At 40.4% G+C, this 144,179-nt stretch overlaps 3 protein-coding genes across 3 annotated transcripts; 1 reads left to right on the forward strand and 2 right to left on the reverse strand.

Moving 5' to 3' along the window:
- Window positions 1–7,524: 7,524 nt before the first annotated feature.
- Window positions 7,525–23,379, reverse strand: ADAT2 (adenosine deaminase tRNA specific 2). Its single transcript, XM_069488501.1, has 6 exons — window positions 23,284–23,379; window positions 18,268–18,372; window positions 13,031–13,181; window positions 11,404–11,510; window positions 7,867–7,939; window positions 7,525–7,751 (listed from the first exon to the last, which is right to left on the reverse strand). Exons 1-6 carry the CDS (start codon window positions 23,377–23,379, stop codon window positions 7,708–7,710), a joined length of 576 nt encoding a protein of 191 aa, XP_069344602.1. The 3' UTR covers window positions 7,525–7,707.
- A 150-nt stretch (window positions 23,380–23,529) lies between these two features.
- PEX3 (peroxisomal biogenesis factor 3) lies at window positions 23,530–59,020 on the forward strand. The gene is made up of 12 exons (XM_069488032.1): window positions 23,530–23,837; window positions 32,078–32,209; window positions 35,782–35,863; window positions 41,221–41,264; window positions 42,488–42,612; window positions 42,863–42,929; window positions 43,037–43,091; window positions 43,647–43,815; window positions 45,810–45,880; window positions 50,505–50,627; window positions 54,131–54,227; window positions 57,729–59,020. The coding sequence occupies exons 1-12, from the start codon at window positions 23,765–23,767 to the stop codon at window positions 57,810–57,812; spliced, it is 1,122 nt and encodes a 373-aa protein (XP_069344133.1). The 5' UTR covers window positions 23,530–23,764; the 3' UTR covers window positions 57,813–59,020.
- A 2,736-nt stretch (window positions 59,021–61,756) lies between these two features.
- Window positions 61,757–77,231, reverse strand: FUCA2 (alpha-L-fucosidase 2). The gene is made up of 7 exons (XM_069487960.1): window positions 76,999–77,231; window positions 73,862–74,049; window positions 71,164–71,503; window positions 69,645–69,855; window positions 69,220–69,410; window positions 63,649–63,757; window positions 61,757–62,333 (listed from the first exon to the last, which is right to left on the reverse strand). The coding sequence occupies exons 1-7, from the start codon at window positions 77,202–77,204 to the stop codon at window positions 62,193–62,195; spliced, it is 1,386 nt and encodes a 461-aa protein (XP_069344061.1). The 5' UTR covers window positions 77,205–77,231; the 3' UTR covers window positions 61,757–62,192.
- Window positions 77,232–144,179: the final 66,948 nt, after the last annotated feature.

The following is a 144,179-nucleotide window of genomic DNA, read 5'->3' on the forward strand; positions in this document are numbered from 1 at the left end:
CTAGTTTATGACTATACCAGAAGTTTCTAGTTATGGGTATAGGCTACCACTCCTACCTGCACACCACCACCATCTGGGAATTGAGTCTGTTCTGCTGACTACAAGCCTAGGACTCTTGCAGACCAGCAAATCCAGCACTTTGCAGCAAACACTCCTGAGGTATGGTGTGCATCCGTGGACACACCCCCATGGGCGTTCCCAGGATCATGCACAATTCCCTGAATGCTAACTTCAACCCCACCCCTTCTCCAAAACAAGAAAGCATGGCAGAATGTTACATGAGAAAGGGTAAAGAGAAAGGCTGGAATCTACTCGAAAGTATGCTTTTCATTAAAAAATAACAATTCATAAATGTCGGCATTGTATTAAGATAAAAAAATGAATTGAGAGATTTCAGAGTTGCAACACCATGTTGAGAACTGCTACCTTGGACACTAAGCTGCCGGGGTCACCCAGGGTCAGGTCACACAAGTCAACTGTAACTGCCCTGACTGGCTGCCTGCCTGGGGCTCAGGTGTCATCATGCTGCTCTTCCTTGACAGAGAATGGACCAACACCCCATGACTGCATACAGGGATGATTAACACAGACTCTGGGGCCAGCCTGCCTGAATTCAAACCCTAGCTTCACACTGTCTGCTCTTCAGTGGAGCTGTTCACAAGTATCCAATTCTCCTCCTTATGTAGACGATGGATTACATTACCTGCTGCCTTGAAGTTGGGCATGGCCATGTGGCTTGCTTTGATTCTTATGGGAGCAAACGTGATGTGTCACTTCTGGGCAGAAACCAGTAAGTCCTCCTTACTCTAAATGTGGTCTGCAGTCCAGCAGTACTGGTGTCACCTGGAAGATTGGTAGAAACACAGCATCTCAGGCCCTCCCAGACCTCCTGAGTCAGAACGTACATGCATTACACTCCCCAGGAGATTCCTATGCAGTCAGGTTCGTGAAGCCCTGCTCTAAGACACAGAGCATCATTCACCACATTCTCTTTTCTGGCCACAGTGGCTGATGTTCCAGGTGCTGGAGTTTCTTTTAGCCTACGCCCCAGGCTGGAATGAGATAGACAAGAACTGAAGCATGAGAGATAAACCTTTGTTCTATGCCACTAAGACTTGAGAGTTGTTATGTTGGCATAACTAGCCCATTCTGACTGACACGATCACTTGGAACTCTGGGAGCCTGGGCAAGTTACTTAATCTCTCTGTGCCTCAGTCTCCCTGATGGAAAACAGAAATAATAATACTTTCTCATGGGGTCATTATGAGGATTAACAAGGTAACATATGAATAGGACCTGGCATATAGTGAGTTCTACGTAAACATTAATATTAGAGTCTATCACTGACACACTCCATCCCCAAGGCTCACATCCTGCCTGGTGATGTGTATGTAACTCCTTCCCTCAGTGACGGTAGTGTCAGAACCGTTGTCCCTGCCAATACTCCACCCAAACCACACACACTCTAGGAATCACACATCGAAAGAATGAAAACTGGGCCCTTCTCAGAAAGAAGCAGAGGATCTTTGTCACGATAACCGGGCGCAAGCCTCCCCACCCGTCGCCACATCACGCTCATTCCCATGACTCTAATATCACATGTGTCCCCTCTACTCTCACCTACCTTCCCCAATCCTCCCTTCCTTACCCCGAAATTGAGAATTCAAGCACAGTATGTGTCTTTCACACAAACTAAGGCTTTGTCCTAAACTCAATGTTAGGTTACAAAAAAATTAAATAACTAGTGTTTATTTTTTATCGTTACCTCTCCAAACTCATTGTATGTGATTCTAGCACCAAAGGGTGACCAAACCTGTTGCAGGGAAAATTGAGGAAGGTACAATGATGAGGATGGTAGGAAGAGGGTTGCTATTGGAGTCCTGGTTTTTAAAAGGGTCCAGTAGATTCTTGACTATAGTAACTGTTCTTAAAGATGATAAATACTTGACAACATTTTTAATGTGGTGATCATAAATAACATGTATCATTTATCCTAAACCCAAATAAAATGGTAAATTATCTTTTCTCCTTGCCACTCTCTTAAAATGTATATATAAAGAAATAAAATATTCTAAGCCAGAATAAATATTTTGGCGTCTTGGATCTCTCCTTCATATTTATAAACCAGCCTAAAAAGAACTCATGGTGCTGAAGCTATTCACCACAATGAGCTGTACAAGGAGCCACAGTATTCACTTCTGAAGTCACAGAATTTGAACAAGCACCTTGGAGATCCAACCTCATCATTTTACCTACTCTAGACCAGAAGGCAGCTAACATTTTCTTAAAGGGCCGCACACTTAATATTTTAGGCTTTTTGAGCCACATGGTTTGTTACCACTACACAACTCTGCCACTGTAGCACAAAAGCAGCCAGACAATACAGAAACAAATGGGCATGGCTGTGATCAATAAAACTTGATTTATGGCCGGGCACGGTGGCTCACACTTGTAATCCTAGCACTCTGGGAGGCAGAGGCGGGTGGATCGTTTGAGCTCAAGAGTTTGAGACCAGCCTGAGCAAGAGCGAGGCCCAGCTCTACTAATTTCTCTACTAGAAATTAGCTGGACAACTAAAAATATATAGAAAAAATTAGCCAGGCACGGTGGCACATGCCTGTAGTCCCAGCTACTCGGGAGGCTGAGGCAGTAGGATCGCTTGAGCCCAGGAGCTTGAGGTTGCCGTGAGCTAGGCTGACGCCACGGCACTCACTCTAGCCAGGGCAACAGAGTGAGACTCTGTCTTAAAAAACAAAAACAAAAAACTACTTATGAACTCTGAAATCTGATTTTCATGTAAAGTTCACAGGTCACTACATATCCTTTTGATTTTTTTCAACCATTTAAAATTATAAAAACCATTGTTAACTCACGAGTGGTACAAAAACAGGCAGCAAGCGGGCTGGATTTGGTTCATGGGCCATACTTTGTGGACTCCTGCTGTAGATTATCAAGTTCATGCTTCAACTTGTTAAAGAAGAAATCATTCTAACACTTGTTAAAAAGGTAAAGAAGGCTTTACTGAGGACTATAGCAACTCCAAATACAAGAACAAGTAGGGGTTTATAACGAACGAGCAGAATGAGGGGTCAGTGGATAGAAAATCACTGAGAGGGGACATCAAGGGGAGGGGAGTTCTTGTGAAACTTACCTAACAGGATTCTGGCTGAAGGCAGGCCAAAGACTTAAACATCAACGGTGAGGGATGAGAAACTGCATCAGATATTGAGGCTGGGGGATTCTCTCTAAATCGACTTAGCAGGATTCTTGCTAAAACTGGGCTATGCAGGTGTAGCAAAAATGGGGGCCAAAGTCAAGGCCTCATCAAGAAGCAGCTTAGGGCCTAACTGAAGTTTGGACAAGAAGAGAGCCTTTGTCAAACTCCACCACAAAGCCTCCTTGATAGTCATGGATACGTGGTGTTTAGCCCAATATCCACTTAAAAATCAGGTGAGAAATAATTACATGAGCCTGTTTTTATTAGCTCAACTGAAAAAACGTGAAGATCCTAAAGATATTGAACTTTCAGCAGAACTTACCCATAAAAATACCATCACCCAACACTCCTTTCCTCACTACACAAAATTAGCAATTTACGAAGTAAGGAAATAGTTGGCAGGTGTCTTTGCAGATGAAGTCAATGTAGGCTCATTCCTTAGCCAAAAAGCAGAGAAACCAATTCCTGATGCCTCTTTTCCCTGGGGCTATTCAAGGCCAGTTGATGCAGAACGACTGGGAAGGACAAGCTTTGGCTTCAGCACAGATTTTTTTTTTTTTTTTTTTTTTTTTTTTTTTTTACCCAGGAACCTACACTACTTTTTAAAAAATTAAAACAACATTTTTTTAAAGAGCCTTGGCTCTGCTATTTTTACTGACACTCATTTTGAAAGTAGCAGTGCCTAAAACATTTTAAGACTACATGTCTCTATGGAAACCCAAAAGAACTCATATTTTATGGCCAAATGACTACCTGCCTAGAGCTCTATATCCCAGTGGATAACCACAGGCCACCTGCAATGTCAGAAGCATCTTAGATGCATTTTCCTAAAACCCTATCTTATCAAGCATAATGAAATATAGATAATAATTACTTTTGCTGAGGAGGAAATCAGAAAGAACTTATTTCTGAGGCTTCCTTCTAGTTTTTATTAAGATATCACTACTTAAAATATTCTTATTAGAAAAAGATTTTGTAAATTTTGGCATAGTAAAAGAGGAGGAATGCAATCAAATAATTTAACATCTGCTTTGAAATTTCTATCATTAGGTTTCCTCCCCTCCTTTCCATCAGTGTCAAATAGATTTTCTTTTAAAAATGTAATAGCTCCTCTTTCAACAGACTGCTTATTCATTGCAACGGACAACAAAAAGTAATTATATAGTGAAGAAACAGGCAACACCTTGACCAGATGACCAAAATTAACATCACCAGGGGGGACAGATGGCCTTTGTGTGCCTCCAGATGTGATAAACTGAGAGGAACATAACGACACTCAGAATGCATAGCCTGAATCTAATCATGAGAAAACACTAAATAAATTCAAAATGAGAGCCATTCTATTATTTGAAAAAAACAAGAAGAAGAAGGGGGTGCAGAATGACTACGTTATTTCAAAATGTCAATGTCTTAAAAGACAAAGAAAATCTGTGGAAATATTCTACATTAAAAGAAAACTAAAGATACAACAAAATGCAACACCTGAGACTAGATTGGATCTGGTATTGTAGGGTAGTGGGGGAAATTCTCTAAAGGATATTAATTGGGCCAGCTGAAAAAATTGGAGTGCAAATGGTAGATTAGATAAAAGCAAAACAATGTTAAACTTACTGATGTAAATAACTGTACTGTGATTATTTAAGAGAATATCCTATACTTAAGAAATACTGAAGCATTTCAGGGTGAGGGGCCATGTATACAATGTATATAATTTTCCAAATAAAAAGTTTAAAGAAAAATTAACAGTTCTTGCCTACATTGGAGTTCTTGGCTATTTATTTTCTCTCCATGATATTCCAAATACAACACAGGAAGAGATGCTTGTGCCAAGTAACAAGAAAGTGCAAAAGAGATTTTAACATGATCTTTTATCAGTGATTGAAGCCTGCCAAAGCATTACATACCACCCATTCTCAGCAGTTAGTTGCAAAGACCAGCAAACATTGGTTAACTCTAGCAGCTTAGATGTAATCATTTCCCCCTAACTTCTCTAAACACGGCAGTAATTCTAAAACCTTTTTGTATCCCACAACTTCCAGAATGACTTCACACACAAAACAAGTCTCTTAGCTGCTCCCTTGGACAGGCACTATCAGTATCAAGCAATTGAATTCAAGCTTTTGAACTGGGAAAATTTAATATGTTGAGCCATGTCTCTAAGTAGCTGAAGAATATGGTACTCAGGAAGCCAGATCGCCTCATCATACATCCATAATTCCTCACCACCACTTTAAAACTGCTGTCAGAATTACGTAGAATTAGTGTCTGTGACACCCAGTGGTCCTGCATCAGCACTGGAGGTACAGACCTCCAATATGCGACGTGCCCCCTAACTGATTTCCCCCCAAAGTAATGGAGGAAACTGTGCCTAAGTCTAAAAATGTAGGACAGACTTTTCTAAGTCATTCACTGGAGAACCAAGAAGGTGGTAAACAAAAATTAAATTGTTCAGCCATGCTTAGGAATCAGGAAATACCACTTATCTGTCCTCCAAAACACAGCAAATATTAAAAATATGTATACTGCTAAGTCTTTTCTATCCTTCCCCATTCTTTTAGTAGTGACCATCTCTAAGTTAAAATACCCATATACTATTATTGGTGTTGACTTTTTATCCTAGTCTTATTATTCATTTTTCCCCAAATTTCAGTCAATAATTTTATTTAACATGTTTACCAAGAACCTACTGATACAAGACGCTGAGCCAGATTTACTGGGTGGTATTCTGCAGAGGAAAGATTCCAGGTTGTCTGTCCTACAAATATTACCCAAGGAAATGACACAAAGACAATACACGAAATGAAATCTGCTTGCAGGAAAGCATAAGAAGCCAGAAATGAATTACGACCAACTGCAAAAAGGAACAAACTAGTCAAAGCACTAAAATTTAATGAGAAGATAATTTTTAAAGTGGATGAAACTGAAGAGAAGGTGCATGTGACATTATTGTAAGATTTTTAAATCATGCATATTCTTCTCCATAAAACTTCTCAAATGCAGTTAAAAACACACACGCACACACAAAACCAAGCAATTATAAATCCTCTGAAGCATGTAACTGTGATTAGCTGCTACTCTCAGCAATATAAAAATACTTTCACCACAATTACATTCCAGCCTGTAATGTAATTCAAAACAAACAAGTCAGAGACATCGCTCAAATGGCAGCACCAACAAATACAGATGCTTTGCATCAAGGAAATGAATCCACTGAAGAAATGCAACCGAGGAGGAGCTGCTCCAGGGCCTGTGGCTGTGCTTCTGGTGGAACGGCGAGGCCCCCTTCTGGGCAAAGGCGCACAGTGCACCCAGCACACGGCTGTGCAAAGCTGCACTTTCATCAGGGCTAACACCACTGCAGTCAGAGAGGTGAACATCTGGGACTTCCTGCTGTGGATACCCTTACAGTGTTGTGCTCATAGTTTTACATTTTAGATTTTGAATTTTAAATTTACTATGTGAATTTTTAAAAAAGAAATAACTATTCGATTTCAGATTAACTTGACCATTCTACTAAATTCTGCAACCAGCATTCCCACCACCTACTGGCACACTTACCCCCTTTTACCCTGTGCTCCTTTTGCTTTTTGCCATAATTCTTATCACCCTCCAATAAACTGTGTAATCTATTATATTTATTATGTCTCCCTTTGCTAAAATATAAGCTCCACGAGGGCAAGATTCTTTGTTTTGTTCACAGATCCAACTATACTTGTTTGGCACAGTATAGTTGCTCAGTAACAAGACATTGTCCCATTTATGTTTTTATCTTTTATTCTTAAGATTATTCCTCTTCAAAGAAGGTATAAAGTTTTATTTTAGCAATATGCTATAATTTTAAAATGACACTTAAGCACCTGTTTGAAAAGTATGCATTTTCTCTAAATGCTTTATAAAAGCAAAAGTCTGCTCTAAGGACCATATAATTATGGTGTGTGTATGTGTGTGTGTGTGTATATATATATATATATATACACACACACACACACAACTCATACACAATTTGGAGAGAAGTCATAGGCCCCCAGTGCCCTGGGAGAACATAGTAGCTGTAAAAACTGAAGAATCTGACTCTGAAATGCCAGTGCTGGAGAAACGTCCACAGTGTGGCACACTGCAGCCCAGACACATGTCAGGTATCTGGTTCTGGATGCACATTCTCTGAAAAATCAGCCCTTGCCCAGACAGGGCATAATGTTGTGGCTGGAAGGGCATGCAGTGCTTGCTAATTTCTAAAACCTCAAACCTTAATTTTTCCCCTTCTTAAAATGTTCCTTCAACTTGTGGAAAAGCTAATAGTTGTTTACAATTGTCAGACTTTTTAAAAGTGCTAATTTGTTCCCTTAACAGAGCAAGTGATGAGAGACACCATTTTTCCATAGATTAACGACAATATATAAACACATGATTCAACAATGTCAACAGCTTTCAATCCAAGAATTTTGTCCAGGTCACTTTGAGGCATTAATTAGTCTTTCATCAGAACAAGTTCAAGACTTCTGATATTCCTTTTTCCGAACTTTTGATTTTGGTGCTGTGAAAAGAATAGAAAAGAAAAAGAGAAAATGAAGAAGGCGGCTGGTGTCAGACTCACTTCAGGCAGATTTGTTTTAAGGGAGGCACATTATATCCAATAGGTGAAAACTGACCGTTTGGATTTTCTTGTTTGTAGAAGGTCTTTAACATTTCCACTGCTTCCTCAGCCCGATATCCAGGAATGCACTGATGAAATGAGACAGTTGAGAATAAAAATAGACCTATGACAATGTGTGTCATATCACATAAAAACAGCCATCTACACATAATTATGTAAAAAGGTCTCAGATAATGTTAATAAACTTTGAGGATATTAGTAAAACAGGTAACGAGGTACATTTCCAAAAAAAATAGACATACAGCCTCAGTCAAACATCACTCCCAATCAACTATTATTTATTAACCAACTATTATTGAAGTTACCAGCTATGAGATCTTGGGTAAGGTACTTAAACTCTCTATGCCTCTTATGTAAAATGTAGGTGATAATAGTACTTACCTCAGAGGGATTTTGGGAGGATTAAATAATGCCCACTAAATACCTGGCACCTCATAAGTGCTCATTAAGCATTAGCTATTTTTATCTGCTGTTATCTACTAGTGGTCATTACGTGTTCAGTGCTACAGAGCTGGGGTTGGCAAATTATACTTGGTGGGTCCAGCTAAGAATGGGGAACTAAGAATGCTTTTTATATTTTCAAAGGGTTGTACAAAAAAAAAAAAAAAAAAGACTGTAGAAGAGATATAAAGTGGCTCACAAAGGCTAAAATATTTACTATCTGTCCCTTTACAGAAAAAGTCTATCAATGCTTGCTATAAAGAATTCTTTTTTTCAAATATTCAGTTTGTTCTATCTTTGGGATCTAACTGGAGAGAAGAGATCAAAACATGTGAACGAATAAATAAGAAATTGTGATATCAGCAAGGAGTAGTAGTATATGAAATCTTACAGGGAGAAGATGAAACTTGAACTCGCCACGGAGCTAGAGAATATTTAAAGAGGCTAAGCAGGGCATTTCAAGGAAAGGGCACGAATAAGCTCAGTTGTGTCTAAGGAAACTGACTGATGTCAGGGGGAGCTGATTATTAAGAAAGCATAAGGAAGGACGTTCAAGAGATAAAATGGGGTCAAAATATATAGAGCTTTGAAGGCTCGTCGGAAGAGTCTGGATTTGATACAATGCACCCTTCTGAAGTACACGAAATGTCACAATGAACATGTGAAAGCAGCATAGAGGAAAGGAAGGAGCCGGGGAGCACAGGCACAGAGGACAGGAGGACCAACCACTCTGGGACGTTGTTCAGAAGGAACTTCCCTTTCTTTTGTGTCTTCAGTCTGCCCTTGCCTGGGTCTACAGAGCCTGTATAAACCTTCCCCATAACGAATAACCTTCCTTCCACCCTGTCCCCCTTGCAAGCTGCTACTCTGCTCCTGCCTGAGAACATTCCAGACTTCACCTTTGCTCTCATTTCTTCCTTGGCCTCATCCTTACTGTCTTGTGCTCCTGACACTCCACTGAAGCTGCCCTCTCAGATATCCCAAGGGCCCCTATGGACCCACTGGTCTCCTTTCTGCCACCTCAACTCTCTGCAGATGTGAACCACACCTGCTTCATCTGACCACTCTCTCCTCCCTGGCTTCTCAGTATTCCATCATCCTAACCATCACCGGCCAGTCCCTTCCCAGCTGCCCTTCGCATCCTGCCACCATCAGTACTGGAGCTCCCACCTCTCACTCCACTCAGAGCCCTCTCCTCACACGTGGAGTCAGAGCAGTGGTTCTCAACCTTGGCTGCTCTGTTGAATTGCTTGGGACCACGATTTGTCCCCCGCCTTCTGATTCCGTTGGTCTGGGGCAGGGACCGAGCACAGACATGTAGAAAAAGCTCTCCAGGTAATTTTTATATGCAGTCAGAGAAGAAAACTGTATTGCTCTAAGATACCATGATGATATTTTCAAGTATCCGTGATAGCTACAAATTTATGGCTTTAATAAAAAACACATATTCTTAATAAAATAATTTAAAGAAAAACAGAGCAGATAAGTATTACAAATGAATCACTATCTTGTTTGAAAAGAATAGTTCTGTAGTAATCTACCTTTTGCACTGTTTATGAAAAGAACCTATAATTCTGCAATCAGAAAACAGTATCCTACCTCCCAATCACCCCCCACCCCCTGAACCTAGCCAAGTAAAAAAAGAAAACACAGTATCCAGAAGCCTGGGATACCAATGTTTTTTCTTTAGAATCTCAAAACAGATTCTGGCATCAAACCTAGAGATAGGCTTCAAGCCCTGGGCATTCATTTACAATTGAGCCAATGTGGCCAGGTATATGCAATGCAAATGAACTTTTTTTTGTTCAGCCACATCAACTCTGCAGAGATGTTTAAGAGGACAGTGCTTGTGCTCTCATCACTGAAATGTTGGAGAGAAATGCTCTGCATTTGGAGAGAAATATCTGACATCCAAGGACTCATCTTTGTTCTGCCCCTAAGCTTTGAGAAATTCTTTAGCTCATTCTCATAAAGGAAATATGGGGTTGGCAATTCATTGACAACCAGTTATATAAGCAAAATTTGAGCTGCTAATAGAAGTAACTGGAAAAATCAAATAATTTTGTAGATGTTTTTCATGATCAAACCAATTGTATCCTTTACTTTTCATCATTCCATTACAATTTATTTTCTGATGCGATGTTAAAAGACATCTATTCTCAACTGTACAGGAGTTGTAGGAAAGCTAATGTTCAGCTGGGAAACCTCAAGACAGAACATTTTACAAAGCCTGTTTTCAGTGGGACTCAGCCAAATTTTGCCCTTCACAAGTCCTTATGTTAATAATATTCTAGGAATAGCTGAGGTCTTTGAAGTAAACTGCCCATCATGTCTAGCATTTGTTAAATCCTTTTCTTTTTAAAGCATAATACTTTGGGATTAACCTTACATCTTAGAAAGAAAAACAATCAAACCAGTTATGAAAACTAATATGTGTCCACAAGCCAAACTCCGAAACATAAATTCCTAACGCTCATAGTCTTAACCATAAAAACTTGGGGAGAAGTGGCAAGATTAAAGGGAAAGTAGAATTTCCAGAAGATTAAAGAAGGGAATTATTGGGTCTGGGGGAAATTTCAACATTAAAAAGGCAGAAAAAAATAGTGAAAATACAGTGACTGATTGCTAGATACTAAAAGTAGTATGTGCCAATCAAGCAAAATGATTAAATTTGTGCAAAAATATTGTATTTGTAGTAAATGGTATCTAGTCTCACTGACACAGGCCAAGCTTCACCAAACTTTGTAGGGCACAGAGCTGGAAACATTCATTGAATAAAAACTCCAATAGCAAGAGTGTCTTTTAACATACCCAAATGTGTTGGTGAAGGTTGTTAGAGGTCACCTGGGAAAGGTAGGGACATTCCTTCAAGAGAAATTCTGTGAAGGAAGAGAGGTAGGCACTCACCTAGAGACTCTTACCTGGCGTCTTATGCTGAGGCATAAATGAGCTCAGCCAGAGGTGCTGAGATCCAAGAAGTCTGAATCTATCACGGCTTCTTGGTATACTGACCAACACTAACTATTCGCAAGCCCATAATGAGATGAAAGTAGTTAGAAAGAAAGAAAAAGCATAAAGCAGTTCATATTACCTGAAACGGTCTCCCAGTATTTGGTAGGTCAGCAGAGGCAATATTTAGAACAGAGCCACAACCACCAAATCGTTCATTCTGACAGCCATACACAACCAGTGGGATTTATAAGGCAGAATTAAGGTCCTGCATAGAATGTGCAGTTCAAATGTATTTTGTGGCAAAATCAGGATAGGTTTACACTAGCTATTCTGGAGAGGAAAGCTCGTGCTACTCTGCAAAACAATTAAGCTTAGGATTAGTCTTAAAAATCATAAAATCCAGCTACACAAAAGAAAAAGATTTGAAGTATTTAGAAATTAACACTGAACAACTGCAAACAGAATGAAACTGAGTATGTAGTTGCTTAATGTCCGCAGTTTAGTGCTCTCTGTGCACTTTCCTAAATCATGTTTTCAGAATCATTAGAGAATTACAGCCAGAAAAGAGGCAGAAATTTAATTCAGGGATTTTCACCTTTTAAAAATAACAGATTGTTCCCTGTTCTTTCCCCAAATAAAACATAACCTGTGCCCAATATAAAGTAGACTAAAGTTAAGCCACTCTGTAAGGCAGGATGAGGAGAGATTTCTAAGTTAGCCACAACTACCCTTTTATAGAGATTGTATATTTTATTGTGCTTGAAAACCTCTGTATTATTTTTAAGGGATAAAACTATTTGTACATACATAATAAAATAAGTACATATAAAATAAGCAAGTATGAAACTGTATTTTTGAATTTTCAAATAATTTTTTTAAAAATATCTTTAGAGACTTACTGCACTTAGTATTTATGTTGCTTAATCTATGCAAGAAATAATCCAAAGAGCTGTGACTTTATTAACTTTCCATATACTTACAATTATAATATTATAAGTGTTTACTTTTTCCTTTTTTTTTTTTTTTTACAGATGGGGTCTGACTCCATTGCCCAGGCTGGAGCACAGTGGCACAATAATAGTTCACTATAGCCTCCAACTCCTGGGCTTAACTAATCCTCCTGCCTCAGCCTCCCCCAGTAGCGAGGACTACAGGCATGCACCACCATGCTCAGCTCATTTTTTAATTTTTTTGTAGAGACAGGGTCTCGCTATATCGTCCAGGCTGATCTAGAATTCGTGGTCTCAAGTGATTCTTCTGCCTTGGACTCCCAAAATGCTGGAATTACAGGCATGAGACATTGCACTCAGCCTTTATTTACTTTTGACAAAATTTTTTACACATTGTAATAAGTATTCATGGTAACAAAAAAAAAAAAAAAAGACAAGCAGAGAAAAAAATTTTAAATCACCTGTAATCCATTATCCAAAGGCAAAACTAAGCTGCATGTTCTTCAGGACTTTTCCTATGCACGTGGTTTTATAATCTACTTTAACTTGATTTATGATTTATCCTCATATAACAGTTTGAGTTCTAAGCTTTTCTTTCTCTAGCTTATTTGTTTAATAGTTTTATGATCGTTGATATAAAAAGAAATAGATAATTTTACTATTTAAAAATCTTTCCCTTTTTTGGCCAACAGACACTATATTTTACAAGGTGTTTCATAAGTCTGTTTTCATGTATTAGAAAACAAGCTATGCATCTGGCCACTTTCTCGTTCACAGGAAGGGCACAGGACATTAACCTATGGAGTCAAAGGATACTCATCAGGCGGAGAGCAGCTGCGCACATAATACACGGCTCCACGGTGACATACAGCACAGTGTGTTCAAACACTTCAGAGGGACTTTTGCCACTTCGACAACACCAATCTAGGACCTGATCAATGGCCACCATTTCTGCATGTCGAGTAGCCTGAAAAGAGAAAAATGTTTCCACTGTTTGCTTCATGTAACCGCTATTTTACAAATACATGAAAAACAAATACAAAAAATGTGCCTATCATTTCTGCCAACATTTTTATGAATAAAGTTTCAGGACACCCTTAGCAGTTGACAATGTAGTCCCCAGTTCAAGTACCATAACCTTACCAGCAAAAGATACCTAATCTGAGATGCTGTCCGAATCATGCTATATTTTTAGTTACAACCTAAATATCCTAGGGGAAACTCTTTCAATTAAAATTCCATAGAGAAGATAAGTCTAAAAAAAAAAAGATAAGTGTATGGTTTCTGAATATTTCAGGGGAAGCTTGTCCTCCAGTTTCAAATATATTTTCAAGGCTGTCATTGACCTCACTCTAAGCAAATCTATATTTAGTTTACTGGAGTGTTATCACTTCCATTTTGGGGGATGAGATTTTATATAATGGCAGACTCCAGAGAAGTAGAGATTTAGTATTGGTCTCAGATACCTCATGGGAAGCAGTATAGCATAGGAGAAATCACACAGTATGTGGAATCGTCTACATTTAAATTTGAATCCTGACAGTGACATTTCTAATTATGTGGCTTTAGTCAACTACTCTAAGCCTTGGTGTCCCCATATGTAAAATGGTGTATACTGGTATCTCTGCCTCTATGCCTCATAAAGAAATCTGTGTTACATGAAGCATGATGCCACAAAATGCTATATATGTACACTGCCAGCTCTCTTCCCCTCTTCTTTTCCCTTCACTGAAATAGCTGAATGTGATCCATAGATCCTATATGCAACAATTATTTAATATTCATGACAATAGCATTTATTAATAATTTGCACTGAGTGCTAACTATGTACAAGCCACTGTGCTAAATAAATTCTATGTAGGATAAAAAGTCTCTGTCCTCAACAAGCATAAAAATCAGGTGGGGCAAACAGAAAGGTGCTCAATTACCTGTGAGATAGGATAAGGTGTGAAAAGTGCTGGCACAGTGGCCTAAGATGCCATGGAAGCCAGAGGCAGATGGGAGCACAGCTGCCCGAGGGGGCTGCATGGGTGAATCACAGAATTAGTTATAAACTCAGAGATGGAAGGTGCTTTAGAGAAGAGGTTCCCAACCTGGCTGCACACCAAAACCAACTAGAGAGCTTAAAAAAAAAATTTCCCCAACTTGGGTGCTCTTAAAAAATCAGATTCAAAATTATTGAATCAAATCTCCTCCTAGCTCTCAGTAAATAATTGTTGAACGGAATCATCTCAGTCAACTTCCTCTTTAACTGCTACAGAAACAGAAGTTAAGCAAAGTTGGCATGTATTAAAGACACACGGCTGGGAAAAGAGGTGGTAACAGGATGGTGGTGGCATCAGATCCAAAAGTAGAACTCAGGCCTCCTCATTCAGGGTCAAGAGTTTTCCTATGCTATATTTACAGGAAAATCTTCTGTATGACACAGAACAGTAAAATAAACCCAGGTTAATTTCAAGGTATAGAAGAAACTCAGGTCACTGGGGGCGTTAAATGGACATCATTCGAAGTTCTCATGGTAAAGATGTCATACCAAACCACAAAATACAATTGGGAGATATGGCAATTATTTGAAATACAGAATTCCACTCCCAAGTAAGTATCTGTATATTCATTAATTGCTGTATGTCTTATCTCGTAGATATTTTGATATCCTTTTAATAACCGATTTGTGATTCAACATGAATGTAATTCAAACACTGAAAAAATACTCCATTGTGGAAGTATGTTTTTTAGTATTTTAAATTGATAGTTAAAATTATGTCATTTTTCAATAAATATCAACTAGAGATGTGTGTATATGCTTCTAGTTTTTCCATGTGAAATGTTAATGGTTAATTATAAAAATGTTACTTACACATGGAGAATGGCATTATTCTGACAAGTAATACTTTCCGGTGTTATGACAATGGTAATTATTTTAATATTCTGTTTGAAATTTTTGTACACGTGAATTAAAATTACAGAATTGTATATCTACATATTTATATATTGCTACTTGACACACTCTAGAATGAATATATGAAAAGGAAAGTGTATAGAGCAATACAGCAAAATTTTAGTAGTCTTCAGAATAGGACTGCTTCTACTTTCTGCATTTGAAATTTTTTTTTATTTCAGCATATTATGGGGGTACAAATGTTTAGGTTACGTATATTGCCCTTACCCCCCAACCCCGAGTCAGAGCTTCAAACGTGTCCATCCCCCAGATGGTGCGCACCACACTCACTATGTGTGTATATACCCATCCCCTCCTCCCTCCTCCCATCTGCTTGACACTCGATGAATGTTATTGCTATATGTGCACTTAAGTGTTGATCAGTTAAAACCAATTTGATGGTGAGTACATGTGGTACTTGTTTATCCATTCTTGGGATACTTCACTTAGTAGAATGGGTTCCAGCTCTATCCAAGGTAATACAAAAGGTGCTAGATCACCATTGTTTTTTGTGGCTGAATAGAATTCCATGGTATACATATACCACATTTTATTAATCCACTCATGTATTGATGGGCACCTGGGTTGTTTCCACATCTTTGCAATTGTGAATTGTGCTGCTATAGACATTCTAGTGCAGATGTCTTTTTTATAGAATGTCTTTTGTTCTTTTGGGTAGATGCCCAGTAATGGGATTGCTGGATCAAATGGTAGATCCACTTATATCTCTTTGAGGTATCTCCATATTGCTTTCCAGAGAGGTTGTACTAGTTTGCAGTCCCACCAGCAGGGTATTAGTGTTCCTATCTCTCAGCATCCACAGCAACATTTATTGTTTTGGGACTTTTTGATAAAAGGCATTCTCACTGGAGATAAGTGATATCTCATTGTGGTTTTGATTTGCATTTCTCTGACGATTAGAGATGTTGAGCATTTTTTCATGTGTTTGTTAGCCATTAGTCTATCTTCTTTTGAAAAGTTTCTGTTCATATCCTTTCCCCACTTTTTGATAGGGTTGTTTGATTTTTTTCTTGCTGATTTTCCTGAGTTCTATATAGATTCTAGTTATCAGCCCTTTATCAGATGTGTAACGTGAATATTTTCTCCCATTCTGTAGGTTGTCTGTTTGTTCTCGTCATAGTTTCTTTGGCTGTGCAGAAGCTTTTTAATTTGTTCAGGAAATTTTAAAAAGGTTTTTCAAAATGAACATTAAAGCATCAAAGAAAATTTTAAAGAGACAACCCATTTGTGCCTCTCTTCATCCTTGTCTATCAACATCATGAAAGTGTTGGGCTACTGTATACAAGTTCTTACTTCCAGCAGCCATTATGAATGGTTTTTGAATGATCTCATGAAGAGCATGTGATTTAGGCAGCAGAGTCTTACAGTGAAACAAAGAGTATTGGATTACCCAAGGCAAGAAGGCAAAAGATGCAATTTGAGGTGGTCATGATGAGAGAAAGATATATTTGCAGCTAACCTGAGTATAGCTGAAATCATCAGGAACATCCCCCTTCCTACAAAGTCCCTTAATTTATACATCTTAACTGCAAACCACAGGAGATGATAGTTCCAAGAAGGGACAATTTTGTCATCTTGGTTTTTAATCTTACGAATGGAACCTACCATCAGTGAATGACTTGTTGCAGTATCTCCTTCAAGTGTTCTTCACTCCCTTGGTAGTATGATTGTAATGACCAAAAAGGAAATGATGCCATTGTTTCTACCACCGGCTCCACGAAAAACTAAAATACAGTCTTCATCATACATGGAGACTCCTCACTACGTGTGTTGCAATGGACAATCCTTGCAGATCTAGAAAAACTAGAATGAGAAAGCTCATTTTTGGAAAGTGACCTAAAGAGTGTCATTGAAGAGAATTCTAACTGGGCATAATGATTGTTTTCATTGTTGCCTTCTGTGCCTTCAGGAGCTGGAATGACCGAGATGTTATTGCACAGAGAAGCTCATGATGGTGAAATTGCAAGGGTTTCATCTCAGTGTTTCCACAAGTATGAAGTGTATGTATTTATAATTTTCACTTATATTAAAAATTTATCTTTTTCAAGGATTCGAAGGACATAGAATTTTGTGAAATATAGTATTCTTTACTTAAGTGCCTTTTTTCTTTCTAATTCTACTCTCCAGTCTACTACTTTTTTCATAAACAAACTAATAAATAAGTAGTTTTTTGGTGGGGGCAATATGTTAGCTATAGATTTTCCATGTAGTGTATATGCTTATGTATAAATTTGAATCTGTTCAACTACTTCGTTAGAATAATTCCTGTGGATTGGAACTGCCAGTGCAAAGTATATGCAAAAATCCATATTTTGAGTAAATTTTCCATAATTGGAGTAAGTTTTCCCAGTGTTTGAATGAGAATTCTCCACTTCTTAAAACTGTACAAACATTAAATATTGGCATTTTTAATCACTGATAATGTAATATTGCAAGGAAATTGTTTTTTTCCTCTGTTAGTGTTAAGCTAGGTCATCTTCACATAACCTTACCTGTATCAGTCGTTTGTGCTATTTCACTTTTTTCTGTTCCTTTTATTTTCAGTTCCCTTGTAATATTAGTCTCTTTGTTACTGATTCTAAGAGCTCATGTATGATTAAGGACATTAATATTTTGTCAAGCATTGCAAATGAAATACCACATTTATTCCCATTTATTTAACTGTTATGTTTTATTTTTTGTTTGTACAGAAGTCATGTATTGAAATATAATCATGTTGTGTTTTATGGTCATAAATAAATAAATAATTGCTTTGTGAATCTGGTTTCTCACTTTACACATATTTTGCTAAATCTCGTTTTTCTTTTTGATAGATATGACAGATGAACTTTAAAGTCCCTATAGCACCGATACCAATGCTAACTTACTGCTTCATTAAATTTTTCTGAATTTTCCACATTTATAAAAAATCCACATGTATCACTTTTAAAATCAGAAAAAAATGGTATTCAAAAGGAGATGCTAAGAGAAACTACCCTACCACTGATAACTAGAGGACTATATGCAATCTCATCTTCTCACCAACTCTGATAAATTCACTCCACTCCAATCATCACTACTGTATGTTTGCATTTATATTGTTCAACTCACATACATTTTTGGTTTGGTTAACTTCATTTCTTCCTTTCCCCACAACTTCATTGTTGTAGACCATAAGGCAGCCAACAGGAACTTCAATATTTTCAAGGGCGTCTTTGGCCTGAAACACAAAGCAGAAAATCTAAGACATAATGCTCAATACTTGAAAAGACTACAGGAAAGAAATAAATGCATCATGAATAGGATACATGTGTACAAACATTAGAACAAAGAAAAGCAGCTGAGCTTTCCCTTTTCTCAAATATAATCCCATTATAGTATTTAGCACCTGTGTTCTCTGCTGTGTCCATGTTAAGGGAGACTCAGAAGCAAATCCCCTTCGTAGATCCCAAGGCCCTGATTTCTTCTCACTGGAAGTAGCTGTGATCAAAGGACTGTTATAGACCGTGGTTGTTAGAGTGCCAGGGTCTATGTGCCTTTTCAGAGATAGTAAACAAATTTGCAAAGTGGTAGGAGAATAAACAGCATTTACAAATACTGTTAGAATCCTTTCCTTGTTGAAATTCTATTAATACTTGCTTAATTATTTTTTTGCTTCTCTAAAATTATAGAAATTATCCCCTAGAGTCCCAATAGCATAAAGGTGACCAGATAGGATACCACACTGTCCCACCACAGTACTACATGAGATAATAAAAGTTTAGGAGCACTCTATGTAAAAACAGCACAACCACTTTGAAAAACATTTTGTAAGTTTCTTTAAAAAGTAAATATACACACATCGCATGACCAAATTCCACTCCTAAGTATTTATTTACGAGAAGGGAATATACCTCTATAAAAAAGCCTTGAAAGAGAATGTTCATAATAGCCAAAACCTGAAAATTGCACAGGCATCCATCAACAAGACAATGGATACAAATTATATCATATTCATACAATGGAATACTAGTCAGCAGTAAAAAGCAACTATTGATGCCTCTATAACATAGATGAATCTCCCGCAATAGCCTCTTACTCCCAGCTCTACTTTATTTAACTAGCAACAACTTCCTATCATAATGCATACAGGATTTCCTTATCTATTTCAATCATGATCAACTGACACATACTTTTCATGTGGTCAATAGAGGCAAAAAGAGAAGCACTTTGTGAAAGCAAACTGGACCTCTCCTTTTTCCTCCTGGGTGGTGAACAGAGATGGGGCATGGGGAGATGTGAGCAGATAGTATCTGATACAATAAGACTGCATTCTTCAGGACTGTGTCATGAACTACCCACCGGCAGGTTGTGTTCCAGTTCTGTGACTGTGGTTAAAGCATGTCCAGTTATGCAAAGTTCAAAAGCCTGAAGAGTTCCAAAGTTTGGTGCATACATACAAATGCACGAGAGGCTACTACTATAGAGAAGAAAGCCAGGAGAAGGACTGACAGGGAGATACTAAGCACCAGTGCAGTTATGGCAATCGTCACACTAAGAATGTTATTTAAAATAAGTTTAGGATTACACATAATCCCAGATACACAAGAGAGACAAATCATTTATTCATACGGCAAATATTTGTTAAGGACCTTGAGATGAGGAGATTATCCAGGCAAACTCTAAATGCAATTACAAATGTCCTCCTAAGAGAGGGGTTTGACACAGAAGGCAGGAGGCAACGTGATAATGGAAGCTAAGAGAGACATTTGAAGATGCCACACTGCTGGCTTTGAAGATGGAGGAATGGGCCATGAGTTATAGAATGTGACTTCACCCACTGAAGGACATCTGGGTTCTTTCTAGTTTTTGACTTTTATGAATAAAACCGCTATGAACATTTGTGTTTACAATCCAATTAAGAGACAAAAATGTCAAGGCCAGAGGAATCTCAGAAATTCTTTGGAGTTCTACCATCTCATTTTATAGAGTAGAAAGTAAAGCCCTAGGGGGTGAAAGGATTTGTCCCAGGTCACTCACAAAGGTAGTAAATGGGCTTTATGTGTTTAGTCCAGAAGACTACATAGAAAATAGTGCTGGCCAGGTGGGTGATTCACACTTATAATCTCAGCATTTTAGGATGCCCAGGCAGGAGGATTGCTTGAGACTAGGAGTTAGAGACCAACATAGCAAGACTCTGTCTTTACAAAAAATTAAAAAATTAGCCAGGTGTGGTGGTGTATGCCTGTAGCCTCAGCTACTCAGGAAGCTGAGGCAGGAGGATCACTTGAGCCCAGGAATTGGAGGCTGCAGTGAGCTGTGATCAAACCACTGCACTCTAGCCTGGTTGACAGAGTGAGATCCCATCTCAAAAGGAAAAAAAAAGGAAGGAAGGAAGAAAGGAAGGGAGGATAGAGAGAGGGAGAGAGGGAGGGAGGGAAGGAAGAAAAAGAAAGAAGGAAGGAAAGAAAAGAAAGAAAGAAAATAGTGCAGAGGTGGGTGGATGAATGCTCCAAGATATTAAGACCACAAGATGCTTAAAGGAAAATAAAGATCTGAAATATAAAAGGATGGAAAGAAAACACAGTTCTGATACACAATGTGAAAAGCTCATTGAATGACTAAACGTAGCTGTTTTTGAAACTATTAAATCAGCTCCAAAAATTTCATCTAAGTAAGCTCCATATGTGAATACTTTCAAGAGAGCTCATGAAAATAAATGGAAAAGACCACAAATTCTGACTTCCCAACATTCAAGCATCACCTGTCCTCTATCTCTCACCCATCGGATACAACTGCAACTTATTCTGTATTTTAGCCTTCAAGCATCACTATTATTTTATCATCATCACTATTAAGAAACTACCTAGCAAATGATATTAATATTATTGAAATGATTTGGGGAAGGGAGAATAAAATTTTGATATCACATAAAAACTCCTGTCTCCAACTTGGATAATTTAGTAACATAAAAGAGTTCAGGACTAATAAATCCATATTATTACATACAAATTACAAATTAATTTTTAAATGCACATGTGAACATATTTTTTAAAGTATCAGATAGCAGGTTATGCACTCTGTAAGTTTAATGGAAAAAATAAATCTAGAAGTGAGCTTAAAGAATGGGTCATGATATCAAGTTAATGAGTCATGACCAGCATTTTTTTTAAATGAGGTAAAAACAGAAATACCAGAAAAATTGTACACAGAAAGGGTATGTACCGTTTTTGAAACTTTCATTTAAATTATATATGTGTTTCCTGGGTTGTTATATAAAATAGATTTTTTACTGTGGGTCACTTCAAAAAAAGAATGAGAAGCAAGTTTAAGAAAACATTATGTAAGTAACAGAAACAATGGATAGATGTTCTAATGCATCATGGCTTACATGAGAAACTGAAAAATATTTGGCTATCATGGTGAATGAATGCAGGGGAAATAATGTGAGAGTTTATATAGTTGAAGGAGAACAGAGAAGAATACGGCAAAATCAATTTCAGTGATGAATTCCCAATGCCAAGTAGAATGCACACAATAAACATTTGTGGAATAAATGAATGAACCAATATTATTGAATTAATTAACTATAGGAGACCAGAGGCCATTAAGGATAGAAGAATATAATCAAAAACATGTATGAAAAAGTTTTTTGTTACAGAAGTATCAGAGAAATGAAAAATTGAAGGGTATTTCATATATATTTATATGTATGTACATATATATAAATACATACAGTCATGTGTCACATAACCACAGTGACACATTGTGAGAAATGCATAGTTACATGATTTTTGTCATCACTGTGTGAACATCAATGGAAGGTACTTACACAAACCTAGATGGTATAGCCTACCACACACCGAGGCTAGACGGTATAGCGTAGCCTATTGTATAGGTTACAAATCTGAACAGTATGTTACTGTCCGGAATACTGCAGGCAACTGTAACACAATGGTAAGCATTTGTATATCTAAACATATCTAACCATGGAAAAGGTAGTGTAAAAATATGTATAAAAGAAAAAATGCTACACCTGTATAGGTCACTTACAATAGATGGAGCTTGTAAGAATGGAAGCTCTAGGTGAGTCAGTGAGTGGTAAGTGAATGTGAAGGCCTAGGACATTCCTGCACACTACTATAGACTTAATAAAAACTGTACATTTATGCTACACTGAATGTATTCTAAAAATTTCCGGGTATGGTTGCTGCTCACACCTGTAGTGCCAGCCACTGGGGAGGCTGAGACGGAAGGATCGCTTTAGTCCAGGAGTTTGAGGCTGCCGTTTGCTATGATCCGGCCACTGCACTTCAGCCTGGGTAACAAAGCGTGTCCCAGTCTCTTTAAAAAAATTATAGACAAACTAAGGCTTAGAGAAAATTAAGTAATTCCACTGTGATGTTAAGATGACTACACATCACTAGACAATAGGAATTTTTCATCTCCATTATATTATAGGACCACAGCTGTATATGTGGTCCTTGTTGACCTGGTTATGCGGGGCATCACTGTATATACGTTTATATATGTAAATACATATATACATTTACATATAAATGTATCTATAGTATGTATATTCATACATTAATACATATAGATCCCAAACTTTTATCCCTATTAAGGAGCTCGCCGGCACACAAGAATATAGGTAAAGCCTGTATTACACACAAATCTGATAACAGCTCTCCTTAATGAGCAGTCCTGAAGGGAGAGGAGGAAGGAAGTAAAAGGACAGAGGGAAGCAGAATAAATGAATGAATGAGTAATAGACGTTGATAGCACAGGGACTTGTTTTCATACTGCTCTCTACCAAAAACATCCTCAGCTTCCTTTCTTCTGCTATAAGAGATACGTTCAAGGAGCCAAAAACACATAATGTGACTTTGTGTATTTGAGAGTGTGTGACCACAGGAAGGAAAGGGAGGAAGCATATGTCAGCAAGCGTCTGAATCGCTAAGTTTGCAGCATATTCCATACCAATGAAACAAATAATTTCTGTACTTCCTCGCTTTCTTTCCCCAGAGCCATTGTGAGAATCAAGATTATGGTGACGAGAAAGCGCGCCCTGGACGTTTGCCCAAACGCCCTCGGTCTGGGTGAGGGCCGAAGAAAGTTCCCACCCGCGACATCCACCTCCCGGGCTCCTCACCATCTGCATCGCCTCCTCCATCCACTTTTCGGTTTCCTCCGCGGATACCGAGAACGCGCCGCCTGTAGACGGCGTGGACACCGCCTTCGCCTCCATTCCGCACTGGGCTGCCACTCAGTGCGCGAGACTGCAGCGGAGGAGGGGCGCAGGCAGCGGAACGCGGCGAGCGCGGGCCACCGTTTCTGGGGGAGTCGAATGGCAAGGTACCCGGGAACGATTTCTGAGCGGACCTGTACGCGCCAGACTAGTGAGCGGCTGCGGCGCGACGGGGCAGAGAGCGCAGCTGCTGTGCTGTAGTCCACGCCCCGTTCTCGCTCCGGAGGTAGTCTCTGCGGAAAGTCGCGTTTGTCATTTCTGGAGAGCATCAAGCGGGACGACGGACGGCGCTTCTGCCGGGTCGTACGGGCCAGGTGACAAAGAAACGGTTTCCTGGTGAACCAGCCCCTCACCCCTAGGCAGCCCACATCCCCAGGGCCTAAAGATGCTGAGATCTATGTGGAATTTTCTGAAACGTCACAAAAAGAAATGCATCTTCCTGGGCACGGTCCTTGGAGGTGGGTGATAGCGTTCTTGGAAGGGGGCATTGGGAAAAGGGGGTGGGAGACAGGTGACTTTCTTCTAAAATAGGGAGAAGCTAGTCAATCCTAGTCTGGGATATGTAGAGGGGGTTTGTTCAACCATCAGTTGAGGAGCAGGGTGGCAAACCTCCGAGGTTCTTTCCATCTCCGCAATTGGGGGAAATTCTTTATACCCTTTGCCCTGTCACTGCCTCTTACTCTGTTTCTCGCCTATTCTTTTTTCTCACGGACCTTGGGAGAACTCGCCACAATTTAAATTTATATTTCGAGGCACCATTCTCTTACATGTTTTTTTTTTTTTAATTCTCTTCTACTGCTTTCCTGTGAGATTGGTCATTTGTATCTGGCACTCTTGGTACTTTGTCTGGCTTTCGCCCTTTGTGGGAGTTTTATGATATTCCAGGAGACTTACCTAAAGGCTGAACTTCGGGTAGTGTTTAAAGTTAATTTGAATTTTTGAAAACAGCACAATAGCACTGAAGGACTGGAAGATATAGACTAGATAAAGAAAAATCAATATTTCAGCTGTGTTTCTGCCATTTTAGAATACAAACTATGCAGTAAGAAAAATGCCTGAGGTATGTTTTGCAATCTTCCTCAGGATCTTCAAGGTTGGGATCATTGCCCATCTAGCTGACATAACTGAGTTGCACAGGCTGAGAGAAGATTTAGAAACAGATAAAAATCTTGAGACCATTTTTTCTCATATGACACTCATGTCATGATATTCAGGGATTTGAAGGAGAGAATAAAAGACTTGTGAATTATATGAGAAGGAGATCTAGGAACTTTAAGAGGGAACTTTTTAGAACTTGAATTTTTGAGAAATACTCTATCACTAATGACACGCTTTGGTTACGGAAGTACTTAAGAATGGAAGTTTCCCAAAGAATTTGGTTGCTTATCTCTTACTATTAGATTATATTCTGCTATCCCCCAACAATTTGAAATTAACAATACCCTTAGCATCAACAGTTCAGATTTGGTGATTCTTATTGAAACATTTTTTTCTTTCATAAGGCAAGGATAATGTTCTGCACATCTTTGAGGTCTGTCATAAATTGATAATAAGCATATATAAAGTTTGATCACCTTCTTTGAGAAATCCTTTATATATGAAGTCTGTTTTCTGATACCTTCAGCCTCCGGTATCTGTATTTAAATCATGCTAAGACTACAGAGTACATTTTATTTGCAAAAGCTAAAAATAAATATACCTTTATTTATGATGGAAGAAGTATAAATAAAATATTTTTGCCAGTAGTGAAGGTTGCAAAATTATCTCTTTAGCAATCTCAGAAAAAATAGCAAGGGGTAGGCACGGTGGCTCACGGTTGTAATCCTAGCACTCTAGAAGGCCCAAGCGGGAGGATCGCTCAAGGTCAGGAGTTTGAGACCAGCCTGAGCAAGAGCGAGACCCCATCTTTACTAAAAAAATAGAAAGAAATTATCTGGGCAACTAAAAACATATAGAAAAAAATTAGCCGGGCATGGTGGCACATGCCTGTAGTCCCAGCTACTCTGGAGGCTGAGACAGAAGGATTGCTTAAGCCCAGGAGTTTGAGGTTGCTGTGAGCTAGGCTGATGCCATGGCACTCTAACCAGGGCAAAAGAGCGAGACTCTGTCTCAAAAAAAAAAAAGAAAAGAAAAGAAAAGAAAGAATAGCATACTCCTTCAGGCTTATAGAATAACCTAGTGATAGATCAGAAATAATCACAGAAGAAGCAAAAGAGTAACTTAAAAAATAGTTATAGATTTTTTTAAAAAATTCTATTGAAAGCTTTATAGTTATAAATAAAGAGAAATGCAAAAAAAAAAAAACCGATTCAGAGGGACAGAAAGAGAAAATAATCCTAGTGTTTTATATCAAAAAGAAAATCAATATAAAAAGAAAAAAAAAGTAGACAACCAGGATGGATATTTGTTTGAACTTCATATTCTTTCTGCTTCAGGTTCTATAACATGTTAGAATTTTAATTAACCTAAAAGATATTTATCAAGTACCTTTAGTGCTGAAGGTAATATGATGGAAACACAAGATTTACAGATTTTTATTAGTAATAGCTACCATTTATTGGGTGCCCACTTTATGCTGGACACTGTGCTAAGCTCTTTCTATTCAGTAGGGTGGACGGCAGGGCAGTTATTGTTGTCCCCATTAAAACACGTGGTGCCTAGGGCCCTAAGAATTTAAGAAACTTGCCTAGGGTCTCAGAGTTAGTAACACGAAGCTGGAATTCAAACACATATGTATTAGACCCCAAAGCATATTCTCTTTCCACATCATGCCACTGTGCTTTCATGGACTTTATGGTCTAATAAGAAGGAAAAACAAGTATACAAATAATTAAAATACAAAACCATAAGAGAAGTAAAGAAAAAAAAATGCTATACAAATCAAATTGGCCAATAGCATATGCAGTTGTAAAAAGAATCAGAAAGAACTTCATGGGAGAAGTGGGACATTTTGACAGGCTTGGAAGCTGGATAATGTATTAACACACATGCTCAAAGAATTTTGGCCATTCAGTGGCCATTTCGGGGAAAAAAAACCTAAATTTTGAGGCTGGGTGCAGTGGCTCATGCCTAAAATCTCAGCACTTTGGGAGGCTACGGTAGGAGGATCACTTGAGACCTGAATTTCAAGGCCAGCCCAGGCAAAATAGCAAGACCTCTCTCTATAAAGTAAATTTTAAAAATTAGCTCTGCATGGTGGCACGTGCCTTTAGTCCTAGCTACCTGGGAGGCTGAGGCAGGAGGATCACTTGAGCCCAGGAGTTCAAAGCTGCAGTGAGCTATGATCTCACCACTGCATTTCAGCCTAGGTGACAGAGCAAGACCCTGTCTCAAAAAGAACAAAAAACTTTGAGTTGAAGACCTTCTTAAGTAGCAATTTCCATTTCCCTGAATTTTGGATGGGTAACTGCTTTAAACCAATTTGTGCAAATTGACCAGTTTGTGAAAAGACTAGAGCAGTGAGTTCCAAACTTTTTGCTATGAGGTCTGCTTTACACTCTTAAAAATTAAGGACCTTAAAGAACTTTCTAAATTTTGTATCTATCAATAGTTACCATATTCAAAATTAAAACCAAAGAATTTAAAAAATGTTTATTAATTTGTTTTTTTGAAATGGGGTCTCTCTGTGTTGCCCAGGCTGGTCTTGAACTCCTGTGCTCAAGCTATCCTCTCCCCTCAGCCTCCCAAGTAGCTGGGGTTATAGGTACACACCACCGTGCCCCGTGTAATTCATTTTAAAATAACAATAATAAACCTATTACCTATTAACATAAATAACTTTTTTAAAAAAAGTTAGAAGAGTGGCATTGTTTTACATTTTGCAGATCTCTCAATATTTGGCTTAATTGAAGAAAGCTAGATTCTCCTATCTCTTTCTGCGTTCAATCAGTTGTTATACCACACATCATGTAACCTCTAGTACCCCACTGTACATTCATGGAGAATGAGAATGAAAAAGGCAAATAAGATTTCAGTATTACTAGAAAACAATTTTGACTTCACAGATTCCCTGAAAGAGTCTCGAAGACATTCAGGAATTTCCAGGCCACACTTTGAGAACCATTGCTGGAGGACAGAGAACTTCCAGATTAATATTTATTGACTTGCTGATTTCTAAAAAAGCCCAGAACATTGATTAGGATTTATACCTTAAATCCTGTAATCTCTGGCCTCTTCACAGTTTTCATTCAGTCATTCATTCTGTCATTCAACAGACATTTGAATGAGAAAAAGTGCCCATTCTCACTGTATTGGGCTCTGTAATACACAGGAATAAGACATTTGCTGACTTTGAAGAACTCATGGTACAGAAATGGAAATAAACTAAAGTAGTGTGATAGTAGTATAATACAAAAATAGAGCAAGATGCTGTGGGAGCATAGATGGGAGAATAGCATGGAGATGTCTGGCAAAGCTTCATAAGGAAGAATTTCCACTTAAGCTGTAAATTTAGCCAGAGAGAAGGGGCAAAGCAGGAAAAGGGGCTGAGGTTCAGAGACTGCTTTTGATAAATCAAAGTATTTTACTAAGGCTAAGCAAATGAGAAGTGGCAAAAGATGAATTTGGAGAAGTTGCCAGAGTGCAGATTGTGAAGGTCCTTCCTTATTAAGCCATTCTACATAATTTGAACATCCTTTATATTGGTGCTTCTCAGACTTTAATATGGGTAAAAATCACTGAAGGAGCTTAATAAAAACATAGAATCATTTCTCTGTGTTTTCTGATTCTGATTCTTTAGGTTCAGAATGCAGTTCAAGAATTCCATAATTCATTCAGCAAATATTTATTGAGCTCCAAGTGAGTATCAGTCAGAGTTTTATGTATTGGGGATGCAGCATCATACAAGACATTTGGGGGATTTTTTTTTTTTACAAGAAATGTCCTAAAAGGCTACATTTTTAATTACCCCAAGTAATTCTGGTGTGAGTGGAACAGGGAAACCACCTAAGAAATTATGGCAGGATGTTGAATTCTAAAACAGGGATAATATAGTCAGATTTATGTTTTAGAAAATCACTTTGCATATAAAAGATGGATTAGAAGGATGTGAGAACAGAAGAGTTAGGAAGGTGTTGATCCAGTTCAAGAGCATTAATAATATTTAGTGTCTATATAAAAACAATGATAAGGGAATTGTAGAAAAGTAGCCGTATTTAGAAAATATTTCTGAAATAGAATCAGTACTGTAGCAGGAGTTGGTGATCTGTTGGATTGGGAATGATGTTAATAGATTATTTTCAAACTCTTACTGAAATTATTAACCTAGTGAAATAGTTGAATTGCAGGATTTCCATCCAGAAAGAGAGGACTAAGAGATGGTTTTAAAACAACTGAATTATTAAAAGACTAGAAGATATTTTGTTTTACCAACAATGTTATGAAAGGAAACCTCAAAACATTTCACATTTATTTTGGGGGGTATTTAGTAACTTTTCATTATTCATAAATAAAGTCATAGCTACAAAAGAAACTTTAAAGCTTGTATAATCCCAGTCTTTCATTTTATGGATGAAGAAATTTAGACAGAGAGGAAAGGACTTCCTCAAAAGTCACCTAACTATTACAGTTAGTGCCAGAGCTATCTATATCTCCTGTCTTCCAAGCCAGAATTCAGGCTGCCAGTCAAGTATATAGATAGTCCAGGGATCCATATGTTAGCTAATGAATTCTCTGCTCTTATTTTTCTAGGGAGGCAAATCTGACAAAATCAGAATTTGTGAATTTTGAGTATGAGAGCTTGAGTGAATTAGATCTTATGTAGGCACTGACTTCAGTGCTAACTCAGGAAAAATAGTGGATTGTGCAATTTTAGCCTAATTTCATGTATTAGTTTGGTAAGGCTACCTTAAGAAAGTACCACAAACTGGTTGGCTTAAGCAACAGAAATGTGTTATCTCACAGTTCCAAAGATTAGGAGTCCGAGATCAGGGTTGGTTCTTTCTGTGGGACCTAAGGAAAGCCTTGTTCCAAGCCTTTCTCCGTGGCTTATAGATGGCTATCTCCTCCGTGTTTTCGTATCCTCCCTCTGCCAGTTTCTGTGTCCAAGTTTCCTCTTCTTAGAAAGAACAACAGTCATACTGGATTAGGAGCCACCCTAATGACCTCATTTTAACTTGATGACCTCTATAAAGATCCTATCTCCAAATAAGGTCACATTCTAAGGTACTAGGGCTTCAATGTATATATTGTGGGGGCAACACCATTCAACCCATAACAATTCGTTTTCTTTTTTTATTTTAGTTAGAATATACTACATTTATCAAACAAATGACAGTTCATAAAATTTTTTTATCAGATTTGTGAGAATCTGGTGAAAACAACCTTCTCCCCAGGAAAACACATATACCAATTAAATTTACTATTCCAGAAAGATTCTTAGCTATGCAAAGGGTGTCATTTTAGTGTTTTATTTTACAATATAATTTGAGAAATAAATCATTTTATACATAATTTTCAGTAATCTGTTGTGTAAGTAAAATATAAACAATTTATTTAGATCTATTTGTTACATCAGATTTCCCCTTCAAAGGGTTACTTTGTGAAATATAAGTCAATTTCTTTATTGATACTGTGGCAGTATCATCAGTTTATTTAGGGTGGATTACAGAAAAGGTAGCCATGAAGCCACTTATGTGAACTTTTAGTTGTTCTTTAAACATGGTTATCATGTATTTATTTGCATGCAAACATAACAACAGCAATCATACTTTATTTGTCTAATTATTTTAGCACATACTCTTTTACTATTATTTTTAAGAATATATAATGTCTTATCAATTCACCTATGTCACCTGTATTAGTGAAAATAACTCAGCATATGTGTTTGCTTTGCAGTTCCTAGAGGGCAAATCCAATTATTTAGGTCATGCACAATTCTCAGGTTCTTTTTGGTAGGTACTGGGGGCCACAGACAGGTGAACATAGGTGAGGATTAGTTTACTCCGTTACAACCTTACAACAGAAGTTCCAGCTTTCTGTCCTCTTTTGGTGCTGCTACAGAACCACACATAAAAGATTTACCTGAAGCAAGTGCAACGAAATTCTAGCTGTAGGAATCAGCTGGCCAGCTGGTTAACTCACTTGACCAGGAGTCCTCCAAACCAGGAGTTAAGGATTTTAGTTTAAGCCATTTCTAAGGGTGAAGAACTTGCCAGATTCATATTATATATTCTAGTTCATATGAATATTACTAAAATGTTTTATCTGGTTCAATATCTTTAAAGCTACTAATTTAATTTATGAAAGTCCATTTCTGATATTCATTGTGCTAATTAGCAAAATATTTGGTGCTGATCAGAGATAAAAGTTAGTTGAAGTGCTTAAGCCTTGAAGTATGGCCTTTGATCAAATGCTAACTAACCACTCTGGAGCGGTTACACATTCCCAGTTAGAATAACTGACTGCCCCTCAAGTATAGACCAGGATGTACACATTTATATCATATTGTCTATGCTGAAATGTGGAAAATTACAGGCCACATGACACCACTTATATTTTTATACTGTGGTGTTAACAATTTAGAAATTTCAGTACCCTCTTCTTTCTTCCTTTTCTAATTAAGTTACTAGGTTTTAGATGATCTAAGTTTCATTCTCTCTTCTATCAGAAAGGGAGCTCTTTTTAACACATGGATAGATAAATAGATGTCTGCCAGACTATCTACCTTTCCTTCATTCTTCCTTTTAAAACTTTTATATTTTTAAAAAGCATTTTGTGTCCACTGAAGAAAATATGGAAAATAAAGAGAAGCAAGCAGGAGGAAAAAAATCACCTGTTATCTCACCAATCAGCAATCATCATTAAAACCCATGTATTTTTGTGTATCTATTTCCATTAAAAAAAAAAATCCCTTGAGCCCAGGAATTCGATACTGCCGTGAGTTATAATCTTGCCACTGCACTCTAGCCTGGGGGACAGAGCAAGACCCCATCTCTGGGGGAAAAAAAAACTTCTGAGATCTTAAATTATCATCTAATAGTATAACAGATATTTCCTTGAGTCATTAACTATTTAACAATATGGGTGTTTTGGTTTTTTGTTTCGTTTTGTTTGTTTTGTTTTTTGAGACAGTCTCACTCTGTCACCCAGGCTAGAGTGCAGTGGCATCATCATAGCTCACTGGAACCTCAAACTCCTGGGCTCAAGCGATACTCCTGCCTCAGCCTCCCTAATAGCTGGGACTACAGACACGTGCCACCACCCCTGGCTAATTTTTCTATTTTTTGTAGAGATGAGATCTCAGTCTTGCTCAGGCTGGTCCTCAATTCCTGGCCTCAAGCAGTTCTCCTGCCTATGCCTCCCAAAGTGCTAGGATTACAGGTGTGAGCCACCGCACCTGCCCAGCAATGTGGTTTTTAATAGTTGCATAAGATTCCAATTATGGGTAGACCATAACTTATTCAAACAATTTCCTATTGCTGGACATTTAGAATATCTCAAGTTCACTATTAAAGACACTGCCAGACTTTTTAGACTTAATTCCTTTCTGCTTCTTCAGACGTAATCCTTTTGTACCCATCATTTTCTCTGTCATTGGCTGTTAAAATGCTAATCCTTTTTTTAAGTCAGTCTTACATAATTCTTTAATTTAGATTTTCACTAATATACACCTTATAATTGGATAAAGCAGGTTAAAAATATTGTTGGAATTTTTAGTACTCTAATTAATATCCTAGCTTATTTTTAAAAATGATTTTAGGAGTATATATCCTGGGGAAATATGGACAGAAGAAAATCAAAGAAATACAGGAAAGGGAGGCTGCAGAATACATTGCTCAAGCACGACGACAATACCATTTTGAAAGTAACCTAAGGACTTGCAATATGACAGGTAAGACAAACAGAAATATTTATACATGTATAAAGTTGTTTGATGGTTTTTATTAACTTGCATACCTCCAGAACCAAATTTAGAGGAAAAGACAAAGAAAGAATGATAAATCTACCAGACATTTGTATTCTTTAACTGAAATATGTCATTTTAATGTGAATTTTAAAAATCAGTGTAAATCAGTATTAGCACTTATTCATTCATTTTATTTATTCATTCAGCAAATAGTTGTGATACCCAGCACTGGTGAAGCAGGAGGGGAACAATAAAAAAAAAAAATCCCTGACCTTTGAATTTTATATTCTAGTGAGAGGAAAAGATGATAAATAACAAATAAATAACTTTAGGCAGTGATGTCTGCCATAAGAGAATAAAGCCATGTGAGGGGTGGGGATGCTGTTTAAGACAGGGCAATTAGGAGAATCAAGTTTCTTTGAGGTGACATTTGAGGAGAAACCAAATGATACAATGGAGGGCAAAATGCCTGAGGTGGGGACAATATTGGGACATTCAAGGAACAGCAAGAAGGCCATGTAGCCAGAGTGAAATGAGCAATGGCAGAGTGATAGGAAACAAGGCTGCAGCAGTGGGCCTTATCCCACTGGGCCTATAAGTCAGAGTAAAGAGTTACAAGTTTGTTAAATTTACAGTAGGCAACTATAGACCTGTAAGTCTCACCATACTATATACTGAGTCAGTGTTAATTAATGTCAATAATTTAACCTCCAGAGCTAACAACATAGGAGAATGCTATAACAACATCTACCTGTCCATATTTAAAAGGAACAAGGTGTTATATTCTAACTGGCATGTTCCTTGAAGAATTAGTTCTCAAATCCTTGTCAACCTGTTTTTCTTTTTTTTTTTTTTTTTTTTTTTTTTGAGACAGAGTCTCACTTTGTTGCCCGGGCTAGAGTGAGTGCCATGGCGTCAGCCTAGCTCACAGCAACCTCAAACTCCTGGGCTCAAGCGATCCTACTGCCTCAGCCTCCCGGGTAGCTGGGACTACAGGCACGTGCCACCATGCCCGGCTAATTTTTTCTATATATATTTTAGTTGTCCATATAATTTCTTTCTATTTTTAGTAGAGACGGGGTCTCGCTCTTGCTCAGGCTGGTCTCGAATTCCTGACCTTGAGCGATCCACCCTCCTCGGCCTCCCAGAGTGCTAGGATTACAGGCGTGAGCCACTGCGCCCGGCCCTGTTTTTCTTTTTTATTGTTCAAAGCTTACTCTTTTCTCTAACATTTCTATCAAGAACAATTAATTTAGAAAGAATTTATAAAGGTAGGTTCTTATTCAATTTTAAAAGTACAATATTTGTCAGAGTTAAAAGGACTTATTAGTCCACTTCCCTCATTTTACTTAAGGCTCAGATCAAGAGGTTAAGGGACACATCTAAAGTTACAGCTGTGGCACAATTTTTAATGTTTGAAGTAATGATACTCAGAAAAATACCTTCATTCTTTAAAGCAAAGAGTAATCCTAAATCTGCATATCATGACAACTGTGATAAGGCACAGTGAGTAAGCGCTCAAGCTCTCAGGTGAGGCAGATCTGATCCAGTTTCTGTGTGTCTTTGGACCAATCCAAGTTCTCTTGCCTATAAAATGAACATCATAAAATCAACTTTATAAATGTTTTGTGAGGCTGTGATGAGTTAACACATATAAAGTGCTTGGAATATAATAGATACTCAGCAAATGATAACTTTTTGAAGATTACATAATTCTTTTTTTTTTTTTTTTTTTTTTTGAGACAGAGTCTCTTTCTGTTGCCCAGGCTAGAGTGCCGTGGTGTCAGCCTAGCTCACAGCAACCTCAAACTCCTGGGCTCAAGCAATCCTCCTGCCTCAGCCTCCCGAGTAGCTGGGACTACAGGCATGTGCCACCATGCCTGGCTAATTTTTTTCTATATATATTTTTAGCTGTCCAGATCATTTCTTTCTATTTTTAGTAGAGATGGAGTCTCACTCTTGCTCAGACTGGTCTCAAACTCCTGACTTCGAGCGATCCTCTCGCCTCGGCCTCCCAGAGTGCTAGGATTACAGGCGTGAACCACCGCGCCCTGCCCACATAATTCTTTTAATTGACATTCAGGATTCAATGTAGTGGTGCTACCTAGAACATTTTAATGACTTTTTAGAGAACAGTCTGTTTCTGGTTGTTACTCAGTTTTTCAGAAATAGTATAAGGCAGCTGCTGGGGTCCCGCAATACATCTCAGTTTGACATGGACCTTTGTGTCAGTCTGGGTCCTCCAGGAAGCAGATGGGCTTAGATGTACAAGAGACCTATTAGGAGAAATGCCGGTGAAGAATAAAGAGGAGGAGAGGCCTTTCTACCACAATGCAGTTCTGACACTTGTCAACAGAAAGGGAGAAGGAAGGAAGATTAAGTAAGAAGAGTCTGAGACTACAGAAAATTCTAAGAACGTTGTGGCAAGCCAAGGGGAGTCTGCAAGCCAAAGTTTCTGGTAGAGGAGAATACAGGAATGGGCCTGCTTCCACCCAAGCACTGTCCTTGGCTGGAAGCAGTGCAGACATGGTAATGGATCCAGAGTGGTGGCATCTGGGGCTGTCAGTTAACTATGCTCCTCCCAGAAGATGATGTGGGTCACACATTTTCATGATGATCACAACCCTCAGATGAACAAATGGCTGACTGTAGGCTATTAAAAATAAAATATGGTGATCACTAGGAGCCAAAATATAGGTTCACTGGAAAAGGTTCCAAATTAGCTGTCTGGTATGCATTGATAATGCGGTTACAGATAATATGATTAGATTTCTCTTCTTTTGGATAAAATGTAATGGATATGCTAGAAAAAAATTAATACTTTTGGGTAAATATAACTAGTTTTCCTACCCAAGAAGTTTTCTCTTTCAGAATGTGGTGTTCGTGATCTCTTGATATTTTTTCATTTTGTTATCATTACTTATTTAGTGTTAGATACTCATTTTAAATTTATGTGTGTGCATTTCTCCAACATTTCTTATTCCATGTATAGAGCCAGAAATAAATTAACTCCTAAAAATTTCATGCAGTCTTTTCTCTATAGAGTACTATGCCTTCTTTCATCTTCACATTATTCATGAGATTAATAGATAAACAGTTCCCATTCACAAAACCAAAACTAAAATTCAGCAGCTCTTAATTCCTAGCCCAGTGCACTTTTGTGTGGGTTATAATAAATGCTTATTGCTTTGTAGTATTTAATAAACAAAACAGGAAACAAAAAGTATAGTAAAGATAAAAATGTTTTTCATTTTCATTATATCAGAAGCAAACATTTCTTGTAAAAACTTGGAGAGTACAGAAAGGATGAAGAAAAAAGAATTATTCATAATCCAAAGATAACCACTGTTAACATCTGGGAATAATTCTTTCCATTTATTTGTATATAACAGTTTTATATTATTTCTGTTAATAATAATAATTTGAATTCTCTAGCCCTGACCTTCCCTTCCAACTCTTGCTAGTTGCTAGCCCTATCATATAGCCTAAAACAATGTGCGTTTCTTGGTGAGGGGAGTCATCACTTGGGACCTTTTTTATTTTCTGTTTTATTACAGTGCTGTCCATGCTTCCAACACTGAGAGAGGCCTTAATGCAGCAACTTAATTCCGAGAGCCTCACAGCTCTGCTAAAAAACAGGTAAATGCAAGTTATAGCATTTTTTGTTTATGTACTACACTTAAAGTTTATAGAATGTAGATCTTATACCACTTTGAAATTATTCAGAAATTTAATTATTGAGTGCTTGTGAAATGTGTTCCTAACCAGATGCTTGAAGCTAACAAAGTTATATTAAATATTGTGCTTCTTAAAGGGTTTATAGTGTACAAATAAAGCATGTGAGCAAACATTTTAAATAAATAAGGTATATAGAACTTATATTTTAAGTTAATAACAAAATGAAATACAAAAATAACATAAGCATACAACACTAATAATTTACTATGGCAGTTTACTGTTTCCAAAGCACTTTCACATGTAAGACCTTATATATGGAGTGCAGTATGTGTTGGGGTATTGTAATTTGGTATAATGCTGTGTTAGTTTGAGAAGACTTCCACAAGGAAATGGCTTCTTAATGAACAAGGTAGGGGGGAATAGTTTCATTAAATAAATTTTAATCATTGTAGTCTTACTAAAATAATCAATTGCCTTGTAATCACCTACCTGTCCAATAGCCAGTGGAAAGGCGGTGTTATTTCCTGAGTGTCTCACCATGCCAGGCCTGGTGCCAGGTACCTTCCATATATGCACACATTTAATTTATACAGTATTCCTGAGAGGCAGATAATTATCTCTATTTTGCAATAGGAATTTAGTGCTCAGACAGGTTAAATAGCAAGCTGAAAAATTTCTTTGAAAATGTTTGCTGTATTCAGAGAATACTTCCCAAAATAACAATGAATTTGTGTACTTGGGATTTTTTTTTTCATCTAATTAAAGTATAATGTTAGTGATAAGGGTTTTTCCCCTTTAAATTTCATCATTCTTAGAGGTAGACAGACTTTCCTTCCTTTTTACAGATACAAGGTTTAGTTTATAAATTAGTTCATATACTTATATGAAGAGAAATACATAAGCGGATTGCTTTTGCTCAAGCAAATACTTATTTATCACCTAGATGTACATAGGTAGGGTCTAAAAAGAAATAGATTTTAATTGCCATAAGTTTTAATCTAATGAGAAGGCAAGACAAATAAGTGAATAGCATTTTTATAAAAGCAGCATACTAATGGACATAATAATCGTAGTGGCATTCTTCCTTCTTGGCAAATCTGTCTCCTGTAAGGCCCTATGTTCCATTTGCTTTGGAGGATTCAAGATAATTAAGATAAGATCCCTTTTTCTTTAAGGACTTGTCATCCAAAGGAGGAAATATACTAAATAAATTATCATAATTCAACATATATTATGTTTAGTGCTATAGTGAAAAGTAAAAGCAAAATGTGGGGAGAAAATATGGGAGCATAGAAAAGAAAAAACATAATTAATTTTGATGGATAATCCTGGGCAGCTTTAAAGAAAAGCAGTGATTCCCCTTTTCTTACTCAATACACAAGAAGGAGAATTTCTTAAATTCTGAAGAATTGAAGATGGGCCACCGTTCTCATTCACTGTTTCCTCTTTAAATATCTCAATGTTAATTTTTTTCTTGGCTTTATTTTGATTTAAAATTACTATTTGCAATTTGGTGGTGGTGGGGCTGTCTATTTGAAAAATATTTAGGTAAAGAAGGGCTTGAGGCCTTACAAAGTGTGATTACATAAGGCTTCCAATCTTATGACTGCTTTTATATTAGTTTTATATGAGACTCTGGTCCCACATGAGCCTGTCAAACAAGTTAGTTTTCTCTTTAAACTAATTGTGAAAATAACTAATCAGAAATAAATAAATGATTTGATAGTCTTCTTTCATCAGTTTCATAGTAGCAAATAAACAGTCATCCCTGTTTTCAATACTTGGCATTCTAATTGAACACTGATAATGGCAATGAAGTTTTAAAGGCAAAAAATCTTAAACACCCTCCATAAGACAGGTGGAACACTTTGAAAGGATTAGTTTAATTCTTAAGCAGATATTTTAGTGACATTAAAGAGTCTGGCTATATTTAACTTGGAATTGATTTTCATTAGACAAATCATTTGCATAGAAAGTACTTTTCCCAGTTCTTCTACATAGGTTTGGAATCTTTTACATAGATTTTGGAATGTTTAAAAAAGATAATGTCAGTGTTTTAAAATCTGCTTTTAAAGCCTAATAATGATGAGCGTCAACACTAAAAAATGTCTTAGGCAACTATAACTCTGTCTTCTCCCACCAAAGCCACCTCAAATAAAATATAGTTTCAGCAAACATAGTTTCAACTCAAATACCCTAATTTGCCCTTCCACAGATTGCTGCTACTAAGCACTTTCTATAATGAAATTTTTGGAATCACTGTTTTTTTTTTTCATCTTGGTTCACTTAGAATTTTTATAAGAAGTACTTTGAAATTTTTCTGAGGATGCATTCAAAAGAAGATGTGATTTACTTGTGTTAAATATCTCACTCTTGAATTGTGGTTGATTCTCAATTTAATAAAAATAAATATGTCATTCCCCCACGAGTCTTGATCATTAGAGTAGAGTAGAGTAGAGTAGAGTAGACTGAGGTTGCAGTGATGCCCTCAGGATTTTCTCCACACATCTGAACCTGCACTATCTAGGAAAAGGAAGCCTGAAGCTCTAGAGTCTGCTCATTGGCAAAGAAAGATGATATCCCATAATTGCAATAGTAACTCAATTTCTTCCAGAAATACAAATTTATGTCTGAATATAATAATAAATAATGTGGGCTTATATTTTGTATATCTGTGGTTTTTAATTTCTTTTTTTAGTAATATATTTTTTATTATATTTAACAAAAGTATTAGTCTGTGTCAGATTGGAAAGATAAAAGACCAAAAAAAATTTGTCCTTCCACACAGGTGGTTTGAAAGCACTAAACTACATCCACACAATGGTGTACTATACCTCAGTTAAAAGAAAAAAAAATGACTAATATAATTTGGATGTTTGTCCCCTCCAAATCTCATGTTGAAATTTGACCCCCAATGTTGGAGGTGGGGCCTAAAGGGAAGTATTTGGGTCGTGGGGGCCGATCCTTCATGGCCATAGTAAGGGGTGTGTTCTCACTCTATTTGTTCACAAGAGAGCTGGTTGTTTAAAAGAGTCTGGCACCTCTCCTCTGTCTCTTGTTCCCTCTCTTACCATGTGACACACCTGTTACCCCTTCGTCTTCTGCTGTGTATAAAAGCTCCTGGAGGCCTTCACCAGAAGCAAATGCCAACACCATGCTTCTCGTACAGCCAGCAGAACCATGAGCCAAATAAACCTCTTTTCTTTAGAAATTAGCCAGCCTCAGGTATTCCTATATAGCAACACAAAACAGACTAACACAACTACTATCTGTATGCAAGTATACAATAACCCCCTCCTGCCCCCACCGGAGTCTTTATCCACCATTTCACTTTGTAGGTTTCAATTACTTGCAGACAACCTCGATCTGAAAATATTAAATAGAAAATTACAAAAATAAGCAACTCATAAGTTTTCAATGAAGTCTCACATCATCCTGCTTTGCCCAGCCAGGGACGTAAATCATCATCCCTTTGTCCAGCGGATCCATGCTGTAGATGCTAACCCACCTGTCAGTCACTTAGTAGCCATCTGGGTTATCAGATCGACTGTCAAGGTATCACAACCACAGTAGTTTTGTTCAAGGAACCCTTATTTTACTTAATAATGGCCCCAAAGTGCAAGAGTAGTGATGCTATATTATAGTATTATAGTTATAATTGTGCTATTTTATTATGAGTTATTGTTAATTTCTTACTGTGACCAATTTATAAATTAGACTATATCATAGGTATGTATATATAGGAAGAAATAGAGTGTATATAGGATAGGTAGGGTTCAGTACTATCTGAGGTTTCAGGCATCTACTCAGGCGGTCTTAGAACATATCCCCCAAGGATAAGGGGGGACTACTGTACTACTATGGAATCATCTCCACAGGATGTATTTGTATATTTTTTTAAAAAAGGTAAAGAAACGTGTATAGTATGCTTCCATTTATCTAAGGGGGCAGATATGAAAATATATACACTCACACATGTACACACACACATTTGCTTATATAAAGCAAAACAACAAAGTTAAAGCATTTTTTAAAATAGTTACCTGTGAAGAAAGAAGAGAATAAAGGGGGATAAGAACAGACTTCCTTGAATATACTGTGTTGTATAAATTTGACTTTGGAGATCATATAAATATTTTATAAATCATAAAACTATTTATGTTTAGAAAGCGATGTCTAAAAATTGATAGTACAATAAATCAAATTAACCTAAATATGATTCTAGTTGATGATATGATCACAAAGTTAGAGACCATGCCAAATTACTTTAAAACAGAAATTTGGCTGTATATCCTTAATGGGATATATACTTTTTGCACACATGGAATCGAAAAAAAAAAACCTTAAACTACTTTCAGTATTGCTATTGTTATTCTGAGACTGTTGTGTGTGGAGGGAGGGATGAAGCAAATTAGTAATTAAGTTGGTTTCACTAATTTTTAGTGTAGGCAAAAAGAAATACAGATGTAAGATCACTGAGGTTAAGTTAAAAATCCTGTGACTGATTTTCAGTTAGAAGTATTAGTATGAATTCATGATATATTTTATCTCTTTGAATATATGTACATATAAATAAATGCACACATTTATTAGCTTAGCCCACTGAAAAGTCTTAGAAATAATGACCTATCCAGTTGCAATGAACATCCTTAATTTAAGGTTTTGGTCTCTACCTACATCTCCCACTGCAAGAAACCAGGACTCTGAGAGAAATGGCTGATTTCAAGTCTACAGCAGGAATTGAACAAGATGAACCAAGAACAACTTTTCATGTCAGGATGTTTGAAAGCTACCAAATACTAATGAAGGATTATATAAATCAGAATGATTCAGGAGCTAACTTGAATAGTCTTCCAGTGGTCAAAGATGGGCAACTTGAACATCACTGGGGATAAGAACTGCAGTGCTTTGAAACATATGAGCTATGTGTATAAATTCATGTGTTTATAATGATACTAGTGATAAAACAAAAAACACCTCCTCTTTACCTTTGAAGGACTACGGGATCTACTTCATTATTTGTAAAACAGTAAATTAAGGAAAAAAATTAATATTTTTCCTGTTTTTCCTATATAATTTCATAATAAATGTATGCACAATGCTCAAGAAGTAAGACTAGAGGAATACATACCATAGAAAGTGGTTGTTATTAGTTACTGGAATTATAATTGTTTTTTTATTCTATTTTGTGGGCTTTGTTTTCTGCAGTTATCCTATTGTTTTTAAATTTAAAAAATTGAATATCGATCTATGAAGTTCAGAGTTTTCTGTTAGATTATCTAGATTAATATTTTCATATTTTCTGACTGTTTCTTTAGGCCTTCAAACAAGCTAGAAATATGGGAGGATCTGAAGATAATAAGTAAGCCTGCATATTCTGTGTAACAGCACATTCTTAAAATATTTATAAAGGGAAATTTTTGTATTCTATCATAGAGATGACTCTTCTTTACCTGCCTCATAGAATTTTGTTAGGGTTAAATAAAATAATACTCACAAGGCAAGTAGATCAATGGTCATAGAAAGTGCTCAGTAAATGTTACTGGTAGTGGTCATGCCATTATTGTTATTGTTATGACGATGATAGGTGAAACTATCCTAGGCTACATATGCCTTTGTTAAGGCATATTATTGCCTTTGTTAAGGCATCTCTAATATTATACTTTAAAGTAAGTTTTTACTCTAACTTTACTCTGCTATTGTATGCAAACTTTTATTAGTGATAAAAATTTGAAACAAAGAGCTGCTCTGGGGCCTATCTGCTTATGTATGTCTCAGAACTTCATACTACCAATTATTTCTGTTTTCCCATCCAATTCAGCTAATCCTTGTTAACAGAATGATACTTTAAGCCTTGCCTGTTTGAAAACAAATTAAACCTCTCTCTACCCTGTATTTCCTTTCAGCTATTGCACTTTCTCACACTCCTTATGAGCAAAGATTTCTACACTCCCTTTCTTCTCCACTCCTACTCACTCTTTGATGCACTACAGCCTGGCTTCCACTCCCATGTCTCCATCCAAGCAGATCTCTGAAGCATCAGGAATAACTTCTGTTTCCCAAATCCACTGGACATTTTCCTCCAGCTAGACCTCTGAGCAGCAGTCAACAACACTCTGTCCTAGGCTCCTGTGAAACCTAGTCTCCAGGCTTTCTTCCATCTTTCTGTGCCTTCCTCCAGTCCTTACACAGGCTCATCCTCCTTGACCTGCTATTGAAAGCTATAGTTATTCCATGCTCAGCCCTCTTCTCTTACTTGAAACTGGCTCCCTTGACAACTAAGAGTTCTGAGGTTGCCATTCTTTGTGCTTCCTGATCCTTCCTTGTTTTCCTTTCTAAGTTCACCTAATATATTTTTATTGGTTATTACTTCAATTAAGAGGTCATTCCTAATTTACATTAAACAACTTATAAGGAGAGTCTAGTTATGAAATACTTTGAATTGATATATTGTTATACTTAAAAGAGTTACAAATATGTTTTTGAAAGTCAGCTTATGAAAAAAATAACCATAGGGATGGTTCATGATTATACACTTGTGTGTTTTAATAACAGTAGCAAATGGTGTTTTTTTCCTCTCTGAAGGTTTCACAAGAAGCATTGTGGCAGTGTACAGTACTTGTATGCTGGTGGTTCTTTTGCGTGTCCAGTTAAACATAATTGGTGGATATATTTACCTGGATAATGCAGCAGTTGGCAAAAATGGCACTGTAAGTTCAATAGACTTAAATACGTACTGTCCTTCCTTTCAAGAGGTTCAGAGATTATTATTTATCCTGATAACAATTTCTATAAAATAAAGATCTTTATATTTTGAAACTACACTTTTTGGTATGGTAAAGAATCTAATTTTTCCTATCATTTCAGATCCTGAAAATTTCAGCTCAAGTTATGCTAAGAGCATTATTTATTTACTAATTTAAAACTTGGATAATTTAACCTTATTTCTGTTTTGTGCAGACAATTCTTGCTCCCCCAGATGTCCAACAGCAATATTTATCAAGTATTCAGCACCTTCTTGGAGATGGTAAGATGCTTATTTGTGACCTGTATACTAATTTTAATTCATTTATTTGTATTATTGAGGAATTTAAAAAGTGAGCAAAGCTTTTAAATTTGTTTTTTCTTTAACAGGCCTGACGGAATTGATCACTGTTATTAAACAAGCTGTGCAGAAGATTTTAGGAAGGTAAGATGTTTTTCTTTGACTTTGATGCCTTCCTAATTCTGATGAATAAAAGAAAAATTAGAATTGTTCTAGTAAAGCTGCTGTCTTGACAAATGGTGGTTTGTGAACTCTTTGTAATCTGATCAGACACCTCCCTGGAGTATTGCATTATAGAATCTGTTTTCTTCATCAGTATCAGTCTTTTAATACTGAGGAGAAAGTTTTAATATTTTTGTTGTTTATTGATTGATTTCTAAACAAATCAGAAATATCTGGGTCATGGGATAAAAGACCTACTTTAAAATGTGTCTCTGAGGCTTTTTCCTCCCACTTTTACAAGCAATATCTATAATTACAGTAGGAATTTTCTTGTGAAATCTTCAGAAAGATATTTCTTAGCTCTGTAATAATGGCCCTTAACTGGTGGCTGATTTCTTAATCCATTCTAGGCCAGCCAGCAGTTTCAGGTTTGACCAGATGAACAAGATTTCAGATAGGAGCCTATTAAGAAAAGAGTGTGTGTAGGATGTGTTGTATAGTTTCAATTTATCCCAATTCCCTTTTTTCTATTTCTAGTGTTTCTCTTAAACATTCTTTGTCCCTTTTGGACTTGGAGCAAAAACTAAAAGAAATCAGAAATCTCGTTGAGCAGCATAAATCTTCTTCTTGGATTAATAAAGATGGATCCAAATCTTTATTATGCCATTATATGATGCCAGATGAAGAAACTCCATTAGCAGTTCAGGTGCTTAATTCATAACCATTTAACCAAACCAGTTATTCTATATATTTTTTAAAAATTTTACTCTCTCTTGAAGTTTTGATTTCTGAGTCTCTTGAAAGGTAAGCAATTGAAAGATGCATATGTTAATAATTTAAATAAAACCCCATTAACTTAGAAAACAAACTGCAAATATGGCTGATTTCTAGTTAGAAACACTTATAATTTTAGATATTCAGCACATTTTTATTGAGTATTAGTGTGTTACAGGGGACACTATGATGTATGCTGGGTATGTGAAATGAGTAAGACATGTTCATTACACTTGGAGAACCCAGAAGACAAATTCAATTTATGTGGCTAGAGCATATTTTATATCACGTCAAGTAGAACATAGAGCTGAAAGTCAGGGCTAGACTGGAAAGAGCTTTCAATGCCAGGATTAGGAGTCTGAACTTTAATTTGTAGACAAAGAAAGGTGGATTTAACCAGACTAGTAACACAATCACATTTGCTTTTTAAGATAGATTAATGATGGCAATACAAAAATGGACTGAAGGAAGTTGTAGTCATCCAATTGAGAAACAAAGACCTAATGTAACAATTATCAACTACAGTTGCTACACACTGTTGTGTCCTCAGCAGTTGTTATATAATATTCATTGATTAAGAATAATAAAGGCCGGGCGCGGTGGCTCACGCCTGTAATCCTAGCACTCTGGGAGGCCGAGGCGGGTGGATCGCTCGAGGTCAGGAGTTCGAGACCAGCCTGAGCAAGAGTGAGACCCCGTCTCTACTAAAAATAGAAAGAAATTATATGGACAACTAAAATATATATATACAAAAAAAATTAGCCGGGCATGGTGGCGCATGCCTGTAGTCCCAGCTACTCGGGAGGCTGAGGCAGTAGGATCGCTTGAGCCCAGGAGTTTGAGGTTGCTGTGAGCTAGGCTGACGCCACGGCACTCACTCTAGCCTGGGCAACAGAGTGAGACTCTGTCTCAAAAAAAAAAAAAAAAAAAAAAAAAAAGAATAATAAAAATGCCAAAGATTGCAGGTTATATAGCTCATTTTTAAGTTAGTAGTTTTTTATTTATCTGCTGGAATGTACCCATTCTTTTCAGTTGGGCGAAGAATAGCTCTCACTTACCAACTGGAGAAGGCTTAGAACAGAGAGGCCCCTATGCCATACCTCGGTATGGAGGCCCTGTTAGAATAGAATGTTATATGTTCTTTGCCTGCAGGTTTTCTCCTCCCCTAAAGACCCTAAAGATAAATCTGTCTGGGTGCTGAGAGATGCTATATTCGTGAATAGGAAAAAGGAAAAGGAAAAAGTTGCATTCTGTTTAAGGAAACCCTGTGACTTGAATGATAGAGGCTACACTGAATAAGAAGAACAGATGAGGCAGAATTAATGAAAGAAACATGAGAAAACCTACTTACAAAATAGAATCTCAAGGAGATGTAATAAGAATATTAACAAGGCTTTCTGGAACTATAAAACAATTTCCAAATTTTAAAATTCAACAGCAGAACTAAAAAAGAAAACAATTCAAAGGAACAGGTGAAGAGAGAGATGATTTACCAAATCTTACGGAGCTGAATAAAACCTGAAACTTCAGATTAAAGGGACAGACAGAGCCTCAGACTAGATTGATGAAAAAAGACACACATATATCCTGATAAAATTTCTTAATGATAAAAGAAAAAAATAAAATGCAGACCTCTGCATATTCAAAACCTATTTTTTCTTTGCCTATGTATACTAAAAATCTATCCAAGAGAGACAATAAACAAAGAGCTTAAAATGTGTAATTTTGCTTTGACTCATGTTTTTAAAACTACTTTACCTGTTCATATAAACCTTTATAGGTTTTCTTGAGTTTAACATTTTTTGATTGTTGATAGAACATAGACTTTTAGATTTCCTGAACTCTTGAGTTTATGAATGTGATTAGTTTCATCATGACCCTGTGCTAATATTTGAAACCGTGAAGTATGGCATTTTAATTTTATAGGCCTGTGGGCTTTCCCCTCGAGACATCACCACTATTAAACTTCTCAATGAAACTAGAGACATGTTGGAAAGGTATGTACACTGCGTGTAACTGGAAAAATGTGTTTGTATTTTGAATGTACTTGAGACCATTTTTTAGTTTTCCTTGAACAACATATTGAACATAATATTGTGTTAAAATTAAATTTTGAATCTGTTCCTCTGCCTTTAGCTAGGATTTCCTACCTAAACTGGAGGGAAGCAGGGATTTTTTCCAAGATACCCATACCTTGTCCATCCTCTTCCCTCGCCTACAAATTCTGATAGATATGCTGGCTGAGGAGCTGGAAGGTACTTAGCATTTAATAAGTTTTCCAGGGTAATTCTGCCATGCCATGTATACTAGTAAATGTTTAACAGCTAGCTCTGAGGAAAAAAAAACAACTACCAGAAACTGAAATTGTAACTGCAGCAGACCTCAGGCTACCAACTTGAAGTCACTGAACACCATGTTGGGGAGTTGGGAAGAGCTGCTCTTTTGAGACAGCACTAGCCAGCTCCTGCTAACTTCAAGTATTGTAGGCACATACCTGCACGTGCTCGTGTGTACATACACACGCATGCTCCGTCTTAAGAACTACTCGCTCTAAGCCTTTTGGGACAGACTATAAAGTTCCTAAAATCTTCCAGTGATAAAAATTTCTCATGTTCCCTAAAGTGAGTATTACTATTTTAAATTACCCAAAAGAGAGCCAGGGTATTAAAAAATCAATAAAGCACCAAACTATGCATCAGAAGACCATATGACCTAGATTCAAGGTTGGCTTTTCTACTTAAGAGCCAGCCACTCTGGCTGAGCCACTTAAACTCTTTGAGATCATTTTATCATTATAAAATAGGAGTAATACCTGTCCTCCTCACTTTATTTTTATCTTAAGTGATAGAAATATCCAAGTCTTTTAAATTAAAACTACTCTGTGCCTCCTTGGGATAATTTCAGACTATTTTCTCTAGTACTGTTATCTGAGGAAATGATATCCTCTCCTTATAATGATTTTTCATGGTCAACTGTTAGGTTAACTCAGCTACTAAATCTACTATCTGAATCCATCAAGTTCTAGTCCTTTGGCTTTCTACAGTAGCAATCTCCACACTTTTTTCTTACTCATATTTCCACTAAATCATTCAATGACACTGTGGAAAAGGTCATCAATTATCTTTTGCCATATCTGGTGAATCCGTAATGTTCATCTTACTTGACTTTTCTCTGATATGTGACACTGTTGATAAGCCTTTCTTGAAATTCTTTTCTCATGTGGTTTCCCTGACAATATGCTCTCCTAATTTTTCTCCCAACTCTTGGATCATTTCTTCTTAGATTCTTCTATTTCTGTCTTTCTTTTAAACATTAGTATTTCCCAAGTATTCTTACTTCATCTGCAACTGCCCTAGGCAATTTTATATATTCCCATTACTTTAACTACTATCTGTATGCTAATGGTTCCCAAACTTACAGCCCTAGTCCTCCACTCCTAGCAGCTGGTCTGGATTGATATTTCTACACTGTTGAAGATAGGACTAATTTGTTCATTTGTGGCATTTATCTCATTGAATTATTTATTCATCAAATATTTATTGACTGTCTATAGTATATTAGGTACTGTTCTAGATGCTAGGTCTTCAGCCCTCCTGGAACTTACATTTTAGTGGGAGAAAAAACAATAAACTAATAAATTTAATATAATGTCAAGTATCTGTAACCTCATTGATGAAACACAAAGCAGGTTAAGGGGCTAGAGAGTGACTGGGGATGCTGTTTTTGATAGGTAGGTCAGAAAAAGTCTCTCTGAAGAGATGTCATTTGAGCAGAAATATGAATCTACGTGAGCCTTAAAATCCTGGAGAATATAGTTCAAGGCAGACGAACAGGTGCAGAGATCCTAATGCTTGGGTTGTCCAAGAACAGCAAGGAGGCCAGTGTTGGCTAGAGCACAGTGAACTAGAAGAGTGATAGGAAAACGAGGTTGTGAAGATAGGCAGGGACTCCAGAGTGTGTTGAACCATGATGAGAACTTTATCTGTTTTTTATTCTTAGATTTATGGGAAGCCATTGGAGAATTTTAAGCAGGGTGATAACATCGTCTGTATTTATAAAAGATCCCTCTCATTGCCGTGTGGTAAATTGAAGATAAAGAGATAAGAATGGAACAAGGGAGCCAGTTTCAAGAACTAAAGTGGTCTAACTGAGAGATGGTTGCAGCCTGGACTGGGTGGTAGCAATGGTGGCAGTAACAAGCAGTTAAATAACGGATTTGTTTTGAAGGTTGAGCCAACAGTACTTGCTGGATTACTTGATGCAGGATATGAAAGAGGAGGCAAGAATGACTCCTAGGTATTGGGGCTGAGCATTTGAGGAAATAGGAATTGCCATTTTGTCAATGTTAAGCTTGAGAAGTTTATGAGATATCCAAGTGGAAAGTCTATTGCCAATTCAATATACAAATCTAGAATGCAAGAGTTAGTTTATGGATATAATTTTGGGAGTCATCACCTTATATGACTCCAACATCCAGAGTTTAGGTAGGGAGGAAGAGCCAACAAAGGAAACTGAGCAGCAGGAGCTGCCCATGAAATAGAAGAACCACCAAAAGAGAGAGGTGTTCTGGAAGACAATTGAAGAAAATGTTTCAAGGAGACTGTGATTAATTGGACCTTAAATGCTCCTGAAAGGTCAAATGAGATAAGGACTGAGAAATGACGCATTAGTTGTGCCAAGATGGAATTGTTGGGTGATCTTGTTGAGAAGTTTCAGAAGAGCAGTGGAGATAACCTGATTCAGAAGAATTAGAGTTGAAGAAGTAGAGACAGTGAGGACAGACAACTGTTTCAAAAAGTTTTGCTTTGAGAGGTACTGAGAGATAAGCTAGTATTTGAAAGGTAATGTGGAATCCAGGAGATTTTGACTTTGTTTTTTTGTTTTAGTTTTCTATTTCAGAGTATTAACAGGGGTACAAACATTTTGGTTACATGAATTGCTTTTGTGCCATTTGAGTCAAAGTTATAAGTGTGCCCATCACCAAGATAGCATGCATTGTACCCATTAGGTGTGAATTTACCCATCCTCTCCTCCTCCCCGCCACCCACCCACCTGCTTGGTAGGCATTGTTCCAAGAGGTGAGCAAACACTGGTGAACTAAACAGACAAAAGTTACTGATCTCATGGAGTTTAGTAAAACTATGTGTTTAAAAAATCTTAAAGTCAAATTCCCAAGGGAATTGAAATTAGCATTTTTGAGTGCTTAGGCTGCAAGCACTGTTCTGTACTGCTTTACATATCTTAACTCATTTAACTCTTACAGTAACCCTATGAGGTAGGTCCTCTGATGATCTTTTCTTCAGTTTTCATTTCTTCAATTTCTATACCCTTAATTATTTTGTTTTTCTTCTTTGAGCTCTACCAAATTCCCTTTAAAAGAGAACAAAGTTAAACTTAAATTTACCATGTGACCTAGCAATTCCAGTCCTAGGTATCTGGCCAGAAGAAATGAAAACATATATCCACACAAAAACTTGTTAAGAAATTTCATAATAGCATTATTCACAATAGCCAAAAAATGGGAACAATCCAGATGTATATCGGCTGATTAGTGGATAAATAAAATGTGATATATTCATACAATGGAATCCTATTTAGCAACAAAAAGGAACAAACCATTGATACATGCTACAGCATAGATGAACCTTAGAAGCATTATGCTAAGTGAAAGAAGCCAGTCACTAAAGACCACATACTGTATGACTCTTGTGAAATATCCAGAAAACTGTACAGACAGAAAGTCGGTTAGTGGTTGTCTGCGGTTGAAGGTAGGATGGGATTGGCTGCAAATGGACATATTGGTTATGAAAATATTCTAAAATTGGATTGTAGTGATTGTTGCACAACTACATAAATTTACTAAAAATCATTGAGTTGTACATTTAAAATGGGTGACTTCTATTGCTTCTAATTTCTACCTCAATAAAGCTGTTAAAGTGCTTTTAAAAGGAGAGAAGACTAAGGAGAAAAGGTAGATAGACAGACAGACAGATACATACATACACATGCACACACTGACTGATCAAGAAACTGGAACATAATTAGGCATCTTCTAGCTTTCATAGCCCCCTTGTGTATTATTCTTTATAGCAAAGAGTTCTTGTGAGGTATAACAAAGGAAGCTTGAACTTTAAGATCAAAAAGATCTGGGTTCATGTTCAAGCTCCCCCATTACTGGCCACATAACTTTAGGCAAGTTTCTTCATTCCTCAAAAATCTAGTTCCTCATCTGTAAGTGATAATAATATTTTCTATCTCACTGGGATGTCAAGATAGAGGATGTCAAGCAAACCTGTGTGACTATAAGAGAATTGAAGAGTTCTCTCAGGAGAAGTAATACTAATATTGATAATTTTAAAAATACATTGTACAAAGTGCGGGCTAATATGAGAAAAGCTAATAAATTGTGTTAATATTCTCATTGTCTTATGCTAAATAAGCTCATTTTTATTGTTTATATTTAAAAATTGACTCCCTGATATATTTATAGTGTTTCAAGCTATAAAAACTACGTAGTGACTAGAAATGTGGTAGCTTTCTAAGGTAACCACATAATTATTAAATTTATTTCTTTTTCCATTGAGAATCTAAAAAGTAATTTATACTTCTTATTTTATATAGTCCAGATTTTAGTACAGTTTTGAATACCTGTTTAAACCGAGGTTTTAGTAGACTTCTAGACAATATGGCTGAGTTCTTTCGACCAACTGAACAGGACCTGCAACATGGTAACTCCATGAATAGGTAAGATGACACATAAACATGTTATATTAATGAATGCTCTAAAAAAAATAGTGCTTTGTATGTGTTAATTTTTTGTTGCAGGTAACAAGAAAACCTTAAAGAATAAATCTGAGTGCTTCATTTCACAAGTTAAACTCCGTTAAACCAGTAACTTTTTCATTAGCAGAAGCTGCTTCTGCTTTCAATATTAAAACTTGCATTTTTTCCAAAAATGTTGCCACTATATTGAAATACTTAAGTTGTGAAACTTTCTATTAGCCAAATTCCAATTATTGTTTTTTTAACTCTTTAGAATATAAAACTTACAATGTATTTAAATTTTAATATGTTGTTTAATGTTGTTCCATTACTGCAAGCCATTATTGGCCTACATAATTTAATACTTTGGTTATTTTAATAATCAGGCACTCTTGTTATAGATTCCCATTTGATGAATTTTCTCCCTATAGTTCTATAAATACTTTTATGTATTCATTTTCAGTCCATATTATAGGATTGTGAATATTCAGTTAGTGCAATTGTTAGTGATTTTTTTGTTTGTTTGTTTGTTTGTTTTGAGACGAGTCTTGCTCTTTCACCTGGGCTAGAGTGCTGTGGCATCAGCCTAGCTCACATCAACCTCAAAAGTCCTCGGCTCAAGCGATTCTCCTGCCTTGGCCTCCCAGAGTGCTAGGATTACAGGCGTGAGCCACCGCGCCTGGCCTGTTAATGATTTTAATCATAGCTGTTACTAAGTCATGGACTTATGTTGCCATAAGATATCTAATGGTTTTATTTTATCATTTCCACATGAGCACCTTTGGTACAGAAGGGCTCTAACTTTATTATTACTTAACAATTAGTCACTGTAAAATGACTAATTATTTGTCTTATCAACATTTACTAAATAAGGTATCTTTTCCCTATCATAATATACTAATATCCTGTATATTTGGGGGCCTGTTTCTAGATTTTATACCGATTTACCCATTCTTTTATGAGTAACATTATTTTAATAATTACACCTTATATAGTCTACAGGAAAAGCATATTCACATTCTTCTTTTTCAATAATTTCTTGAATATTCTCAGCCCATTTTTCCTCTAGATCATCTTTATTATCATTTGTCAGGTTTAAGATTAATAAAGCAACCATCCTTCAATCCCTAATAAGATTTTGATAGTTTGACTACATTTATAGATTAATTTTGGGAGGCTAATTTTATAATTTTTACTTGATTCGCTTGGGTTTCTAGTTATAAAATCTGTCACCTTCATATCCCATTAATTTTTTCCTCTTTCCAAACTGATGTCATTTTTAAAGACAGCATGAATTTAAAAAACCTCTTATTAGAAATAAAAAATACTTCTTTATATAATAAAAGATTGTTTGAAATCAAAATCAAATGTACTTAATCGTAAAACACTAGAATGCTTTTCATTAAATTCATAAACAATATAAAGATGTTCAGTTGACATATTTATTCAGTATCATTCTGTTATTCTAGCCAATGTAGTAAGGCTAGGAAGAGACCAATTTTGAGAACCAAATTCAGGAAAGCCATTGATTTTTTTTTTTTTAATATATATTTATCTTGAAAATAGACAACTTACTGAGTGTCTTTATTATTCTAATAAACTCTTAGTTGATTCTTGATTTTCTAAGTTAAATTCATGCTTTTTTGATAGCTTCAGACATTTTCATGATATTTAAAAGGAAATTTTTCTAGTGTAGCCACAGATTGAAATGTATAAGATGTAATATTTAATGTAATAATACTCAGTCTACAACCCACACGCAAAAGTTAGTCTTGTCATGTAAGTCATTATATCACATACAGTCATATGTATATTTATTCATCCAAAAAATATTGCTTGAGCTCTTACAAACTAGAAAGTCATTACTATAGTCCAGGCAAGAGATAATGCTTAGCTTGGACCAGCACTGTGGTGTCATTAGCCTCGCCTTCATATGCACGTGTCCCTCACTGTGCTCTGCAGTCCTGTGTCATCTTTCTCAGCCATAAGGGCTGGGCATTCACAGTGCAAAAGAAACAGTGAGTAAGGCCAATCTCATTTCAGGGAATTCTAAGCTTCACCTGTATACCAGTGTGAGAAAAAAGTTTGTAACTGCTGCATTTAAACTTTACCTTTACCTTTCCCACTTCTGTAGAAGTCTCTCACTTAACCAGTAGGCTCTTCATTTTGACAGATAAGTGGGAAATACAACCAAGTGTAAAACATCAGTCTTAACGCTGAAGTAATTTTATGTACTACATTTTAATTAAAATGTATATAATTGGTAATAAAAGCAAATGGTTTCAACCTAGTAAAAACCATTGATATTGATGTTTAGTAAAGTTTCTTAGTGTGACAGAATGTATGTTGAATTTATATACTAGTACTAGGTTTGGCAATAGGGAGAAGTAGACACTTTTAAGAAATATTTAGGATATCTGATTGGATAGAGGCAGAAGAAGGAAGTGCCAAGGATAATGCCCAGGCTTCCTGCTTATACAGCCTAATAGATAATGCTGTAGTTCACCAGGGTAGGAGGGGAAACATTCAACATTGATAGTAATTAAGAGAAATATAGACTACAGATTTAACCTATCAGATACATTTTCACCTGTCAGACATACAAAGATTAAAGAAAAAATGTTCGACGTAGTAAGAAGGCATGGTGGAGCAGATAATCTGCTGGGGAAGCAGGGGCATTTGGCAATATACGTTATAAGCCTTAAAAACATTCATATCCTTTTACCCAGTAATTCCATGTTTATACAAAAAGTTATTTATATTAAGAAAAATTAGGCCAGACACAGTGGCTCATGCCTGTAATCTCAGCACTTTTCGGAGGCCCAGGCAGGAGGATCGCTTGAGTCCAGCAGTTTGAGACCAGCAGGGGCAACAAAGCGAGACCCCATCTCTACCAAAAAAAAAAAAAAAATTAGCCAGGCGTGGTGGCACACACCTGTAGTCTACTTAGGAGGCTAAAAGTAGGAGGATCGTTTGAGGCTGCAGTGAGCTGTGATCATGCCACTGCATTCCAGCCTGGGCAACAGAATGAGACCCTGTCTCGAAAAAAATAAAAATTAAACAAAAATTTAAAAAGAAAGAAAATTTAGGCAAAAACTGAAATGCCCAACTCTAAGGAGCTGATGATGTAAATTGTCACTGCTAGAGGATGGATTACTATATAATTAATTAAAAACCAGATAAAAACTTAAGAACTTTTAATAAGATAGAAAAATGTTCATAATGATAAAAATGCAAAAACAGTGTGCTTGGGAGGTTAGAGTTTTGCATTAAAAAACACAAAAAAGCAAAGATACAAATAAAAATTACCAGAGGAAATTAACCATGTGTCAATTATAGTTGTCATTCTAGGTGATAAAATTGGTTTTTTCTTTTTAATAGATTTCCATAAGCCTTCAATGACTTGTGTATTACTTTTACAATTAAGATGTTAAGTTCCTATGAGGTAGTTTCACAAAATGATTATTACTATGATGATTTTTCAGTCTTTCCAGTGTCAGCCTGCCTTTAGCTAAGATAATTCCAATAGTAAATGGACAGATCCATTCGGTTTGCAGTGAAACACCTAGTCATTTTGTTCAGGTAAGAAGAAAACTTGGGGGTGTTATTAAAAACAAATTGTATTCTTGGTATGATCATGTTTATCTAACATAAAATTACATTCTCTGCTGTGATATTTGTTAAAAAAAAAAAAAAAACACAGAACTTGAAATTACATGTGGAATGTGGTAGAATGCCCCATGAGAGTAATAATGTAGGATAGCAAATTTATAAGTTGGGAGTACCTTTCTCCATGGTATAGTCCAACACTTGTAGGACTGCATTTTAGTCCAGATATGTTTTAGTGATCAGTTGAATTTATATAGCATTAATATTTTGCATTAAGCTGTGCTAGTAAGAATATTGAGCCTTGAGACAGATCTTTTGTGGAGAAGTAAAGCATTTTAGTAATTAATAAAATATAACTGTTAATAGTACATCAATAATCTGCTCACTAAAAGCTGCCTAAACAGTGAGTTATTTAAATTTTTCACTAGACTTCCTATAATTCCGTCTTCTTTCTTAGGAAAGCATTTGAAATGCATTGAGTAAGACTGATGTTATTAATGGGATAACTTTGAATCCACAGATTTTGTTTCTGAGTCATGTGCAAACTTGAAAATTGTCTTATAAGTAAAAAAAATTACTTGCAATACACCTCAATTGCAAACTGCTGCAATAATGTGCAGTGAGAAGAGATCCTAAAGTCTGAGCGTAAAGATGGCATCTTCCTAGTGTAATTTGTCTCAGACAACATAGTATATCTTCTCTGTAGTGTTTTTACTCTTGGGAAACATGACAAGCCCTAAGTATAAGGGGTGTATTTCTTCCTTTCACTGTGGTGTCATTAGCGTGTCCTTCACATGCATGTTTCCCTCGCTTGCTCTGCAGTCTTCTGTGTCATCTTTCTCACCCATAAGGGCTGGGCATTCACAGTGCAGAAGAAATAGTGAGTAAGGCCAATCTCATTTCACTGAATTTTAAGCTTCACATGTATACCAGTGTGAGAAAAAAGGTTGTAACTTCTTCATTTAAACTTTAACTTTACCATTGGCCACTTCCGTAGAAGACTCTGGCTTGACCAATAGGTATAGTAGACCACATAAAATTACTTAATTGGTAATAAAAGCAATAAAATTAATTGGTAATAAAAAGAAATGGTTTCAACCTAGTAAAAACACCATTGATATTAATGTTCAGTAAAATTTTTTTAGTGTGACTGGATGTAAGTTAAATTTATATACTAGACCATTGATTGACTAGACATCCACCAATTTTTTAAACTATGACTTCTGTGAGTTAAGATACCAAGTGGTCTACTTAATAAATTGTCATATGTTTTACTATTTCCATTTATCTTTCATAAAATCTTTACTTTCATTAGTATATTAATTTACTTAAAATTAATGCTTTTGAATTACTGACTGCTACTACTTCAACCACAAAGGTGTGTAGGAGATCCTATTGTAGGAATGCTATAGAACAGGGTTGGCAAACTCTGTAAAGGGCCAGTAGTAAATATTTTAGGCTCTGTGCAACATAGATAGTATAGCTGGGAAAGGTAGGAAATAGGAGAATCAGAAAACAATTGAGAAAGGTGGTTGTTCAATATTATTTTCAAATTTCTTTCAAATAAGGAAACAAATTATTACTAGATTGCTTTCAGATAACATAAGGAGAGAACATTGATAAGCTGGACCAACCCTGTGATACGCAATTTTTATCTCAGACTACTGAAAACATCCTGGAAGCTGCATCAGGATACAGTACTTGAACAGATTTAAAGCCCTTATTGTAAAGCTGGGGTCAGGAAACTATGAACTATGAGCCAAATCTGGCCAACCACCTGTTTTTGTAAGCTTTATTGGACAACAGCCATGCCTGTTGGTTTACGTATCATTTATGGCTACTTTTGCACTACAATGGTAGTGTTTCTCAAACTTGTCCATATACCTCTTCTAAGTAAAAAGGAGTTTAGAGCCCTTTTTAGGCAGAGAGAGAAAATTTTCCACTGTCCTTGCTCAGGTTACTTTGACATTTTACTTGAATTCTCTTTTGTACACTCCAAACATGATAAATACTATTATTTAGTTAGTTAGTTAGTTATTTTTAGAGACAGGGTCTTGCTCTGTCACCCAGGCTGGAGTCAGTGGTGTGATCACAGCTCACTGTAATCTGGAACTACTGGGCTCAAGCGATCCTCTTGCCTCAGTCTCCCAAGTGGCTGGTACTACAGGCTTGTGCCACCATGCCCAGCTAATTTTTTTTAGTTTTTGTAGATACAGGGTCTCACTTTGCTGCCCAGGCTGGTCTCAAACTCCTGGCCTCAAGCAATCCTTCTGCCTGGGCCTCCCAAAATGCTGAGATTACAGACATGAGCCAGTGGGCCTGGCCTGATGAGAGAATTTAACCATAAAGTAATTGAGATCCAAACTGGCCTAAAGCTCACTTGGGTTTTCTGATACTTAAGAAAATTCAAGGGCCAAGTTTACTTCCTGTTTGTTGGCACTCACCAAGGCCCTCAGCGGTTTCTGTCATAGACCTTTTCACAGTCTGGTGGGAAGCCCATGGACCCTTTCTCAGAATAATGTCTATAAATGCATACAGTAAAACACATAAGGTTTTGAGGGAAACCAATTATATGTAGTTTTCAAAACATGTTTTAAAATTAAATTTATGATGTAGCAATATTGCTTCTTTATCATGCATTAAATAAAGATGGCATGGGAGTTTTCATAACTTCTACAACTGTCATGTGATTTGAAATGTCTATGATTTCTATTGAAGACAAATTGACAGAGCCTGCTAATACCATCACGGTTTGTTGCCTACATTCGTAATCGAAGCAATTGCCAAAGTTTAGTTAGAGGTTAGTAAAAATAAAGATGTAATTTTTTCCTTATCTTTTTACATTCCACAAACCCCTTGGAGTGTTAAGAACCCTTGCTCTAAAGTGCATATAACAAGGTATCCCTATAATAAAAACACTTGTACCGCTTTAATATTTTGAAATTTTAAAAAAATTCTAAAATATAAAGTATACATATATATATAGCAGGTTGTGTGCAAGTTGAAAAAATATAATAAAAATAGATGATAAATAAGATATATATATGTGGTTTGTATATGTATTTATAAAATATGCACATATTACATATACACGTTAGATCTTCTAGAAAGTAATACGCCTTAACTATGTTATGTCAGCTTCCAGAAAAAGTACCTTTAGTCTTGTAATCATTTATGCAACAACTACTTATCTAGCACTTGACATACACAAAAATTCATCTGAAGACAATTTTGGATTTTTTCCCTCAAAGTCACACTTGAATGCTTATAATATCACCATCCCTCATATAAGAACCTAAATAATAACTATCTCTCAATTTATTATAAGAAAAAATATTCCTTTTCTTAAATCATCTGTTTCTTGGCCTTAACTACCACAAAACTAAGAGCTAAATTCATTGCTTAATTGTAGAAATGAATTCAAATTATTTATGCTTTTTGTAAACTATAATGTTATATTGTCATCTCTGCTAGGATCTGTTGACAATGGAGCAAGTGAAAGACTTTGCTGCTAATGTATACGAAGCTTTTAGTACCCCTCAACAACTGGAGAAATGATTTTTCCTTCAAGAAAAACCGCACTGGGAGTCATTTGCTTTTAAAAATACACTGAATAAATCACCTATACCTACAGTAATAATTTGTTACCAAAATGCCTAATAAAAATATATTCTTAATCAAAGTCTTCATTTCATAATGAAATAGATTTATTTGGCATCTTAATATATTTTTTTTAATCCAACAGACCAGTTTTTGTGGGCATATCTAAGTGAGCACATGTGCAAATATCAGAATCGTTAGCAGTTGGTTACCCCATGGACATTAGTTCCAAACTGACTAAAAACTAATGTAGATACTTTTTAATTTATATGTTACGAAATGCAGTGTACTGTGACATTAATATTGAGGAAAAATCTGTTGGGGAAGTAGGTATAGGATTGTGAAGTTTGGAAAATATGCTATTTAAATAATCATAATGTTCTCTGGACTGCCATAAACAGAAGTGAATCAGACTTTTCTCCAGCTACCCTTCAAAGGAATAAATTATTTGTCTCAAACATACCTTCATGGAGGACTTTTCTTCTTACAGAAATCAGTGGATTTTAACAGCTGTGATCAGCTATTTTTTCTTCGCTATTTCTTTGCTATATTTTCTAAGGTTTTATTAACAAGCCTTGGAAAGTTACGTGTTGATTTAGAGGCTAAAAATATTTACTCACCTCTGTTATTAATTATATAGTTTTATTCATTTGTATGTAAATAATTTTAATAACTTTGTATTGATTTTGAGTACAGTGAATATCTTATTGCAATAAACTATTTTAGTAAAATATGGTTTTGTTGAGTTAATACTTTCAGCCATTAATTTACTTGTCCCGTAGCATTTTTGCTATTATTTTGGAAGAAAGAACCTGCTAATTTTCATGTTTCATTTTAACTGGTAGCATACTTGGTGCTTTCTTTTAACTTGTTTATTTAGAAAAAAATAAATAGCATTACCTTCTGAAAAAGAAATAACTCATTGTGTCTTGTAGTAAATCTATAGTTCTGCATTTAGAAGAGTAACTAGGGCAGAAATAAATGAATCATTATGTATCATTAGTATATTAGATATATTTTCAGTAATACAGAATATTTTCAGTAGCATCATTTCATGTTTCTCCAACATAACATAAAGCTAAATAGTAAAAGGTAGAAAATGAATTGTGAATTCTCTTCTAAGGCCTGCCAACCGCTAGGGAGTCCATGTCTATAATTTAAAAAAAAAAAAAAAAGCAGGTAAAAGTGGAGAGGAGGGCAAATGCTTCTCTTCAAAATTTGACAGAACATTATGATATTATCATTTCTAGCAGGGTGAAGGAAAAATTGCATTTTTAGAAAATTAGGGAATGTATGTGTAATGGGCATGCATCTCTTCCAGCAATATTAACCCAGGATTTCATCCAGGGAAAATTTGAAACTGAACAGGTGTGGCCTTGTAAGGACAGAAATTTGATCAGCTGAAAATTATCACCTGGAATCATCTGCATCTGTAGAGCTGTGGCAGTTGAAGAGATGACAGAGTAAAAACCGTATGTAGTTAAAGTTAACTGGCCTTAGACATAACAAATTTACCTTCTAGTAGTATAGCAGGAGTCCTGTCATCTGAAACTCTTATTGTTTGGTTAATCCAGGGTCATTTAAAGCAAGGTATCATTATATATACATATATGTACAGATAGAAAATTTTCTTAGACATTTTAATTTAAAATATAAATATTCTTTATTTGCCAATTATTTGCTTGTAGGACTCAGGTTTTTTCTAACTTTTCAATATGGGCCTACTGAGCTGGGACGCTGGTGGTACAGTGGTTAGCATAGCTGCCTTCCAGTATAGGCCCACTGATAGGTGTTTTCTGATTATCTTTCTTGTACAAATCACATGCATTACATTACATAGGTGTGAACCAGAGGTGCAGAATTCTTGTAGATTTTTACTATATTTCTTCACAATCTTTTAGAACTGGTTTTCCTACACTTAATTAACCAATAGCTCTAATTTCTTTTTTTAATTTTTAAAGCAAACTCACTGTTATCTAGTCTTTCCAAAGAATTCAGCTTGGCTTTCATAGAAACTACAAGTCTTTACACTCATGTCATTGGCTTATGTAATCACCATAAAAAGTTCAACTGGCATAATCAATTTGGTAACTGTATTATTTTCCTAGAGCTGCTGTAACAGATCACCCCTGAGTGGCTTAAAACAACAGAAATTTATTCTCTCACAGTTCTGTGGCGAGAACTCTAAAATCAAGGTGTCCGCCGCACAGCCTAGGGAAGATCCAGTCTTTCCTTGCCTTTTCCAGTTTCTGGTGGCCCCAGGCATTCCTTGGCTTATGGCAACATAACTCCAGTCTCTTTCTAGTCTTCACATGGACTTCTTCTCTGTGTGTCTCTGTGTCCTTTTCTGTCTCAAGGATATTCTCACTGGATGCAGGGCCCACTTGCATCCAATATGACATTGGATGCAGACCTTGATTACATATGCAAAGGCATTATTTACATGTAAGAATACATTCTGAGGTTCCAAGTGGACATAAATTGTTGGGGAACGCTATTCAACCCACTACAGTCACAAACTCAAATAATCTTTGGTAAACATACGTTGCAGCAAGTGTTAATGGAAGGGTAGGGTGTGCCTATTCCCTGACAGTCTGTGGCTTATCCCAGGCTTTTCCAAGGAAGTAGAGAGCATCAGTTAATCCAGTGAGTTGGTTAAATGGAGATTACTTAAAACTGCTTCTGTTATACTTTTTCAAACTTACATAAAACGTGTTTGTCACTGTATATACGTGAAAATTGATATGAGTATTTTGTTTGGAAATTAAGCAGGAAGATTATCTAACCAGGTCTTTTACTTACAAAAATAAAACAAACAGAAGACAAAACATCTGTCATGTTTTCTGTTGTCCTCATTCATATTTATTTGAATAGCCTGACCTTTTAGAACAATTATATTGCTTCAATGATGTCATTCCTAAGAAAATGAGATAAAATTAAAATTATATCCATATTTAAAATGGTAAAATCAACATCAATGTCTAAATTATTCAGTCTAATAATCTAGTTTGGTTTGCCTTCAGTATTTCTCTAGTCATTAAAGGTAAATCAAAACTTAACTGAATTCAAAATTCAAAATAGGCAGTTTTGAACCTATTAGTAACTCTAGGAAAAAGATTAATTGGTTGGAAGATAAAAACTATTGGCTTAAAAAGGTAATGAGAGACCTGATTTTTTATTATCCTCATTATAATTCTTGCCCTCCATACCACAGATAATTTTAAGAATTTGCTGGGGTGTTTTTGAATCCTTGATGAGACCTAGTTGTAGAACATTTCACATGTAAGCAAGATACACCTTAAATAAATTTAAATTTGGGGTCTCATACTTTTTCTTATATAGCATCTGGTTATTGGTGAAACATTTTATTAGCACCTCTGGATGCTGAGCTGTATATTTAGGCTACACTAAATTTATAAAAAAATTTTTTTCTGCCATAATAAATTAAACTTAGTTTTAACTTTTTTAACTTTTTTACTCTTTTGTAATAATACTTAGCTTAAAATGTAAATTCATTGCACAACTGCACAAAAATATTTTCTTTATTCTATTAAAGTATTAACAGCTATATATAAATTCTAATGTAGTGTACAATAATGTCCTAGGCCTTCACATTCACTCACCACTCCTGACTCACACAGAGCAGCTTTCAGTCCTGTAAGCTCAGTCATGGTAAGTGCCCCAAACAGGTGTATCATTTTTTATCTTTTATACCGTATTTTTAGTGAACCTTTTCTATGCTTAGATATGTTTAGATACACAAATATTTAACATGGTGTTACAGTTGCCTACGGTATTCAGTACAGTACCTGCTGTAGGGGGTTGTAGCCTAGGAGCAATAGGCCACACCACAGAGCCTAGGTGTGTAGTAGGCTATGCCATCTAGGCTTATGTACATCCACTCTGTGATGTTCACACAATGAAACTTCTCGAGGAACATATCTCTGTTGTTAAATGACGTTTTACTATACAGTCACATTGAGCGTCAGGGCTTCAACATAAGATTTGGCGGTGGGGGGAAGGACCCCATACAGTTCATAACACCACCAGTTCCTACCTATTATAAACCAAAAAAAAATTTCCACCTCTGAGTCACACATGGAAATGAAATCAATGTGAAGAGACTTTAATGGAAGAGTGCACTGGAGAGTTAAAATGGTTACATAGGTAAATTAGGGAAAAAATTTAGAGTGAAAGAGAGAAAAGGGGCTGATTTGCCTAAATTACTTGATTTCTCTTGTCCAATTTCACATTTGCTTTCTCCATGTGCTACAATGATAGAACGCTGATATTGCCGAGTCGTAGGTCTAACTGCAGCATCAGCCACTCTGCTGCACTCTACATCACGCTCGTTAGTGCTAGAGCCCAGCCCCACTTACAGGGCAGCTGATGAACGGTTAGCTGTGGCAGCTCTACCACAATGCCACTGTGCTCCAGAGAAATCCACTTAAGTGGTTGTCCATGGCCCAGTAGTTTTATCTGAAATTAAAAACATACATACAAATGTCTCCAAATGCATCTCTTTGACTCATCCACTTTCTATTGGGAAGGAGTGATTGGCATTTCTAAAACAGCAGTACAGATAGGCAATTCATTTTTACCTTTATTTAGTGATTCACAAGGTGTTTTAACTCTTGATGCACTTGAGTAAATCCATCTATCTTGTTTTTATATTCTTGCTTCCATATTACTCTCAAAAAGGAAATAAAAGTGTGTAGAGGTTGTGGAAGAATTGTAAAGGTAGACTGGAGTATCAGAGTGGGGAAAATGCTGAAGAGAAAATGAGTCTGGAACCAATCTGCCCAACAAAGGCCTGTCCAGTTCTTACACAGAATATTTGCAGAAAGGTTTCCTTCTCATCCAGCCACTGTTCCTCCCCAGATTTTCCTGTCACCTCTACTAATCCACAATACATAAATTTGATCATTACATTTGCTTATTACTCTATTTGTTTTATATCCTTAGTCTTAATGATGATACTAAGTGAATTCAGATAAGTAGTTCTCTACATATTCTATGATTATTTTGAACCACAAAACTTTGCTTATCAGATTCAAAACCTATGAACTTTAATTGTCTAGTAAATCCAATCAAAAAACAAATAACCCATGAACTTTTAAATTATATCAATTGGTGCCAAGAACATAGATAAAATTTTAAAATAATCACTTTCATACCCAAGCTACTAAGCTATAATTAAACGTTAGATTTGAACTCCATCTTCTTTCTGCCTGACCAACTACAAGTGTTAGAGATGAAATGTGGAAAGGTGATGCAAGGAGAACCATCTGGACAATTCACCTCCAAAGGGATCATTCATTTCTTAAAGAATAATGCCAGACCTGGTGCTTAGAACAGCTAGATTCATCTTTTACTTTCTCCAAAATGCTTTCTAAACTTAAAATAGTAGGGTCATGACATCTTCCCTTTTTTCAGATGTGTTCTGCGGTAGAGTGTCAGGGAAAGCATCTGAATTGCAATTTTATGAAAAGAATAATTTTGGAAGCATGCAGTGAACTTGACAACGTAGAATGACTGTGAAGAATAACGTCTATTTTACAGTGATATGCATGAAGATAAGGTCACAACTGATTTATCGGTTTAATTTCCTGGGAAACAAAAAGTTTCAAAGGTTTGGCCAAACATTACCATTGATAGAGCTCATTTTAAAATTACTCTCATGGGGTATAAAAGGAACACATATAAGCCTCCCCTTAAAGTTAAAAGTTATATTTTCATCAGGATACTTTACTCAGCAATTTAAAGGAATAGTGAAAGTAAAATTCCCTCTTACCTCCGTTGTCCCCAGAGTAGCTTTGGGCTGGCCAAGAGACAGTTTTCCTGATGTGGGCCATTTAAGAAAAATGGCATAGACCAGTTTTTCTTTAGGTTTGGATGTATACCTTTTTAAAAGAAAAAATAAAAAGCATAGTAACAAAGAAGTTATACCTCATGCTTCTCATCATTTATGGGTCAGGTCTGGAATTATTTTAGAGATACTTCCATTTAGTAAATGTTTACCAATGTCCCCATTAAGAGAAGGGGAGGAAAAATAGCCCTATGCTGGTATAAAAAAACACCTCCCTCCCCAACTTCTCTAATACTAAAAGGAAGTAAAGATGTTCCTGGACTAGTATTCTTCATCTGACTGCTCTCATGGAGCTGAAAAGGGGAGGCGGTGAGCTAAGGGGGTGCAATGCAAGAGCTTCATGTCTTCTTACACACTGATTCAAATTTTTATATTCATTAATTCAACAAGATAAAATATGCATGTGTCAGCACTGTGCCTGGTACTGTGCTCAGTGTTAGGGATACAAAAGAAAACAACACACACATAGTTCTTGTTCTTATGGAGCCTAGACTAGTGGTAAAGGCAGACATTAAGTAATCACACAATTAATATGAAAGTGTGATTTTTGATAGGCACTATGAAAGAAAAGGAAATTGAGAGACCGTAACAATAGGATCTCTTCAAATCAACATTGGCAAAAGGCCTCCCCAAGAAAACGACATTTAGTCTGGGACTTAAAGGATGAATAAGAACAAAGGAAAAGGTAAGAGGAATATGCTCCAAAGAAAACAATTCATTCATTTATTCATTTATTCATTCAATTATTCAGCAAATATTTAGTGAAATCTTTAAAATGCTAGTCATTGTTTTAGAGCTAGAGATACAGCATTGAACAAAGTCCTTGGCCTCATGGAGCGTACATTCTGGTGGGTGAAATCAGAATGGACAAATAAATATATGTCAGGTGATGATTAAGCGCTGTGGAGAAAACTGAAGCCAGGTCAGAAGGACAGGGCATGCTAAGTAGGAACAGAGGGGCCTGGGGGTGTGATTTTAAGTAGAATAGTCAGGAAGACCTCTCTGAGGAGGCGGCATTGAGGAAACTTGAAGATTGAATAGAGCCATAAGGGAGCCATGGGAGAATCTGCAGAAAGAACCTTCCAGGCAGAGAGAAAGCCAAGTTCAGGAGCCCCAGTGCAAGAGTACGCTTGGCCTGCTGACACAATAGCAAGGAAGGCAGAGTAGCTGAAGAAGAGGGAGGGAGGGAAGGAGGGAAAGGTGACAGCAGACAAGATCAGAGGCTTAGGTCAAGAGCCAGATCATACGAGGCCTTGTAAACTTCTAGACGACATGGCCCTTTCTCTGAGACTGGAAGCCACTGGAGGAGTTTGAGCATGGGAGTGGCATAACCTGACTTATTACTTTAAAAGTTTACTCTGATTGCTTTGTGGAGACCAGATCAAAGGGGCAAGGATGGAAACAGCAGTCAAGAAGCTACTGAAATAATCCAGGCAGGGGCAAGACAATGGAAACCAAAAAGATGAGAGTTGCCAATAGAGAGCATGAGAAGTGGTCAGATTCTGGATGGATTTCAAAGGTAAAGATGACGGCACCTGCTGATGGATTGGCTGTGGATGTAAAAGAAAGGGAAGTTAATGACTCCAGGGCTTTGGGCCCAACAACCATCTAAAAGGATGAAGACGCCATTAACTGAGACTGTGGGTGGAGCTAGTTTATAGCAAAATTTCAAAAGTCAGGACTTCAGTTTTGGACATACAGGTTTAAGATGCTTATGTATCCAAGTGGAAATGTTGAGGAGGAAGTTAAATATAGGAGGCTGGACTTCAGTAAGAGGTCTGCACTGGAAATATACATGTGGAGGTCATCATTGTGACATTTAAAGCCACGAAAACGGATCAGATCACTGGGGGAATTAAGAAAAATAGAGATGAATAGAAGTCCAGGGACCAAGCCTCAGGGCACTTTAAGATTTAGAGGGTGGGAACTGAGGTGGAATCAGCAAAGGAGACCGGGAAGGAACAGCCAAGAGGTACAAAGGAAACCAGGAGAGACAGTGATCAACTGAGGCAAATGCTGCCAATAAGTTCAGAAAATGAGAACTGGGAACTAACGGCTGGATTTAGCAAGGGAGATGTTATCCTGGGCCTTGGGAACAGCAATTTTGTGGAGTGTCGGGGCAGAAGCCTACCCAGAGTGGGTTCAAGAGAAAAAATTGGAGAAATGGGAGATAGCAAGTAAAAACAATTCTTTCAAGATGTTTTATTACAAAGGAAAGGAGAGAAATGGGAAGCTAGCTGGGAATGTAAGTACGGTCAAAAGAGTACTTTTAAGCCTCGTTCAGTGACTCATGCCTGTAATCCTAGCACTTTGGAGGCCCAGGTGGAAGGATCACTTGAGGCCAGGAGTTTGAGACCAGCCTGAGCAACATAGTGAGACCCTCATCTCTACAAAAAATAAAATTAGCTAGGCACGGTGGTGCATGCCTGTAGTCCCAGCTACTTGGGAAGCTGAGGCAGGAAGATCACTTGGGGCCACAAGTTTGAGGTTGGAGTGAGCTATGATGACATCACTGTACTCCAGGCCAGGTGACAGAGTGAGATCCAACCCCTCCCCCTACAAAAAAGAGTAGTTTTTTAAGATGAAAGAAATAACATGTTTAAATGCTGATGGGAAAGGATCTAATAAAGAGGGGGAAATTGAAGATGAGAAGCAAAAGGGAAGAATTGCTATAATAATCCTTGGATGGATGATTTGGGAGGGGATCCAGGACACAAGCGTTGGCCTTAAAGCCAAAAGTGAGCTAGCTAATTTTACATTATGTGGGGTGTGTGCATGTGTGTGTGTGTGTGTGTGTGTGTTTCTTACATTTAGCTGTCCAGGGGCAGGCACTGAATAAGTAGAGCTGAATTTAATGAAAGTTGGTGTTCCGTCAAGTGAGTATGACAAAGGGAGAAAGGGTTAAGAGTTGAGGATGTATGTGAGGGATGGACCAGAGAATCTGACCTGGGTGGGGAGAAGAGGGACAGAGAAAGGTGATGATAGGGTTAAAGATGATATGATCATTGGATTATAGATCCTTTTGGAAGCTGAAGTGCTGTGTGGAGTGAGCTAAAAATATAAGAGGTGGTAGGCAGTAGAATGCTCCAAATTGAAGCCATGGAAGGGGAACAGTAATTGCAATGCAAGGCCTAAGGGTAATGACCAAAGGAAGGGGTCACAAAGATAGAGTGGACAGGATCCCTAGAAGAGAGGAGGTGCAGTGAATTAGAAGAACTGTGAATACAGACATTAAAATCACTAAGAATTATGTTAAGAGTAGTTCTGGAGACAGGGATAGCAAGCCAAGGCTAACCTCTTGAAGGCTTCTAAGAGTTGACTGGGGAACCTGCAGATGACTACAGGAGAGGAGGCACACACGATGAACACGATGAACACGATGAACCCGAGGGCAAGGAGCCCCTGCAGTGGGGAGGGAGAGCACGACCACTCGGGTGGCAGGAGCGCAGGAGCCAGACTCATGGCTGCATGAGCCATGTTAAATATTTTGGCTTTTATCTTTATTTATTGAAATAAACGCTTAATAGAATAATGGTTAATGATTGTGAAGTCCCAGATCAGCCACCCTCGTGTTCAAATATAACTACAGAAGCAAATTCCCAAATCATATTTAAACTATTCTCTGCAACATGAGAGATTGGTTCTGAGTTCTCACTATGGCTTCTCCCAGATCCAACATTCTAAAATTCCACAATTATTTGCTTCTGTCTAGATTACCTTACCTGTCTTCTGTGGATTAACAATTTTTTTTAAAGTCATAAATGAAGTAGAGTGAAGAACATTTAGTCTAATCATTTGGTTTATATTTGATCAGGCAGTACTCAGGTGGTGACAGAAGGTGAATTTTCCAAGCTTTACTAATAACTACCTTTATTTATATAAGACTCCATATCAGAAACCATCATATTTGAAAAGTCTGATTCAGATACTCATTGGCACACAGAACCTTCCCAAGCTCAGAGAGAAGTTTGAGGTGGGACTTTTAAAGAAGATACTAGTTAAAACAAAAATTAGTAAGTTAACATTATTAATTTTAAAGAAACTTCAGGTTTAAATTTATTAGAATAGTATGAACAAGTAAGGAGTTTTTTAATCAATTAAAACAATACTGTTATTTTTGGCTGATTTTTTCCATTTTAAAATTTATTTTTAGACATATAAAATTTACCATCTTCAACCTTTTTAAACGTACAGTTGGTGGTATTAAATACATTCGTAATGGCATGCAAACATTACCACCACCCATCTCCGTAACTCTCTTCATCTTCTAAAACTAAAACTCTGTATCCATGAAATAATAACTCCCTATTTCCTCCTTTCCCCCAGACCCTGGCAACCACCATTCTACTTTCTGTCTCTCTGGTTCTGACTACTCTAAGTACCTCATATAAGTGGAATCATATAGTATTTGTCTTTTTGTCACTGGCTTATTGCAGTGAGCATAATGTCCTGAAAGTTCATCCATGTTGTAGCATAGGCCAGAACTTCCTTCCTTTCCAAAGCTGAATAATATTCCATTATATGTATATCTCTCATTTATCCATTCATCTGTCAATGGATATTTTGGTGCTTCTACATTTTAGCTATTGTGAATAATGCTGCTATGAACATGAGTGTACAAATATCTCTTTGAGACCCTGCTTTCATTCTTCTGGGTATACATAGTAGTGCCATTGCTGGATCATATGGTAATTCTATTTTTAATTTTTTGAGGAACTGCCATACTCTTTCCCACAGCAGTTGTACCATTTTACATTCCCATTAACAGTGCATGTGGGTTCCAATCTCTCCATATCTTCACCAACAGTCATTTTCTGTTTTTTTATAGAACCTCTCCTAATGGATGAGAGGTGGCATCTCATTGTAGTTTTGATTTGCAGTTCCCTGGTGATTAGTTATGTTGAGTATCTTTCTTGTGCTTCCTGGCCATCAGACAAATGCTATCAGTACAACTGTTGTCTAGGTGGGGAGATAGATTCCTGGTACTTCCCTACTTAAACACCTTCCCAGAATCCTCTCTATTTTGGCTCTTTTTTTTATTATCAGAAACAAAAACCCAGATTGGTTCATTTTTAATCTAGTATTTTTGTCTGCCCTCGGGTACCTCTTGCTTACTAATTTGATGAGATGCAACATCTGGAAAAGTTAAAATTTACAGAACTGACTAAACTGTGGTCTCTGTTTTAGATTAACCATTCAACATTTTTCACTGGTCTGAATGGCTTACAATTTTTATAAGAGCTGACTACTTTTAGCTAAAATTTGCCCACCAGTGGGAGATATTTAGAAATGATTTAAGCTCAATTTGATAAACAATGTGTTCAAAAACTTGCTAATTCTTCCCTTTCTCTTTAGAGTAAGTAAAGTTTGGAAAGTGCTTTGTATAGGTAGGCATTTGTCTGATTTCCCTTTTTATCCTACTCTTCTCTTTATATCCCTGAGAAATGTTAAATGCCTCCCTCTATCAAATAGCACTTGGTAACAAGAATGACTTACCACACATCTGGGGTGATGGTGTCATTCTGGGATCGCCAAGTGTCGGTTTCATAAATAGCTTCTCCGTTGACTTTTAGCCAGGTCCCTATTTGCCTTAATCGCTCCTCAAAAATTGTAGAAATGATGCCATCTAGTGTGGGCCCAATATTCATCAAAAGATTTCCCCCACATGAAACTGTTTCTACAAGTTGCTAAAAAATTAAGAATAAATGTAGTTCTTAGATAGATGAAACAATTTCATCTTTAATGTGTTAATACATTGTATTTATATACATATATAGTCACTATCTAGAAGAGTAAACACAAAGGATAGAATAACGCCCTGTGTTTATAGGCCATTGAGCTATACAAATTATAAGAAATAATTCTCATACAACCACACCATTAAGAATATTACAATAATAGCCACGAGAATTTCACTGTACCTTTACCAATTCTTCAATTGTGAGATAGTCACCAATTCCAGCATCCCTCCTATAGCCCCAGGAAAACTTGTCTAGTGTCATGCAGTTTTCCCATTTATGTGGCAAAAGATGTCCTGGGTTATAACGATCTGCGCAGGTATAGTAGCCGCCATGCTTACAGATGCTACCAGCTGCCCAGCGGTCATTGGTGACTACTGTGTCCCGAACTGGGCTGAAATGAAAAGGATAATTTTTTTAAGCAAAAAGTATTTTTTTTTTACATAAAAGGAAACAAATGTCACTGAAAAGAGGTCTAAGTGAAATACACTCCTGAAAAAGGATCATGGCATAACACAGTGGAAAGCCCATCATGCTAAAGACAAATAGACCAGGGTTGATTGGAGTCCTGGCTCTGTGACTTTTCAGCTCCCAGACCCAGCACAAGTTACCTAACTCCTCTAATAATTAACTTCCTCATCTATCATTAGAACAAAAATAATTTATGTAAAACACTTAACCCAGTACCTAGCACATATAGCACTTATAATAGTATTATACTATTATTTGAAGGCTCCCAATATTGTGAATGGTAGCCACAACTGAATTTATACTCAAGACATTTTTCTCTCCAATGACTGAATAATTTCATACATATATTCTAGCTTTTTTCTCTTACAATTGTGCCCATTGACATTATGTGAACAATATCCCCACAACAAAACGTATCATAGGTGGTACAGTTAGAGAGGCCTGTACTCCACTGAGAGGGGACAATTTTGAGTCACAAATGGAGGTGGATGGCTCCCAGTCTTTTCCCTTGGGAGAAGTACCTGGAGACATTGCTATTTTAAGTCTCGAGAGTTCTCCAAAGTATTGGTATTTGTGCCTTTTGTGGGCCCAGGCAGTACAAATAGAAGAATGCCTGCCTTTGTAGCACAATACCAGGTGCTTTCTAGTACAAAGGTAAATTTGTTCCGTATAGTTTAGGCCCAATGGAGGAGTTCAGTGAGAACTCACTGTCATAACGGGGCAGCCTGGAACATGCCAGGAAAGAGCAGGAAGGAGTGAGAATACTGCTCATGAAGGAAAAGAGGAGACAGGCAAGGGTGACATTAATGGGGCAGCAAAGATTACCAAAAGATAAGAGACAATTAGGGGACAAAAAGAAGCAATTAGGGGACTGAAAAGTACATAATCAGAAATAATGGTGAATAAACAGTTATGCCAGGATAGGGGCCAAAAAAGCAAGAGTAGGAGATAAAAAGGGGGACCCCAAAATTAATACCTTCAAAGCTCTTGATCCTGTGATTTTTACTCTGATTTCAGAATCAGATTGAGTTGTATTTTACTCCTGATTTGTTTACTCTGATTATTTTAAGTAAATATTGAGATATCTACTAAGCAGCATTTACAATGATTTCCTCCCCCTCATGCCACCAGTGAGCGTAAAAGGAAATATTTCAAGCAACAAGGGAATTGCGATGTTATAAATACCTCAGGAACATGTAAGGTAACAGCAGCAATGCAACCGCACACACACCTGTCATTGTACAGCCAGGCTAAGAAGCCTGTGCTGTTCCAGTAGTCATCCGGCGCCCCTCCGTCACCATCCGACCACAGGACCTCGGGCCGATACTTGTTCACTAACTCATAGAGCTCAGGCAACATCTTAGAAACTGGAAATTGTCGCTTATGGAATGAACTGGATTCATCCTCAAGGAAGAGCGGATGAAACCACTCAAAAAGGGAATAGTACAGTCCAAAACGCAGGTCAGTTCTGTTCCTAATGGCTACCTCAAGCTCCTTGACAATGTCCCTCTTCGGCCCCTCATCTACTGCATTCCAGTTCCATGAATACTCTGAACCCCACAAGGTAAAGCCTGAAAAATTATAGTAAAAACCCTTGTAAGCACATCAATTTTATTTTAGTAAATTTCCACCTATACAAATGCCAAAACAAATCAGATAATACACAGGATATAGAAATAACTGCTTCTAAAAACACCTGTTTTATGGCAATCTTTTTCATAGTATATATTCTTTTATATGAGAATTTAAACAAAATGGGGCTGAGGTTTTTAAAAGCAACTTTCAGGATATGCCAAAAGGTCTATATGGTCCGATCTAGCTCCAGTACTTTCTCTCTTAGACTTTAAGGTTCTCGAGGGCTAGCATCATGTCTGCAGTACTTCCTGCTGTATCCCCAGCCAACTGCTAGCAGAGGGTGTACCACAAAATAAATAATCAACAATATCAGATTATAGTTAAGATGGTAACGTTTTCCACATCTACCATGCTAAACAACGACTACTACTATTTATAGTGAAGATCCTGAGATGCACTCCTGCTAGATTCTTATTTGTCTTCTAAACCAAAGACTGGAGTCTATTGCCTGGTTTTAAGATTATTTATTTTATTATAGTATTATTCTTAGAACACTGATGATTCACGTATAGTAAATCTCCTTTAACCTGATTATTCATTTAAAGACACTATTTCCCAGTAAGTGGTTCTGTATTTTAAAATGTGCTAACCATGTGTAATCTCATCCTACTGTAAAGTCATAAGCTTACACGTTCCTCCTTAATAAAATTACCCCAAAGTGAATAATCTACCAACTAAATGGGTAAGAAAAATAATGTACACCATTACAGAAACACTTTGAAATAATTCATTTTTAATAGGAATTTGCAGTTATATTGCTGGTTGTTCTATATAAAAATGTTATAAGAGATATATAATCTTAAATACTTAAGAAGTAATATAAAAGCCTCAAAATTTTCAGTTGATACCTAGAGACATAAGGACATTGTTACTGCTACACTAAAATCTAAAAGAATCTTTGAGAATAGACATTCATAAGACACTTTTGCTGAAACACTTTACTCTTATAAATTAAGACAAGTCTAAAATTGATTTTAAGAAGCTTTTAAAACAGCTCACTCTGGTTCCAAAGACATTTGTGGTAAGCTTCAAAGCAGTGTCAATATTTAAAGTCATACTCAAAATTTTTCAACTTGACAAGCCCTAATGTCAGGCAGTGCTAAAACCGCATGGATCTTCAGTTTAATATCACCACCATAAATAAGCTCACACAGTGATCTTCCTTCCTGGGTTTAGCAGTGCATTTTCCATAAGCAATGAAAACATCTGATAGCATGAGTCCTAGAAAATGTATAAACGTGAGCTATCTCATCTGTCCTCACAGATTAAGAGTTTCTTAGTTGTTTTTTAATTTTAAAACATGAGTTTTTAAATTTTTTTAATAATACTTTGTGCCATACAACTTGGGGAAGTTCCTAGAATCAGGAAATCAACATGTTCTTAAGCAAATACGCTTTATAATTATCCATCTCAGCAGGAGAAACAGCTATAGGAGACAATCATGAAGCTACCAGAATGTGGCCAAAGGGAAAAGTATTCTAAGGTAATTTTAGATTTTAGGTTTTGGTTCTCCCCTCCTACCACCCCTCCCATCCCTGGAGAAAACAATGAGGCAAAATTTCTTATACCAAGGCAAAGATGGTCATGCAAAGGAAACTATCTAATGAATTAACATGTGGTTGGGACAATAACAATTTGTTAATGCTTCCTTGGTCTTACAGACACTGGAATGGTAATGGGTGGAATCTACCGTATTAATGTAGGACCACTGTGATTCCTTTTAGATATTCTTCCACCACCTCTGATATTTCTGGGCACCATTACAGTTCCATAATCCTTTTCCCTCCAGGTGATCTGAGTCACTTTCATCATTAGCAATTCATCCACCATTTACATCACTTAGCCACCCAAGAGTTGGCCAAAAGTGCAGTCAGGTGTGTTGATAATGATGCAAGTCTACAACAGCATAATCCCCAAGGTACCTTCACAGAATGCATTACAGAGAAAAGAAACAAACGAGTGCAATTCCAGTTATAAACTTTGACTTGCAACCCACATCCCCCTTCAAATGTCTTTAATTAAATCTTAGAACTATTATTAAATATGCATATAACAAAATGTGCCCATCTTTCCTCTGTTCTGTGGAGGCTATGATCTTTCTGTACCCCTAATACCTCTCAATGTGGGTGGAACATGTGGTCCTTAAATTATAAGCAAATGCCAGTCCCCACTTATGGTTGCTCCTAAGAGAAAACTGTGATTTCATGTGGACATCCTTAGTTTCTTAAAAAAAAAAAAAAAAACTTTTCATTTCCTAACCATTATCAGCATTTGCATACACTGTACTTATTTACCTTCGTGATGTTTGGAAGTTAAGACGATGTATTTGGCACCAGAGGCCTGAAAAATATCTGCCCACTGACTGGCATTAAAAAATTTTGCTGTAAATAGTGGTCCAAAATCTTCATATTTGAAGCCAGAAGGGTAATTATTTTTCATAAAGTTCACATACTCCTGTATCTTTTCCTTTTGCCAGTACCACCTAAGGGGAGGAAAGGAAACAGCACATGAACACCACATACATAAACATTTGAAATAATTGCCTAGGTCCATTTACTATTTCCCCCTTGTTCAAATACAGTATTACCCAGATCCTCTTTCTCAATTCCTCATTAGTTAGGCTGGGCTTTAAAGAAAGCTTACACAAACCCCTCTCAATATCCATCTGTCTCCCTGTGAAAGCCTCTCAGCTCATAAACTAGAACATTCTAGGCAACTCAGCCACCCATTCTCTCTTAATGCTTCATGTTTAAGTCACAACATGTAGTATATGTCTTTACACATTGTCCTTTGTAACATAAGTCACCAGGGATTCAAAAGGTAAGACTATATGCCTAAAACATAGCATGCATCTATGATATCCACTAGCAGAGAACACGTTTCAGGGCAGGGCACAGAAAGGGAGGCAGCAGTAAAATTAGGAAGATGCTGTCGTTTTCATAAATTAACTCAGCCTTCAAGGATTACTTGTTATATGTGTTCATTTGAAACAATGGTATATATTGAACCTGAACTACTTAAGCAAGGCTTCATAAGGAAAACTACACCGAAGACATTTGAGATAAACACAGCAGTAACTATCCTCATGAAACATACGCAAACCCCATGTCCAACCCATCTCCTGTTTTTCCTATCACCACTCCTTCATAAGAGTATTTCTACAGGATAAGCAAATCCGTAATCAGCACTACATCCCCAACGATGATCAGGAGGGTCTTCTGGCTGAGATCACTAAGGACATGATATGTGGCAGGCAATGTTGTTTGCGGGCCCAAAAGTCACATATATACTTTCCCAGCTTCCATTGCAGCCATGACATGGATGCAAGACCCACACTGGCCAATGGAACTTGAAGGTAAGCTGACTTGGAGGATTCTAGAAATGGTTTCCTTCCCAATGAAGAGGAACTGGCCTTCCTGCCTTTGGGCAAGGTCATGTGCAGTTATGATGCCTGGCTGCCATCATGTGACCATGAAGGGACAAGTCCACAGGCTGAAGATGACAAAAAGAGCCTGGGTTTTTGATTTCATCAATAAGACAACTATCTCTAAATTTCTTGTTATGTGCGATAACAAACCCCTATTATCATACCTTTTATTTGGGTTCTTGATGCCTTAAAGTGAAACTATCCTAACGGATCCATGATGTATTTCACAGCTGAACTTTGAAGTGTTGCCTTGAGGCCCTCGAGATGGAGAGAGATGACAGACACTCAGCAAGTATGTGAAGAATTTATTGCAAAGAAAGTTTAAACGTGCAAGGCGAAAGATGTTTCCTAAGGGGAAACAGGTCTGTCTCCGTGAGTAGGCACCATCTACTTCTGTTTTCCCTTTGGTATGTTAGTAGTTTAGGTAAAGGTTATAATTATTCATAATTCTACATCACTGTTTTGAGGACTGAATTCTTTCCAGCTGTGGACATAACTTAAAGGTTATGTTCTACTCATTCCTTTCTCCTATACATGTGATGGGGAAAGTTACTGTCTATGGTGTTTTTCTATTTTCTGATTGGTGATCACTGTTCCGTGATCTAATTACGCCATTCTTTAAGACTGAATAACTGTTTCCCCTGGTTATTTTTCTGTGACTGTTTTCTCCTTATTGTTTTCCTATAAGTGTTTTCTTCTTTCTGTTTTTCTGATTTCCATTACCTCTCACTTGTTTTTCTGTCCCTAACAGTGTCATCTAATTTGAACCTGCATTCTCTCCTACAGTCTAGACTCAAATTTCATATTAAAAGAGATGAAAAGAGGCACATACAGTAAAGAGTTCATTATTTATATTTTGGTATTTAATTTCCATTAAGAATAGTCAGATATAATCATCTCTACTGTTGACTGCCCAAAAGTCAAATTGGGAGTGGGGAGCAGAGGTTTAGAAAGGGTACAAAGGGAAACCATAAATAATTAAAGAGTCTTTCACAGGGTTAATGCACTTCCAGATCACCAGGAATATGTATTCTATATTGTTTAGTATAAGAAGTTATCTTTATTGTTCTATGTCAAAACAAACAGCCATGTGTTTATTTATAGAAAATTAACCATAGCAAAGAATAAAATGACTCAAAACTAGCTGGTTTATTTTGGCAGAGCACTAGTCTCAATTAACAAGTGTCAAACCCACCAACATATATTTAGCTAATCTTCATGGTTGAACAAAATGATAATATAAGATACAATTTAGGTGGAAGAAAATCTGTTAATTATGTACCTCACTAATCTGAAACATTTCAAAAATAAACTCAAAATGCCTTACAGCCCAAAACATACAAATAAAGATTTATAACATCTTTCTGAAGTAGATATGTTTGGTAATACATGGTGTAGGAAGAAAGTCCCTTGTTTTACAAACTGATTTTTTTAAATTATATGAATAATTCTCCATAGTTCATACTGTTCTTTTACATCAGCTGGCCTAACAATACAAGAAAGGTTACTGATTGCAGGAAGGCAATCTCTTTGAAATGCAGGGGTTAAAATATGCTACTCGGCCTATTAAATAATAGTTAAAATAAAAATTAAAGTTCTTGAAAAATAGCAGGTGCAAGAGCACTTTGACTTTTGTGCTGTTTCTTAAGATGAAATTCCAGTGTGAAAGAGACTCTACCAGAAAGAAAGGCAACATCCTTATCGTCAAGAAAAAAAAAAGTGGAGACCAAAAGAATACTATACAGGCCTTGTTAAAATAACTCTTATCTTTTAAGCCTCCCCACACCATTTAATTCTTGCAGGCACAGGGCAAAAAAATTCAGTGTTCACCCAGCACGAAGCACTCAGACAAGAAACCACACATTCAACACCCGGAAATGCGAAACTCGCTTTAAACAGTGGGGGGCGCGAGGAAAGGGCGGCGAGAGCGGGTGAAACTGACAAGGGGGCAGCTCCGGAAGCCACGCGGCTGGGGTCCGCGGAGACGCAGGGACGCGCACTCACCAGAACCACTCGCTACCGAAGCTGGGCACGGAAAACACGCCCCAGTGGATGAAGATGCCGAACTTGGCCTGGTCGAACCACGCGGGCAGCTCGCGGGCGTCCAGGGACTGCCAGGTGGGCTGGAAGCGCGCGGCGCGACGGGCGGGGCACGGTGGCAGCAGCACGAGCAGCGCGAGCGCCAGCCCGAGGAGCTCCGCGACCCGCATGTCCCCGCGCGGCGCTGGCGCGGCCGACTTCCGCGTCGCCTGCTAAGTATGCTCCGCCGCTGTCACCTGACCGAGCCGTCCCAGGCTCCCGCGCTGGGGCGGGAGCGGTCACTGTCGGAATGACCCCAGGCCGCCCGCATTGCTTGCTCGCTTGCAGAACGAAAGAGGCCAGTGTTACCCCAAAGCCAGCCGTGGGACTGCTTAACTAAGACCCCCACTCTATCCGATTTGAGTGGAAAAGGGGAGCCCTGTGACAGAAACTGCCCGAGAGGACGATGCTACCGACCCGCCCTGGTGGCTGCAGGGCGGGTCTGAACCGCTGACACAGAGACCGAGGCAGGAACCTCAGGCGAGTCCCTCTCAGACGGAGTAACCTAGATTATTCTCAACCTCGGCATTAGCCCCCAGAGGCTCCGGGTATGTTATAACCGTGGCTGTCAACTTGAATTTGTATCAGGTGAAAGTCCAAGCGTTTCAGATTCAGTACAGCTGGATTGGGGCCCAAGCATATACGTTTTACCCAGGGCCCAGGTGATTCCCATGTTGCTGGTCAGTGGACCAGACTTTCCTGAAAGTCACTGCATTAGAAAACAAGATGATCTGAGACGAGCGAAGCCAGTGGAATGAATGTTTAAGAAATCTGCAAGCTTTGGAAGAAACCAGAAACTTGGAATGATTAATCAAAGGACATTTCAGAAGCTCATCTCTTCCACCTCTTAAGTGCTTTCGGAGGAAGCACTTCTACCCCTGCAAAATCATTACCCTTCTATGGGCCAGTTCAAACGCAGCCTCCTCTGTGAAGCTTTCTGCCACCACCCTCCCCTCCCAGAACGTTCTACTTCCTCCTGCCTGCTGCCATAAATAACATCTCTTTCCAACCAGTAAGATAGGATGCCACTCATTGTCTTGTAGCTAGGTGGATACAGGTCTGATTTCCCTTCTGTAGTCCCTGCATTTACAGCAGAGCCTGGCAGGGAGCCGTCCTCCAAACATGTTTGTCAAAGCTCTCCAGTAAACTGGGGTTCTAATTATTTAGCGAATGACATGACACTATGTAGCTGTTGTCTGCATCCTCCCATCTCTGCAGAGAAATGGGACATGGTCGTGGTGACAGTGTAGCAGTGAGGCCCTGTCCTCTCATCAGCAACCTTTCCCCGTGTGCACCCAGTAGCAAAAAGTTTCCATCTTCCAATGTTACTGCGTAGTAAATTATTTACATTTCCATGTATTTCAGTTAAAGTGTTCTAGTCAAACCTTCCACTCTGCATAAATGCCACTTGGATCATTTGTCATTTCACTTGAAGGCAAAGAAATTTGTTAGTAAGTCCAACCTTATCATAAAAGAATAGTTTTTATAGAAAATACTGCAAATAGTAAGAATCCTAGAATACCAGGTTAGGCATTGATTTAGGATTTGGAAGGAATGGCAAATGGTATTATCTGGAAATGAAGAGGAAGAAGAGATTGTACTGAAAAAAGATTTGTTACATGACTCAAACAATGAAATCTATGAAATATTTTACAACATGGTCGCTTATAGAGAGACCTACGGATTGTAGATTTCACTTCACATTTTATAAGATAATGCTGTACAAAGCTAGTCTTTGCACGTAAAACTACTGCTAATTGAGCAATGGAACTGCACCACACCAACGCTTAAACTGTGTATTTAAAGGTTTTTGATAGAAGATTCCAAAATCTGAGAGAAACACTGGGTTTTCCAGGTGAATATGGCTCATTTATAAGGCACTGGGGTTGGGGTGAGGGTTTGGGGCCTCAGTGGGGACCACTGTTGAGGAGACCTGATCCTATTTGTCTGAGGTCACTTTGAGGTATGAGTTGGAGAAAGTAGAAGGACAAGTTTTGTCCCTGTAGCAACAGGTGTGCCTCACTGTGGAGCCACCACAGCCAGCAGCCTCACGTTGGACAGCTGCTGATGCAGAGGCGCCCGGCAGGAGAGGGTGGGAGGCCAGCCCTTACCAAATTCTTTGTCGCTGCCAGAGGAAGCAGTCCTGCTGTGGATGTCCTCAGGGATATCATTAGCTGCCGAGGGTGGAGCTGATATCTGAGTGAGGCTCTCTAGGACACATTCTGGATCTCCATATGGGAGTTGGACGGCTGCCACCAGTCAGTCTGGGCAGTTCCCAGAGTCCCTCTGAAGTGGACAGTGGAGGAAGTGAAACATTGGCCTCGCAGCCGGCTTCAACTCACAGTCTCTCTCTGGAAATGCAGAAGAAAAGGTTCAAAACGAACTGAACCCCTGCCAGTCTTTATGTGACAAGTAACCCAGCTTCACAGCAGCAAGAGCAGGTGGCATGGAGGAAATAAAAGTAAACCCACCTTTTTTTGGCCTGGGGACAGGGAGTAGAAGCAGAAGGAGGAATAAAGCGGGGAGGCCCAGGGGTTCAGCAGAGGCGGGGAGCAGCTGAGCCACCACAGTTCCCATCCCTGCTCCACCCTCTGCCGCAGGGCTGTGTAACCCTGGGTAAGGCCCTCAACCTCTCTGTGCCTCAGTTTCCTCACCTATTGTGAACAGTAGTACATCTTCCTCCCAGGGTCGCTGAGAGAATTAAATGATGCAAAGTACATATGAAGCCTCATGTATGTGTGTACTAGTATTACCATGTGTGCTGGGCAAATACGGGGGAGCCCAAAGGAAGGATATTCTGTCCTGATTCCCATTTGGAACTCTAGGGGAAGCCTCTTAGGCTCACGGGCAAGTTTCAGTAGGTGTAGTGTTAGATGGAGGGAGAGCTGCTTTCTTGCTTTCCTGGGGTGACCTTGATATTCAAGTGACACAAACAAGACCCAGAAGTAGCTGAGAACGTCCCAGGAAATCTGCCTGAGTGGCTCTCTGGGGCAGCCCTGTGCCAAGGATGTGGGGGTCACAGCCATGTCCGAGAGGACCTCAGCAAACCTGTGGGAGCTGAAGCAGGCCCGACACAGACCAGATCATGAATTAGAGCAGCTTCGGGCTTCACCTGGGCATGACAACAGGACAAGTGTCAGCAACCCAGGACCAGAGGAGGCTGGAGCATCATGCTCCTTCCTAGCACCTGGGGAACATCTCAGGCTCCCTGTCCCCTACTCTCATGCCACCTGGGAGAAGCAGGGGATGAGAGGGCATCTGCGATACTGAGCATTGTTACCCAGAAGACAGCCTAAATGGTTGCTAAAGAGGCTGCTCAATTGACAGGATTTGTCTCCATTTAATCCAGATCCAATAACCAGAGTGTGTATGGGCGAGAAGAGGGATCTGCTGGCCTGCCAGGGAAGGCAGGTTGACTACATACAAAACCAAAGAGCCGGATCTTCCCTGCACCAGGTCGGGCAGCAGCAAATAATTTAATGACCCTGACAAGGAGCTAAGCATCAGAACGTGTAACACATTGGCCTTCTCCTTCCAGTGTTTCCATTGACAAATGAATGACCCAGTGAGTACCTGTGCATAGAGGCCCAATGCAGGGGGCAAAGCCTTGGTCACACATCAAGTCAGGTCTCCTTTCCAGTGGGCCTTGTGGTGGAGGGACACAGTGTCCTCCGGACTGCACAAGTCAGAGCAGAAGGCTGAGTTTCCACAGCTCTGGTTAGGAGTGGGAGGGAAGAGGTCAGGTCCTCCAGAGGAAGAGGAAGCCAAAAAGGAACTAGCAGGACTGAGAAAGGGCTGGGCAAGGAGAAAGGAGATATTTTAAAAAGAAAGAAAGAACACAGGAGAATGGAGCCAGTGAAAAAATAAAAAGGTAGCAGGGGAAATAAAGTGTGTCCTGAAGCTAGAATCGAAAAGAAATTAAAACACAAAGAAAAGAATAATGACTAAAAACAAGAAAGAGAAGAAGGGAGAGGTGGAGGTGTCAAAAGGAGATGAAAAAAAAAAAATAAAATGGCAAGCACTATGAGAAGCTCAAAGCAGGACAGGTGAAGAAGGCTGAAGCCCAGACTAGGCGAAGAGCTCATGGCAGCAAGCACGTGAGCCTGGGCGGAGGGAACACTGGCAAAGGTGAGCGAGGGCAGGGGCAGGAAACCCGAGGGAGGCGATGGGGGAGGGCTGAAGTACACATGGGAGAGAGAAGGAGGAGGAGGAGGAGAAGGAGGAAGAGAAAGAGAAAGAGGCAGCAAGAGAAATCCTCCTGATGGCCTGGTCATAAAATGTTACAAAACATTTTCTTTGACCTATAAGTTCTCTTTTCACCTTCAGATCTTAGAAGAAATTAAAACGTTTTTGTGGGTCCCTACAAGCGCTGTAGGCACTGCACCTGCTGCACCTGATAGATACGTCAGCCCTGAAAAACTTAGAGACACAGAATAATAAGCACTAAAAATACACAAAGAGATTAGATTAAATATTTATATTAATGTGAGCCAAGGTAAGTGCACTAGGATTAGAATAGCAATGATTGGATGCAGTGATCATGGGAATTGCATGATTCCAGAGAGAGGTGGTTTTTAAAGGGGCTGGCATGTTGAGCTGAGTGTTTGCATATGCTACGCACTGTTCCAAGTGTTTTGTTTTGTTTTGTTTTCATTAAATCCTGATAAGGTAATGTCACATATATAAAGTACCTCTGAAGTTTCTTTTATTATCCTCATTCTGCAGAGAAGGACAAGAAGCACAGAGAGTTAAATAACTTGCCAAAATAGTCTAGGGCCCATGTTCTTAACCATCATACTAAGCTGAGGAAAGCTACATGGACTCTGGTTACTATGTGAATAAAAACACTGGATTCATTCATTCATTCATTCATTGGTCATTACTTCTTTATTTTGGCAGGTCAAAATATATTTATTCAGCCTTTCCTCTGTGCCAGGCACTGAGCTAGGCTCGGCAGTTGCAATGGCAAGAAAACAGACCCAGCCCTGCCCCTCACAAGGCTCACTCTCTAGTGGGAAATATGCACATTGAACAAGTGACCACCTAAATATAACATTGCAGGCCGGATCGCATGCTATGAAGTATGGGATGCTGTAAGAGCCTATGGCATGGGGTCCCAGTCTAATCTGGGCAGCAGAGAAGGATTCTCTAAGGAATTAAAATTTAGACTGAGGTCTCAAGGGGGAGTAAATTAATTAGGTGAACAGTGAGCAAGGGTGTTCCAGGCAGAGGCCAACAGCATGGGTCAGGTGCCCAGCATATAAAGCCAGCCCTCAAAACGCTTCCCATGTGAAGTGAGAAGAAACCCAAAGAGAGAAGCCATGAGGAAGTACGGCAGCTGCAAAGACAGATGTGGAACATCTGAACAGTGGGGGAGAAAGTGCTGAGGGGAGGAAGACTAGCTAAGCCCTCAGCAATTTTCCCCGAGAGGCAGACAGAGAATCTTATCCATTTTACAGCTCTGAAGGTGATTTACTGAAGTAGCAGAAGACAGCACTGTGAACTGAGTCTGAGAAAGAAGAAATTGTCATGATCTCCTAATTGTCATGTCTCCTTCTCCCATGGGAGGCTACCATAGGTGAGACCTACAGAGCTATCCAAGAATATATCCTGACGCAGTGGTAAAAATAAAGAAGCTAGTGTGGGCAGTGGCGAGGTGATGGCTCATGTGAAGAGATGCCGTGCCCTACAGACTGGCACCAAGCTAGAGACCCGTTTCTCTAATTATCTGAAGAATCTCTTTGGCAGGATAAAGATAGCAGTGTGTGTAATACACATGACTACAGTCATCTGAAGAGGGAGGCCACGTCCCATCGCCTTGACAGTACATTCTCTTCATCCACGGAATGTTGGTACCTGGAGAACTTACGAGAAAGAACTTCATTCATTCCATGAAGATCAGTAAAGCCCAGATTATTACCTGACTATAGAACCACTCAGATGTTCATACCAAAACCTAAGACTCCTTTAAATATATGCATACGATTTAGTCTCTGTATTTTGTTTTCGTAATTTTCTTTAAAGAATATATATTACTTTTAATAATAAAAAATAAGAAATTTAAGCCATGTAGGTTGTTCATCAACATATGAAGTAAAATAGGATTATAAAAATGAAACAGTCATTATAATTTTTTTGGAAACTACTATGAAATCTTGCTTATTTTTATGAGGTGTTTTGTTTTGTTTTATTTTGAGATGGGGTCTCGCTATGTTGCCCAGGCTGGAGTGCAATGGTTATTCAGGGTGCAGTTATACCTCACTGCAGCCTCAAATTTCTGGGCTCAAGAGATCCTCCTGTCTCAGCCTTCCTAGTAACGGGCCTACAGGTGTGCTCTACTGCACCTGGTCTTGCTTATTTTTGAAGGCAAAATCTATATCAGAATTCTTTTATATTAATTACTGAGCAACATAAAAAATGAAGAATTCCCATATTGAATTACTTTTCTTCAACAGAAAATGCTGAAAAGTGATCCTAGATTTAGGATACATGGAAAATACTGAGATTTCTCCACTTGATTTATCTACTTTATAATACTTTTTGACATGCTCAAAATAACATGATTCTTTCAATTTTTTCATTTACTCTTTTAAAGTCATATTTTATTAAATTTATTCATTCAACAAATACATTTGGAACACCTACCATATGCTAACAAATGTGCCAACTCCTGATGATTCAAGGTTGTATCAAAAAGGACGTTGTTGACCTTAAAGAGCTGACAGCCTAGAAGAGCCAAGAGAATAAGTGCAATAAGGAGGAAAAGCACAATTATAGAAACATGTGCAGAGCGATGAGGTGCTGAGCTGCAGGGGAGGTACGGTGCTAACACATATGAACTGCTTCTATATGCCAGGTATGTTCTAAGTGCTTTACTTACTATATTATCTCATTGCTACCATGCAATAGTGCCTAATATCATGTTGTTACACCTGTTTCACAAATGAGGGACTGAGACACAGAATGGTTGAGTAGCTTGCCCAAAGTCACCCAGCTGTACTGAATGGCAGAGCCAGGATTTAATTAAATGTGGGCTGCTGGACTTCAGAGCCCTGTGCTCTCAACTGCAACTCATTTGCTGTCTTGATTCACCAGGGAGAAGTGCACAGCACTTCCAGCTGAGAGGACAGCTTGGGCAAGGGCACTAGAGCAGGAAAGAGACAACCAGGCTCGGGAGTCAAGCAGAAAGGGTACCAGAGGGATGAGGGCTGGGCCACATCACTGAGCATCTTGATGGATCTCTTCCCGCAGTCAATGAGGAGCCATTGAAGGATTTTAGTCAGAGGAGTGACAAGGGCAGATTTGTTTCTCAAAAATATTATTGTGGCTGTGGAAGGGAGGATGGGTTAGATAAGGCCTGGCTGGAGGTGGAGAAACCCCATGAAGAGATTGTTATAGCCTAAGATGCAAGAAATGACCACCTAAAGACCGAATTGAGCCAAATTAGGAGTCTTTATTAGCTGGCCAGCGACCACCCCCTGTCCTGGGAAAGTCCAGAGACAGAGAATGGCCCTGAGCTTAAAGTGAGCAGGGGTTATGTACCTTCACCACTAACAATACTAACAATACACATACGGCTAAAAAAACATGTTAATTACAATAATTCATAAGCAAGCAAACTTACAGAAGCAGATAGCATCCATTAAATCAAGGAACATTTCCTTATGGAACATCCAAGGAACATTTTCCCAAGGAACTGCCAAGTGTAGTACAATCTAACTATACACCTAATGATTTTAAACAATCACTTACAAATTAATCACTGTATACATTTTTTTAACTTTACACAACAGTGAGTCCGTACACAATATGGCTGCACTAGCCTGCATACAAGATGGCCTCACTGTGGCTCACAGAGCTATACTGATTACTGTGCCTCATCACAGAGATCACTTCTTCCAGGCCATAGCAATTGGGAAGGAAAGAATGGTCTAGGGCCATTTTGAGAAAGACTAGGCCAGTGTCTGTTTTGATTGGTAGATGCCAAGCTTAGTGGTTGTTAGATAGTTTTACTGTTACACTTTAGACAGAGTCAGCAGTGAGCTCCATGAAGGTAGAGCCCAGATCTGCTTTGCTCACCATTATCTGTCCAAGGCTTGGGAATGTGCTCGGGAAATGCTTATTGATTGAATGAGTTAATGAATACGTGAATGAACCAATGAATAAGTAAATAAGTAAATGAATGAATTAAAGGAATGCCTCAGGCATGGATTAGACCAAGCAGATAAGGAAGAAATTAATGGATTCTCAAGTTACTTGCCTAAACCATTAAGTCAACTTTTCTTTCTTTTATGCACTAGACTTAGTTTATAGGCTGCTCTTATGAGTGTTGTGTATGCAACATAAAGCAACCAATGCAGCTCCACAATTTAGCTTTCGGGAGACCCATCAAAGAGCCTGCCTAGCCCTGCCTGCCTCGGCGGGCCTTGGCCATGATATGTGACTACAGCATGTGGCTCTGCCTCAAGCTCCCCCATTCTTTTGGAGCCAAGACTTATTTTATTATTGACATAACCTCCATTACATCATCTGTCACTCTGTCCCCTCACTCACATCTCTTTACCCTGCTTTGGTTTTCATCTTAGCACTTAATGTTTCCTGACATTATTTCATTTCATTCATTCAATCATTCATTCACTTTGGTTAGTATCTCTGTCCGTATTCGTTTCCTATTGCTGCCATAGCAAATCACCACAAATTTAGTAGCTAAAAACACCACAAATTTATTATCTTAGAGTGCTTGAGGTCAGAAGTCTGAAATGGGTCTCCCCGGGATAAAATCACAGTGCTGGCAGGGCTGCATTCTTTCTGGGGTCCCTAAGGGAGAATCTGTTTTCTTTTCTCTTCTAGCTTCTGGAGGCTGCCTGACTGCATTCCTTATCTTGTGGACTCCTTTGATCTTTAAAGCCAGCAAAGGTGGCTTGAGTCTTTCTTGTGATGCCATCTCTCTGGTTCTGACTCTTCTTCATCTTCTTTTTTTCCATTTTTTTAGAGACAGGGTCATACCATGTTGCCCAGTCTGGTCTTGAATTCCAGGGCTCACATGATCCTCCCGCCTCAGCCTCCTGAGTAGCTGGGACTACAGTGGTTCTGGCTCTTCTACCTCCCTCTTCCCCATTCAAGAACTCTTGGGATTACGCTAGGCTCACCTAGACAAACCAGGATAATCTCCTTATTTTAAGGTCAGCTGATTAGCAACTTTAATTCTATCTGCAACTTAATTCCTGCTTGCCATGTAACACAACATATTCATAGGTACCGGGGATTAGAACGTGGACATCTTGGAGGGGCCATTATTCTACCCAGGTCAGTCTTCCTCTTCTAGAAGTTGTTTCTTGAGAGGAAGACTTTGTCCACTTTGCTCACTACAATATACCCAGGGATTGGAAGAGGGCCAGTACATAGTAAGCACTCAGTAGTTCTGTTTTGAATAAATGAACAAGTCTCTTCTTTCTCTTTCACAATCTGCCCCACACCAAGGCAGAATACTTTTCCTTAGTATCAGCTTTGATGGTAATACACTCTTGCTCAGAGGATGTGAATAGAGCACTTCCAGGTGATGGAGGCTTGATCCAATCCACCCTGTTCTTCCCTACCAAATCCCCAGGAAATAATGGCATATCATGCAAATAGAGAAGTGTCTGTATCAGTTCGGAACCAGGCAAGTGACCATCCTCATGCCACAAAATAGAACTTCTGCCGGATCCAGAACGGGCGCCCCTGGGTCTCATGAAGGCCTTGAGGGTTGGGGTCCAACCCTCAATCCTGAGAAAGGGAGAAGCCTGTCAAAGAGGCTGGGGAGGGGGCTGCTGAAGGGCCTCAGCAATGCCACTTACTTGAGCTTCCTCTCATTTCTCTAAGCCAGGAGCTCTGGAATCCCAGAGGGAATAAATGTGGTGTTTGTTCTGGATGCAAATGTCTACATGCAGAGAACTCGGCAAGACAGAGGATTTTTCCCTGGGAGCCTTCCAAACCAGCAGCCACAGAGTTTCTAGTTGTGGTTGCCACTCCTGCCTGGCCTCGCTCTCTGCTTCCCTGGATCCCCAAGTGGGTAATGTACTGTATTTTGTTTATGTCATTCAGATTGTTAATGTTGCTTGTCTTTACTTTTTAAAATATGAACCTTTCATTGTATGAATAATTGTGGCAGAGACACACATCAGACATTCAAATACTTCCTGTTTAAGTGCTTTCCACTGTGCAATCTCTATGCTAGGCACTACAGACGATACTTTAGTCCTTATAACACCCTTGCAAGTTGGAGAGCATCGTTCCGTTTCCAGAAATGAGGAAACATGCACAAGGTCTGGGTCTTCTAAGTGGGAGAATTTAGATCCGGCTCCCTCGGTGGTCCTTGCTGGCTCCACGACTGTCCACTGTCTCCCAGTGCAAACAAAGGCCACTGCTCTGAAGGCAGGAGGGCCAGGCTTGATCTGAAACCCATGGTCATTAGGGCCGGGTGCGGTAGCTCACGCCTGTAATCCTAGCACTCTGAGAGACTGAGGTGGGAGAATCGCTTGAGCTCAAGAGTTCGATATCAGCCTGAGCAACAATGAGACCCCCATCTGTACTAAAAAAATAGAAAAATTAGCCAAGCTGTGTCCCTGTAGTCCCAGCTACTCTGGAGGCTGAGACAGGAGGATTGCTTGAGCCCAGGAGTTTGAGATGCTGTGAGCTAGGCTGATGCCATGGCACCCTACTCAGAACGACAGAGTGAGATTCTGTCTCAAAAAAAAAAAAAATGAAACCCATGGTCAGTAAAACAAGCCTGGCTTGCTCCACACTCTGGGGGGGCAGGGCACATTCAATCGGGTCTTGCTTTTCTTTTTTCCAAATAATCACTCAAATAGGGCAGGGGCTAGAGTCAGGTGAGTGAGACCCTCACCTCAGGAGAAAAATAGAAGGGGGCACAAAAAACTCAGTAATCTAGATAAATAATACTTTAATGCAGTATTGTTAAAATTCAACTCAGTGAACTATAGCCATCTGCCCAGCCACCCATTTTTGTAAATAAAGTTTTTTCAGGGCTGGGATGGGGTTGTATCCAATGAGGCTAGTTGTACAAGTTCAAGGTCGGATCCAGTCTTTATTTAAAATTTTGACATTTTGTTCATTGTGTTTTATTTTGTTTGTTTATTTTCATTGATTCTGCCTCAAGCACCCACTTACCTTCTCAGCAGAAAGCCTGATATCTCCTGGGGCTGCCCTTTCCACAGGAGTTGTTGTAGGGACTTGTAATGTGCAAAAGGAAGTTACATAACTTCTCTTCATAATTTCTCTTTTTGGGGCACACAGTTCTATGGCTTTGGACAAATGGACGTTGTGTAATTGTCACCACAAAGAAGATTTAGAACAGTTCCATTATCCCAAAAATCATCCTCTCTCCCCACTCCCAGCAGCTGGCAACTGCTGATCTCTTTTTCTGTCCCTATAGTTTTGCCTGTTCTGAAATGTTACTTAAATGGAACAATGTAGTGTGGAGCCTTTTGAGCCTAGCTTCTTTTACTTAGTGTAATGCATCTGAGATTCTCCCATGCTGTGTGTGCCAGTAGTTCCTTTGTACTGCTGAGTAGCATTCCATTGCATGATGGACTTATTTGGTTGTTTGCAGCTTGGGGAGATTACAAATAAAGCCATGATAAATACCTGCTTTCGGAGTTTTGCATGAATATAAGTTTTCATTTCCTATGGGTAAATACACATGGTAAGTCTACATTTCACTGTCTACGAAACCATCAGATTAGTTTCCAAAGTGGCAGTGCCATCTTGCATTGCCAACAGCAATTAATTTTAGTGTTTTGAGGGTTGAACTGAGGAGGACCCAATCCCCAGGTGTGTTGGACACCTCCAACCCTCTACTGTGATTGGGGTTGAGACCTTTAGCATCTTAGTGATGGGCACCTTAGGACCCTTCCAATAGACAATCTCTGAGGAGTCAGGACACAGAAGGAATGGCTTCCAGGTTGCCTGGGTGTCCTGAGCACTACGTGCTGATGCCTTAGACGTCTAGTCAAAGACCCTGTGGTATCCAATAACAGATGAATGGATTTAAAAAATGTGGTATATATACTCAATGAAACACCACTCAACTGTAAAAAACAATAAAAGCCTGTTAAGGCACATGGATGGAAATGGGAGACATTATGTTAAGTGAAATAAGCCAGGAATAGAAAGTTAAATACTGCATGTTCTCACTCAGATGTGGAAGCTAAAAAAAGATGATTTCATAGAAGTAAAAAGTAGAACAGAGGATACTACAGGCTGGGAACGAAAAGGGAAGAATGGGGAGAGAGTTGTTAAAGGATACAAAATTACAGCTAGATAGGAGGAATAAGTTCTAGTGTTCTATACCCACTGTAGGATGACTACAATTAACAGTAATATAGAGTTCCCAGTGGCTAGAAGGAGGATATTCATTGTTCCTAACACAAAGAAGTAATAAATGTTTGAGATGATAGATACGCTAATTACTCTGATCTGATCGCTATACGTTACATGTATTGAAACATCACTATGTACCCCATAAATACGTACAATTGTTATGTGTCAATTAAAAAATAAAATTAAGAAATATTTTTAACCAAAGACCCTGCTGAGCTTGGCAGGGATAGAAGAAGCCCCCAGAGAACCGCCTGCCCTCACTGCGAGAGCAGAGTAGCAAAGGCAGCTACCACTGAGCACCGATAATCAAGACAGTCCCCTCCTGTTTTCCTAGACCCATGAGGCCAAGAGCTCTTGTTTGATCCATGGAAAAGGAAAAAATCCTGGAAAATGTCTTTTTGGGCAACCTCTGTAGGAGGAACTGAGCTAGGTGTGATTTACAGAAATAAAGAAATATAATGCATATCCCAAATGCCTTAGAGCATTGCACTGAGCTCCCACTATATGCCAGTCATTACACTTGGCACTTCATGTATGTTATTTTCAATTCTTAAAACAACCCCCAAAATTAAGCATGTGCATCACTTAGGTATCAAAATTGAAGCAAAAAATAGTGATGCTGATCATGTTACTTCTCTGCTTACATCTTTTTACAGCCCTCTGTTTCATATTCTACCACTTCACCACTGTCCTCCAACACTCCAGCCATACTCACCCTCCTTATCCTCTCTTGGGTTTCTTATTAATCCCTTGGGCCCTTGTGCATGGTATCTCCCCTGCCTGACACGCCTTATTCCTCCTTTTTATTCCTGTCCATTGAAGCTTTCCCTGACACATCCCCAAAGGGTAAACCCTCCTTTGGCTCTGTACTGTAGCTTATACACCCTGTCTCCCGGGCTGCTAGTCCCGGATTAGAGAGATTCCTATTCCCCTCCATGAGCCCAGCACAGAGGCTGAGCATAGTAGCACATAGCAGCTGTTTTTATTTGTTTATTCATAAGTTCTATTTTATTTGACAAATAATTGTATATATTTATACGTTACAATGTGATGCTTTGATACATGTATTCATTATGGAATGATCAAATCAAGCTAATTAGTTTATCCAGCACCTCAAATATTGATCATTTCTTTGTGGTGAGAATATTTAAAATCCTCTCTTTTTCTTATTTTGAAATATACGACACATTTGTATTAACTATAGTCAGCCTGCTGTACAAAAGAACAGCAGACCTTATTCCTCTGCCTAACTGAAACTTTGTACCCCTTGACCGAGGTCTTCTCTTTCCCCCTCCACCACCCTCTCCTCCCTCCCCCAAGTCCCCCGATAACAAATATTCTACTTACTGTCTCCTTCTGTGAGTTTGTTTTCAGAGTGAGAAGAAGAAAGAAAGAGAGGGCGGGAGAGAGGGTAGGAAAGAAGATGTTTACTTTGCAGCCTGGTACTCTCAGGGAAGCGGTAGGATGGACTCGACACTGTGAACCAGGTCGGCCTCTCTCATAAAATAATTTCACCTTCAGTTTTAAAATGAATACACATAAAAATCTTCCTAGAAACATCAAATCCCAGACCAGAAAAGACCTTAGAAGTTATTAAAACTAGTTTCCTATTTCCTGATTTTCTTTTTTTTTTAATGTGACTTTAAATGCAGGCTTACTTCCACTGTAGATGGCGCTTCATCTTTTGCTGCCAAGCTCTGTGTGCTACCTGCATTCCTTGCCTTTCAGTTGTTTCACGTTGATTGTGTATCACGAATTTCGACCTCTGCCACTTCTTTTCAGATATTATTTTGATCTCTATTCCCTTGCCTAAAGTGATTTTATATGCTTATATTGAGGAAACACTATTGTTAATGAAAGACACTTATTTCTAATGCCATGTATTTTGGGACAGTATTTCATAGAAAACACACTGTAGTTTTGTGTGCTTGTTTTGCATATAAAGTCTGAGAAATGAGACTTTTTATATATGTTGGGGGGGATAGGGAAGACAGCAAAAGAAAATTGCAATTATAAAAATAATCCAAGTTAGAAAGGGATGGGTCTTGTCTATAAGTAATGCCTTCAGGCTGTATGATTTTAAGTTGAGCAACACAACTTGTTTACATGACCATAAAAAATCCACATTCATGAATGGAAAGACGACCGATACATTATGAAGTACAGATAAATACAAAATATCCTTCAGCTCCCTAACTTGGCTAATTTAAGAAATGTCTGCACCTTTCATTGTGTATTACAATCTTTGTGTAAAAATTCCTCCCTCCATAAGCGAAACTGTAATATACAAAGAGCCCTTCAAGTCGACTGTGGCTTTAAGAGGAGCTCCTTGTCCAGCAAGGGAGGAGGAAGACAGGCTTCAGATAGGACAGATGCCACCCACATTTAGGCTCCTGTTGAAAGCACAGTATTCTTAGTGCTAATGGGCGGAACAAACTAGCTGATAAATTTTTGTTTCTTTCTTTTATAATCTTACATGTGAGTTATCATTTTGAAGAAAATGGTAAAACAATGAGATGCAGTTTTTTGTTTTTTATTTTTGGTGTTACAACACTCTAATGATGTGACTGAAAGCTTATTTTTTCACCTTAAGCTTTTACTTCTAACCTTTTGGAAATGATATTCAATGAAAATAACTAAATAAACAAATAATAGCATTTAGAAAATGTTTGCTTTGAAAAACTGAACTGTTTGCTTTTTTTTTTTTTTAAATCAGTCTATCAGATAGCCACATTTACTAAATGCTGGCCAAAATATTGTCTTCAGTGCCAAGGGACATTTCTAAAGAAATAGCAATTTTATAGCACAGGTGGGACAGGAGAAACAAAAGTGGAAATAAACAAAATCCCAAATAGGATGTCTACTCATTTTACGATTGCACAGACATGTAGATGAATAATGATATTTGATAAGTGAATCCTAACCTACTTTCTGTCCACCTTTTCAGGCTGAAAACTGAACTACTCCCCACAGGCTTCCTGTTCTCCAGCCCTACATTACAGCACCCTGAGGAGTCTCTCAGATACATATGCATCAGCCCAGTCCCTCAAGTCCGGGGATGTCCTTGCAATTGCCCTCCCTCAGCCTGGAGGGTTTTGCATCTCAGATATTGCTTCCTCTAGGAAGCCTTTGCTGGTTCTCCACCCCAAGAAAGTTAGGTGCCTGTTCCTCTGGGTTTCCACAGCCCTTCTACATCTCAGTTGTTGTTTTTTAAATCTCAATCCTGCTCCTTCTGCAATGCCTCTCAGTTTCGTCAATTGCCAGGTAATTATTTCTTAATGTCTATCTCCTCAAATAGACGTCATTGATTGATTTATTCATTCAACACAGAGTGGTGTTAGGGGAACAAAGGCAAGTATCAGTACTTCCTGCCCTAAGGTAGTTCAAAGGGAATAGGGGAGACAGAGTAGCACCCCAACAATTACAATCCTGTGTGAGAAGTGATGTATGAGCCGGATCGTCCTGTTCAGAAGGGGCACTTAGCCTGGCTTGGAGGTTGCAGGAGTGTCAGGAAAGCTTCATGGATGGTGCTATAATTTGAATATTTGTCTCCTCCAAAACTCTTGTTGAAATTTAATTCCCAGTGTGGCTGTATTGAGCAGTGGGGCTTTTAAGAGGTGATTGTGTCCTGAGGGCTCTGCATGAATGGACTAATGGCTTTAGCATGGGAGCCAGATTGGCGGCTTTATAAGAAGAGGAAGACAGACCTGAGCTAGCATGCTCACCCCCGCCCCATGTGATGCCCTGCACCACCTCAGGACTCTGCAGAGAGTCCCCACCAGCAAGAAGGCTCTCACCAGATATGGCCCCTTGACCTTGGACTTCTCAGCCTCCATAACTTTAAGAAATAGATTCCTTTTTTTTTTTTTCAATCAAGAACCCAGTTTCAGATATTCTGTTCTGAGCAACAGAAAGTGGACTAGGACAGATGGGGAGACACTTGACCTGAGGCTCAACGATGAGCGACCGCTGGTCAGTGAGGCAGAGTTAGGGCAGGTGGGGATGATGCTGCGGGCAGAGGGAATGCGGGTGTGGGTGTTGTGGGCAGAGGAACACGATCCTTTCAGGGAACTGCAGATGGACCTGCCTGGCTAGAAAGCAGAGTGCTGCAGGGACAAGGAAGACTTTCTCCTCACCCTCTGAATGTTCAGTAACTGAGTCTATGAAATAAACTGACAGAAGGCAGATTCAAAGGAGAAAAACCATATTTAATTATATATGCACGGGAGTCCCACAAAATATGAGACTTGAGGAAGCTCCAGATGACTGGAGTTTGTGGAGTATCCCTGAGCTACAGAAAGGAGCAGGGGCTCGGGGCTTCTGTGCGGTGGTAGTGACACAAATTATGGGAGAAGGAGGGGAGGAAATGTGTGATGAACAAAGGTTGTCTTGTTAGACTGATAAAAAGTCCCTCAGGTAATAAAAATTGTTTCAGAGTAGCCCAGCAGAAGAATCTGTGACAATCTGTGGCAAAGTCTATGTGGGCAAGGTGTCAACCTTCAGTCTCCCCTCCTATGATAAGATCTTCCCTGGTCAATGAGTTCCTACGACAATTGCTTTCCTTTATAGATGTACATTTCTTTTACAAAAGGACAGCTTCTCAGAGCTACTCCCATGTGTGCAGTTTCTCAGAATAACCAGCTCAAAATACGCCAAAGAAGTATATCCAGAGTGGCATATTCTGGTCTCCTACAGTCATATTTCAGGGTGGCGTGTCCTGAGCCCCCAAGGTAAGTATAAGAGCAGCCAGGAAAGTGTTTGAGGCAGGGTACAGGGTCCCTGATATGCCAAGCTGAGGAATATACACTTTATTCCATGTGTCATGGACACTTGTTTTAAAGGGATTTAAATGAAGGAGCAGCAAAGTCTTGTGAGCACTTTGGAAAGATTATTCTAGGAATGAGATGGGGGCAGAATAGAAGAAAGGGACCATAGAGGCCAAGAGTCCCCTCAAGACAAGTAGAAGATGAAGGCTCAGACTGAAGAGGTGGCGATGCAACAGCAGGGAGAAAACCGATTCTGAAGATATCCAAGGCAGAGAACAGACAGAGCAGGTTCATGGAACAGGAGGAGTTCAGCCTGTAGTGCTGACTGACAAGTGCCAAGGAAACATCCAGAAGGGAAGCCCAGTAGTCGGCTGGACATTGGGATCTGGAGCACGGGAGAAGACTCTGGGATGGAGGCAGAGATTTGGAGTCGTCTGTGCATAGTTCAAAGCTCAAGGTGAGATTTCACAGGAAAAATATGCCAAGTGTGAAGAGAAGAGGGCTGATGCTAGAACCCTGAGGAACACTGCTTAAGGGCAGATGGAAAAAAGAGACCCTGATCAGAGGGTAACAAGGAGATGAGTGGCCTAGAACGCAGGGAAGTGGTGTCCAGAGAAGGAGTGAGTGATCAAGCGTGTTAAAAGCTGCAGCAGGAATCAGAGTAAGTAAGACCTAAGAGGTTCCCAAGACATTTGGCAATTAGGTGCTCCAAAGTGATCTTTGCCAAAGCAGCTCCATGCACTAGTGGAGGCAGAAGTCACACTGCAGATAGGAAAGGAATGAATGGGGAAGGGGGACTATGAGAACATGGAACTAGCGAGTGTATACTACTCTTTCTAGAAGCTTGACCGTGAAGGGAAAATGGATAGAGGAACATAGGGATGAGAGGTTCCTGGAAGGCACGGAGAGCCTAGCACAGTGCCTGCCCCATACCAGGCACTCAAGTATGTATTTATCAAATAAAAGTTGAAATGATGAATTGATGAAAAACTGAATAATGAGTCAGAGAATGCTTCTTGTGTTCTAAAATATTTAATTAGTCAGTTATTTATTTGCACAAGAGGTGATGTAGAGGATTAACCAGAGAAGGGAGAAGCATGCACCCTGGAAGAACGTGTGAACACTCATGTTGTAAGTAATGCAGAGAATAAATTGGGGTGAGACCCAGGCAGAGGCAACTGGAATGCGTGCCCCAGAGAGAAGGCGGCTTACGGGGGTGGGGGGGGCACTCACTGCTGAGAAAGTGGACATAGGAGGGTAGACAGCATCATCAGGTAACATGATACACTGGAGAGTGAACAGTGGTGAGAAATCCCATTGTAATCTAATGCAGATTATTCAGGGTAAGTGTAAAATCCATCTCAGGGCCCTTTCAAACTTATCAGTGATCTATTGACTAAAATAAAGCATAGTCAGTTCTTGAAGGCAGAGACATCTTTTTTGTTATAAACTACCTAAGATATCAAGAAAGTAAAGTAACATTTGGAGCAGTATAAATTTAAAGAGGTTGTTAGTAGGTTAATGTTTACAGCAAGACCAGATGACCTTGGCTGACTTTTTGAAAAGGGACCAGTATTTGGACAGTTTTCTCAGCAAAGCTGGAATAATCACACCCTCCCCAGAGAGTTACTGCGAGAATTACAGGGGAAAGCCCTTTTCCATGATCAAGGGTGAGCTGATGAGTTTATTATGACCTAGTTGCTACTAAGGCCTTCGTGGGTATCAGTGTGCTTCTCCGGCATGCATTCCTGGTTTTTGTTCCTTTTTTCTTCTCTGATTGGGCTTGTTCTCTTATTAAATGATATAATATGTGCAAAGTGCCTGACATAGCACCTGGAATTTGGGTGTGTCTGTCGATAAATGGTCATTGCTGACCCTGATCCCCATAGCTCCTTTTCCCCGATGGCTATCTCTGGTCTGCGGGTGAACCCAGGGACATTCCTCCTTTGCCATGACCTTTCAGGACTGAGCCTGATTTACAGCCTTTCATTTCTGGGCAAGTCACAACTTGGGGGCCTAATTTTGAAACTGATAAAGCTCAGGTTGTGAAATCACTGGCAGAATCAGCACAATCTCTGCTGCTCATTTTGAAAAATCCTACAAGATGTGGCATTAGCTGAGATTGTTCTAATCAATGCCGCTGTCTTTCCATTAGAAAGCTCGGACTCAAGACATCAAATCTGTGATATTTACTCAGTTCTCGGAAGACTGGCCTTTTAAACATGACCTTTGAGTATTTACCCATGAAGGAGTTCAGAAAATGCCACCCCCAAATGTGCCTCTTTGGTATACTGGTTACTTCAAACTGAGGGCACTTGGGGAACAGCAATTGCAGGGAGGGGCTTTCTTTGAACTTCCCTGATCTGCCCGGAGACAGATCCTCCAAAAGGAATGCTATTAAACGCAATTGCCTCCCCAGAAATCTCCGATTGCAGCAGGTCAAGAGAGACCATCACCTATTCTCCTGAGGGCTGCTTAGAGACAACTGTTATTAACTGAGAGGCATTTTATCTGCACATCGAGACAACCTTTCTTCACCATACACTTTCCCCTCACTCTCCTATAGCTTGTGTCGCCTCCCCCCACCACCCCCAACCCCAAGCCCCTGCTCTTTTCTGTAGCTCAGGATGCTATACAAGTTTCAATCATATGGCCCTTCAAGTCTCATATTTTGTGGGACTCCCGTGTGAAAGTTGGTAATTAAAATGTTTTTTTCCCGCTGTTAATGTGTCTTATGTCAGATTAATTGACGGCGCAGCCAAAGAACCTACAAGAGTAGAGGGAAGCCATTTTTCGCTCTCCTATACCCGGCAGCCAGAAACCCAAGGACTGAGCAACTGTGAGAGGCAGAGACGGGCTTTGAGGGCGAGGGGTATGGGTGTTGGTGGGGAAGTCATTAGGCTTGACTTCACAGGTGACTCCAGGTTCTGCCACCAACCCACCGGCGAGTGCAATGCCTTTTCATGCCGGAGTCTCCCATATGTAAAGTGGGTATCATCGATCATTCCGGTTGCATCACAGAGTGGCTCAGTTTGTATCCATGGCACCCCGTCCCCAAATGGAAATGATACTGATAACCGTGACCTTGCATCCCAGCTCCTGAAGCCCAAACTCCGCTTTTCTGAGGCCGGCCTGCTGGGTGGACAGCGCTCCGCAAGAGGGGACCCCCGCTGCCACCCTGCCAAGGGGCAGTGCCTGGGCTCGGGGGAGGAGTAGCGGGCAGGTTCGCGGGCACCGAGGGCGGCCCGGCTCCGAGCCCTGCGGCTTTCGCCCGCGGGAGCGAGAGCCGGCTGGCTGTAGGCGGCTCCTTCCTGTGCAAACTTTTCTGTCCTCCTCCTCCTCCCGCCCTCCCCGGCGGCTCCTCTACGCCCGGCGTCCACCTCCCCGCCCTTCTCCCCGGCCACGCTGGGCAGCGCCGGGCAGCACCGGGCAGCGCAGCCCTCGGCGCCGGCCCCACCCGGTGTCCCGGGAGCCGATGGCCGAGGCGGGCAGGCGCCCCCCCGCTGGGCCCCCGGGCAATCCGGCCGGGCAGGCGGCGGCGGCCCAAGTCCCCGAGCCCGAGCCGCCCGCCCCGCCGCCGGCGCCTGCCCTGCGCAGGCTGCCCGGGGACCCGAGCCACCGCGGCCGCTCCCAGAGCGACCTCTCGTCGTGCTCGAGCAGGGGCCGCCCGCTCCGGGTCCACATCTCCGGCTCAGGTAAGGGCGGCTCGGGGCGCTGGCCGGGGAGGGCGGGCTGCGGCAGGTGGCGGCGAGGGTGACGCGGCCGGCCCGGGGAGAGGGAGAGGGAGAGGGAGAGGGCGAAGGCTGAACTCCCGGCTGCTGAGGCTCGGTGACCCGAGGCACGGTGACCCTCAGCGGAAGATGCTAAAACCAGACGACTGGTCGATGCGCCGGGTGGGAGCGCGTTTTGCCGGGGCGAATGTGCAGTCTCTGCCGGTTTGGGGAGCGCTGCGTACGGCGCCAGGCAGCACCGGCAGCTTTGGATCTTAGGCTTGTCCATGCGAAAGAGGAACCTTCTCAGTCTTCAATGGGACTTTGGTCCCTCGGAAGGGTGCGGTCCCCTCACTTTGGAGACTGGGGCCAGTGCAGTCCTTGGGAGCCCCCTCAAGTGCTCCTGCTTCTGAAATAAAGCGTTCTTTGGGGGGATTGCTGGTAGGACGACCCGGGATATGAGTAAAAACCTCTGCAGGTGGTGGGGAGAGTTTGGCCGGCTGATAGAGCATCTCATCCTTCACTTATTTGTAAAAGCTTCAAGCCAGCACCTGTGGGGGTCTCGCTGTGTCCTCGGAGGCTGCTTTGTGCACCTAGACAGGAAAAACCAGGAACTCGGCTGAGGGCAGGTGCTGCCCACGCGGTGCGGTGTAACGCCGGACAAGTCACCTAACCTTGTCTCAGACGTCGGTATTCAAAGAGGGGATGATAGTAAGAAACTACCACACGGGGAGGTTATGTGGATTAAATAATCGTTTTAAAATGCTTTTGAACAGAGCATTATCCTAAGAACTATAGAGCTGTTTTTTAAAAGTCCACCAGATGTAAGTTTCCACGCATTGTTTTCTGATTTGCAATCTACAAGGACATGTGGGAACTGGAAAACTAGAAATGAAGCCAACTACCCATAGCAGCGAAAGGTCCTTGCCCTGGCCTGCTTGTGCACACTGCCCACTACCCGGATTTTCAGGTTCTGTGCTCTGGGGTCAGGCCTTTGGGCTTTAAAGGCAGTCTCACTTCTGCCTGAAGTTGTTTCCAGTTCAGAAAAGGCACATTTCAATGCCTCCTACTTCCCATCAGCTAGATAACTCAGTTTTCCACCAAAGCCTTATGTTTTCTTATTTTTGTCATGTATCGTTTTGCCACCCACCAGGTGTACTTGGAAAACATCAAAGGTATTGCTGATCTGACTTTGCAGATCACCTTGGTCAGAATTGTTAAATACAGGTAGGGGGATGTTGATCACTGGATTTGTGTAAAGATTTCTTCCTCTGAATTTGTACTGTGAAAACCATTGAGTCAAAGTGTATTTTTACCTACTGCTTTTGGTGTCTTGGCCAAACTGAATTTGAGCCATGGATAATCTTGATTGATTTTTATAAAGATTAACTGTTCAGATGACCCTAAAGAGACAACTGAAAATTAGTACAGTTGGTGACTGTAGATAGTTCAATATAGCTTGTATCGCCATTTTTCATTTTCATAGATGGAAATCATGGCCCATTTGCAGAAAAAGGACAGTAATGACCTTTTAAATGTGAGTGTGTAAAGTGTGCATCATGTGAACCATGGGCTTCAATTTATAAAATTATTTTACTTCCAAGGACTCTTTGTCTTTTCTATGCATTCTTAACGGATGTTAGGAAGTGACAACTTTTAGCTCAGTTGTCTCCTGTGCCCCAGGATGCTGACATACTTGTAGAAGAGTGAACTTCTATCATGTGACTGATGTCATTTTCAGAACTGAGCCTTGGGTCTCTTTAAGCGCAGACTAAATGTGGCCAGGAGCTCCCTGTTTTTCTTAGTCAGAGTGAAAGAGAATGAACGGGTCCCTCACTGACACACATGCAGGATCTCCCCAGAACACTGCAGCCTCTGTAGCCTGTGTAAGCCACGTAGGACAGAGCAGAGAATCAGCAAGATGACCGAGCTGGGGTATCTGAATTCTTTCAGAGGCGCAGTGAGAAGGTTACATGCCTTGTGGAAACATTCCTTGGCCTGGTGTTAGAGTAGCCCAGTTTCCAAGCCCTCCCCTAGGCACACACACAGGCAGCATCTGGAGCTAGGTCATTTGTGGCTTTACCCAACCGGCCCCTGGACCAGGAGCACCAGCCTCATCTCAGAATCTTGGGCCCCACCCCAGACCTACTTAATCCAAATCTGCATTTTGATAAGATCCCCAGGTTGTTCTTAGGCACCTTACAGTTTGGGAAGGGTGGCTCTCTGACGCTGGTTTTCAAACTTGACTACATATAGGAATCACTTGGGGAGTTAATAAAAAACAGGCACAAAACAACCTGTGGCTGGTTCTCAGCCCTGGGGATTCTGATTTAATTGGCCTCAGGTGCAGCCTGGGCATTAGGCGCTAACATGTAGCACAGTTTGAGAACCACTGTCCTGTGGCATATATGTCAACCTGGCTTGCTGCCATATTTATGGTCATACTGTGACCAGGGGTGGTCTAGACAAGTGCAAGGTAGAAGAATTTGTTTTAGTAACTTCTCACATCCCTGTTGGTACATACTCTTCCACTACTGCTACTCTTTTCTCATTCCTTGATTCCAGCTAGTTGTCAAGTAGTTCTTCCTAAGGGATAATTTTTAATAATGCGTTAACTCCCTGGTGTGAGTCCTTGGCAGAGTGTTGAGGGGGGAGGGAAATCACCTTTTGCAGTGATGGGCAGGCTGGGAGGGAGAAAAGGAAGAGGAAGAGTGCTCTGCAAGGACTGTAGGAGAACAGCGTTGGTCCAAAGCAAAGGACCAGCCTCTGCTACCTGAAACTGACACCCCCAGCTCCCCCTCCATCCTTCTGTCCGTGAAAGAATAATAAAAACTTGAAATCTAGCCTCTACAGTCTTGCCCACTGCTGCAGTATGAGTCGGTTCAATACAAAACATATTTCTAAAAGACCTGCTCTGCGCTAGCACTGTGCTGATGCCATGGGGATATCCCAAGAGACCCACTTCCTCTGACTAGGCTAATTATTACTACATTTTTGTCAAGGAAAACATCTCAGACTTCAGGGGCTTTTATTTAACTTGTGGTTTGAGGAGTTAATTCTTCATGTGATAAAAGTAAAGTAAAATTGAAATAACAGAAGAATTAACAAATAAGCCCTTTTATTGAGTTTATAAAAACTGGGATTGTTTTTGCTTTATAAAAACCTAGGTTGATTTTGCCTGGTGGTTTTTGAACTCACAGTTCTGAAATTCAGCAAAAGTTCTGGATTTTTAAAATCTTGTATTTCTTTATTAACAAAGTGATATTTTACTCTATTTTTAAAAGTAAAATCTTGAAAGAAGGTTTTCATCATATATAGTCAGGTGTTCTTTTTAAGCTTTAGACCAAACTTGTTCTGTGTTGGGAGCTCTAGTATCTTTGGTTGTTTCTGATGTGCTCGTCTGCTAGGCCTACAGTACAGTAAGTAAAGGGCCTTAGGATACAGCCCAGGGCATAGTCTATATAGGAATTCAGCAAGTGCTGACTGTAGGCCTCTTGGGTGGGGCACTGTTCTGGACCCTTGTGGGTGGTAGGGAGGACCAAGAGGTGTTTTGTGTATTCATGTGATGCCTCTTGGTGTTGCCTGTTGCAGTTTGGGCTACACAGAACAGAGAATCATTTGGGCCGCCTCCAAAAAGAGTGGTATGGACCACTTCTTCAGTTTAGTGTGCAAATACAATCTCACCTCTTTTATCATTCGGATTCATCTTTCCAGCATCCCTATGCCCTGGTATATGTAGGGTACGAAGGTAACAGCAAATCCAGGATCTTTTCCTTGAGTCTTTAATCCCTGATGTGCTTAGTGCCGAGGGGAGTGAGAAATGTTCTGTGAGTCCATACCCACTGCTGCCTGGCCACTGCCGCAAGCTGCTGCCGTCCAAGACCAGTTCTGCAGTTGAGGGTCACCTGTCCCATTGGGGGAAGCCCTTGAGGGTGTTTTCAGTGTGTCTCTCGCTGACCTCCAAGGTTGTGACTCTTTGAGTTGAAGCATAGCATAATGCTGTGCTGGGGTGGCTGGATCCCAGCAGGCGTCTAAAGCCCCAGCCGTCAGCTGGGCTGGAGGTGCCCTAGGCCAGGAACAATGAACACCTGCTCGCTTTACACTTGTGTAACTCAGAGTGGCTTTTTTTCTTTTTTTTGCCAAAGACCATCTGGCTCTAAGTTTATTTTCTGTCTATGGTCACAGAACAGCAAGGCCACCCTACCGAGGCCAGCTTGGGCAGTACAAAGGGTGCCAGGCAGAGCTGGTGCCCTGGGCCTCAGATCCGGTCTGTGTTCTGCCCTGGTCAAGCTGTGCACCTGTTGTGGACGTGTGCGCCCTTCCCTTCCCCCAAGGAGGGCACCTTTTTCTTTGTACAAAGGCCATGGGCTTCTCACCCACCTTGGAGCCTGGTGATTGGTCAGGCTTCATTCCAGAAGGGGCACCTTCTATCTGATTCTTACAAAGGCAACATATTAGCTGATGGCAGTGCTGTACCAGAGGTCAGCATGAACCAGAGGTTGGCATGTTTTAAGAATCAGCTTTGCCTGTTAAGTCAGGGCTCCCTGCTAGATCTGGTTGCAGCTAACCTGGAGCTGAAACCAGAAAGTTGACAGGAACTGAGGCAACCAGCTCCTCTCTCTCTCTCTCTCTAGCACTTTCTCAAGGCTGGCACGGTCTCAGCTCACTTGAGGCTCTTCGTGCCTCTCTGCTGACCAGCGTCCTCACTGTCTGACCTGAACAGATTCGCTCTCCCTCACAAGAGCTTCCCCAGCCATCTGCATACAGACAGCGCACCACGGCTTCCACCTTCAATGGCAACCTTCCTTTGCTTCCTTTTAGCTCTTGGCCCTACGTTCACCTGGAAAATGTCTTCATATTTCTCTGTTCAGATTCCCTAGAAAAGACCTACTGTGTGAAGCCACCTTTTTACCAGAGATCGTAGGTCACAGAGATGCCTGTGCACTGACAACGTTTGATCAGATACCCACCCAAGCCCAAGCCAGTTGTGGAGGGTGAGGTTGCACAGTGGCAATGTGGCCCCATAGAGAGGACTGCACCTGGGCAGTTTCCATTCATTCAACTGGTCTTTACTGAGGGCTGCTGTGTGCCAGATGCTGTTCTAGGCACTGGGCATGCGAAGGTGAGCAGATGTGGTTCTGCGATGCTGGGGTAAGACAGAAAGCAGAGACCATTCCGAAAGCGGGTAGCGGGCCAGATGCAGCAGCATCTCTGGTGATCTAAGCCCTCGGCCATGCATTATGCTCAGTAAATGACATGATGATGGTAATGATTACTGTTCTTGTTTTCAGAGGATATGTGAACAGCTAATTTACTTAAGCTCTTTAAGCTCTGGTTTGTATCAGCACGTCAGTGGTAGCTCTGAGACTGGTGGTAAAGCTGTGGATTTATTCTGGGCCCCAGCTACTGCTGCGGTGCTCTAGGCAAGGAAGCCTATCTTGACTTCCCATTTATTCATTCAATCGGCAAACAGATAGTGGGCTAAACACAAAGGCTGCAAAGGAATCCCTCAGGAACTCACCAGTCTAATGGGGAAAGACAGGCCAATAAGCCAAAAACTACAATGCAATAAAGTATGAGCTATGATTAGTGCCCTGTCCTGGGCCTAGGGGAGAACCAAGCTCAGCTATAAGAAACGGCTTGGGGAGGTAGTCAGGAAGGGCCTCCTGGAAGAGGTGAAACCTGTGCTGTCTCTATGCAAGGGGAGGACAGGAAGGTGGAGTTTGGTGGGGTAGAGCAGTGGTCCCCAGCCTTTTTGACACCAGGGACCAGTTTCATGGAACACAACTTTTCAGCGGACTGGGGGCAGGGGGATGGTTTTGGGATGATTCAAGCACATTACATTTATTGTGCCGTCAAACCTCTCTGCTAATGATAAACTGTATTTGCAGCCGCTCCCCAGTGCTAGCATCACGGCCTCAGCTCCACCTCAGATCATCAGGCATTAGATTCTCATAAGGAGCTGCAACCTAGATCCCTCCCATGCACGGTTTATAGCAGGGTTTGCACGCCTATGAGAATCTAATGCTGCCGCTGGTCTGACAGGAGGTGGAGCTTATGCGGTGATGTCAGTGATGGGGAGCAGCTATAAATACAAATGAAGCTTCACTCCCTTGCTGCCCCGCCACTCACCTCCTGCTGTGCAGCCCAGTTCCTAATAGGTACCAGTCCGTGGCCCGGGGTTTGGGGACTGCAGCTTTATCATAACTTTCCTCAAAGGTATTACACCTTTCTGCCCCATACACAGAGTCTGGTTATTGTTATTATTTTTTGAGATGAGGTATCACCCTATTGCCCAGGGTAGAGTGCAATGGCATCATCATAGCTCACTAAAACCTCAAACTCCTGGGCTCAAATGATCCTCCTGCCTCAGCCTCCCAAGTAGTTGGGACTACAGGTGCTCACTGCCACACCCAGCTAATTTTTCTATTTTTTGTAGGGAGACCCTCAAGTGATCCTCCTACCTTGGCCACCCAGAGTGCTAGGATTACAGGTGTGAGCTACCGCACCCTGCCAGAATGTGGTTATTATCTGTGTGATCTTGGTCAAGTTACTTCACCTCTGTGTGCTTGATTTCCTTATCTTACCTGGAAATGATTAGTGACAGTAACACTTAGCTCATAGGGTTACTATGAAGCTGAAATGTGTGAAAAAGTGCTGGGTAAAGGGTGGCAGCTTTTGCATATTTCTGTTATAGGACTTCCTATGGTACATTAGCATCATGCATGGATTTGTCTCCTTCCCCACACTACAAAATTACTGACGAGAGAAAGCATGTTTTATTTATTTTTACATTCTCGGTGCCTACTCTAGGGCCTGGTACATACTAGGTGCTCACTAAATATTTGTAGCATTCATGCATGAATTACCTAAAAGCCAGTTCCTTTGACATCTAATATCTATAAATTGAAAACTAGCCTAACACGATACAAATGTACAGTTGTGTAAATAGAAGATTGGGTAAAAACTGAGATTTCCAAATGTTTTGAAATTTAAAAATAACCACAGACTTTTGTTTTTGTTTTTTATAGAGCCACCCATGAGATCATTAGAGCTTCCTTGGGAGTTAGTTGTGTAAACCTCACTTGGCAACATCTGTAGGGGAAAGTTGGTGAAAAGGAAGTCATGAATGTCAGTCCAGCCTGAGGCCATAGGCGATGAAATCACACAACAGGGATTCTGTGGCCACCCTGGAATGCTAGTGCCGGGTACTGGGTGCAGGAGAGTTGGGGAGGAAGTGAGCTCCTGCTAATCCGGTCCTGCATTATTCGCCCACAGCATCATACTTCATCTGTGTGGCCACCCTGTGATAGGACCATGTATCACCTCCATTTTGGAGATAAGAAGCCTGGCTTCAGAAAGGTGGGTGACCCATCCAGGTCCCACAGGTAGCCGAGAGATAATAGAACCAAGACTCAACTCTTCATGGCTTCAAAGCTCACCCTTTTTCTTACCCCATGCTACCTTAATGCATATATCCATCCCTACCCCTCATACGTATCTGTGCCAACAAGTAGTTTAAAACTACTCAGTCTTGGAGTCATGTGTATAATGCTTGCCCAAGAACCATATCTTGTCTCAAAGTACAAGTTTAGTTTCAGTTACAGTGAAACTCAGGAAAAAACATTGAAGCAGCTTTAGTGTTTTTAAAATACCATGCTGAGTGACTCATTATCTTTGATCACACTAGCTGAAATGTGCACAGAGAAGTAGGTTGCACCAGCTTGCCTTAGAAGGATTTCTGAGATCTAACTCACTTTGTGACCTATTGGCTAAAATCTGACATTTATATACCTTACTTTGCAGTTTCTTATGCCTCTGTGAAGTCTTGAAAAAGAGTAGCTATTGCTTATCCCTCATAACAGGAAGAAACTTGAGACTTTAAAAAAAAAAAAAAAGCACATTATTTCTCTCAAGAACTCCGGACTGTGGCTAGGGCAAGAATGTCAGAGGTACAGTGCTTTGATTTTGGGTACATAGCTCACATACTTTAAGTGTGTGATATATAATTTATGGCCATGAATCAGGTCATCATTGTTGGTTTGTCATCTTCTTTTGTGTTCATGTATACTTTGACCTACCTGAATGTTTGGCATATCTTCTTTAGAGGTATAATGTCTATTAAACAATCATTGAGTAGCCTAAACATCAATAACAAACATGAATTAGGGCTGGGAGCAGTGGCTCATGCCTGTAATTCTAGCACTTTGGGAGGCTGAGGTGGGAGAATCACTTGAGGCCAGGAGTTCAAGACCAGCCTGGGCAATAGTGAGACCCCATCTCTAAAAAAAAAAAAAAAATTAGCCTGGTGTGGTGGTGCAGCATCTGTAGTCCCAGCTACCTGGGAGGCTGAGACAGGAGGATCTGCTTGAGCCCAATAGTTTGAGATTACAGTGACTATGATGATGCCACTGCACTCCAGCCTGGGCAGTGGAGTGAGACTCTGTCTCAAAACAAAGAAAGAAAGAAAAAACAAAAAACTGTGTATTAAACCCCTCTTCTCCAGTCATTCCAGGGATTGATCTATCTGTCTATCTATCTGCCTGGCTATCAGCCATCTACCTGTCTTAGTTTGGGATGCTATGACAAACTATCATAGACTAGGTGGCTTATAAACAATGGAAAGTTATTTCTCACAGTTCTAGAGGCTGAAAAGTCCAAGATCAAGACACTGGCATATTATATTCTGTGTTTGGTGAGGGCTGGCTTCCTGGTTCATAGATGGCCGTCTTCTCACTGTGGCCTCACGTGGCAGAGTGAGGAAGCAAGCTCTCTGGAGACTCTTATAAGGACTTGTTCATGAAGGTTCCAGCCAAGATCTCATCTAATCCTAATTATCTCCCAAAGATCCTACCTCCTAATACCATTATATTAGGGGGTAAGGTTCCAACATTTGGATTTAGAGGGGTTATAAACATTCAGTCCATAATGCTATCTATCTAATCTTTCATTCCATCCATCCATCCATCCACACATCTGTCCATCCATTCATTTAACCATCAATCCACCCATCCAACCATCCATCCTTCTATCTTTCCCTCCCTCCCAGATTTCTCTGATGCTGTGAGCGCATGTCCCACTCAGAGTGCCCAAATTTACATGTCTTCAGTTCACACTAGCAGAGGGACCCATTAGTGCCCTTGCATCCCAGTTCCAGACACCAAGCATGGGCCAGGTAGCAAGCTGCATCCCTTGTGTGGACAGGTGAGGCTGCTGGGGCATCCTCTGGTAGGTATGGAGGGGATAGTTCCCAGATAAGAGTTGGGGGACTGGAAAAACACACCCAAAGCACCCATTGCCTCATTGTACCAGGAGCCTGGAGAGGTCAGGAGTTCCTGGGCTCCTGGGAAGCATAAGTGTCACTGAGAAAAGCCAAACATCTGTTAGGGGCTGGGCGCGGTGGCTCACGCCTGTAATCCTAGCACTCTGGGAGGCCGAGGTGGGCGGATCGTTTGAACTCAGGAGTTCGAGACCAGCCTGAGCAAGAGCGAGACCCCATCTCTACTAAAAATAGAAAGAAATTATATGGACAGCTAAAAATATATATAGAAAAAATTAGCCGGGCATAGTGGCGAATGCCTGTAGTCCCAGCTACTCGGGAGGCTGAGGCAGGAGGATCCTTGAGCTCAGGAGTTTGAGGTTGCTGTGAGCTAGGCTGACGCCACGGCACTCACTCTAGCCTGGGCAACAGAGTGAGACTCTGTCTCAAAAAAAAAAAAACCAAACATCTGTTAGGGTAAGAAAGAAGAAAAAGAGTAGAGTTAGAAAACTATGTGGAATAAGAAGACATTTGCTTATAAGAAAGTGGGGTGTTTGGAGTTGTGGAGAAGCAAGCAAGAAGGGGGGTTTTCCTATGGAACCCCAAGGTAGGAATAGCTGGATGATGGCAGTCACGGGCCGGGATGCAGGTGGGGGGACACATTGGCTTGAGGAGTGTAAAGAACACAGGGGAGGAGGCTTGGCCTTGAGGATGGGTGTTCTCCTCCTGCCAAGAGGCCCGACGTCCTCCTCGGCAGTGACCCACGCCAGTTCCGTGGACCCATCGGAGCCCGTTTCATTTCCATCCAGGGCAGCCGTTGAGGGTCATTTTGCCTGACCCCCCATTCCTTTAGGAAGGTTAACAGTGGGCCTCACACAGCAGGTCAGGCCTGCCTCTTTCCAAACGGAACAGCGTGGACGTGAGACCGATGCAAACCCTTGCTCTTTGGGGATTGTGTTCCCAGATGGTGACCCTGGCTTCAGGGGCCTGTTCGGGGTGTGGGGTGGCATTCCTCTGGCCTCATCTGATCAAACATTTCTCAATAAGCATTTAGAGTTGGCATTAGATCACATGTGATTATCCAGATCAAGATTTGTAGTTTTTACTGGGATGACTGCTCCTTAGGCAGTGGACAATTCCTGGAGGGCTGGGATCTACACAACATCTGTGGCCTCAGGCAATGGCAAGATGAGAAATTTTGCCCAAGCCCAAGAACATACCAGAGGGAGCCAGCAGCTGCCAAGTAGCTGCAGGAGGAGAAAGAGGTGTTTGGAAATTTCTGGCGCTGAAAAACCGGCCTTATATGTCGAAACCTGTGTGCAAACGTCCCTGTCACCTCCCCTCATGAGCTGCCTGGCTGCCACTCCTCCCTTCTTCTGCACACACCTGCTCTAACAGTTGCTCTTTGAGCCTTTCTCCTCTAAGGCTTCCGTCGACGTTCATTTTGGCAGGCCCTCACCTGCGTTAAGGTATTGCCTAGGAGGAGGGCTGGGGTGTCTCAGTATGATTCAGCTTGTCCCTGCGCCTCACCAAGGAAGCCCTTAGTCCCAGGCTGTGGTTTTCACCTTGCTGTGTTGTTAGTAGGCAATAGGCAACAAAGGCACACCACGCAGGGTGACAAATTAGAGTCCTGGTCAGCCACACCAGGAAGCGCCAAGTTCGCCATTTTCTGCTGTGTGGGGACTGGGCTGACGTTTCAGTGCGTCAATGGGCTACTCAAATCAACTGTAATGGCCTGTTGACCAGAGCTCTCACCCTGAGTTCATGTGTGATTTAGGTGACAGAGTCATATTGTCTAATGTGGCATTTCTCACTGTTATTATGCTTATGAATCACCCAGGGCTTTTGTTGAAATGCAGTGGGCTGGGGCAGGGGTTGAGCTTTTGCCTTTTCTACCAGGCTTCTGAGCTTTGCTGATGCTGCCGGTCCGTGGACCACACTTTGAGAGGAGCAAGGCTCAATGGGTAGTTTTTAATGGGCTTGTCAACTATTTAAGGACTGACTCCGTATAGCACTAATGTACCTCCAAATTCCAGCCATGGAAAATTCCATGCTGCTTAAAAGTCTACTCTCGCTTTCCTGTTTGGCAAACTTTGCTACATATTATTTATAGTAGGAAGAAGTTCTGAAGGATTTAGAGAGAGCAAGCCTTTAGAACTTCCGCCTACACAGAATATTTTGCTTCAAGAGTGTCCATATGAATCTGTCCCATGAGTTTCTTTGAAAACCCTCTAGTGTCTAGTGTCTAGAGGATAGCAGGGTTAAGAGGTGAGAGTAGATTTTTTTAACCTAAGATTAAAATACTTTATTCACTCAAAACTCAAATCCATTCTTTAATATGACATTACCCGAAACATGAAAAGACAAGAGCAGAAGATGAATCTATAGCAGTCCCCTACTGTCTGTGAGGGACATATTCCAAGACCCCCAGGGGATGCCTGAAATTGCAGATACTACCAAACTCTATATATGCACTATATTTTCTCCTATACATATGTACATATGTTAGAGTTTAATTTATAAATTAGCCATAGTAAGGGATTAACAAGAAGAATTAATAATACAAAAGAACAAGTATAACAATATACTGTAAAGGTTACGTGAACATGTTCTCTCTCTCTCAAAACATCTTTTTGTACCGTACTCCACTACTTTTGGACCTTGGTTGACTGTGGGCAATTGAAACTGTTGAAGCACAACTATAAACAAGAGGGACTACTGTACACTTTAGAAAAGTTTATGATTGTGGAACAGTTTTAATTGTTCATTTCTAGGTGTCTGTGATGCCTTTTGTAACCTAGAAGAGGGCAAGGCTGATGGAGACTGGAGTTGAGTTTTTGACGCACAGACCATGACTGTGATCATGAGAACATGAGATCATGAGACCATGACTGTGATCATGAGACCTCGAGAGCCACTGCCTCGGTGGGTTGGGTGTGGGGACGTCCTTCTAGGGGGACTTAAGATGCGCAGATATGCCTGAGTGTCAGAGTGTTGGTGGTGCCGGTGATAATTATGAAGATGTCGGAAAATAGCGAGGTGCCAGGGTACAACAAGACGATAGGTTAGTCTTGTTAACTGTGGTTGACATTGTAATGCCCAGTGGAAATGCCCCGTAGAAGTGAGAAATTTAACAATGGGGAGAGGCTACAGCTCTAAATGGGGAACTTTGGCTTCCTGATTGAATTACCAATGCCACAATTTATTATTGCCTTGGATGTCACCAGAATTTTCCTACATAGCTGCTTTATTCAATAAATAATTATTAAGCAACTATGCTGTAAACTTTTTTTAAAAGTGTAGAGATGGTCTTCCGTCTCTTGGCATCCATCACTTGGGTCCGGACTTGTAATCTCCACAGTGCCTCAGCCATGGTTGCTTGTAAAGCGTCTGCTGGAAGCGACTGCTTATACTTGGAGGTATTTGTAGTCAACTAAAAATGGCGAGAGGCCACAGCTCGAAAGAATTAGAAGAATAGGGGAGAAAGAGTGTGGCGAGGGAGGTTAGAAGCACCCAAATCACTTAAGGGAACCTAAAGAATAAAAGCCGAAAGTACATCTTCAAATTGTATCTGAGGGAAGTCACTGGAATTCACAGCCAAAACATTTTTGATGAAGTCGGAGTAGCTGGAGTTGAAGGGAAGTTTAAGGACCAGAACTACGGATGGAAATAAGGGGTGAGAGGGGGGAAATAACACCAATCAACAAGGAAAGTTTCCCTGTGAAGCAAACACTTTTCACACAGCACTTTTCAATAATCTTTCATCAACATGCTATTCCGTGCTTGGTTGCATATGTTTATGGATGGTGCTAAGCACGGAGCAGATAGTGCTCTGTCAGCATTAGAAACAAACTGAAGATAAGATTAGGAAGACTGGCCTGATCTGTGATATCCAGCCACCCGTCACTGCCAGTTATTTAAGGAGTGAGGCGAGCAATGATGTTTCATCAAAAGCTGAAACATGGACTGGACAGGGTGACTCATGCCTGTAATCACAGTGCTTTGGGAGGCAGAGGCAGGAGGATCTTGTGGATCGCTTGTGGCCAGGAGTTCGAGACCAGCCTGGGCAATAGGGCGAGACCCTGTCTCTACAAAAAATAGAAAAATTAGCCAGGCATGGTGGCATGCACCTGTATTTTCAGCTAGTCAGGAGACTGAGGCAGGAGGATCACTTGAGCCCAGGAGTTTGAGGCTGCAGTGAGCTATGATGATGCCACTGTACTCTAGCTGGGTGACAGACCAAGACCCTGTCTCAGAACAACAACAACAAAAAAAGCGGAAGCATGCTTATCCCAGCCTGGAAGTATGGCTGAGGAACTGCAAGCCATGAACAGCTGTTGATTCATCAGCAGTGTTCAGCAGTTGTCTACTATGTGCTGGTGAGAAAACAAAAATCCAGTCCATGGCACCTACATTATAGTAGGAGTGTCAAAGATAAACAAAGCTGGACACTAGTTGAAGTAGTAAGGATAGATTTTAATCAGTGATAGACTACTGAAGTAGGGAACTGTTGAGCATGAACTGAGCTCAACTTCAATCTGAAGTTCAATTTGAAGTACAGAGGTGACTGGGCGTTTTAGAGAATGAAGGAGTAGAGAAGGAGGTGAGCAGGGGCTCAGTAGAGTCAGGGAAGTAAAAAATTACAACAAGCAGAAAGGGAGGAGTTGGCCCACGTGAAACCCATTTGGGTTGTTAACTGGTGTTTGTCAAAGTCAGACTCCTCGCCTCCCACAGAGGCCGAGAGACAGGAACCCTGTTTTCAGGGATGAACAAACAGTAAGTTTTCTGAGGCAGGCACTTTGAGAGGAGTCACCCTAGGGATGCGGCCTTGAGCTGTTAGAAACTTAGTGTTTTGTTCAAATCTTTACAGGCTGCAGTTGAGGCCCCCTTAAGAGGGTCCAGAAGAGCCTGGCTAGAGTTTGGTCCGGGAGAGAGTCTCTGTCAGGGGAGAGGGAGAATACACAGGATAAAGAAACAATATTAGATGGTGCTGATGAAGTGGGGGGAGGGGGAGGAAATAGGATGGAGGTATGGCGCTTACAATCCTAAATAAGGCGGTCAAGGCAGGCCCCCTGAGAAGGTAACCTTGGAGCAAGGCCCTGGGAGAAGTGAAGTCTCCGAGGAACAGGACTGAATCCCCTAGGTATGGAGCAAGTGGGGGAAGGGTGGTAGAAGGGGATGGGCTTGGAGGTGACAGGAGGCTTGGCCTCTGTAGACCACTGCAATGCTGTTGACTCTTTCTGAGTGAGACAGGCATGTAGTGGAGGGCTTTGGGCAGAGGGGTGTCATGTTTTTTGGTGAAGTTAATGTAGAAAGCAAAGTTTGGGAGATAACTATTTCATTCATATCAATATCAGCTCAAGAGTGTGTATCCACAAGTATGCAGGGCTATGGTGTCTGCCTCTTCTCACTTTCTTCTCATCAAGGGACAGTAATTAGCAAGTTAATGGAGTCTCTAACATGTGGAAGTAGCTAAACTAATTGAAGATGTTCAGAAATGTCTTTAACCCCCAACAATTCATTGTTAAAGAAAAAATTATTCAATGACACTTGGGTTTATGTGTTTGTTTTGAGACAGGGTCTTGCTCTGTCACCTGGGTAGAGTGCAGTGGTGTCATCATAGCTCACTGCAACCTCAAATTCCTGGGCTTGAGCAATCCTCCTGCTTCAGCCTCCCAAGTAACTGCTCGGACTACAGGCTTGAGCCACCACGCCTGGCTAATTTTTCGTAGAGATGGGGTCTTGCTCTTGCTCAGGCTGGTCTCGAATCCCTGGCCTCAAGCAGTCCTTCCACCTCGGCCTTCCAGAGTGCTAGGACTACAGATGTGAGCCACCACACCTGCCCTCAATGATACTAGTTAAAGCACCATAAGGGAGGCTTTATTCAGGACCATGGCAATAGGTATAGGGCCCACTGCAATTGGATTATGTAGTGGGGGAGAGAGATTGGGTTCAACTCTGAATACAACAAAGAAAAGAATTTATAGCCAAGGAGCAGGGTGTGTGTTTGGGGTTGGGGGCAAGCAGTGGTTGGAAAATTGCTAAGAGGAAACCTCAGGAGTAAGGGGGATTCTTACTGAAGACAGGCCAGGTGGTCAGACATCACCTGGGGGTGGGGGTGGGGGAAAAGGAACTCGATCAAATATGGAGGGTGAGGGTTCTGGGCAAACTGACTTAGCAGGGTTCTTGCTAAACCTGTGTTTTATAAGGACATGCACAGATGGGCCTAGGAGAAGGTTCAGGAGCCTGAATAAAGCTCGGTCAACCAAAGAATCTTTGACATTGCTAGTCTAAGAGGTCAAGTGTGTCTTTAATTTTGTCTTTGCCTGATCACTATTGAACTTAGGAAATATATCATTAGCCATTTGCATTTTCTTCTTCTGTGCCTGTCCTGTACATAACCCTTGCACATTTTTTTCTGTTGTATTATTTTCTTAACTTTTGGTGTCTTGCGGGTGATAGATAATCCTTTGTTGTATACGTTGGAAGTATTTTCTGCTATTCAATTGCTTTCACTTTGTTCTCAGTACCTTTTGTTGCTCAAGAACAAAACCGGTTTTCATGTGTGAAGGTGAGTGTTTATATACACATACAGAGGATTTACAAATATACCATATATGTCTGCATTTGCTTTGAAATGCCCTTCAATAAAAACCATCCCGGCTTCTGTGATTCTTATCTTCCCTTTTTAGTGTGGGAGGCTTCCTGCTTTGCTTTGCACATTTACGGGGAGCCTGCCTAGCTTAATTTTAACTTGGGGAAAAATACAGAAGAGAAGCTATTTTCAGTCAGGTCATATTATTGTGAACACCTGTGAAATTCAAGATATTTTCTTGAGGGTAAATTAAAATGTAGGACACCACCCTGCCTGGAGCACATTGCTATTGTAGTTGCTGTGCAAACCGCGAGGTGTGACTTGGAGCCAAAAACCTTGTCACTTTCACACCAGCGCTGCTTCTAGGTTTCATTGCGTCCAACCTTCAAGCCTTTGTATTAATTCTGAAACAACTAATATAGCCATCTGTTGAAAACTTGGAGGGAGCGAAAGAGGTCTTTCTGGTCTGTTTTATTCTCTTGCATGACGATCACCAACCAGAGAGATTTTACATTTTATTTATCAGTCTGTTCTTCCTGCTTTTCATCATGCCCCAGTTTGTACTCCTAAATTTCTTGCCGTAAAGAGGCAAATAACATGAACAACCACCTAATGTCATTGCGTTGCCAAAATTTACTTGCTCCAGACAGGAACCCCAACCACCTGTCTGAGTAATTTTTTTTTTTCTTCTACCTAATCGTGTGAATTGTCTGGTTTTGGTGAAATGTTGACGCTTCCACCTACTCCCATCCTCCCACCTCCATTTACAGATAAAATCTATTTATCACCTCAGGATGGGTTCTTGACATGCAATATCATCAGACAGAAGAATTTAGAGCAATTTGACATTTAACTGTTTTTTTTTTTTTAAAAACAAAAAGATTGTTTTTTAAACTGGTGCTTTTAAAGATGCTATGTCACAAATAATTTTTTTAAAAGGAGAAAGAAAAGAACAAAAAGAAAGAATAGAAACCAAACCTTTTACTCTCAGTACTTAATCTATTTGTAGCGTTACATTGAAGGTAATAGTAGAGGGAAGAGACAGTGAAATTCATAATGTTTAAGAAATTAATGAAGGAAAATCCTTTCGGGACTTTAGACAGCTTTCTGTTCTCTAGATATGATTACCAAATTCCCTAGCTATGATTAGAATTTTGTGACACCAGCTATTATATAATCCAACCCCAGGTTATTCCAGACTTTATTCCTTAAATTCATTTATTTATTTCAAAACATTAAGGTATAGACTTTTGCTGCAGGTACCTCCAGGCACGCAGGCAGTGGTCCGGGACAGTGACGGCCTCATGGAGGGAAGCAGGAGTTGCAGGCCATAGAAATAGTACCTTTTGCTAAATAGAGAAAAAACTAAGGCAGCCAGCTTGAGGGATAAAACAAAACTGGAAAGCACATTTGTAACTCTGTATGTCAACTTGGATAGGAGAAATGAAAAAGATGAGAAAAATATTTTAAGAAGAAGTGAACTAGCTCATTTGTAGGAACAGCTTTCAGAAAATCAAAATAAACATAGCTCCAGAGCAGCAATTCGGATTTCCCGTCTTGGAGGACCCTAGGTATGAAGCTGAGAACTTTTCAGCTGCTATCGAATTTGAGCCTCTCAGCTCACAGAGGGCTACGTAGGCCGGGAGGGAGATGGACATCACGGCAGGGTCTCACTGAGGGGCCGTCACAGACCGAACGCAATGGCCGCACTGTGCGGTCCAGCTGCTGGTATTTGGACAAATGTGCTTTTATGTGTAAAAGTGTGTCACCTAAGGGTCAATATTTTTCTTTAAAAAGAAAAAGTGGGCCAGGAACTAATAAAAATGATGTACAAAGACATGGGAAGACATACTGCTCGCTTGCCTTCCTCCCTCCGAGACACCACATTTCCTTTTGAAACAGAAATGAGGCCAGAATTTCGGGCCTCCTCCCTAGCCCCAGCCTGGGAGGAACTGGCCTAGCATCTGTCTCCAAAATACGCTGTCTCCATAGTTCACTGATAAGAGGTTCGTTTGGTTTGACAAACTTTTCTTTTTAAAGAATAAGCATTACCACAAGGATAAAGGCCAGTTAGTGGCCATTCACGTTTTTTTTTTTTATTTTTGCATGTAAGTTACCTTAATCATCATCGTCTTCATAACTAGTGTTGTAGAGGAGTTTGAAAAGGTTCTTCTCTCTCTCGTATTTGATCCTCATAAGCTTGTGCATCCAGTAGGGTTCTTGTTTACCCCACTTCTCAGATGGGAAGAGTGAGCCTTGGGGCATTCAGCCAGTGAGTCCTGAGGCAGAATTCAAACCTGGGTCTTCTAAATTCAGGGCTGCTGCCACAACCCCAGATAATTGGATTAATTGCGGCCCCACATTTTGCCAGAAGAGGAGCTTTGGGTGGGGGTTGGGGGAGGAGAGAAGAGAAGGGTACGGAAGTGTCAGAGGTGGCAGAGGCGGCATGGGCAGGGAGGTGGGCAGGGAGGTGGGCAGGGAGGTGGGCAGGGAGGTGGGCAGGGAGGTGGGCAGGGAGGGAAGCAGAGGTGAGCCGGCTACCTCACCACACGGGGTCTTGACGTTCTGGGAATGATCTGACCATGCAGGCTTGGTCCAGCTCTTGCAGACTCTAGCCGTTTCCACCCCACCGTTGAAACAAAGGCATGCCATTTCTTTTGCCTGGACTCTGATAGAAAAGGTGACACCTTGTGAGTGGATAGAGGTCACATTCTGGAACAGCTAAGGCTGAGGCCAATGATCCATGGAATAAACTAGAACAATCTTCCAATCCACTAGAACCGCTTTTTCTTTTTCTTTTGTTTTTTCCCTCATTCCTGCCTCCGAAACACGCTGCGCGGATGGATGGGAGCCTTCATGTCCAGGTGCACCTCACCTGCTTCAGGAGACACCAGATTAAGCTCTTTCGAAGCTCTGAAGCTCTCCAGGGTCCAGCCATGTGCTGCCTTTGTGCTTCTTCCTTGTCACCTAATGTCCCATGTCTTTATTCTTGCCCCGGGTTGGCAACCTATAGATTGAAAGAGAATTAAAAGAAACATTGTATAATCAGCTTGTCTGGGCTTTACTGGGATTCTTATTCAAACAAACTGTAAAAAAATGTTTACTCTGAATGTTGGATGATATGAAGGAACTAATGTTCCTTGTTTTTAGATGTGTAATGATATTATGGTAATTAAAAAAAAAAGTGTCCCTCTGTTTACATAGAAAAATATTATGGGAGAAAAAAGTTATCGACCCTTTTTTTCTCCAAAACATTCAAATCTTCCTTTCACCCACTTCCTTTCCTTTACCATAGAAACATGTCCTGTCTGCATTAGAAAGATTAAATTTCTAAATTCACATGTAGTAACAGTACTAGACTTCTAAAAACAAACCGTGAGTGTCAGATCAATTATAAGGACCAAATTAAATGTCTCCGTGTCCATTTTCATTCTTTAGGCTGCATGGTGGGGAGAGCAGGAAGCTCACTGTTTTACTTACCCCATCTCCTTTATCGTTTTCCATAGTGAGCTTCTGCGTAGAGCAAGGCAAAGAGGATGCCTAAGTGACTTCTGTGGTGGCAAGGTAGACTCAGGCTGTTTTTCATCTCGAAGAGGTAGAGGTCCTCTTACCAAATCAAGTTAATGCTCTGTTTCCCAACTGACCTTTGAGTACAGGTACATTTGGATTGTTAGACCTTTGAAGAGAATTTCAAGACCTTGCTGCAAACTGCAGACCCGCATTGGTGATCAGGTGGCTTGGTGGTGCATAAATGCCTCCCTGATGGTTGAGCAGCTGGAATGCACAGGGAATGGCTTAGGCCTCCACCCTCATTCCCTAGGAGGAGGGGCGAACTGTTAGAAAAGGGTTCCATGGGGTAGTTGGCAGTCCGATGCAGATATAGTAGCTTTCAGACTCCCAGGCCCATCTTTGGCTCCTACCCCCATGGTGGTGTGTGGAGGAGTGCTGTGCCAAGTACGGAACGGCCTCGTCAATGGTCTGCGAAGATTTCCTGGAATATCCTCCTGCTATGATATATAGATGACTGTTCTGATACAGTGAGTGCCTTTATGCTCTACTCCTTTGGGGTAGCTTCAGATTTTGGCTAGAATGTTCTCATTGCAGACATCTGCTTTTGATTTGCATTCCTATCAAGTGGGTTGGCTCCAACTAGTCTCTCTGGCTATTAAGAATTCAGAGGCAGAATCCCCTGGATCTAATGTGAGACCAACCACTTTCAAATTTGTCTCTGATCCCACTGAGGAAAAGTCAGGAGAAAGGAAGGAGAGGGAGAAGGGGATGATTTATGAGTTATTTATTAGTTTGTGACACCATGGATATCTCTGGGAAGTCTGTCCTTGCATCCCTCCCTCCTACCTCCACTCCTGACTCTTCCTGCATCTGAAGTAGAAAGAGACAAGGTAGGAAGGAACGGAATATAATTCATCCGTGAGCATGTAAGATAACCCCGTCTTGTCTTTGCTGTCTTGCTTTTGCCGTGTAACAAATATTGTTAAATATACCAGTTACTAAACCATTATGAAGATGTAGGTTTCTTGTACATATGGAAATTGTTTTAGGAAAACAAATGGTGGTTTTTTAAAAAAACATATTTACTAATGATTACATAGTATTATTTAAAATATAATTCATTGGGTTTGAAAAATGAAAATCAGTCCTTTAATTCAATAACTCAGTACTTGTGGGGAAAGATTTTGGGAAAAGTGTGTTATAGAATTTCTATCTTTTCACAAAGAGCCCTGCAATTCCAATTGATTGATCTAATCAATTAATTAATTGGTTAGGAACTGAACCAAGTATTCACTTCTGTATCTTTAAATTGGGCTAATTCATCCATGAGCCAGGTGACCTGTAGCCAATTAAAAATGAAACCCAACCCAGTTTGTGGCAACTGTCTTGAGCCTTCTCACTTTGTTTCTACCGTTTACCCATGTATTCATTTAATCAACTCTGAATGAGACTCAACCCTGTGGCAGGTGCTAAGAGACACAAAAATGAGTAAGAGGTCACGAGTTCCTGCGTCCAGGAGCTGATTTCTGTGGCATAAACAGACATCTGACTAGTTCATTTCGATTATAGTTCAACATGATGTATTATGGGACACAGTAGGCGAGAGACCGGACCCAGACAGGGATTGCCGAGAGGGGTCACTCGGGGGAGGTGCTGGATGCTTGAGCTGCCATGAAGCACTGAGTAGGTGCTTGCCAGGGGAGGGGGAAGAGCTTGTTCCAGGCAAGGGGAGCAGGGCAGGGACACAGATGACAGGGCATATGGGGACTTTGGGAAATAGTAAGGAACTCTGGATGGTTTGGAATATAAAATGCAAGGTAGAGGGGTGTGTGTGTGTGTGTGTGTGTGTGTGTGTTTTCAGGCATGAGGAGTGGGAGGAAGGCGATGTCAAGAGCTGACAGGAGTTCCAGGCTTAGAACCAGACAGGACTCTGGGGAGCCTTGAGTGATGAACTGGCCAGACTCCTGAACCTGCCGCCGGGCTGGCTTCATCAGTCTCGGCCCGTTAGGCTTCGCTGGCTGCCGGCCTGGGCCAGGCCCAGCGCACCTCCAACACAGGCAGGGACTGCGGGAGAGGAAGATGCAGTAGGCTCTGACCTCCTGACCTTGGCATGATGCATGTGTGCCGCTGGCGAGCCATTCTGTCTCCCTCGGGAGGTTCTGGCCCCTCTGAGTGTGCTTTCCCCACCCGCTGTGTGACAGCAGCTTCAGCACGAGGGAGGCCGAGGCCTGTCGGGAATTGGGGGGCCTTGTCCATCCAGCACTGTTCAGCCAGGGCATCCATTTGGCTCTCTGAGGACCCTCAGACCAGCAAACACCAGCGGGGGGTCTCGGACACTACAAAGGCCACTTCCTCAAGCTTACTACTCCACACACGGAACTCCTCCAGAAAGACTGGGTGGCCTCATAGCAGACACAGGCCAAATGGGAGGAAGGAGTCGTCCTTAAGGAAAATGACTAACCAAAAGGATTTTCCTTCTATTACTTCTACATTACTGCTTTCATTACACGTGGAGAAAAAAATGAATGTTAAAAAAACATTTTATTCTTTAATTTGAACATGAAATGTTATCAGTATGTAGCCTCTTTTTAAACACTAGGTACTGTTTAAAAGGAGTTTCATGATTCCATTCTGAGCTTAACTCTGTAATTCTGAGAAGGAAACATTCACAGGCTATTCATACAAATGAAATGTTGAGTTGCCCTCAATGCACTGGTGGTTTTTGTGGAAGTTCTGGTCAAAAGACAGAATGATGCACAGGAAGCCAGGCTGTGTGTCGTGAACTTGGCAGGGTGGACGAGAAGAGCATAGGTTTGCTGTCCTCCGAGGGCTCTTGCGGGAGGGCCTGGCTATACCCCCGAGAGCACGGAGGCCGGCTGCCGCCCCGCCTCCCCTGGCCGGCCACTCAGCACGGCCCAGCAGCCCACACGACTCCACACTACTGTGTTGTGTTTTCTTTCCCCTTCACTGCTTAACATATTGGTTGCTAAAATTACCTTGCTGAGTTTTGTTCTTGTTCATTGTTTGCATTCTCTGCTGTGGACACACACACTAGAAAATAAACTTCATGAGAACAGGGACCTGTTGTCTTTTTTTAACTCTGTCTCTAGGGTCTAGAATATTAAGTAGTTGCTCAATACTTGTTTGTTGAATGAATAACTGAATGTGGGAGGTTGTTGGAGAAGAACTTTTGGGAGGAAATTTTGTGGTGGTCACCACCCAGGCCCCGTGGATGAAGCCTCAGTCCCTTGGAGGAAGGAGCTGCAGGGCTAATGTGGGCTGGATTTGCAGGGCTGCTGTGCGCCCAGGCTGCAGGAGGGATGCCTGGTCGCCTTTGGTCAGCGCTCCCTGCAGCTCCGGCATAGTAAGGTGCCAGGGGAGTGCGGCACCCAGGGCCTCTGGCACAACCTGCATGTTCCCACAGGAGTAGTGATAAGACACGTTGTCATCACATGACCTTGAAGGCAGGGACATCAGAGGGGAGTAGAAGGACAGGAAGGGAGATGCCCAGGTTCATGGAGGCAGCTTTACTGGGGACCAAAAGCCTGCACCAGTGTGTGGGGCAGTGAGTAGGGAGAGCTGGGTGATCACCACACGTGTGATCTCACCCTAACCACTGGCTCACGAAGTCTGAGGATATTCAGGTTGCCTTTGATATTAATCTCCATGAAGAGTATCATTGGTTGAGGTCCAGGAGCATATTTTCTCTTGCTTCTTTTTTTTTTTTTTTTTTTTTTGAGACAGGGTCTCACTGTGTGGCCTGGGCTTGCGTACAGTGGCCTTGTCATAGCCCACAGCAACCTCAAACTCCTGGGCGCAAGAGATCCTCCTTCCTCAGCCTCCCGAGTAGCTGGGACAACAGGCACGCGCCACCATGCCCAGCTAATTTTTCCATATTTGTAGAGACAGGGCCTCGCCCTTGCCCAGGCTGGTCTCAAACTCCTGGCCTCAAGTGATCCTCCTGCCTCAGCCTCCCAGAGTGCTAGGATTACAGGCATGAGCCACCTCACTCAGCCAAATTTTCTCTTCCTTTGATTGTCTCTGGGGATCCTCTCCTCTCAGTTACTCTCAGTTCTCCAAACTTGTCCTCTCTTTTTGCCCCATGTCTTGACATGTGTGATTCCTGTGCCTGGAGTGCCTCTGTCTCTTCTTTCTCTGACGCAGAGCTTCTACTTGTCCTTCAAAGCCCCAGTCAGATGTCGCTGCTTCACTGAGAACTCTTTGCCCTTCAGCCAGAGCGACTTGCCCTCCCCTGTGGGGTCCTGTAGCCTCGCCCCAGTGCTGCCCCTTCTGCTGGAGTAACCTTGACTCTCTCCAGGAGTTTTCAAGGATAATGATGATGTCTGAAAATGTGTGTGTTTTCAGTTCAGGTCACAGAATCTGGTTGTGAAAGAACAAAACAAAATTAAAGAACAAATGTGAGACATTGGAAATAGATTGTCCACAATTGTTCCTAAAAGGCAATGAGTAGGTGTGTAAACAAAATATGGTATTTCTGTACAAATGAATATTATTCGGCCATAAAAAGGATTACATTACAACATAGACGAACGTTGGAAACATTAAGCTAACTGAAGCAAGCCAGATCCAGAAAGACAAACATTGTATGATTCTACATCTAGGAGATACCTAGAATAGGGACATTCATAGAGACAGAAAGTAGAATACAGGTTGCCAGGGGCTGGGGAAAAGGGAGAAAAGGAGTTATTATTTAACAGGTACAGAGTTTCTATTTGAGATGATGAAAAGTTCTGGAAATAGTGGTAAATGTACTTAATGCCACTGAATTGTAAAAATAGCTAATATGGTAAATTTTATTTTATACATTTTTATACCACAATTTTTTAAAAAAGTGATGAGTAAGGAAAAAACAAATGGAAGAATTAGCAATAAAATGTTCCAATCACCCAAATGCAAAGGGTAGTTCAAGAGACCAGTTAAGAGGGATATAGCTCATTACAGCCTCCTTGTCAAGAGATAAAAACCTGTGTTCTTTCTCCTGACACCATTGTTAGGTAATCAGCAAGAGTTCATCAAAGTCGGCATCATATTCTCTTTTTCTGCTGCAAAACCATCATTAGCAAGTGCTTTTTCCCAACACTAAATTATGCTTCCTCTGTTTATGAAATTTTATTTCAAATAAGCTGATAGAACTCAAACTTGGGTTATTGAAATGCCATAGAAAATTGAAAAATGGTTACTTTTAGTTTTTAATCTGTTCTAATTATATATATATATATGCATACACACACAAACAATACTTGAGTAAAAATTAAATAAACAGTTATTACATGATTAGTAATTTTATGTATTTTTATTTTCCTGGATTGGAGCCCCCTGTTATATCTTATAAAACTTCTGCTTGGATTTTGTATTTTTAACTTTCGTGCATACTTACGGGAACTCGTTAGAGGCGGAAGTCTGTATTTTAAATTTCCCTACATGAAACAGTTAAAGAGCAGGAGGGGAGTTAAGGGGGACACCAAGAAGCCGGGCTGAGCCGCCGCCGAGGCCTGTGGCTGTGTTGCGCATCACGTAAGGGCCCGACACCCACAGAAGGGGCCTGGTGGTGCCACCGACTGACCGGACGGCAGTTCTCGGAAGAGCTGCTGATCAGAAACAGAGGCTTTGGCAGAATCTAAATGGCAAAGTCACAAACAATAACAGGCCCTAAAAATAACAACTGCAACCCCAGCAGAACGAAAGCCCTTCTATGTGGGAAGTATAATGGGAAATGTATTGATTGGTATTTTTATCCAGATACGAGAATAGTGATCACAAGCAGAGAAGCTCCCCTTTTCTACAAAGGACGGTGGCGCAAAACACGGGTCCCCATCGGCAGAGTCTTCGAGCAAGCATGGCAGCTAGAGTCGATACATGTGTATGGGGAATTTTCTGGTTGCCAGTGGCTGGAATGGAATGAAAATCAGCTTTCATGTGTTCATCCTCTTCTTTTACTCTTATTTGATGAGCTCCTACTCTAATGCCAGGCATGGTTCTAGGTACTTGGAGGATATCAGTGAACCCAAACAACACCAAGATCTCTGTCCTCATGAAGCATATAGTCTAGCAGGAAAAGACAGAAAATAAGGCATAAACATCATACATAAGTAAATTATATAATATGTTAGAAAGTGGTAAGTGTTGTATCAAAAGGAAAAAGTGTAGCAGCAAAGGGAAAACTCAAGAGTGCAAAGAGAGGTGGGCATGGGGCAGGGTGTTAGATGGGCAGGGGCAGCTCTGTTGAGCCGGGGATAAATGAAGAGTGGCCAGGAGCAGGGAGTTAGCAGGTATCAGGGGAAGAGCATCCCCGGCAACGGAGGTGTGAAAGCCCCAGAATGGGAGCCTGCCCACCTGGGGCCTGGCCTGTGGTTGCTGCAGGGCGATCCGGGCAGAGTGGCGAGAGGGAAAGGCCTTGCAGAGTTTCACTTGGGTGGAACGGGGAACCTGTGCGGGGTTCCGGGCAGAGGAGTGAACTGACCTGGTAGATTTTAAAATTATTCACTTTGCTGCTGTGTTGGGAATAGAGAGTAGGGGACTGGCAAGTGAGGAGGTTATTCCTGCCTTCCAGACACGGGTCAGAGCGGGTGCCACTGTGTATGCTGAGAAAGGGCCCAGGGCTGGATGTGTTCTGATGGTGGAACCTGCACCATTTCCGTGGAGTTGTTGTGAAGTGTGAGGGCCCCAGGCGGGCTCCGAAATGTTCGCCCTAAGCCATGGAAGGATGGAGTTGCTGTCAGTTGAAACAGGGAAGGCTGTGGGTGTCACAAGTTTGGCGTGAAGATCAGGAGTTCAGTTTGGACACATCAGGTGTGAAATGTCTGTTAGACACCTGGGGGAGATACTGAGTAGACCAGTGTGTGTTAGTTTCCTATTGCTGCTGTAACAAGTACCACAGATTTGGTGGCCTAAAATAACAGATGTATCATCTTACGGTTTTAGAGGTGAGAAGTTCTAAAGTCAAGGTGCTGGCAGGGCTGCATTCATTCTGGAGGCTGGGGGGTGGCGGTGGGGGTGGGGGAGGGGTGAGCATTCTTTTCCTTCCCTTTTCTGGCTTTTAGAGGCTGCCTGCATTCCTTGGCTGTGGCTGCCTCCTCCATCTTCAACATGCACCACTGCAGCCTCTGCCCTTTGCTGACTCTCATTCCTTCCCTTCCGCTTACAAGGATGCTTATGATGACATTGGGCCCCTGGATAATTCAGGACACTCTTCCAATCTCAAGGTCATGACATTAATCACATCTACAAAGTTTTTGGAGTCTGGAGTTCTGGTGAGAGATCTGGGCTGGAGTAAATAGCTGCTATTTAAAGCCCTTAAGTGTGAAATTAGTGCCTCCTGTAACATAGGACAGGGTGGAGCTGGACACTGGATTCAGGGATTGAAAAGTCATCCTTATTATCTCCTTATTCTCTCTCTTTCTCTCTTTTTCCCTCTTCCCCTCCCCCATCCCCCGTCTCGTGGCTCTGGGTGTCTCTATGGGTTCCTTCTCTCCTACTGCAGGATCAATTCAAGTGTGGTCTCCAGTGACTCCGAGCTTCAGCGACCTTAGTGGGAAAACCCAGAGAAAAGAGAAAACTTCTCTCTTGTGGAGTCTGCACATTAAATCTCACAGTAAGGCTCATGGGGCCTGATTAAGTCACATGGCTAGTTAGACGAGGCCCCTGGTGTCACCCCTGTGGACAGTGATGGTTGGTCTCAAGAGAACCAAATGGAATGGGAGGAGGTGCAGTTCCCCAGAGTATAGGGAGACAGGGCTATTTCTAGAAGGGAGGAAGGGATGCTGGGGAGGCAGACACTATAGCTATACTAAAAATGCTCCAGACTTTTATTTTTAAGCTTTTTTTTTTTTTGAGACAGAGTCTTGCTCTGTCACCCTGGCTAGAGTGCAGTGTCATGATCATGCCACAATGCCATTATCGCACTAAAAAAAATTAACATTAATACCATTAGCTATTCAGTCAGTGTTCAAATTTTCCCCATTGGCTCATAAATGATTGTTTGAATCAGGATGCAAATAAGGCCAATCCTTTCCATTTGCTTCAGAATCTCCTTTTGCGATGTCTCTGCAGATGGTTTGTCTAAAGTCATGAGCAACCAGGCACTCAGTTGTGGGTTCTTCATCGTCTACACATCCTGCTCATTGTGTCTTCACCGGCGCAGTGGCCCTTCTGTTGTCACTGTAGCACTTTCACTTCTTTAATTCACTCCCTCGATGCAGCAAAGTGGCCCTAGCACACCAGGTATTCTGGAGTCATTTTGAAAGTGGCAGATGTGGTTTAGGTATGTTTGGCTTTTGAAATCCCCCAGAGATCTAGATACGCAGCAAGACGCATGGCTCCCTTCCTCCCTTGCTTTCCCATGGGGAGAGGAGAACAGAGGTGTTTCCTCCTAATAATTCTCTCCATGTGGGCTTTTGTCTTAGAGTTTCCAATGCCAGTCTGCTCCTTCCTTAAGGGGGTCCACCAGGACCTTGCCAGAACAAATTGCTGAGTTGAGAATGAACTTCCCTCTTGCGGTTTGCTGTGTGAGACTTTGACCTTTCCGTGTATCCCTCAGATGCACCGAGGTTTAAGATATGCTCTGGGGAAGGGGGTGGGGAGAAGAAAGGGAGTTATAAAATACGGACAAACAAAGCACTGTCAAACCTCACCTTTAGAAAGGTTCCAGCAATTCCACTACTCTGTCAATGCTGTTGAGAGAGTTGTGGTGTGGTTGCTGTGCATCTTTTCACGTCATTGTGATCACATCCACCATGATATCATAAACACTTCTGCTCTTACGTATTTTCCTTTACTTCGATTTTTAAAAGATCCACAGTATCCAAGGTCTTCTTATCTGGTAGAAGGATGAATCTACTGAGTAGTGAAAGAAACACTCAGAGTCAAGGGAACTGTGTCCCAGGCCTGGCTTTTCCACTAATTAGAAATCTGACCAAAGGTTTACCCACTAAATTCTCCAAATTTTCTCCTCCATTAAATGGGTACCACATTGCTTACTTCACAGGATTGTTACAGAGAGGAAATGAATTAGTAAGGTTGTAGGACTCTTGCAAACTCTAAATTAATATTCAAAAATAAGGAGTTAGCATCGATGTTTAGATGCAGTGAGGGTATAGAAACTATGTAGCTAGTTCTCCCTGTTGATCAAAGGTACTCAGACCTTGAAACCAGAGCCTGACAGTTAAGGAGGAAGAAACTGCAAGTTCGAGCTGCACTCCAGCGGCTAGCTCAGGGTGGGGGCTCAAGAAATAGCTGTCGAGCTGCACTTTGTGGACCATGTGCCCTTTTCCTCATCCCCTCCCTCCCATGCATAAGCAGGGAGAATTGCTAAGGCATGGCTGAAATGTTAAATCCAGAATGCAGTTAAGTACTGGAAGAATGGGAGCTCTGATTCCTTTAGCAACGAAGCTGAGCATCTCAGATGTTTCTGATATTCTCACGAGGATTTGTGAAACTTTCTCATTCTTCACATGCCTCTGAATTTTGATATTGTAGAACCAATTTCCTTCGAGCTTTGCATGTTTCTCACACACTGTGGGAGCACAATAAATCTATGTTGACCTAAATGAAAGTATAAGCAGAGGAGAATTATGCATGTAAGTATGGTCGTTATACACTTCTTTTATTGAACAGGTAGGTGATTACGGCATTCCTACAGTATAGTAGATCAATGCACACATTTGGATTTTATTAATCAGAGCTGCAGATGTGTTCTGACAATACCTCTTATCTATTCAGTTCTATTTCTTTGGCTGTTTTCTCTGTTCTGCTCCCAGATACATTTCTCCCTGGAGACTGTTTTCTTCTGGACTAGTCTCTTAATCATCCCAACCAGTATTTGGTAGAGACTTGTGGTGCTCACCTGTGTCTACGAGGAAGGACTGCACTTTCCTGCCTCCCTTGTGGTTGGACAGGGCTATTTGATCAATTCTGGCCAGTGGGCAGTGAGGGAAAAGGTGTGTTGCTTGTGGGCTGAGACAGTGAGAAGCTCGTGCACAATTCTCCAGGGTTTCTTTCCTCACTCATCGACTGAGGAGGGCACAGGTTCAGGACATCACAGCCACGTGATGGTAAACTCTGAGTCACCACGTGAAGACAATCTCCCTGGAGAGCTACCTGGCCCACAGGGGACTTTATGTGGTTGGGAATCAATTTGGGTGATGTCAAGCCAATGAAATCTGGGGCTTATTTGCTATTGTGGCACAATCTTGTCTATTCTCACGATCCATTCCTGCTCTAAAATTGCTTCAGCCTAATTCTCTGATTTTTAAACTTTTCTTGTATGTGGATAGTAAATCCTGAAAAATTTGATGTATTTATATATTTTAGATTACATTCAAGTATTTTCCAAACTGTGGCATACATACTGCTGATGGTATGTGAGATAATATTATGTGGGACATAGACAGAGTTATTTGTATTTTAGATATTTACAATTTGCTTCTACGTAACAACAAGTGATGTTCTTTTCCATTCTTAGGGGTTGCATAAATGTTTCTTTTAAAATAACTTTGGGGAAAATGAAGTGACTTAAAGAGAAGTATCCAGTAGACATAAGTATAATTGATAAGCAGATAGGGCAAAAGTCTGAGAAGTGGTATTCAAATGACTGAAGGTTTGGGAAACATTGCGTCTGGCAAATTATATGGTGAGATGTCTTTTAAAGAGGATCTCCACCAGACCGGGAGATTTTCATTTTTGACACCTGGTGCATAGTATTAGATTCAGATGTTTTTGAATCAGTAGATATTATTATAATTTTTTTATCCAGGAACTTAAACAATAAAAGTCCCAGTCCAATTCTTTGAGGTCAATGCCATTGTTTTGATCATTATTCTTTGCTCTTAAGAGGTTCTGTTTCCCATAAGTGTATTAGGCTCAAATCAGATTTAATCAAAGATTAACATCCATGGCAACATACCATTTAAGAATTTAAAATGTGTGCATAGCTGATATTTTTAAAATAATGATTTTTTTGTCCTTTGATTCTTTCCTAACGATTCAGAAAAGAATGATGCTAATGGCCACTCCGGCCCTAATCACAGATGTCTTTGTGCTCAGGGTTGTCCTGTGCAATGTTGTACTTGGACTCCTTTCACTATGCTGGAGATTAAAATGTGAGATGAAGAGTCACTTACGTGTCAGTGACGTGGACAATAAACATTGTTCTTGGGTGGTAACACATCTTGCATTTCTAATACAGCCATGATCCTTCGTCAGCCAGTAAATTTATTGAAAAATAAAATACAGCCATGAGAATGTTCTATCAATAGCCTCCTGTTAATTGGCATTTTTCTGCTTTTTGGGGACAGCTACCAGAGCTGTTCCTGATGAGGTGACTGGCATGTCACCCTAGGTGTGGCAGCCTACTCCCCGCTCTCCTGTAGCCTCCGTCCCTAATCTCCATGCATCTTTATGGAGATTAGTCATGCCAGCAGCAGCCTTCGCCGACATCCACGATGGAAAGGAGTCCGCAGAATGGGGGCCAGGGTGCAGTGCACGTGCAAGTGACGTGGCAGATCTGTCCCCACGCTCTGGTCGGGACCTCTGCCTGACTGAGCAAGGGCCATCTCAGGTGCTCCTGGCGGCTGAGACTCTGCTTGACCACCAGAGCCCTCCCCTCTCTTCCTCCCCTGACCACTGCCCTGATTTCCTGATCTAAGCAATGGCTCTGAAAGTAGTGACAGAGTTTATCATAATGACCCTGAGACCTGAAGAGGCAAATTATGTTCATATAAATATATATATATTTTTTTCTTTTTTCTGAGATGAGGTCTCACTCTGTTGCCCAGGCTGGAGTTGCTGTGGTGTCATCGTAGCTCACTGTAACCTCAAACTCCTGGGCTCAAGTGATCCTCCTGCCTCAGCCTCCCAAGTAGCTGGGACTACAGGTGTGCGCCACCCCACCTGGCTAATTTTTCTATTTTTTGTAGAGACAGGGATCTCACTATGTTGCTCAGGTTGCTCTCAAACTCCTGGCCTCAAGCGATCCTCCCGTCTTGGTTTCCAAAAGTGCTGGGATTACAAGTTTGAGCCACCACACCTGGCCAGTATGTTCATATTTTTAATAAAAATTTTAAAACTTTCTAATTTAAAATAATTTCAATTATAACTGCTTTGAAACTAGTATGTAGCATTCTCATATACCCTTCACCTGGCTGCCCCAAATGATAACGTCTTCAAAACCATAATACAAGGATTGAAACCAGGAAATGAACATGGACAAAGCACATACTGCTAACTCACCTGCAGATCTTATTCAAATGTAGCCAATTATCCCACTAACGGCCTTCAATGATTCATTCCTGCTACAATTATTATTGTGGTGTTTGCCAAATGGTGACTTTCTCTTTCTGTCATTCCTTCTACATTTATTAATTGGAATTCTTCTGTAAAGAAGAATAGCCTCTTCTGAGTTATTTATTCATTGAGTTATTTATTTGTATCAGTATGGGCTCATAGATAATTATTATTATTATTTTTTTTTTTTTTTGAGACAGAGTCTCACTCTCTGGCCTGGGCTAGAGTGCCATGGCATCAGCCTAGCTCACAGCAACCTCAAACTCCTGGGCTCAAGCAATCCTCCTGCCTAAGCCTCCCAGGTAGCTGGGACTATAGGCACGCACCACTGTGCCCGGCTAATTTTTTCTATTTTTAGTTGTTTGGCTAATTTCTTTCTATTTATAATAGAGACAGGGTCTAGCTCTTGCTGAGGCTGGTCTTGAACTTCTGAGCTCAAGCAATCCTCCCACCTTGGCCTCCCAGAGTGCTAGGATTATAGGCGTGAGCCACCATGCCCAGCCAATTACTTTATTCTATGGGTTATAATCCATTACTGTCATTACTTATTTTCTTGCCGAAATTGTTGCATAATTGGCTATTGAGAGTTCAGTTCAAGTTCACTCCTGTGTCCATTTGCCATCCCCCCATCATTTAAAAAAAAATCATTTCCTTATTTTCTGGGACCATAAGACGTTCTAGACTCAACTTGTGCTTTCTCTGCCCCTACTTTGGAATCCACTGTTTCTCCTAGGAGCCCTGGTTTCAGTATCATTTTACTGTTAGGTTTATAACATTCTATTCATATTCTTGGAAAATTAATATTTGCCATATGGTCGTTTTCTATGTAGGAGATATTTAGATATTTTTCTGCCATCCACTGTACTGATTAATTATGAAATATTGGTCCACCAATGTGTCAGATATAAAGATCATTTTCTATTTTGATATACATCGTTAAAAAATGAGAAGCCATACAATTATAGTTTTCACCAAAAGATCTGTTACATTCTTTTTTATTAGCACCTAACTAAGGATCAAATATCTTTTAGACTCTTTGTTGTTTGTAGACTTTATTGTTGCTAAAAAATTCTTTTTGCCCTTATGTCCATTTTTTCCTAACCTTCTTCTTCTGCAGTTTAGCTCCTCACTGGTCTAAATTCTCCTCTTTTCATGTTTTATACTGACATCTCCATTCATCGCTGAATTCCTGGTATAGCATCTTGGCTTCTTGGGCCCTTGTGCCAATTTTCCAGTCAATCTGATTGATAAATATATAGCCTCAACACTGAGGTGCATCTGAAAGTTTCTTGACCAAAACTAGAGGGTCTAAATGCCTCCATCAAATGCATCCCAATCGTATATTTTTTTTCTAAATAGAATGTATGAATGCAGAATGCCTAGATATGACTGGCTGATTAAATTTCTCAATATTTACTTAGTTAATTGTAACAAAGTATCTATTTGAAACATAATTAAGAGCTATAACTAGGCAAATAAACAAATAATCATCAGCACTCTGAAAACATTTCCAACCAATAAATTATTTTTTTGCATTTATATTTTTTGTTTAACTCTGTATCTGCTAACTAGTTTTCCCATTTTGTTTGTATAGACTATGGATGTCATGGTTCACCACAATTGTTTATAGTTCAATAAGATAGCTTTCTCTTTTTCAAAAAAAATCTTTACAAAAAAACCTTGGTTACTTTATTCCTGTCTTTACGTGTTTTAAAAATTGTTCTACGTAGTTTGTATGACCTTTTATAGGCACCAAGTCTTAATTTTCTAACACTCCTGGAAATGTTATAGTGATGATTAGTTTACATATAAATGATCTGTCCTTTATATTCTTGGTGATAAACTGCTTTCAAAATGCCAGTTTACAAAATGGCATTCAGAAAGATGAATTTAAGAAGGGGGGAAAAAAATCACTCTCCCTAGCTGCCGTTTTGCAGTTTAGACACTAGATGGCGTAGTGGTCACACTGACCAGCGAATGTAATACTATTGGCTAGACAACGGAAACTTGATACTTGTGCTTAATAGCTTCTATTGAAAAGACAGATGTACCTATAAATGTATTGTTTGAATAGCTCTCTATTGAAAAGTACTATAGTCCTTGAGAAGCAATGAGATGAATTACTTTTTGTTTTTAACTACTTAATGTTTATTTATCTTCCAGTCTATTAAAACTATCTTTGGACTGTTTTGGTAAATAAAAATCCAGTCCTTCATAGGGTAAATTGTTTTCAGAATACAATTGATTCTTAAGTACATTAAGTCTTTGTAAGTGGACATTTGTTTTCAATTTAGGGGGGGGAAAGTCTGTGTTCCAGTTCTGTGAACAAATATTTTAGAAGTTTTTAGAAACTTTTTAAGAGTTGCTGTTTTCAGCCAATAGAGCATAATCACATTTCTGGAATGAGCTATATCAGAAAAAGCCAATGTTCTTGGCTAAATTGAATCTAAATTGCTGTCCAACAGAACTAACGTAGATGTTATAATCTACATATCCACAGGGCTTTTCTTTATCTTGGCTGGAAATTTGGAGCATCTGCAAATTTGGTGTCTTCACATTGGATTACTCTTTGTGTGATAGAATTTGGGATCCAAGCCTGAGTCCCTTAATTACCTTTGAGTTATATGACACCCAGGGGACAACGAGGAAGAGACGCTGCTGCATAACACTCGGCTCTCGTGACATAGCCTTGGAAGGTCTCTCTTCTCACGCATTTTCTAGATTACGTATTTTAAAAGTCATGGGGTGATTTTCTATTCCTGAAAAAAGCAAGTTTGCTGAGTTGCATCCATTTAAAAGGAAACTGTGCTTAAAGATACAAGAAAACAAAAAGTTTAACAGACTTTACATTTATTAACTTTTTGAATAGTGTTTATTACTACGTAAATGGCTTCAAGTCAAAGGTTTATTTCTAATATTTGCCTCTTTGGTTTTGAAACATAAAACAAAAGAGGTAATCTTGGTTGTTTTTAAAGTTAAACTAAACATTCTTTGAAGAAGACCAAATTTTCTGTGACATTGCTTGTACTGTAGGTATACACTACTTAAAACTCTATGCCACACACACGAAAAGAAACTATGATGTGAGATTATGTACTTATGTCTTTTAATTTTTATAAAATATACATTTAGGAGTTGGTGATTTACCTTTATGATTAGGTGAAATTTTTTTTTTGAGAAGTTGGATGGAATGTTAAAATAATTTTTGATTTTAAAAGTCATGTTTTAAGAACCATTTCTGCCAAGAAGAAAAAGTACCCTTAAAAAATTTGCATAAAGGAGCCTTATGGGCCAAATGGGGTACTGATTGAAGGAAGGAAAATATTTTCACTTGGGGGAAGGGTGAGTCTCTAGTAGAAAACAAAACAACAACAAAAATCCCTGAAACCAGCAAAAACACCAGTTTTAGCAGATTACCCTATTATGTGTATGGTTTTTAACCAAATTTTCATATGTAAGATTTAAAACAGGTGATATGGTAATGCTAATTACCACCAAAGACATTTTATTAGACTATGTTCAAAAATTGTCAATATTCATTCATGATATGCTCATTTGCCATATAGTTAGTTATCAAGGGGCCTCCTTTGTTCAAAAGCTGATAGCAGGAGCTGAGGACAGAACAATGAACCAGCCTAGCGTGGTTCTTGTCCTCACTTAGCTTACACTCGGCGGAGTCAGAGACAGGGAAAGAGGCACAGGGACTAGTGTGATGAAAAAGCATGAAGAGTCCCTGAGTCAGGCAAGGTTGCTGAGAAGGAGCTTGTATAGGGAGGAGACAATAAGACCTGGGAAGATGAGAGGGGAAGGGACCTCTTCCTCAGAGTGGTCTGGGGGAGAAGCTCCTTTTCCCTTGCAACAGAGGAATGGCAGGAGGGCTGCGTGGGGACGTGTATTCATTACCTGTTGCTGTGTGACAGATTACCCCCAAATGTACTGCTGTGGGTCAGGAACCCCGGCACATCCTAGCTGGGCCCTCTGGCTCCGAATCTCTCACAGATTGCAGTCAAGACACCTGCCAGGACTGCAGTCATCTCCTGGCTCCTCTGGGGAGGACGTGCGTCCAGCTCACTCACGTCGCTGTTGGCAGGATTCCGTTCTCTGTGAGCGGTGGGGTTGAGGACTCGGTTCCTTCCTGGCCGTTGTCTGGTCGGCCACCCTCAGTTTCTTGCCACATGGGCCTCTCCACAGGGCCGCTGGCTTCTCTCAGAGCAAGCCAGAAAGAAAAGCCAGAGAGGGCAAGCAAGATGAAAGTCATGATCTTGTTGTAACCCCATCTCAGAGGTGACCTGCTGTCACTTCTGCTGTATTCTGTTTATTAGAGGGGAATCTCTTGGTCCAGGCCACCTAGAGTGTGGGTGGCTGAAGGAACGTGAAGACAAAGGTCACAAAAGGCAAGAAATTCAAGTAACTGAGAGGCTATGGTGTCAGATGGGTCACCCACATAAATGTCTAAGTGGGCCCGAACGATGAGGGGACCTGGAGTAGAGGCCAATGCTGAACTGAGTATGAAAACTGTTGGGGAGGGAGGGAGAGTGACAAGAGGCCTAGAGATTACAGAAGGGACCCTTCTGGCAACAGAGCAGACTAGATAGCCTACAAAAGTCTTCTGTTTCAGAACACCTACAAATCAGAGGCTCAAAAATAAATACATCCCTTTAAAGGACTAGCTGACATTTCAAAACAGTGGGGGAAATCCCTCAGGGCCAAAACCAGAGGGAGCTGGACACCAAAGTGACAAGCATACACTGAAGTCACAGCCAACCTCGGGGCTTTTATCAATATGCTAGAAATTTATCCTAGTTCTCGAGTCTCCGTGTAGACAGGGGTTGAGGTATCTGGTTTCTGCTCTGTTGACTATGGCATAGACTCTGTGATGTCTCTAAATGACCTGGAGATACGAAGGTGACTAAATCAAGTCATCCTCCCTTTGACCACAATGGCCACGTGTGACGAACGCCATCTGTCTTTGCCGTTACACGTGGGGATGGCAAAAGGCAGAATCCTGGGCATCGGTCCCAAGGCCTTGGGTCTTAATGCCTAAGTGTGTCACACAAACCCTGGACAAAAGGCTGCACCCTCAGTAAGAGCGAAAGCTGGAAAAAAATCTGTCATTAAAGGAAGACAGGGAAACTTACCTGTTTCCTCCTAGGCCATGGATGGAAAAAGACCTCCCATGAAAATTCATAACCGTAGTCCCACCCTCACGCAGGTTTAGGGAGAGAATTTATACTGCCTCTTTAGGTCTGCAAATGCCAAGCCAAACGAATTACTTAAAGTGGTTCTAGGTTCGGGCACTGGAGGGCTCCCAGCCCAATCCAGGGCAAATCCTTTCTGGAAATGGAATCTCAGCGCAGGTTTGTGCTGTTCCCATACATTGCTCACCTGAATATGAGCTCACAAATCAAAATTACAAAGTACCTCAGGAAACAAGCCACAAGAAGAGGGAATCAGAAGGAAAATAAGATAACAGAAAATTAGATTCCAAATCATCAGGTACAGACAATGGATACCAGGAAGAGAGGAAGCAGGTAATTTAATCCAATGGCAGGTATCTGGAAACAATTTGTTTGGTCAAAATTCTTAAAAACTTTCAATCCCTTCTATTTAGCAGTTTTATTCCTGCAGCTTTTTCCTACAGAATGATCAAGTGTGGATTTATAATGATATCCATCATAGTGTTCTTTATAATAGTAAAAAACACTTGGAAACAAACTTCATTTCCAAGAACAGAGCAATGAATAAGGAAATGATAGAAATTGTAGAGTGTTGTTCATATTTGTGGGCAGTTTTAATGACATAGGAATTTGCTTACAATATAATATGGAAGGGTAAGAGCAAGATAAGAAACCACTTGTTAAATATGGCAGTGTTCAGCTCTCCAAATTATTTAGTTAAATAAAAATATTTCATTTTTCTAGCATTCTGCTTAAATAGGTATTTGATATCTTTGGCAGTGGCAGAAAGGGCATAGGAAAATTGGTGACCTTGCCAAGATTTTGTTGAAGGATTCAGCTATATTGAAAAAGAAAAGGCTACAGAGAATTTCCGGGTAAAAATACACAAATAATAGCTTTCGCAAATAGAATTTAATTTCAAACTCTGAAGCACTTAAAACATGCAGTCAACATTCACGTACTTTAATTAGAAACACCATACTGAGTCTTTCTATTTTGGACATGAAGAATTCTCAGAGAATTTAGAAGTTAGTTAAATTTCTATTCCTGTCTTTGAATGTAATTATGTGGCAACTTTTCTTGCCGTAATCGCCAGGATACGGGCCACTTAGGTATCGGTGATTTCTCCACGACGCTCAGTAGCCATAAAGAGCATTCCTGCACAGTCCTTCCGTCTTTGTGAATCCAGCAGAGTGAATCCTTTTTACTAAGCAATGATTTAGTTAATGAAAGCACTTGTCGGACCCTATGGGGAGGGGCTACGGAAATGCACAGCACAGCAGTCCCCAGAGCGTCACCTGCACAGAACCATCTACAACAAAAAACACCATCCCTTTCTCGCTTTTGTGGTTGGTAGAAAATTGGTTTACCCTCTCGAGGTTTATCCTAAAGTTGCCAAGTGACACAGTGATGTGTTTGTCCTTTGCTTAATCAAAAATACAAGGGATCTGGCAAGAACCTATGAAAAGAGGTCTGGAGAGTACGGATACCATGGAACCGTGCAGCAACAGAGCTGATGGCAAGAGTGAGGGCTTAAGTAGATATTGCAGGTATTACCTGCCTACTACTCCAGTTTTCCCAGAACTGGTGGCCCAATTTTGCCAATTCTCTACCCAAAGGCTTTGGACATTAGTCTGGAAGTATATTTGCTCACCACATGTTAGGGGCAAAACAATCATTTTTTATTGATTTTTTTATTCATTGTTTGGAAAATACCTGGGCTACTATAATAGGTGTCAGGTATCATACCCAAAGACCTAGAGTAACCAGAATTAATCCAAAGGAGGACTTCCAGGATTTTGAGGGGTCTAGATGTCAGGGACTGTGTCTTACTGATCACTGTTCCTTTTCTGCCTGGCACTATGCCTGGCACCCAGGATAGCCTCAATAAAAATTTGATAAGGTAAGGGATTTATAAATGCTGGTAGAGGCTCTTTTACCCACTGGCAGTCTCTCCTCCTGAAGTTGCCTATATCCCTGCCTGCCTATTGGCTCCGAATACCTCCTATACCAGGATGTCCCCCTGCTGTGCTGGCCAAGCAGCTCTGACCCAGCACCACCTCCCTTGAGAAGTATTCTTTTTACCTTGCATCCTAAAGATGTGAACTGTTTACCAGAACCACTACTTGGGGTTCTGGTCATACTTTTGGAGCCCTCTGTCAACTGGGACCAGAAAATTGGAGACCCAGGTATGAACAGAGATCATGGAAAAGTGACTTCATGTTGCATCTCCAAGCATTGGACTAAACATCCTGAATCCCTCCACTGTACAAAAAGGATTGGTCCCAGCTACTTGGGGACTGAACTTCCAAGGGAAGATCAAATAGCCTCAGTTCTGGAGGAAAAAAGATAGAGTGGAACAAACAGCGTCTAATTAAGGCATCACATTACCTCTAGTCATGGCACCTGAACAGGCTGCCTTTACTTGGTAGAATTCCCTGGAGATCCTCAGGTACAGTTTGAGCCAGCCTGGAAGAGTTCAGGAGGTCCAAATGATGTGTAGGATTTGATGTAATTATTCAACAAACATTGATCGATTTCTACTACGTGTTATTAAGACATGAGCAAATGTGTATTGTCTATCAGTGCAGTGACTTCTTCACTCACAAAACTAGGCCCAGGATAATTGCATTAGCCACTGCTCTCATGGAGAGGGACAAGTATAGGGTTGGAATGAGTGGCTGAGTTGGGGCCAGAAGTTTCCTTCTTTGGGGCCTGAGTAAGGAGCAGGTAAGAAAGACTAGGACTCAGGTACCAGGGAAGAGAAGAACATAAGGCCAGGAGCCAGGGAGAGGGAGAGAAGAGTTTCCCTGTTGCTGACATTCTCCGCTAAACATCCAGAGCCTGATTTGTCTTGCCTGGATTTTAAAAAGCCCCCGACTTCTATAGGCGTACCTGTCATGACTCAGGTGAGGGAACATGTGGCTACTCAATCAGCAATTGTGGATTTGGTGGGCAGAGCCGGGGCCTGGCAGTAGACCTCCCCAGGGTGTTGTGGGGACCAGAGGAGGCATCTAAGGGCCGCAGGGACTGAGAGTGGGGTTTTGCTGGGTGGGGGCTACATCTGCACCGTGATGCAGGCGGAGCATGGAGAAAGGGAATTTGGGGAAGGAAAGACATTGGAAACCCAACCAAGAAGTCACTGTCAGGAAGCAGATCTGTCCACTGGAGCAGGATGCCAGCTGCTAGGAAGGGGTCAGAAGCAGACTCTCAGTCTCCAGGGAAAGATTGACTTGGCCAAGGCAAGATCTTGGTTCAAAGTAGAAACTGAGATACCGGGTAGGACAAGGATAACACATCGGCAGTAGGAAACCAGGGTCACTGGTAACTTAGGGCTCTAGATTCAGAAACAGAGTTGCTAGAGCCTCATACCCAGCAAGATATCACACTGGGGGCCCGACAGCTAGGGGAACGTACAGGAGTCTCAGGGTGTCGTCTTGGGAATACCACGTTCTGAAAAAGATTAACCAGGACCGGAAAGCAAGCCCTGTGCAGGCAGGGGTCTTCCTAGTTATTGCCGGGCCTGGCGCCTGATGGGTGCTCCAAAAATACTTGTGAGCGAACGAACTGTATGAGTGATTTTGTCCCCCAAACCCCTCAAAATGAGGTGAAAGCATGAAACTTCTTAGGTAATTTCTGTTTCAGATTAGATTTGGCTGGAGAATTAATGCAGCATTGAGTGTTTAAATGGGAAGTGGATGAGCGCAGCAGCAGGGGATTTCAAGTAGGGGACGCTAGCACTTCATGGCAGGGACGAATTTTTTTCTTCTTTGAAATAAAACATAAACCTTGGAAACACATTATCATGTGCTTGGATGAGACCATGGCCTTCTGCATCATATTAAATGGAAAAGAGGTTTTTATCTCAGTAATTGAGATTTTTGTTATTGTTGAATCTTTTTTTTTTTTTTTTTTTTTCTGATGGTAATTAGCCAGCAAGTTCAGCTAATTACTGCTCCTGGTCCACATCAACTGCGTGAAGACAGACAATCATCTATTTGCCACGGTAGAAAGACATGATAATTGTTCTAAATGTTAAATCCAATTACTTGGCTTACAAGTGTTAAAAAAGAGAAGAGGGGAGAAAGGTTGTAATTCTGACTCAGTCCTATTCTACCAGCATTTGCGTTTTTATTTTTCTAAGAAACCATCACACTTTAATTGTTGGCAGTGATTGCCAAAGATGACACCAATATTCAAAAAATATTTATAGAGTATCTATGTGAAATCATATAATTAATAAGTCCATAAATTATTTCTGTTCATGGAATGAAAGGCCGATATTAGATGAATTAATGTCATCCAAAGTGCTATATTAACAAATACAGTCTGGTGTTATTTTTAATCTACCTCTTAGTACATGAAACATTTCATGGCAGTGACCTATAATGGAATAATTGTACCAAAAACTTGTTAGCTCCTCATGTAAGATTAGATTAAAAGATTCAGTCTGGAGTCTGTTGAGAAAAAAGCTGGATGCTTTTTTGTGGACACATTCAACAAACTATTGTGATATTTGAAAGCAAGAGAGTTGTCTGTTTTGAAACTGATAATCACTATTCTTTCACCCACCCCATAGAACTCTGCGTAAGGATTAAGAGTAAAAAATTAGTCCAATCTCAGCACAAATTCGAAATATTACTGTCATTAAAAGATCTTCTAAAGCTTTTTTATACCTAAGATCATTGATCTTTTATAAGTAGATAGAATTACAGGATCCCAATTTAGAAGGGTCTGGCATTGACAAATGTGGAAAGATTCTCTGAGCTGTAAATCGGTACTTAGTAACTCACTATGTTGTCAGTAGAAATACGTGTATCTATGAGTACTAAAAGTTATGATATGGGACAAATAGACCTCATTGGTCCAGTCGTTCAGAAGTCTTCAAATTTTTGGAAACATTTTCTTTTTAGAAAATGGAGCTCTTTTCCCCCAAATTTTATGGTCCTACATGGAAAACTGATCAAAGTAGAGCTGCTCCGATTAAAACATCTAAACTTTCTCGATGGGCACAAGTGACTCTCCACAGTAACCTCAGAGAGATCACCAAAGAGCACCATGAGAGCCTGCAGAACCAAGTGTGAAAACCAGTAAATTACACTAGATGTCCCACATGTCAGTCCTCAGAGTAAGGCTTTCTCGGGATCTACCCAAAGAAAGCAGAAGGAAGGAAATAATAAAGATAAATGTAAGAATTGATGAAACAGAAAACAAATACATTAGGCTCAACAAAGCCAAAAGTTAGTTCTATGAAAAGACTAATGAAAATGAGATACCTGGAAATATCCACGAGAGAGAGAAGAAAAGCACAAATAAACAGTGTTAGAAATGAGAAAGGAGCACACCTGTAGAGCTTGCAGAGATGGAAAGATAGCAAGAGGATACTATAAACAATTTGGTATCTATAAACTTGGAAACATTAAATGTACATCTTCCTAAAAAAATTAATTGACCAAAACTGGCTCAGGAAGAATTGAAAAATTGAAAAATCCTATATAACTATGAACTGATTTGAATCAATGATCAAAATATTGCACAAGACTCAGATTATGCTAGTGAATTCAACCCAGCATTCAAAGAGCAAGTCATTCTAATTGTGTTAGTTTGCTAGGGCTGCTGTAACAAAATACCACAGTCTGGGTGGCTTAAACATCAGAAGTTTATTTTCTCACTATTCTGGAGGCTGGACGTCTGAAATCAAAGTGTCAGCAGTTATGGTTTCCTCTGAGGTCTCCTTGGCTTGCTGATGGCTGTATTTTCAGGTGGCCTTTCCTCTGCACGTTCACTTCTGCTGTCTCTTTCTGTGTCCAAATTTCCTCTTCTTTTAAGGACACCAGTCGGGTTAGATTGGGCCCACACTAAGAGCCTCATTTTAATTTGATTATCTCTTTTAAAAGCCCTGTCTCTAAATACAGTCACATTTTGAGGTACTTGGGTGTTGGGACTTCAACATATGAATTGGGGGAACGACATAATTCAGCCCATAACACTAATCTTATAAAAACACTTTCTATTATAGAAAATGTTGAAACACATCCCAGCTCATTCTAGAACCAGGCAAGGATAGTAAGAGAAAGGAAAATAACAAACTTATTTCAATCATAAAAGTAGATGGAAAATTCCTAAACAAAAATGTAACCTAATCCAACGATGTATTTAAAAATATAACAATCATGCCCAGGTTGAGTTTATTATAGAATATAATCACTAAAATTCTGTGCTCAGTAATTAAAATTCATAAGAGCAGAGTTTAGGCCAGGCGAGGTGGCTCACACCTATAATCCTAGCCCTCGCTGAGGCCAAGGCAAGAGGATTGCTTGAAGTCAGGTGTTTGAGACCAGCCTGAGCAAGAGTGAGAACCCATCTCTACTAAAAAATAGGAAAAAAAATTAGCTGGACAACTTAAACTAGAAAAATAAATAAATAAGCAGGGTGTGGTGGTGTGTGCCTATAGTCCCAGCTACTTGGGAGGCTGAGGCAGGAGGATCACTTGAGCCCAGGAGTTTGAGGTTGCTGTGAGCTAGGCTGGTGCTACAACACTCTAGCCCGGGCAACAGAACGAGACTCTCTCAAAAAAGAAAAAAGAAAAAAAACCCATAATAGCAGAGTTTAAAATTGATTAGTTTACTGGTATTTAGTGATTAAAGAAAATGTACTTATTTGAAAAGAAATTTAATTTACATAAGAATTGGAATCAGAATGGTCTTTCCATTCATTAAAATCTACAGGTCTTATTATAAAACTGATTTTGACTTTGGTATTTTACCTATATTCAGTCTAATATTCATTAAAATTTTTCATGGGCTGCAGATAACTTTTAGGAAGCTGAAGGATCCGCATTCATAAAAACCTCACAGTGTTTCATACAAGGCCTAATGAGCTTCTGGAATTGTTCAGAGGGGAATGGCAGTCTGTGACTTCAAATGTGCCTTTGGAGCAAGTATCTGTCAGCCTGTGGCTGCTTAAGTCTGTTATTTTAAGACACTAATCAAGAGGAACAGCAATTCACCTCCCCCAAGTTATTTATATGGACTTAATGTAAAATCAGTGTAAGAAAGTTAATTACAGCATCCTGGATTGTACAGTCAATAGGCATTTGCAATCACAAGTGGATACTATTGAAAATTAGAGAGGGGTCAGGAGTGTAGTTCAGCGGTAGAGCACGTGCCTCTCGTGTATGACGTACTGGGTTCAAGCCCTGATACCTCTACTTTGCCCTTAATTAAAGTCTTTTAGAAAGAAAAGGACAAAGGAAGAAAACACCAAGTGAACATTGTTCAGTAAACTTTTTAGGTTTAAATGTGTCTCCAGGAGTTCAACAACTTTCTTTCTTTCTATCCATCTCTCTCTCTATCTGCAGGAACAAGCTGTCTTATATGTTGTATCTGGAGATCTAAGAAGGAAAAAGCCTTATGTCTGATTCACTGAGGTTTCTGTGGAAACTGAGTCCCTTAGACCCTTCGATGAAAGGGTCTGTTATGATGTCTTCCTGTGAATGGATTTGTTTTGCCCTGTTGTGTGTCCTCAGCCCGTCTCCCACCCCCAGATGGCAGTCTTACCAGTGCATGCTGCTTGTCACGGGTGGATTGGCTGAGACCATGAACGAAGCAGAACAAATCCATACCCACTACCAGAAAAACTCAACGTTTATATTCTACTGGCAGTGGGCCTATATAATTATATTTGTATGTGAAGGACAGCGTTTCTCAAGATAACTTTATCTAAGTGTCTGAGACAATATTTTGAAGTATCAGCAGATTTTTCTGTACTTCTTTGTGCCTTATGATACTTACTTTTGCCCAGTCAGCTGGGACACTCTACATTCACTTCCTTAGGAAAAGGTGACAGAGCTGAATGCAGAAAACCATGAAGTCAGCTCCTGACTTCTGAGTGTCAAAAGCTTAGGCCTGGCATAAGATAAAAGTCTGGGAAGAAGAATTTGGGGATACATTTAGGACACTCTGGAATGGCCCTGCATCAAGCATGTTGAGAAAGAAAGAGAAACGTCTTTTTCTTTCTAGGTGTTTTAGGCAGGTGGCTGAGAGTGTCATGGAGTCCCCTCCCCCAGCCCCACAGTGCGGCACAGGAGCAGAGAAGGAGCTTGTGAGACCAGGAGGGCACTGAGGTGGCCTTTCCCCATCCCGGAGTTACGTGAGAATGGCAGAATGTTTCCAAGAGCCCAAGGGCAGCATGAACACCGCCCAGGGAGGCTGCAGACCTGCGGAGGCTGTGGGTTCAGGGAGGAGGCGTGACACAGCAGTGACCTCCACGCACCTTTTGCCCAAGGCCAGTGAAGACCAGATGGGATTGAGGACTTCTCACAGGGTGCCAGCAGAGACAGATGATGGCCCCAGTGCCGTGCTTAGAACCAGGCATGAGGGCCTCCTGTCCTGGGCACCACCTTGGCCTCTTCCAGTTATCCGTCTCTCCCAGGGCAGGGATGTGGGCCAGGCGATGTGCCCACCTGGAGCCCAGACCCCCGTTCCTACGCCATGCCTGGGTTACATGGGGTCCCAACAGGCCCCAGCCCATGTCCAGGCCCTCCTGGGGAGCTTCCCCAGATCCATCTTTATAGAGGTTGGGGGCAGATGGTACCTCTGATATTTGTCCCTCTAGAGCAGAGGGATGTCCTGGGGGTGGCTGCTTATGGAGATGTGTTTACAGAAAGCAGGTGAGTGAATCTCAGAGGTGCATGTGAACCCCCCGGTGCAGGACAGACCTGGGGGTGGGCAGAGAAAGTAAGGGTTTCAGGCCAGGAGCCCCCTCTCCTAGTGCCACCTTGCTCTGGGCCATTAGGAAGGTATATTTGTTAAGGTTGGAGGATAGAGCATACTGTAATTAACAGTGTGTTATCTTGATTTATAACTTCTAAATATTGAGACATATAGGATGTGGGCTTCCATTTGCACTCTTGCCCCAAACCCCACAAATGTTACTGGCAGGCTTGGATAATACCATGGCCAGAAGAACCATCATTTTCATTCAGGTCCCCTGCTTATTCCCTGCAACTTAGCAGGTTCTCTAGAACCTTACCCAACTCGAGGGAAAGATAAGCATAAGTGGAGGTAGGGAGCTCCAAGTTAACAGTGTTTTCCATCCAGAGCCTTCATGAAATCCTAACTCCGAGACATACCATTGGCATTGGCCTTGCGCTCCAGGGGCGCTAGTCACATAGACTGGTGCTCTACGGCGGCTCGTCACTTGACTTTGCCACTCGTCCTCCTGCTGATCATTTGCTCCTGCTGTTTCCATCGACCTAGTCATGTTCCTCCCTCTGTCTGTCCAACTCATCTGTAAAGCCTCCCTGCCATGTCTAGAACTTATCCATCATTCCTGCCTAATTTGTTATCTATTATAACAGAAGTTATCTACTGTTTAGCTTCTCTAGCTCATGAAGTTGTTACCTAT

Source organism: Eulemur rufifrons, chromosome 15, assembly GCF_041146395.1.
Source record: "Eulemur rufifrons isolate Redbay chromosome 15, OSU_ERuf_1, whole genome shotgun sequence".
NCBI lineage: Eukaryota > Metazoa > Chordata > Mammalia > Primates > Lemuridae > Eulemur > Eulemur rufifrons.

Bases quoted from the DNA above. Each gene is read 5' to 3' on its own strand.
- ADAT2 (XM_069488501.1), bottom strand. From the start codon at position 23,379: ATGGAGGCGAAGGCGGTGTCCACGCCGTCTACAGGCGGCGCGTTCTCG. The intron at 13,182-18,267 runs GTATGTGAGTTG...TTCTCTTTTCAG, and splicing joins AAGTTAACCAAACCAAAAAT to GCTACTCGACATGCAGAAAT. The intron at 7,752-7,866 runs GTCAGTTTTCAC...TTCTTTTCACAG, and splicing joins CAAACAAGAAAATCCAAACG to CACCAAAATCAAAAGTTCGG.
- PEX3 (XM_069488032.1), top strand. From the start codon at position 23,765: ATGCTGAGATCTATGTGGAATTTTCTGAAACGTCACAAAAAGAAATGC. The intron at 43,816-45,809 runs GTGCTTAATTCA...TTAATTTTATAG, and splicing joins AAACTCCATTAGCAGTTCAG to GCCTGTGGGCTTTCCCCTCG. The intron at 45,881-50,504 runs GTATGTACACTG...TATTTTATATAG, and splicing joins ACTAGAGACATGTTGGAAAG to TCCAGATTTTAGTACAGTTT.
- FUCA2 (XM_069487960.1), bottom strand. From the start codon at position 77,204: ATGCGGGTCGCGGAGCTCCTCGGGCTGGCGCTCGCGCTGCTCGTGCTG. The intron at 74,050-76,998 runs GTGAGTGCGCGT...TCCTCCCCTTAG, and splicing joins TTCGGTAGCGAGTGGTTCTG to GTGGTACTGGCAAAAGGAAA. The intron at 69,411-69,644 runs GTACAGTGAAAT...TTAATTTTTTAG, and splicing joins CAATTGAAGAATTGGTAAAG to CAACTTGTAGAAACAGTTTC.